A 143425-nucleotide genomic window follows, 5' to 3' on the forward strand; every position below is an offset into this window, starting at 1 on the left:
GCAAGTGCTTGTTTCTTTTTCTTTGGCTTCAACAGCCAGACAGCAATTCTCCTTTAAAAAAAATAAACAGCTCGTAGCAGAATAAAACGAAGGGGAAAAGAAACACACGCATTGGCTCTATAAATTAAATCAAATCCAGTGAAATCTCATGTCTCTCTGCTAACAACAAACGGTCTGTGTCTGTGCTGAGAGGGAGTAAAGAAGGTGCTGACACTCTGACCTGCTACAAAGTGGAGTTGTCATTGACAAAACCATCATCATTTGTACGTCCAACTCCAAATGTCTGATGAGGCGAATGCCCTCACTGGTTTCTTGTAGCCATTATGCAGGTTCAGTTCCCTCCTCCTCTGACCTCCAGATGACTGATCCTACCTACCTTCCCTCTCTCTCTCTCTCTCTCTCTCTCTCTCTCTCTCTCCTCATTTGTCTGTTTGTCTCAGATGATTTCCAGAACATCACAGGGCACAAAGCCTCTCTTCTTTCCACTCGCCACTCTGAGAAAGCCGCTGCGTTCGCCCTCACTGCTCACACAGATCTGAGGAAAGAAATTAAACTTACTTTAATGTGAAAACTACAAAGAATAGAACGTAAAGTTGACAAGTACAGTTAAACATAGTACAAAACATTAGATAGAATATTTCAATATATGTGAGTAATTAATTGAAGGACACAATGGGCCTCATGCAAGAACCACTCGAACGCACGGATTAATTCTAAGTTGCCTATGTGAGTGATTGCTTCCTGCATTCAACAATTGTCATAGTACATATACATACCGGGGCATTCGTTTTTCTCTAGGAATACACTATGTGGCCAAACGTATATGGACAGCCTGTTCACCTATTTTCATGTTTTAAAGTTCTTCTACTACATACTACTTGCGACATGGTCTTGTGCAAATATAACTGTCAGAGAAGTATTTTAAAGATAATACATGAAGTCCTCCATAAACACAAACATGTCTCTCATCTGTTTTTATGTGCATAAGTCTCCCAGTTTTTTATTTTTTTTATTTTTAACGGCATATCATGACATTTAAAGTCCAGTAAAGGTGCTATAGTTGCAACCTGTTGATATTATTGCTATGATTATGTGGTCATTATTAGGTTTGGGATATTCTGAGGAAAGAAATCTGTTCTTTTTCATCACTAATTAAGTGATCAAACTTCCCTTTCTTTCCAACTCAGTCATTGACCCTCGTGATGCACCAGAACATATTGTATTTCCATGCTCGCTCTGAGTACTCTCAATATCTTCCCCTGGGTTTGTGTGACAGGAAAAGAAAGGCAGCGGGTCACAGACTCATCTTGTTTTTGGTGGTTTCATCTCCACTGGGGGTTTCTTGCTTTAAGTCTCCAATGAGTTCCAACATGCCCTGGAAAGCATTGTGGAAAAAGGCTCTAAGTACAGCCAATGTACCAAAAATGCTCATCTAATGGTAATTCCTTAGAAGGATTCTCTGTCAGCCAACTCCAGTCGAGCTTTCCAGTAAATAAGCACATGCGAGGGTAGAGTCGCTGGAGGTAAGAGGCAATGTGGGAGCTGCAGGAGGGTAATAAGATGGCTAAAGAGCTGCTGGCTAATGTGAATCGGACGTGCTCTAATGGCTGGGGTGCCATCATGAATTAGACACAGGTATAATGTGGACGTTTTAATGTCCAGGGTCATTGCTTCTCCAACCCATGATGAAGAGGAGGCTTGTGTGATGAAGCTTGCTAATGTTTGGTCTAACTAAGTCCTTGTTATTAACCCTTGTGATTGTCAGGTATTTTCAGGTTTATCTGGCAGGTTTTTGAAAGGCATTTATTCACAAACAGGTTGCAGAGTTTCTTGCAAAAATCCCTTTCAAAGCCAATATGTGCAATTTCTGACTTTGGTGCCATTTGTAGCATCAAAAAATACACTGTTGCAGACATCCAGGCAGTTATTCAATTATGCAAGTGGGTTTTTGACACAGAAAACCCATAATAATGGGGCGGGATGATTTAGAATATAAATAAACTATTTTAAGGGAAGGATCCTGTTCAGCCTGACTTTATGTGAAGACTTTTCACTAAAAATATCACTCATCTGCCTATAATCATCCTCATCCTCATCATCTTCATAAGGTTTGTACAGTACCTGTCCCTCCTTCAGGGTGATCTGGCCTTGTTCCTTACAGCCAATGAACGTCCTGCTACACCTGAACACTTGGTCCTCAACCCGCAGCTGATGAGCAAAGGCTGCTGGGAAGAAACCGATCCTGTCCTCAATTACCCCCTGGAAAAGAAATCAACAAACATGAAAACAGCTGACACATGTTCGAGTTGCACAATACATAAGAGGATTACACACTGGGGGTAGGTTACAGTACATGTATGAAGTTTTATTTTGTATCATACTAACTTATATATAGCTGATTCATAGACATGAAGAAGATATACTGTATATGTCTTTACTTTCAGTACTTATGCATTGTACTGTATGCATGTGTTAAATCAGGTAAAGTATCACCGTTCAAAGACTAAACAGTACAGCTGTCTGTGTTTATCTACAGCCTGTTAAGAGCAACAACAGAGTTAAAATGCGTGATGAGTTTCTTCATGGTCTGGTGGCAGCCGGCTGCCTCTGTGCAGTCACGGTTTGGCCCTTTTGTCTCCCTAATTTATCTGTCAGGCAGTTGTGTCCCGAGGCAGCCTGTTGCCTCGCCCCTATAATTTACAGCTCGACTTCCTGTAATTTATCAATCCATCTTTTCTATGTGGGGTAATATGTTGGTTTCGTACCTACCTTCCACCAGTCATCATTGGAGTCATCAGCCAACAAGATTCTGTCTCCAGCTCTGCATTATAGAGCAAAACAAAGGACAAAATACTCAAAAACCCATGTTTATGGCAACAGTAAGCAAAGGGGGTACAGGGCTTAACAAACACCTAAAAGTTAATGTGCATGTTGACAATGAGAAGAGCTTTACGTATCCACTTGATCTCTTTAAGACGCCCTTTTATACGCGTATGCCGTATAGTTAAGCATTAGAGAAGGCGTTTGTGTTTTTTTCTGATTGAATACACCTTAATCCTGTTTGATGTGAGTAATTTGACTTTGTCCAGGAAACTAATGACTCATTTTACCCCATTGCAGCATGTACTATAATCACTAGCATCTGTCATAGTTTGGCTAATTTGACCAATAAAAATCAAAAGGGCCACACAGTTGAGCCAAATGTTGTTTTACGCAATTCCCCTTTTTTCTTCCTCTTGTGGTTCAGTTACAGCCCTGACTGTCCTTTGCTTGGTATAATCCCCATGACCCAGAAAACATGTTTTATTGTAAAACATTGTAAAAACTTCTAAGATGAAAACAAAGTAGACACATGCTGTTTTAAAGAATAACAGGAAATGTACCGTATGAGCGTCTCCTAGAAGTACTGTGCTTTCAAATCAAGTAAATTATGAAAACGAGAGCCATGAAAGTGAGAAAAAATGATTGGTAAAATGATTGTCGATTAAATAACAAAAAGGAAGAGTGGGTTTCCAAATTCTGTATTCTAAAAGTGCAGAACTTATCATTACAATCACCACATAGCCGAAAGTTATCAGGTAATCAGAGCATGTGGCTGCGACTAAAACTAATCACAAACCGGATTTTCTCGCTTAAAATGAAAACTGAACCTTTTGATTAAAGATTCCATTTCTCCCGTAATTTGTGCTTTGTGTCTAAGTGTTTCATGTGTTGATTACTGTCTGCAGCGAAACCCAGAATAGCAAAACATTGATGTAAGCTTTCCTAACAGAAATACATTTGAAACAAAGCTTGGTGAGCTTAGCAGGTATCAGTGGACAGGGAGTCCAAGAGGAGAAGTCAATGAATGATAAAGTATGCCGACGATGGAAGACATATCCTATCCCATATGCTATCTGTAGCCTGAGTTTCAGATTGTATTGGAGATAATAACATAGACTCAAGTCCATACTACAGATGGGTCCAATATGTACTCTATGCTAGATGGTTACCCTCACTGCTGGGTTTGTAGTCACACCAGATTTACCTCTGTATATCTTTGAACTTACTGAATTTATTGTGTAAGTGTTGATGGTGTAAGAATGTGCGGTATTACAACGGCCAAAACTTTTAACCAAAGTAAAATATGTTTGTTTTTTTACCAGCATTCAAAAAATAATATATCCCCGCTTAGCCACTGGTACACTGTGTATGCCTCATGGGAGCTATAAATAGACTTTCCAAAGACTCTCAAGATAAATCCAAGAATACATGAGATTGACTGATATTAATAGACCATTATGACACACACACACACACACACACAGGTACTATTAATGAGGCCACTCCAGAGAAATTAATCTTTGAGGACCATTACCTACAAAGAGGAGGCTAATTAGTTCATGTTCTAAATCTATTCTTTTAATTTTTGACTTAATACACTGATTACATAAGGTAAAACACAGACACGGTAATTAAAAGAAAACAGAATTTCTTGGCTTTAAAAAGCAGATGAATATTGACTAAGAGTAGACAGCTCTTCACCAGCATGTCATCTTATTTACCAACATAAATCAAACACTATGTGCATACGTGTACTTTGTGTGTTTGTGATTGTGTGCCTCGCTCTTGCATTGTACGGCTGTATACGAGCATAATGTACAGTAGGATTGCATTTCACCATTTTCTTTTTTTTGTTTGTTTTTGCAAACTCACATGTGTGCTGCAGATCATACAAGGCAAGTTTAGAGCAACTGCAAACTGCAGGTGCAACCTATATGAAGCTTATTATTGTTAGGGCGACTAAAGGAGTCCATTTATTAATCTTATAAACAAGTCACATGAGATTCTGTTTCTCTGTCATTGATGCTGCATGTGTCCCGTGTGTAAACTAACCTCATGTCCAGGTCATGGCTGTCTTGGGGAGTGAAGCTGAACAAGGCCACATAGGTGTTGAGTTTAAGGACATCCTTCTGTAGTTGGCTCTGCTCCAACTAGACAAGACACAAACGCGGAAAGACATGAACATACAAATTTGGTTTTGAAGAAGTCTCTTGGGAAAAGGAAAACATTGCTGACAATTTAAACAAAGCTCAGAGTCACACATACAAAAAAACAAATAACATATTCTCTATTGTCAATTTTCTCGTGTCTCAAAATAGTCTTTTGGCATTCACATAGGTAGGAGAAGCCCTTGTTTACAGAACACACTGCTGGACCGGGGAGCAGCTTAAATTGTTCTGCAATCTGTTCCTCTTAATCCACCGTCAACACGAGTGGGAGAACCAGGATCAGGTATTCAACGCTCAGGAAGTTATAACAGGAGAGGGGTGTGGGTGGAGTGGAAGTTGTCAGAGAGGTGTTAGCACAATTAGCAGGGAGATGAGCCGCCATTCTGGGGCTCTTCACACCTGCTCACAAAGCTGGAGGCGTCTTCTTATTTCATCACTAATACCTTGAGTCTGAATCCTGCCTGCTGTGTCCCCAGAAATCCTTTCAAATGATAACTTGTCCCTGCACAATGCCTGGACGTTTTGGCCAAAAGATATGAGAATGACTTTTTAAGATACACTAATGTCTGTCTTTGTGGCACCGTGTAGTTAATGAAGAGAAGTGTTTCTGGTCTTTTGGGGCTCTCCGAGCATCCTCCATGTGGACAGGCAATGTGCCTGATGGATGAAAGCAGCCGCGAGGCAAACTGCCTCTGTGGCCTCTGGGTGAAAACAACAACATCAAGCTGTGGCAATCCATTGCCGCTAACTAAGAGCTGCTCACTGCCTTGAGAGGCTCTTGATGCTGCGGGAGCCTAAAACACTGAGCGAGAGGTCGGGCAGGTTGAGATAACTTTGCAACTGAGCTATTGGAAAAGAAGGCAGTGTTTAAAGTGAGGGACAGTGTGGTGAAGGAAAAACAAAAAAAAAGGAAATGGAAGAGCAGTATTCATTCCTTTAAATCTACAGTAACCCGTGAACACAACTTTGACATATTATCACTTTAAAAACCTTTTTTATGATGAATGTGTCATCCAATTACTAACTAGTCACTACACATAGTCATTTGATCCAATGTTTTATAAAAATAAGGATTAGTGAAGCTTCAAGAGCTCATTTCTTTTTGCTGTTGGAAGTTACACATTTTACATGTCCTGCAATAACAACAGAAGTTTCTTTGGATTAGCAGAAGCTGGCTCAAATGAACAGACAAACAAAACAAAAACAAAAAACGCCACCAACAACAAAATCAAAACTTCCCAAACAGAGAATGCAACCAAAAAGAAATCACAGCATGAGCCAGACTATTTTACTGTCAATTGATCTCAGGTTGTTTCACACAAAACCTGAAAAGCGTCAACAGATGGGGATCCTGTGTGTGACTGCATGTGTTCCATTTGTGCGTGTGAGCCTCTCATCTCAAATTGGAGCTGTTTCCGAGCGTTTTTCTCTGCTCGTTACCCTGCAGAGCCTCCATCTGTCTGTCCGCCGGCCTGAGCTAATGGTCGGCTGACAGACAAACGGCCTGTTGCCAGCTGTGCTCGGTCCAGCCTGATAACACAGCACAATGCACTTCAGGTCTCTTCCCCGAAATGGACGGCTGGACTGCTAGATTGTATTGCAGAAGATAGGTGTGTGCATGTGTGTGTGTTTTTTTTGCCTTGTATGGTTATTTGCCTTGTATGGTTATTTGTCCCAAGTATCTGTGGTCCTTTTCCATTGTTGACAATGGAGATAAACATGTTCAACTATAAAAGTAAACACAATAGATGGCTGCACATAGAAAATGGGTACAAATAGCATTTATACGATAAACCCCATCATGGAAGATAGAAAGGAAAAGAGCCGTTTTGAAATCTGCTCATGAAATATTCATCGTTTCTCTGCAGATATTCACAGAGGTTTATCACCTTTTATCCTCTCACTAGCATGAATTTTGCACCATCAGCACCGCATCTTCACTGTAGAGAATCAAAACAGAAGCACAGAGCTGCAGATCCAAACCAGAAGGTCAAGGCTTCTCTCTACTAGTGCAGGCCAGTGGTACTGTCAAAGTGGGTATGATTTGTTGCAGCAGGAAGAGAAGTTTTCCCTCAGAGTCCTGGGAAATTCAGCAGTGACGATGGAGGCCAAGGGCAAAGTGCAGCATGCTTAATGGACACAGAACGGACTGGCTGGGTATCAGTTCTCAGAGAGGTCAGTGGACAAAGTCTGCTCTCAGAGGGTTTCAGAGTGCAGCAATAATACACGTTACTGTAAGACTAACAAACTGCAGAATAACAATCAGTGTGAAAAGTTGACGCCCAGAGCTGCTGACAGTACAGTTTAAGCTTGCCATTCCTCTAAAATAATATTCGGTACATTCAGTTTTCTTTTTCTTATTCTTCCAGTTTATTTTTTGCTTAAAAATATTGACCTCAAAATTTGCTCATATTTGCATTTGACATAAATTAAAGGCCCACATGTTGTTTGGAGGGACAGGAATCATTGTGTGTGTTTTTTCTACAACTGTTGGAATATTTTCCTCGTAAAAATCACACTTCCATCTTATTTCCTTTCAATTCAATTCAGTCTGAATGGCTGACATTACTAAAATACAGGTGTATGTTAGAAGAACAGTCCTGCTCAGGCATTTATAATGTACTCACTCACACACACTTGACAGATTTAGATATTTATTATGTAATACAATTAGATAGATTAATTTCTTACCAGCAAATCATCAGGTTTTCTTTCTGGCTGGAGGTAATAATCTGTCCCATTCTCAATAACTGTGAAAACTGAAAGATAAAAAAACAAAGACTAATTCCTAAAAGATATCAACAACCATTTAAATAACAACAAGATAATGTGTCTAAAGCCCTGTTTGCAGCCTCTAAAAGCTGCCATGTTTGTTAGATTATATGCTGGACACAGAAAAACATTCAGATTCTTTGCTACTTTAAGAACCTTGCCAAAAAAGTGGTAAAAATTATAATCTTTTTGCATGATTAATTACTACGAAATCAAAAAGGCAAATTTCATAGCAATTAACCAGTGAGATAGCTCGTCTGCAGCTGGAAACACTAGCTTCACTAAATCAGACTCATCAATTATGTTATACTGCTGCAGTAAATTATATTATGTATATTCATGCAGTATACTATAATATATTATACAATAATGTATTATTATGGCTATTATTATTACTACTGTTACATTGCACCTTATACTATATCTTATAATTCATACTGTACTATATCATATATACCATGTTAACATCATATACTATAGTATAGGTCTATTTGCTACATTAATACAGACAACACAAAGTATCATTACATAATCACAGTACATATTATTCTGGTCTACTCTGCTAACGTACTAGACTTGTCACTTTATGGTGTAACTTGTCAATTAACTTGTCACTACCTCGCAAGTTTTGTCTTTAATTGCTCTTGCTCATTCTCGTATAGTTTTGTATAGTTTCTACTGATATCATTTGTGTATTTTTACATTTTATTTTACTTTTGTGCTGCTGTTACACCAAGATTTCCCTTCTGGGGATCAATAATGGCTTATTTTATCTTGTCTTATCCCATTTATTTGAATCCAAGTACTTTTAAGAAACTAGAGCAGTGTCGTGGCCGACACATGGCCCAGGCTAAGAACATATTAATTCATGTTTTTGTTGGGCTAGGTGCTATTCTCTGAAGGAAATTGTTCAGCAGCATTGTATCCACGCTCCAAATAGTATTTTCAAAAGCAAGGGAATTCCTTGGTGCACTCGACCATTCTCCTTGTAGTTCTGCCTTCACCGCTCAGTGAATGCTCCAGGTTGTAAAGGGTCAGTGCCTTGCCCTTCACGACAGAGACCATTGTTAAGATGAAAAAACTCAGCCGCCACTAAATCAAGAGCTACACACAATGCAGATTAAAAAAGAGAGGTCCACATGTTTCTTTGGCCTTTTTCTAAAGGACGTTCTATAGCAGGGTCAGAGTGAGCAAGCAAATACAGGAAATAGTGGAAAACTAATCTTTGATGGTTCAGAGGAGAAAAATTCGATGTTGCAACTTTCTCAGACTCTCTTGTGGCAACAGCAATGGCAGTGTGTTTTTTTCCCTGTGTCACTACATGGCCGTAATCCAGATGCACACATTGTACCGCAAAAGATACTCACCATCATCGCTGTGTTTTCTCGACAGCTCCTGCCTACTGCTGTGAGCCACCACTTCCTCTGGAACCTTATCCAAGTCACTGATCTGCAGAGATCATTCAAAGATGATTTGAGTGCAGATGGAAGAGATAAAACAGATGAAATAGACAGAGATTCAATTCAGTAATTCAGTTTAAAATAGCTAAAAATTCATTCTCTTTCACAGTCTAAACAGTTGTTTTGCAGAAAACTGCAGTGTAGCAAACATGCTGTTGTTAAGTCTGCATTTGGAAACTATTATCATAAACCCCTGTTGAGATCACATTGTCTCTGTGAGCCTCCACCGACACACACGTCCATTCACTAACAGCTGTAGAGGACGGGATGGCCCAAACCCAACAGCTTTCTCTTGTCATCATACAGAGACGTATCCGGACTGCAAACACAGTTTAGATTACATTAACAGTGATAAGCTATGAAAAACAGATTTCCTTGTGTATTACACAGGGACAGAAAGGAGGCTGGAGAGTGTAGCTGTACAGTACAATCGGTCCAGTTCATCTTCAGAGATGTAACATGAGTGTTTGCCCCGACGTCTCCCTTCATTACTGCCCGTACCAGACTGCCTTTATTGGTAGTGTTTACAGCCCTGCAGTGGCAGTATCTATTTAGACCATCAGCTACAGTATGCCTGTTGCAGTTGGACAAAACATAACAAGTATAATATATTAACTGGATTGTGATAAGCTGTATGTGCATTATAGCTTGATGAAAATATTGAGATAAGATAAATAAAACAGAAAGTTTTTGTGACCGGTATTTTGTGTTGTCAGTGTAAAAACAAACGCTAACCAAACATGATAAATGATCCTTTTCTTACCGAGTTTCTGTGTGGAGACTCAGAGCCACTGGCTCTCTTGGCCTTTTGTGCCAGCGACGTCCCAAACCTCAAGGCCTCATACACAGGGTCCACCTTGTTGCCACAGGCTTTAGAAAAGAATGAAGACATGATGGCAAACAAATGTTAAGCTTTTAAGTTAGGCATGTGGTGCTTTACAATACTATAAAAAAACAGGAACATCTTGTAAAACAGCTCAAGCGGAGAAGTGGTTCGAGAACAGTGTAGTTTGCTTAAGAGCATGTCATCCCACACAAAGTTGAAATTATTATGGAGATTTAAGCTGCTCACCAATGGGCATGACTTCTTTGATGCAGCCGTACTGTTCCTGGATCAGTAATGGAGAGCTGTAGTAACGTCGAAAGCCTTTTGGCTGAAAGACAGAGAGGGGGAAAAAGAGAGCTAAGTGACGGAGAAATCAATATGCAGCCCCACAGCACCCTGACACTGAAATACTGCACATAACTCTCTTTAGTCGGACGTTTCTGAGCACAACTGACAGAGATAAAGTTCTGCCACACTGGTAGACAGACATCACTCTTGTTAATGTTAAACAGACGTCCAATTATTATTTGAATGAAAAAATATTAAGGACTACAGATACAAATGGTATTAAAGTCACTGTCCTGATTTATCTTTATTCATCATGTCCTCCCTCCATCTCCGAAGGCCCTAAAACATTTATCATTTATATATCCATTACCAACCTCAATCCTATCCAATCAATACTTCCCCATCTGTTTTGAATCCTTCTTAAGTAAAGAAGAAAGACAGGAGATTGAAAGACGCCTCAATCATTGGGTGATTCATCATTTATATATCTTCAGCTTTTTTGGCATTTTCTTTTTTTCTGGAGATTGTCCTCGATAATTATTTGTCCATTTCAAATCTTTGCTGGATGTGAGGATCAGCGTTGGAGACCTACATCTCATAGGACTGCCGTTTGTTTACATTTAATGTATTCAAGTGGTCGTGATTCATTCTTCATTTGACACTTTTGATGAGAAGGCTAAAATATGCAACCCTGAGTTCTTCAGGCCCATCTCGAGAACTGAGACGTCAGCTTTTTTGGGGGCAAACTCATCAAGGAATCTGGTTAATTTGGCTACAAACAAAAGACACCACTCACTGGTGCTGTCAGTGACTTCATTGAGTACACTGATGTTGTGACAGCAATGATTGTAGGTTTTGGGGAAATCTGGGGAAGAGTCATGGTGGCCATTCTGATGTGTCTTTAATCCACAATATGCTTTTTTCTGTTCATTAAAAAGTCACTGGGAGAAGAGAACTCCACTTAAATTATTTATTCATGCACAGCTGTTTCAGGTAGCGCAGAATAATGATACAGCCATACGAAGTTGTACAAAACATTGTTATCAGTTCTCAGGTACTGCTGTTTGATCTCACATACATTGAGAGATTCATCCAAACGCTTTTAGATATTGGGAGAGAACATGCATATGGTGAATGTTTTCACTGATCTTGTCTCTGTCAAACACTGAATCAAACTTGTGTCGTGTACACTGGGCACCAAGGAAACACAAAGGAATCTGGATGAAGCTGTAGCTGCAAACTGGAAAATGGAAAAACTGTTGCTGGAGTTGTAAAGACTGAATCTAAACCATAACTGTGTGTCAGGAGAAGCTAAAGCAACTTATTTTAGTGAATGGTCCATAACCATAAAAACAGGAAAACCTTGTGTGTTTGATTCTAAGTTTCAAAATTTCACTGAAAACCAAACTATTCCTCCACGGTTGTTGAAAATCATAAAACATTAGCATCATCAGCTGATTGTTGCCAAAGCTAAAGGTGAAGTAATGTTATGTAACCAAATAGCTGAACCACAAAGGCCTGACTGTTAATACCACCATTTCTAAACTATACAGTATGTGTTATGAATTCACTGTCATTGTTTCAGTAAGCACAGAAACCTAGTGAACAAATGGTGAAACACTGGTTTCATGGTTTATAAAGATGCAGAGCGTGAGCTAACTTGATTTCTATGCTGAAGAGTTCTCAAGCCAAGAGAAACAAGCATGGCTGCTGAAGTCTCCAAATTTAGAGTAAATTGAATTTAGAGCTGTACTCCACTGGGGGAACTTCCCTTTTTATCTATTGACCTCTCAACCTCATTTTCCACTCCTAAGAGCCGATCATATCTGCAAGCCTCATCCCTCAGGCATCTAGTGGAGAGAGGTCACAAGGCCTGCCTGTACAGTTAGTACTTCCATATCATTTCCATATGACATCTACGCACTTTATTCTTGCTGATTATCACAAACTCAGCTTTTTTCAAATTCCCTCAACTAATTCCAGCCACATTTTCTCAATAGAGGTGTAGCCAAATACTGGGAACAAGGTAAGAAAAGGTAGGAAATCACACATAATATGCCCTGACAGTGTTACAATCTCTTTCTCCTCAGTGTGGGTTGTGTGCGAATGACTAAAGAGTCCCAGTTCAGTCCTGACTGCCAGTTTGCTGGACTGCCATCAAAGTAAAAAAAAACGTTCTTGGAGCTGGCCTTCGCTGGTGTAACTGAATCCTCCCCAGTGAAAACGCTCAGCCCTTCCCAACAGACCAAGTCCAAAACCAAATGGTCTCATTACACTGCAGGTTCACATAAGATGTGAGACGATGATGATTGTGAATCACATAATAGCCCGCGATTTCCATTATCATCACCCAGAAATGAGGAGAGGCCCCAAGAAAGTCTGTTGCTGGGAGGGAAAATGATATTCAATGATGATAGCAAGGCTTGATCTCTCAGTTGATGATTTTTAAGTGAGGAGGTTATATTACAGATCATGATCATGAGGTAATAACACTGAAAAGACTCATTGACTGAACCAAATAACAATTAAATAAATTCCCCCTACTCAATGAGGCAGTTTTGCTCTAGTTCTTTATGTCAACACGTAAGCACATTTAAAATCAGTAGCTGATCACCGATCAATACCGCCAACTTTCCCATTTTTGTGATACTGAAAGGCTTTCACAATCGCACTGCCTCAGCTAGTGATTTAAAAGCTAAAATGGAATAATTAATGATGTGATAATTGTTCCAAATATTATTTTACACCCCCTTCTTTCACAAACAAGCCAATGCTCCACTCGCATATTAAAAAGCAGACATCAAGGCTGGGACTGTGAAATGCCAAACACATCATAACACTCTGACATGTGACATCTTCAATAGAGGTGATGAAGTTGCTTCAGGGTGATTGTATTGATTCTGATTCAATGGTCTATGCTGACAGCAGCCCGGCAGAACTTAACAGAGGGTCGGAGGAGGTCAGCATTTTTGTAAATAGTGAGTTGCATTGCTATTATCTAACACTTAGACGGACAGACTGATGATATAACGATTATGAGCATGATGACGAGGATGGACGGTGACAGATGTACCAGCACACTCGCACATAAAGTGTGATTTCTGAATAAGCACATTCTACTGGGAAACGGTCAGAAAGCCAATTTCAATATGTCTGTTTTGGTTTTTATCATACTGACATAGTAAGTATATGTTCCCAAACTGTTGACAGCAAAGAGAAAAATGTCTATATTATGTCTTTGTGTCTGTGTTATTTGGTGTCATGCATCTTACCAGTTTGCCCATGCAGCGCTGCTGTCCCACTCCATTCTCACATTTGTGATGTAGGCTCATCTTGCAGGCTTTGCAGCGGAGGCCATGCTTTGCCGTGTTTCCCGCCAGGAACACCACATGCTTGGCTGTTGTTCCTGATACACACACAGAAAAAGAGGCAAAAAGGTTCACATATGTCCTGCAGGAACTGGATTCAAATGGTGTCCCTAAGTGAGCAGCAAACTACATGGCGAAAAATTGGCTTTACGCGCTTATTCGTAGCCTAGGCTTTATGCACTGGCGAAAACCTGCGAAGAGAAATGGGACAAAATTTTGCGAACGTGACACATGAGGTGCATTTCTGCAAAACCATTTAAAACAAACTGACTGTAATTGAGCAGGTGCTATCAACAGCATGAGAACCCATTTCAAACTGCTGCCTGTGTGAGGCTCACCCTCCCTTATTAATACACACGCAATCACAGTTGCTGGAATAAATTAAGATTAATCTGATTTATCTGTGAGCCAAAGTTATGCAACACTGCAACAGCAAACATCCAGCATGCTTCCACGCATTAATGCACAGGGGTGTGTGAAGGAGCAAAAAATGAATTTGGATAGAGAGATAGATGTGGAGACTAGATTGTGGAGATGTGAGATTGTAAAGAGAAAGGTGTTGGCAGAGAATAAAAGCTCACATGGCAACCACAACACATTGCATCAATGCAATCTTTAATGGGGATCACTGGGCTGGGGCTCTGTCATTGTGAGTGTTTGTGAGACAGAACAAAATACAACAAAAGGGTGAGAGATGAATGGGCAGGTTCAGCATGCAGTAAGTGTGTAAAACCGCCATGATTGGGTAGTAAATGGGGAGAGTAATTTTCCCTGGAGGAAAATCCAGCTTTCATCTTACATTTAATTCCATTTTAACAATTGTTCAATGCTTGGAGGGAGCGATGTGTCCAGAACTTAAAACACCAAGTATTGATAAATGCTCTGCATTGAAATAACAATACGTTTGGCTGACTGGCCGGCTGTTACTGGACTGTGGAAGAGTGCGGTATAAGACCAAATATATAAAAATGTGCAATTATTTCCTTTTAACGTTTCAAATGATACATCCTCACAAAAGATAAAATGAAAGAAGGGTTTCTAAGAAGACTTATCTCTAAACCATTACCATGGTACACATAACAGGACAAAAAAAAAACACCACTTGCAGCCAGCAGTGGAGTATCAGTCATTCCACATTAACAAGAGACGACAGTGTTAACAAGTCCCAGTGCTGTTATTAGTTGTAGTCTGGCAGATATGCACCTCCAGCTCTTTATTGATCAGTCAATGAGCATGAGCCCTGGCCTGGCCTACACTCTGCATGCATGCATTTGAAAATTCTGACGTGCAAAGGATTCATCGATCTTCATCAGTATGCGCTAAGAGCGCGGAGAGGATAATCAGAGAGCAATCATCACTGAAAGATTATCAACGTTGTTCGCAATTGTCAAGTTTTGTCCAGTTTTTTTGTGCATTGTGAATGGGCATTGCGGCAAGCACATACTGTCAGCATTTCAATCTCGACTGCAGCATATTGAGTTTAGTGAGCAGAGATAACACTGTAACTATGAAACCAAGCAGAACACCTGATCCCCGAACAAGACAGCAAACACAAGATACTGTGTACTTAAGGTACAAAGCCCTTCATGTAGTTTACTTAGCCAACAAGGGGGACAAATCTCTGCTTGCCCTTCACGTGCTGCAATGTGAACTGGTGTCACGGCTATCTGGAACTGGGCAGCAGTGACAGGAACTCAGTAATGGGTGGAAAACTGTATATGTATTGCCCATTTTAAGCTCTTGTGTTGCTTGGCTGAGCCTGACCGCCCACAGAGCTGGCGGACTTAGAGAACCTAAGACGGAAACCAAGAGAAATGTGATCCTGGCCTGAACCTCTCATCGGTTAGCCCCCATATTGACACAAAAAGCAACAACAGCAGGAGCAGAGGCAATGAGCACGACCTGTACCAATTTTTAGGTCACTCTAAATCAATGATGTTCAATGAAGACTTGTGAGTTTCATTCTAAGTCATCTTTAAGACACCGTGACTCAAGTTCTTGTCTGTGTGTGATTGGCTTGTTTGAGCTTACTCACTCCAACATGGAGGAATAATGAGATAACTCCATGTTAACTCATAACAGCTTACGAAGGGAACAAACCGCTGTGTTTCCGCAGGCTGATACAAGAAACTGACATTGTCGACTTTCTTCAGTAATGGCTGAGTAATGATGTTAGTGCACGTGTGTGTGTTTAGGTGCTTTTTCCTCCAGGCTTGGAGAGGAGGCCAGGACATTACAGCTGTGAAGAAAGTGAGTGGCTCTCTATGGCATTTGCTCTTTCTTGGCTACTCTGCTTTTAAAGTCCATTCTTCATTTAACAGTAAAGGACAAGACTCCTGCCAGAGTTCCCATACCTCTTGCCTCAATTTTTTTTCCCACAGTCTTTATTCCTTAATTTCCCAATCTTTCTCCCTACAGTATCTCTCTCACGCTGCACACTCTCTTTACAACAGCCACACATTGATCCATTAAGCCACTGTTTTTACTTCACGCCTCCTGATTTTTCGTGCAAATAACCTTCATCGTGACAAAAACTCCTCCACCTCCTGTTCTTATTAAGCTCCTCCAAAACACTGACCTGAGCAGCAGTCTTTGGTTAATTTACATACTTTAATTAGTTTCTCCCACGGCCATTGGATTTTTTTTTTCACCACCAAATATCCCATTTACCCATCTAGAGAATTAGGGAACTAAGGCCTAGAATGCTGAATACAAAGGTGGAGTATAGCTTGTTATGTGTCCATCTGAGATCAGGGATTGTCAGGGGTACGGATGTAACGTAGGCTACAAGTCTACAATCATGCCAGCATCTCTGTGAGACTATGGTTAGAACTACATGCTAACATTTTCACAATGGCGACAAGCTGTTGTTTTGCAGTTATAATGTTTACCATGTGAAGCATGTCACTTTCTTTTATCTTTTTATGAACGGGCTCTTTTCAGCTGACATTTTCCACGCTGGCGCCCATACAGTTTGACATTCTTTACTACATTTTAATAATGCAATGGTGTGACAGACATTTTCAAGACATGGCAGACAATGTTGGCTGTCAGTTGTAACACTAAAATTAATCAATGGGGGTATCAGTGGAAGTGCAAGGTCGTCACAACACACAGCTGTTGTATCTTGTGTGACAGAAAGAGAGAAAACACTACTGACACCCGTTAGTATACACCTCATTCACAGTAAGTGTGTGTTTGTCTGACATGTTTGTGCAGTGTGTGTTTTAATGCAGCGAGAAGTCGTAAAGCCTCAGTTAGCATCGCTAACTGAGGCATATCTCATATCTGTCTACTACCCCACCTTGACCTCTCACCCCCCCAGATTTATTTCTCTCTAGGGTCCACCGAACCTGTCATGTGTATCTCAGGGATTTCATAGCACGGATTGGTGCATGTTAATCAAGGGAGATTACTTTCTAATTCGTGGTGAATATCAACTTGTCTGATTAATTAATCCAGGAATTTAGATGCCTTGATTTGAGGCATTTAAGGGATTGTGTAAGTAAATCTCTGCCTAATCCCTAAATGTTGATGCAGGATATCCGTGATTACTGACTGACAGTGATACTAATTTGTAATACTTTGTAATAGAAGCTTACATTTCTGTATTCTCCATCTGCATATATCCCTCATACAGTACTTATACTGTACAAAGTATAGTCCTACAAGCTCTTTGTGTGGAATTTGTTACCTAAAAATCTGCCCGAATAATTATATTGTACCCTCTGTCAGTCACAGCTAACTCTCCCATTCACTCATGTAGACATTTATTTAATAAGCCATTTGCTGCAAAGACCTGGAATCAATATCTCATCATCAGCCTGTACTCTATCGGAGCATTTTGTTCACAGTGAAACATTTTGTTCACAGTGAAACAAATTCACTGTGGGCATCACAATAAGGACACTTGCTTTTATGGACAAAAGCTGAACACCGCACATAGCACTTAGCCCGTGTAATGATGTGAAACACAATAGCAGCGAGAGTAACCTTGGAATAAATAGAGGAAAATGTGGTGAGACAGGCACACTGAATACACCTTTTGGTTAAGTTGCAATAGTACTCTTAACCTCTTCTTCTTAAAGGCTCTCTCCACCCACACAGGTGTTTGCAATTACTCTGGCTGATTAGACGGCTACTCAGGTTGAAGTTGGGTGCAGCTGTGCTTAACTTTATGACCGAATAACAATGATGACAATTTTTCCTACAAGGAGTCTCCTCTTATTCGTATCTTGTGACAAAGCAGAGTCAAACAGATGAAGTGTTGACCTTGATCTTAGTTAGAAAATGAATAAATGATTAAAACATCTTGACTGTTTTTACTAGGCTGTAGTTTTACTAGAGGTTTCAAAACAAAGATGAACGCCTACAGAAAAACTGGTAATATATTTATTGCTCTATCAAATATTTATAATCTAGTTCTGCTTCATCTATAAAACCTAATGAATGAGTCAGTGAGCACTTTAATGTAATTCAGCCATCTTGGTTATGGATGACACAATTAATTTGTACGGGCTTTTATACAATAAAGGATCCTCATACAGGAATAAGGTGGGTGTTTAATGTTTCTAGGCTGCCTTTTGCAATATAAACACATTTATATATTGCACATAGGTAATAATCTACATATTAGGGTGCGTTACCAATTGAAAAATTCGTAACATTGATTATGAGATTGCCCCTAGAGGTAAAACGAGTGTATATTTCATTTAATCCAATTAAAGAAGACCATATCAGGTTACATATATTATATTATTTATCTTTTCAACTTGTGTTTATTGGGTAAAGTTAAACAAACAAACATTCCAGATATCACACACAACATTTTTCTTTTAAATTATACTGAATAGAAATCCAAAAATATTTTATCATTTTCATTTATTTTCAGTGGCGTATTTCTATATTTTATTCGGTTTTATCGACAAGATGAACAAATGAAAATCTGTATTTAAAACAGTTATTTTGTACTTGAGAGAACCAACAATGTGGTTTTGTGCACACTGAAATGTGTAAACGTGTATTTAGTTTGCTGTGCACTAACATTCATTCAATTACAAGTATCTTCCACTTAACACAATCTTGTCCACCTTTATCAATGTTATAAAACACTTGTAAACAATTACTGCACTATTTTAACTCCATAAAAATGCAGATAATGTCTGGGCATTATGATTTAATAATCATAGCTTGTATTATCAGTTCAAGCCCCTCTACCACAACTGTGTATCTCTCTCTCTCTCTCTCTCTCTCTCTCTCTCCTGTGTGCTGCCCTTTGACTGTGAGACACAGTCTTTAACAGCACCATCGAAGCTTATTACACAGACACACACACACACACACACAGAAAAATCACCTCTACTCCCTGTCTCTCTGCTGTGTTCTCATTAAAGCAGGACAAATGAAGAAGAGGGCAGCATCTTTTTTCATCAGTGGACCGGAGGGCTCAGCACCTATCACAGAGCCAGGGAGGCCTGACATCATACTTTCATTATTAACAGACCACCAGAGGCCCATTCAAGGCTTCGGCCAGTGGATGCGTGTCACTGGCCACACCAACAGACTAGTGTAAAGAAACAATGGTCATAAATATGTAGAAATATGTTTTATGGTGGGATGAACTTTAGTTTTGCTTGAGTAGTATTAAAGCCAGTATGGATTTTTGATGACCAATACCAAAACTGATAGCAAATAGATTTGTTAGTCTTCCATCCTAATGGGAAATGAAAAGAAATGTTTGACTCAATGTCCCAACTAAGAACTTTAAAGGGTCTGTTGAATTTGCTTTTGTAAGGTTTAAAGAGTGAGATCTAAAGCTCTAAGATACACGGGACAAAGCTAAATTATTTCAGTTATGCAAAGAAAATCAAAGACTGTTGGCAAACTGATACAGCGCTGGTGTTACTCCAGTATACTGTATATATACACATGCTGTATACATGCTACCAAATGTGAAATCAGGGGATTGTTGAGCAGATGGTACGGGCAGCCCTTGTCATTATCGTGCTGCAGAGGCCCTGAGATATAAAGACTAAGTGGTCCCTCAGTACTGATGGTTAACAAGGAGGGGAGCAGCCAGAGAAACCGGAACATCTGGCGAGGGGAGAACAGGGAGAGGCGCTGGCACTGTTGTTGGCTATCTGACACCCCAGCGGACAGATGGAGGGACCTGGCTCAATGTGTGAAAAAAAGGACGACTGAAACACTTTGGTCACGTCAGCAGGTCAGGTTGGATGCTCAGTGTCAGGTGCCTAAATGTCGGGGAGTTTTCCAATACATATGGCTTGTGTGTTCATTCTGAATAAAAAACTTTAGGATATGAAAACAAATGTAGGCGCTTTAGGAGACGAAAACCACGTACATCCTGCTGTGCCCATACCATATGTGCATATTATTGCATATTCATTACTTCATTATTTAGTTTACTAATACCTTCCATCAGGTTAGCTGATGAAGGTCTCATTATGAAAAGGTTATTCTCAATGCTGTGATTGCAAAGTTCCTTAGATAATGTGCAGGATTTTTTTTTTACCTTGCTTTCTCCTCTGATCTGTGCTTTGTTTGGTATATTCTGATCACACTAATGAAGGAGGGCGGCATTGTAACCATACCTACGATCATGTGGTTGCAGACGTCACAGAACGTGGGCTTCTTGAAGATGTGCTCCATGAAGCAGTGTCCTGCCGAGTCTACCTGCAGCGGGTTGCGTAACTGGGAGCGTGATGTGGGTGGAGGTGCAGAGGGGATGGCTGGAGGGACCGGAGGAATGGGGAGGTTGGTGGTGTGCGGCGGGGCCATCCCGATGTTGCAGAGATGGCCCGTGCTGCTGCTCACATCTGAGAGAAGCTCCGTCTTGTTGTCGTTGCTTGTTCGGAAGAAGTTGTCCGCGCTCTTGCTGCGGATGCTCTTGGTCTTGAAGGATAAGGAGCGCTTGAGTCTCTGCAGCTGAAAAAAGAGATTTAAAAAAAAGTTGAAGTAAAATAGAGCAAGGGAGAGAAACAGACAGAAAATGAAAAGGAGAGAGAATGACAGAGGACATAGAATAATTCAGTGGCGTAAATCAATTCCTGTGATAACCTAAATAAATTACAAAGGTAGTCTCTAAAACCTTCTGGCAAATATCTCAGTGTCCGATGGCTGATAAAAGACCATTGAGAGGGGCAACTTATCACTGCGCAATGAAAAACCTTTGAGATTCCCTGGAAGGTAATGTGATTTCCTGGTTAGAGCAATGCATCACATCAGCACTATTTCTCACACGCTGTGCTGCCATTTCTGGCTGCAGCCTCTATCAATCTCCTTAGGCTCCTCTTTTACAGTAATGCTATTCATAACACTCCACACTGACAGCCCCTCATTTAACCTCTCAGTGTGTACTTCCTCCTCCATGAAACCAACTTAATCCCCCGCTCAAACACGCAATAAAGAATCTCTAAGCTACTGTATTGAGTGATTTTATGGTTCTGGTTTCTGGCTGGTGTGTGGCTGCAGGTCTCTGATTGAAGAATTATATTATGTTTCATGTGACTGATGGGTAAGGAAGGACTCTATTATATCTTAGCACACAGTCCGTCCCCTTCTAAGTTTGCTCCAAAGTATTAGTTATGTACACACTGACACAGTTTATACATGATAACATTATAACAGATTTGGAGTTGAGATACTAACATGAAATCCCAGACTTAAACTATACAATACAAATAAGGGAAAAAACAAACATACATTGTCAGCTGATGATGTTGTTGGCTAAAACGCCTGAACAATTGCAGCTTATCATTGAAGCTTTGGTACGGTGAAGATCAATCAATTGTACGGGTCACTCTGGAAAAAATCAATTTGGACCCTTTCTCTCCCGTTACCACCCACACACAGGAACGCACAACAGACAGCACACATATATTCTACTGCAGCCTCTTGTAGTTCTTCACTTGCATGGCTTTTACACACCCTGAAAAGTAAAGTTGTTGGTAACACATAACAGTAATGTTAACACAGTTAGGTCTTGATAAGTAAATGATATACATAAGCAATTTTTGTCTGGACATTCTGCATGTGTACTTATTTTAAACGGCTGTAATGGGAAATTGTACGATACATCTTTCCTGTAAGGTGGTTTTATATATCTAAACTTAAAAAAACAACTATATTAAATAGATAAAGTGAGGCAATGTGTGCATGCATTGAGGAGCTCATGCTGTGTTTGATGGCACCAAATCTGTGGGAGCTGAGTTCTATCCGAAGCAGAGAGGGTTAACGGGGCTATAGGTAATGCAGAAAAAATAAGAAATAAAAGCCAGTTATGGCATAAGATGACATATCAAATCATTGTTAATAAATAAAGTTAATGATGCAGTCTCTAAACAAAGAGTGCCCTCTAGAAACATGAGTGACGGTGGATGAAACCTTATATGGCATGGATGTCACCAAAGTGATCTACCTTAAAGAGCAGTAACAGTTGTAACGCAAAACAACTTTTTTTTATCTTTATGTACATGCAGGTATGCTGTTATGTTACAATGGACTAAAATCAGCAGTGCGCTACAGTTTACACAAGAGTGGAGGCTCACCTTGCGCTTGTGATGTTCAGGCCTCACAGTATTCTTAAAGGAGGAATACAAACAGAAACAAAGCTTCACTTGATGGTAGAACATGTGTTCAGCCTACTGTGGAACTCATTCTACTTGTACTGCCTGTAAGGATGATTAAACAATTCTATAATCACGTTTTTTGTTGGGATGTGTTCTAATAAAGTGAGATATTGGAAAGGAGTGTGGTTGTTTGGCAGAGGCTTTATGTGAAATGTCAGCCAGGACTCTCTTGAAATACATAGTGACCAGATGTGCTAAAGCAAGAGCTCACATGCACAAGCTTTAAAAGACCCAATACAAAGAGGAGGGCATCACTATGATCGTGATGAAAGCTTCAACTTTTTCTCTGAATTTCACAAACTGTCATTTAGAGAATAATAAAGATAAAGTATGTGTCTCATCTGTCCTTCATATGCGCTTCGGGACAGGAGAGGAGAGCTGATGTGGCCATTAACTAGCATGATGACTAGTCCAATATTCTACTGCAAGTTGTAGTAGTCTGGGTAACATGTGACCGACATAGATGGCAAAACACCTGAGGCAGGAACTGTGGATCTCTATCGCACAGCCTCCTTTCCACTCAGCCACAAGTTGAAATTACAATACCATATTCCACTTATTTATTAATATACACATATCAGTAACACCATACTAATTCTTTTACCACTACAGCACACTGTGAACATGTTTTTAGGTTCATTCAAGAGCTTTAAAAAGCCGTTCCACCGTCATTGATCTCGCAACAATTAATTTAAATACCATAAATCCCTATTAGTTATAGGTTTGTGGCCTCTTCCCTAGAGAAAAAAACACACACAATATATGTACACTAAAGTCATAAAAAGAGTGTGTGTGAACTCGATTGTGAGTGTAACCTGGTTTATCTAAAGGTTTTTTTCTTATTATCATGATGTTATTCTCATGGTATTCTTACAGGCTGAGGTCTGTTGTACTAATAATGAGTCTGCATTGGCCCTTCATCGCACTTTAAACGGGGTTTTTTTCTGTCCTATTTGTACAGCTAGTATGGTATTTTCCCTAAAGGTATTCAGTTTAGACTCATGACGCTGTTTTAAAGGGGTGATCAGTCTGAGTCATTGACAGAAAAAATACATAGTTTACATGCCTGTTTTTCTTTTTGGGAGCTGGTCCCTGTTGAGTCGATTTCAGTGTTTCAGAGTTTGTTTGCCCAGCTCTATTAATAAGAGTTGTTGGACTGATGAACAGTAGCGGATCCCACAGTCTATCCGTCTATCTGAGGGGGTTTTGATGAATAATAAATAACAACAGGATAGTCCTACCTTGGTTTCCTGCTGGCTGGCGTTCGCCGACGGGGATTTGGGTGTCTCATTCTGGTCCCGTTCGTCCTCTTTGCCCCCACTTTCGTCCTGAATCATATTGGCCGGTGGGATCATCCTCTCTTTTTGCGATCTTTTTGCGATCTCTGTAGAGTTTGTTTTCCCCCAAAGCTCTTTACATATTTTCCACTCCTCTATAGTCACCGTGAGCTGCGGATATGAGGAGGGGAAGTAATTCAGCCCCACTGCTGCTGTCGCGAAGGGAGAGATCCGAGTTCCATCCGCCGTAATGAGACGATGAGGAGAAATAAGTGCTCACCAAATCAAAAGTTGAAAGCCAGTCCAGTTCAGCTTGAAAGTGCCCTGTCCTTCTAAATGAGGCTTTCGCGTTTATCGTGTCGTCGTGCGTAATGCCGCCAAGACATTTCCACGAGTCCACGCTGCGCTCCGCACACTGCCAATACTCTGATGGGAGGAGAGCTGTAAGCGAGCAAGGGAGGGAAGGATGTGGAAGGAGGAGAGATGTGACACAACGACTCTGTCCTGCCAAAATTCAGACGGAAGACACTCTCAGTGTAAAACACCCATATGGTCAAATTGATAGACTGCAAAGTAAAACGACAACAACAAACCAAAAGACAACTAAAACAAAATGTTTGTATTTGTGCTATGCAAGGCGAACCCTATCTGGTATCTACAGAAAACAGAACCTCAAAAGACAAATTATAGAAAATGTAAAGTTCTAGGTGCAAAAGTAAGAAAGTACACAAACTATATGTTATAATAATAATATTTTGACATTTGGGAAAATATACTTATTGGCTTTCTTGTCAAAGGTTGTGTAAGAAGATTGATACCATTGTAAATGATTGTTATCAATGTTCTCACCTTGCTTACTCTCAGCAAGAAAATTAATAAGGCATATTCTCCAAAACGTCAGTTTATTATTTAATTAATAAATATACTGAAAGGTGTGTAGGTGTTGAAATTCTTTTTTTTCTCAAGAGTCAGCCAAGGAAACAATGACACTGTCAAACATATATTAACACATCAATAAGCCATTCTTCAGGACACAAACACTATTATGACACTTGAAATATGAGGCGTCTCACCGGCCTCAGATTGGATGTGATGCCCGCTGTAGAGATACATCACGCTGCCCTCCTGAAGGCCCCCCTGTGATGTGATGTCCTTGAAGTTATATTGCGGGAGGAACGAGGCAGGCGCCAGACTGCAGCCTCCTCACTCTGACAGGGATACCGACACAGTCCCAAGAAGTGAGTCCACATATCCAGCTCAGTTTCTGCTAGAAATCAGAAGGGATTCCCCCCCCTCAAAAACTCAGCTACATCCCCTGACACGAGACTTACAGCTTGTATAATCTAAAGAATCATCATTTTAGGTTTTTGTTCGAATCATTTTGTCAGATTATGTCACCAAAAATCGGTGGATCTGTTAATTTAACACTTGTGATTAACAAGCTCACTACAATTTACAGCATCATCAAAAAAGCATCACCTGAATGACAAGTATTCAGGGGCTGATGATGCATTTAGTGTTATAGAGCCATAAATCAGAGAAAGAGAGGCGGAGTGAATGAAGCGCAGAGATGTATGGTGGCGTGTATATATCTACAGTAAATCAGTGATGTAATTTAAGCTACAGGTGGTTTACCCTGCTTAGTTAGTTCAGGAGGCTTGGATGAGGTTGTATTAACCCACAGTGTATTCTGAGAGAGAAGACTGGGAAAAATGTGAACCTTTTTATGGGATTTTTTGTTTTTTTCCAAATACTAATTCAAAGGCCAAGAGTGAGCTGTCATGCTGCTTACCTGTTGAAAATGTTGTGTAAATTATTCTCACTAGTTGGGTCTGCCTTGGACTTTTTAATTTGTCACAGGGCACTTTTTGAGTTTTCTAATGCTGGTTTTGAATTGAGACCACGAGGTTGTACGCATTCACATGGTAGCCCACCACCTGGAGAGTGCATAAGAAAATCCCCCGAGTCAGTCAGAGAGCCAGACTATACCAGAACATGAGTCAATGTTGCATTTGTGCATGTATGTCCACGTGGTGTGTGCGTGTGGTTCCTGTGAATCGTGTCAGCAGAAATGCATGAACAGTGGTGCCAGGAAGACAGAAGAGAGAGCTAGGTGTGAAAAGAAGGGGATGACAGACTGAGAGAGAACATTCTAATACCCTCAGCTGCTGGCCCATCATATGGAAAGACGAGAGAGGAAGACGGAGCGATGGAGGAGAATAGGACAGAGGATTGGAGCGATAGTGGTTATTCCAAGCGGGAGGTTTCAGCAATGTCTTTTTATGCAATTCTTTCTTTATTACAATAATTATTTATGTACAATACACGTCTTAAAGCCACCAGTGTGACCTCCTCCATTTGTTCTAACTTTGAGGTATTTCCTCTTGTTTACCTGCCACCTGATGAGACAGTCTGTAAAAATATATATTTGAAATGTTTAGCAGATTATATCAGAAAGTACATTCCATTCCAGCAGACATTTCCGTTTGGAGGATCTTCGTCAAACTTTCCAGAAGCAGCTTTCTGTTTTGTTTTTACAACCTGCTCTGGTTGTTTTCATGCATTTCTTAGAAATGTATTCACCTTCTCAGGGAATGTGATGATTAAACATGAAAATGCCTGCAGGTATTTCTTTTAAAAGTCTGATTGCCACAGAAATGTTAAACCAAACAGATCATAAGATCGACCTCTTCATCAGTGGAATTGAGTGCAGACTGTGAGGAAGTTGTCTATTCCATCATGATTTATTAATCTAAAACTTGTTATTGTTTTCATATTCAAGCAGGAGCTGAAACTGATTATCGATGATGTCAATAATAATGTAGAAATGTAACACAAAATAAAACAACAATGTCTATTGTGTGCAGTTCACCATGACGTTGTCAGGATCACGCTTGGATGTGCACGTGTGTTGGCAGACCCGTTGATGAGGTCGTGTATATTAGGATGTGCTGAAATGTGTGTGTCTTTGTGTGAATAATGCTCTGCAGTAACTGCTTCACCAGCTGTTTGCAGGTCGCTTCCACAGAGTTGTAAAGGCTGAGTACCTCGCTGCATATAGAATGATTTCACATGTAAAGGTGTTGAATCGATTTAAAAAAAACAACACATGTCACTGGAGCTTATTTCTGCCTTTGGAAGATTAGAAAGATCTCCAGCTGTCTGAGTTGTTGCTGGTTGGAATTCATCAAACTGGATTCAGCAGATCCAGTCTAACTTTTTAATTGAATCTTGCCCTTTGTTTTTCAGGTAACAATTGTTTGCTGACTATTCGGAGTTAATGCAGGGTCTTAAAAATACATGAAATTTCATGGATTGGAGGGAAGTCTCCTGCTCACACACATGATGATCGCATCAGTTTCTGCCATCAGCGTTATCACATTCATGGCAAAAGTCATATAGCTAACGTATGATTGCAGTATCATAAATAATGATCCACCCATTTTCATTATTATTGCTCTTCTTTAGATGTAATACAACACTGACTTTTTGTCAACTCCCTGGGAAATTGATGAGAAGGTAACTTTCTAGTTTGGGAGGTTATTATCATTCTTATTGTATCAGTGGAGCTTCTGTACCATGGAGCCTTCTAATTTAACACTGCAGCAGTTTTATAATTTATATGGTTCATAAGGCATTGCAAAGCATTTCTGTTTGTCAATGGAATGATTTCAGAGCAAACAGCAAATAGATGAAGCACGATAATGAAAACTTTGATCATATGTCCTGCAAAGTGATGGATGTGTATGAAGAGTAAAACTATATTAAGTGGTAGAGATTGCCCTTTAACGCCTGCTATCTAAAAATGTTAGCGATTACCAATGACCCAGCCTGACATTATACACACACACACACCTCCCAGCATGTGTTACAGTAATGGGCAAATGGATTCCCTAAGAACCAAAGCTAATTAGCCCATCTTATTATGAGACATCCTAGGAATAGTTTCTGCAGGGTACACAACGAGTAATGAGTGATAGAAGTATGCTGTGTGTGTGTGTGTGTGTGTGTGTGTGTGTGTGTGTGTGTTTGAGGGAGAGAGATTTCACTTTAGAGTTAAAATGTGAAATTATGGGTATCCAATGGCCCAACACACCTGAGCATTTTGTTGCATGATATGGCTATAACATGTTGTGTGTCCTCATCTACACTGTCAGATGTCCAATAAAGGCAAAATGGCCCAAAAAAAATCTTTTTAAAAATTCAAATTTCTCGACTCAGACTTGCTTTTATTTCAAAATGATACCACCTTTGATCAAAACATTTACACTATTGTTGGATCACTTCAATGAGCGTAGCTTCACCGATTAGTAAAAACTTTTTTAATTTGATAAATACACTTATTTGTTTTCTTATGTTATAAGTTATAGATGATGAACAATACCCCTCTCATGTCTGTTAAATATAAAGCTACAGCCAGCAGTAACAAATTAATCAAATGAGACATAATGTTAATTAAAGAACTTTTAAGGTGGATTTTGTTATCTTCAGATAGAGCCATCTCATCATACGATCTTCTCAACAAACGCTTGGAAGGAATGCAACAATGTGTATTTTCCCAAAATCACCATAATTCAAATGTGTGTGTGAACATTGCAGGTTGATATTAACACTCTAAAGATTATGAAATGCTAACTTTTTCTCAGCAAGTCTCGACTGATTCATGAATCTTCAGAATTTCAAAGGTGTAAAACTGACATGTTAATCACTGTCCATTTATCTCACTGGACACTGATTTAAGTGAGTGCAGCTGTTCAGATTGGAGCGTTGTTCTTGCTCCATATGACACAATGCTGACACCCCTACGACCATGTAACGGGTCTGCAGCTGGTCAGAACAAATGAGACAGCAGAGGCTAAAAACAGCACAGAACAGCAGCTGATCCTCTGCCTCGCTGGGAGCATCACGTCTCAGACAGGTTGACCTTATGTCAGACTGAGAGGGTTTGCTTTTGTTTGTTTTATTTTTGAACATGTGGCACGATTGGCAATTGTTAGTGGTCACAACATATTTTGCTAAATAAACACAAATTCCTTAATTTCCTTATGTGCCTGTACAAGGAATCAAGTTGACTGAGTTATGTGGATAACTTTATAATCCTAGGGTCTTACGTAAGTAGTACAAACATGAACATAGGAAAGCTTAAATTAGAATATTTCTTTCACTATGCTTGATAACATAAACATACTTCACCACAATTTGAAAGGACAGGGCTGACATAATTTAATGCTCCAAGTTTTTCTGTTTTATTCTCTTCACCCTCTTTAACATGAGACACGCAGGTGAAAAGGATAAAAAAAATGTAACTACTGGATACTTCCTCAGTTGATAACTTAAATGAAGACAATTGTGTTTTGTTTTATAGGTTTTCTGAAAATGTATGTTTAAATATGTAAATTGTCTATTGAATACTGGCTAATTTGCAGACATTTCCAGAACAGCAATCTGAACATTGGATAAAGCCAGGTTCAAATGAGGCTCTGGATGTTATGTGAACAAACCCCTCTGTAAAAACCTTCAGAATATATAGAGCATTGAAACTGGAAAGTTTGGTGTATCTAAGTGCAACTGAAGTGGAGATTTCTGTCTCAGAGTCTGAGAAGAACTAAACTAAACTAAACTGTCTGTGTGGATTGAGGAGAAGAAATATAATATTTTATTTTGAACAACAATGGAGATCAATGGCACCGAGAAATAAACTGCACAGGATCAATTCATTCTTGGTTATTGGTTGACAGAAGAAACATCATATAAAGATATGATACATTGTTTATAAATGAAAAAACTATATATTCATATGATTTCATTTATAAATGTAACATTTTTAAATGTTTTATTATTTTGAGGACGTTGTATGAATTCGGCAACTAGACATGACTAGACATACTGGATCAAAAGCCATCATCCGACTGTTGTATTTGAACTTAAATTTCATCACTGGCTACACACTTCAATAAACATTCAATTGATGTAGGACCACCAGTCTTTTCTTCATACAGTTTGCCTGAAGTGAGCTGTTTTATTCATACCACGGGTCGCTTCAGCCAAGCAATCTGATTTATTAAAGACGGGATCCAACCGTGCTGTTAATCCCAATAAAACGTGGCTATAGCTCGGCTTTACTGGTCTCTCTGTTTCTTTCCTGTCTTTGACTTATACAGTATACATTTACACTTTTCTGAGATACATATTATTGACCTATAAGGACATTCCTCAAATGTATTTATGAGCGTTGCCAGTCAGATGCAATAGGGATGAAATAAACCACAGCCACAGGCCTTGGAAGAAATGTGCAAATGATGAAGACTCTATGCTGTTTTTTTATATTCTGGTCTTGCCTTTAATCATATCGGTTTTAATCATATATTTGGCACCAGTTGTTTCATCTCTGGTTGGAACCATTCAAGCACCACATTCCAGATTTACCTATAATGTTAGAATTTGATGCATCTGGTGGTTTTAAACCAATTACCTCAAATCTATAATGGCTTTTTTTTTTAGTAAGAGTCTTAAGATTCCTGTGGTCTTTGTAGCACTTGTGGTTATTTGACTAATCACAGTTTTATTTGGTAATATTCACAGCTAAAGCACAATAAACTGAAATGTGTTGAAACAGGGCTCAGAGCAGGCAGGTTAATCTGGCCGTGGAGACATCTAAGATTGCTCGTGGCTCCATAGTTTGTTGGTCATTTGGGTAAATTATCACAATGGGACAGGTTAATTAATTGACAAAGCTCATCAGCTTAAAAATAATCACCCAACAACAAATTTAGATTTAGCAACACCGGTCTTGTTTATTTAATCACCAGTGTCAGCTGAAAACAGCACTCTTGAAATCCACTATTGGATTGAACCACTATATATATATATATATATAAATAGTGTATCACAAATGTATTTACAGCACTTGGAGAGCATATTGGTCTCTGTCATTTTGTTTTTTTCTACAAAAACTGCATCATTTATGAATGGCTGACACACAGGCCATGATACTGAGGTACCATCTGGGACTCACAAACTGCTTCTTATCCATGTCTTATCAAATCGTGACTCTGAGCTGAGGGAGAAGAGAGAGAGATGAGGAAAGGAGAATGAGCATATTTTCTTTGTCTCCCTCTTTTTGGGTGAATTTCTTTAACACTGCCATGAACCTGGGATCATTTTTCTTTCCTTGATAATTTTCTAGAGGCTATTCGGGTCCTCATTTTACAAAATGACTATTTCCCTGAGATGCTTTTGAGATATGTTTCTATAGCTGATGAATGCCAGCTGCCACCCATGAGGAGCTGGCAGTCTGAAACAAGGCCATGATGATAACTTGCTCCAATTAAGGAAGTAAAATGATGGATATGAACACACCGCAGATATCTGGGTGCTGTGCTGTCCCAATACAGATCCCATCAGCCTCATCTGTAATCCCTTGTCATTACGCCGTTCACTTTTGCTTCTATTTTTTTCCCATTTATCACTTCTTCCATCCTGTAAACGTGTACATTTTGGAGGCCACTGTTAAAGCCAACTTCACACTACACGTTTTTAAAAACCATCAGATCGAACTTGCTGTCTTGTAATAGGGAATCTAGAAAGTTGTTTTCACAATACATGACCGGCCACGGGGGTCAGACTCTACAAGATCTTTTACCTCGAGGAATCCCCAAAATACGCTTCGTCATGGAAACAAAAACTCAAGGCTAAAGTCGTGTATTGTGAACTACAGGCATAACAGGATATTTTGACATTTCAGAAAACATTTTGTGTACTGGCTTTCTTGCTAATAGTTAGATAAGAGGATTGATACCACTCTCATGTTTGTCATTTGAATATAAGGCTATTGACAAAGGTTTATTAGCGTAGATTAGCATTAAGAGCGAAAGCATTGTTCCTGGCCAAGAAATAGCCCCACGTAAAACCATAATATGTCATTTTTACACTCGAAACAAGACAAAGTATATTAATCTTTTAGCTTTAGAAGTGCTGTAGGGTTTGATACTTTGTTACAGGGCTAGTCAGCTGTTTCCATGTTCAGTCTTTATGCTATTGGACGTTGAGAGGGGCTTTGATTTTCTAATCAAATTATCAGCAAAGAAGCAAATAAGTATATTTCCCCAAATGTAAAACTATACTGTATTTTATTAACGTGCAGTGTTAGGATTAAGGAAAGCAGATTAAGCTAAATTAAAGTTTTCACTTCATATCTGATGTTTGAATTACAGATATTTGAATCTGCTTAACAGGAAACATGTTGATCTTAAAACAAAGCACTAAAAATAGCAGCAACAGGTTCCCAGTGAGAGGCAGAGTAAAGCCACACTTAGGTGCCTTCAGCAGCTCCACTTATGGGCGCAATTTACTTTGCATCACAAAGCAATCCTGTTTAGAGGGCAAACCCACTAATAAGACAGAAACACTACAAAGGTCCTAAAATAGAAACAGCAGGGTGAATTCAATGGAGCAGCAGACGCTCTTGTGGCGCTGTTCCTGTTGTGAGTCATAAGTGTTAGTTTTGTGTCTTGATGACGCGGACGGATGCGTGGGTGACAGTGGGGGAGGGATGGGTGGGCGGGTGTCGGGGGGGGCAGCAGATGCATCGTTTGCGTTCCCCCAGACCCTCTTGTCATCCACTCAGTCTCGGCTTCATTCAGCCGGTTGTTGCTACGATACAACATGGGAGATGACACTCAAACACAAAGACAAACACACACACACAAAAGCTGTCACGTTTTTACACATTGAGATTTTTTGATAATATTTCTGAAACTATTGAAATGTCCGGCCCAAGTTTTCAACTTAGTGTAAAGTCAAACCAGAAACATTTAGCTGTGAACACATAACAAATTGCTGCAGCAGTCACCATATTATGATGGCAATTTGTTTTGGTCAAATGGAGAGCATGATGAGTTGTATTTTGGGTGATCAGGGCAGCTCTTGGCTCTCGGGTTCACTTCATCTCATGTGGATGATGAGGAGGACAGGAGTTTGGGAGCTGGTGTAATCATCATGAAGCTCAGTGCATTCTGCCTCTGGTATTTCCTCTTCCAAAGTTGAAGGCCATTCGGTCTATAAAACCTTTATTTCTATGCCAAAAAAGGGGTACAACTTCATAACCACACTGGGGAAACTAACTCTAAACTTGTAGCCAGATATCAAAATGTATTAATTCAACATTGAGATATGGTCAGAGCGGTTTCTATGTTGTATATATTATATAAAGGCAAACGTTTAACATTTCATCAATGTCATCTCAATCTATAACACTAGCAACAAAATAAGAAAACATTTAGGAATGTTTGGAAATATCAATTTTAAATACAGTACTGTGATGCATGCGACTTGTTTATGAAGGGAAATGATGAATAACACGTTGTTGAAATGCACAAATAAAATAAAAGGTCATGAAAACTAGTGGTTTCAATTTCTTTTCAATCAGGCGTCGCTATAGATTCAAAGTTTCTGCCTGAAAGTATTTCACTGGTGATTATTTTTTTATTTTGCCATCTGGAAAGGTAAAATTATTATCTTGGAAAAACACATTTGTTTTTCCAAAATAACACTTTGTTCAGTTGCTTCTCTTTGATGATAAAAAAAACATTTCCGTGCAATTTCAACTATTACTTTGAATCTTAAAATGCTAATGCAGCATTTTAAGATGTGAACTGTGAACGAAGGCATTTCCTGTCACTCCCAGAAGGGTGCCAATAAATAATAGGCTACCTGCCGTGACATGTACCCTGTACCACCTGCTCTTTGAGAGTGATAGAGTGATCTGTGCTCCCCTGGTTTCGCTTCAGCTCAGCTGTAGCTCACAATCAACCCCCTTGCTCGAAAACATTTGTCAGGCAGATTAATCAAAACCACAAACCCTAACAATGTTTCTGTCCAGAGTAAAACTTCAAGACACAAGACAATTCTCCCTCCACGAAGGGAAACCAAAAAGCAATTCCTTTGATCATATTGCCCCTGAAAGTAACAAATGGGCTTGAAACCTGGCAGCAGTCTCCGGGCAGCATTAGAAAACATCGAAGGAAGTTTATGTGTCTCCTTGTGAAGAGCTTCCAGCAACATAAGGAGACATTGATAAAAAAAAAAAAAAAAAAGAAGAAGCTCAGGGAGATAGAGTGGCCATGCTGACCAGTCAGTATGACAGATACTCTACCTGTTGGTGTGTTTGCTGCTTCACTCATTACAGAGCAGGAACTCAACTGGAGCGACTGCACACATGGTGGAGACACTTGAAGAGACACATCAGGACAAAGTAAGTCTCAAATATTAGTGAGTCAAATCTAAAGTCAAAGTCAAATGATAAAGTCACTAATTTGTCAAATTTAATTCTATTTTAAATGTTCAAACAACGAGATACAATAACAAAACAGAAATTATTTGTTTTTTAGCCATACTGGCGGTGTGGCTCTAATGGCAATGTCAGTCTGTTCAGCCTCTTCCCCAAACACAGGGCGTCAAATACAGACGCTTCATCATGCTCCTCGGCTTCTGATACCGACACACAAGGTACTCTTTAGCGTTTGAGACGCACCGCGATTTCAAGTGAGTACAATGTAAATCATTCAGTGTCATATTCAGACGCCTGCATTTATAGGTTTAATGAAGCCTCGTTAAAGACACTGAGCTCTCCACAGACAGCTCCCTCCATCTAAAACAGGTAGGAAGTCCATTGTGGAAGGTAAAGAGTGAAAAAGTAGGCCAAGGACTCACAGAAAATAGACTGTGACTCACTGCAGGGCCAGATCATCATGGGAGAGAATGTGGGTTAACAATAATTAAACTCACAAGTAAAAGCCTTTATCCCCATCATACTTTCTATACCGCTTCTAATAATCCCAGTCACTGACAGAAAACACTGCTTTAATTTGACGTTTGTGTCAAATGTGTGTAATAAATTTTAAAAGTTGATCACACACACATTGTAAGTTGCCCAGTACTCTATTACGGAAACAAATGAATAAAAGCAAATATTATTTTGGTTCACCTGCAGTGTCCCCATGTGGCGATAGTTGGCACTGCAAAGACAAATGAACCGTTCTCACGGACACAACATGGTCAGTTTCAAAACATCAGCCAATCTTTATTTACAAGTCCTAATATGACAAAATAAAATAAACATACATGAGGTGGTGGTAGGTTCAACCATGCACAAGTAAAATGGTGAAAAGTCAAGACAAACAAAGTCAAAAATTCTCTGTGGAAAACCCTGTGGAACTAAATTCTCTATTTATTAGCAGGACTATGAAGCAGTTGGCAGAGTATGCTGTGTAAGGTTTAACATCTTAGGTAAAGACACACGGTTAATATATTTAAACTTGCATATAGTAGTTTTCTCATCCAGCCACTTTATACTTCACTCTGTTTAATGAGGAAATTAACTATTGAGACGATCCCTTAGGACACGTTGAGGGCAGACTCTAGCAGGACAGAACATACTTTAACCACTGCATACAGCGACACACACTTATCTTTTCACACTGCAAAACTACACCAAAGGACCCCCAGTCATGCATGGATACACGTGACAGATAAAGAAAACAGAGTGACATGTGGAGGTAAAAGTGACTTAAGAGCAAGTACTTGCTTGTTAGGGGTCATTTTAAACAAAGATTCAGCATTAGCACCGCACACACATACAACTGGTTTGTTTGTGAGAGGAAAACGTGGGAATCTTAATAAAGATGAGGATGGAGGGCACATTCAGGAGAGGGCAAGCAATGAGGGGTGGGCTGGTTAAACAAACCCATGGCACAGGGAATAAAATCAGGCTTTGGAACAGGCAACAGATCAGCAGTAAGGCGTCGACAAGAATACTCATCGTTATCATCGAGACTCACACGAGCACTTGACCCATGGCTTTGTCAAAACTCTGCAGGCAGAATGTTCTATAATGCTGCATCATAAAAAAGGTGGTTTCAGCTAGTACTGTTAATGTACAGGGGTTGGAAAACTGGAAATGTGTCTAAAAATACCCGCGTAAGCTTGTGTCAGTCATTGCCTTTACTGGAAACACAGATGACGACGATGGGTGCACATTTCATTCACACACTTCCGTCGATCTTCACACCATCGACGACCAACCCATTTATATATAATTCTCCTTTCAGTTTGAGTTTCAAAATCAGTCCTGTGGTTCGGTGACTTATCAATCTGTATATTAATCACAAACAAGAGGACAGGCATAAGAGGTGCAGTGGAGCAAGCAACACCGTGCACACGATGCTGTGCACATTTGCAAACTCACACCTGTGACGCAAACATCAACAGCAAAGATCTGACGTTTTCCACACACACGATGTGATACGAGACAGTACATATCTGCTTGTACAGGAGATCCGTTTCATTTGTAGATCAAGTATTTTCAAGTGTGTTAGAGGGCTTCTTGATACTGAAAAAGCAAAAAAAAAAAAAAGTTTATTTGCTTCTCTTCTGTGAAAAGGAACAAAGACTTGTCTTTATAGCTGGATGGATAAAGGGCTTTTTTTTTTTTTTTTTTTTTTTTTTTTAAGGGACATTCCTGAATTTAAGTCTTTAAACTTTATGTTTGTTTGGATATCAGCCCCTCCACAATGTCCTTTAACATCTAAAGAGCCCAGACACAGAGTACGTTGAGAACTTATTCAAAATATATTTAACATAAAAGTGTTGTTTTCCAGGGAGAAATAAAGTGGATACAATATGAGATTATTGTTAAAGAGTTGTCAGATCTGCCTCACTGCACCAGCAGATATTGAGTGTTTTGTTCTAGCTCTGGCCGACAGCTGTCGCCTTGGGCCTGAGGAGCAAAGTTGTGGATACATGGGTACACATTTCACAGGCAGAGGCCGAAAATAATGAGAGAAAATAAACAACTAAGAACCCACAAGTGAGCCAAAATATTCTGCCACTGAACGCATTACCAATGATGACCTACCACATGCCTTCAAGGGCTCATTATACAAAATGTAAAAAAAAAAAAAAAAAAAAAAAAAAAAAAAAAAAAAAAAAAACGACTTTCTACAACCCTGTCCTGACTTACATGGAGCAGCGGGATCGGGTATTGACGATAAACACGCGATGGGGCTACTTCCGTTTCACAACGTCGGTATCTTCTTCCTTCAGGACAAACTTTTTCCTCAAAGCTTCTGAAATTAGAGAAGCGGAGTTCTCCTCTCTGAGGGACGTACAGCCTCTATTGTACCTGCAATGACGCCCACCAAAAAACACAAACCACGTCTGAGAGGGTGTACAATGTTGGATTCATAAAGAAATATTTGAATATTGTGAAATTAGAAGACGGATACCACTCTCGTGTCTGTATGGCAAACATGACTTTATAAGACAAACACATATTAAAAGTCCAACTGACAACTCTTACCTGTCCTTGCTCATCTTCATGCGGTTCATGTCCTTCAGGATGTCCATAACATCAGCAAAGCTGGTAGACTTTGATAGCGACACCGTATCCTCCTCCGCCTCCCGGAAGTCCATGCTGGGTCTGTCCAGGTCAAAGGTGGCCGATGCCGTCATGGAAATAGGCGGCAGAGGGTCGGGGACGAGCTCCGACACCACAGAGACCACATCTTCCTCCTCCTCTTCCTCCTCCTCCTCCTCCTCCGTGACATCACTGATAACAAAGGAAGCGGCGGCTGCGGCGGCCGGCTGGTAGGGCGCCGTTTCGAAAGGGGCCATGGAGAAGCTCATGCTTGTGTCATCGGGGGAGAGCAGGTCAGGGGTCACGGGGTTGGAGTCTGAAGGAGAGAAGAAATGCAGCGAAGAGAAAAAGAGTCTGTGGTTGTTTGATGAAGCTTGTGTTGGACAGTGTTGAGAGAAACAGACAGAGCTGATCTAATTATCAAAAGCACAGAGTTCAAATGCCATTAAAATTAAAAGAATTTAAGGAGCAGGCTCGTTTAACAAAAGTGTTTTAATCTGATGTCTGATCTTCCTTGTGTGGCTCTTTTAGACATCAGAAAGTATCTTTAAAACCAGTGGGAAGACAATGTTTTTGAATATGTAAAGCTTTCTCATGACTGTTTCAATTTTCAATGAGTGACACACAACTGCCACTGAACCGCAGAGATTATCTTTTGCCACTGACCTACAAAGTGATGCCAAGACATCTTAGTACAAAAGGGCTTTAGGAGAATCAGAGCAGCTGACTTGGCAACAAAAGGATCACAGTGACACAAAGACAGTAGCTCAGCGGTGAAACAACTGTTCTGAGAAGCTTCAGGTATCATAGTCTGAAGTCTCAATAAAGAGTGTTAAGTTAAGTGTGAAACCAGTTCTCATGTCCCCGAGTCTTTTATCACTTAAATTCTAAGTTCAAGATCTACAGCGGACAAATCTATGCTGTGGGTACACTTTAATTGTTGCTTTGGTTTCCTACCAGAATCAGTTGCCACAATCTTGGCGATCTGTGCCCGGAGTCTGCTGAGCTCGTCCTGCAGGGCGGTGGTCCGGTTCAGCGCCGTCACCCCAGGCTTCCTCAGCACCTCCATCCTTTTGCCCTCGCGGCGGAAGTTGGGTACAGATGAGTTCCTGTGGAGCACCAGGAGAGGTGTGGGCCGCCATTCGTGTTTCAGAGGTCGACTGTCACTCCTGGAAAGAGAAGAGTGGGCGATAAGCGTTACTGTACATGAATCTATATTCTACCCGAGTCCGGCTTTTGAAGTATGTTGAACGTTATCTCATGTCTCTCTTTTCCTTTACTGAATCAGCGTAGACTTGAATAGTGCACTGCATTTCTTTTGGCTGTATTCTATAGCTCAGAGAGTACAGAATAATGCAGTTATAGATCAGTTACTTGGCACTACTCCATAACCTTAGTGGTTGTCTCTTAGGGCGTGACTGGATATTTACCGCACTCTGGCATACGTCTCTTCTTCATCTGCGGCAATCCAGGCTATGTCGGCCAAGGTAGGAACAATGGGGCCATCCATAGGCCGGAGACTGGGCATGCCTGGTAGTTCCTGATGCACAAGTACACAAGTTAATGTTGCATTTACAAGCATTTCTACTGCAAAAAAGGGGAATATTATTGAAATATGACCTGCAGGACTTCTAGGATGTGATATTTACCTGGAAACACGCCCTCTGTGGAGGTCTGAGTGGCAGAGTGGAACCTATTCTTCTCACAACACTGCGGGTGGATCCATGAGGCTTATTCTGCCAGATAGGAATAACTTCCTGTAAAGCATATATTAAAAAAACACAGTCTCGACACAAAGTATTAATACTTTAATGTCATTCTCTTCGTCTATAATTTGCATACCTGCACAGTCATGTGTGAGAAAGGCAGTGTTAAGTTAAACAGTGTTAGAAAGACATCATTAACAGCCAATGAAGCAAACTTACTGCATCTGTTTCCATGATGGTGATGGTCCAGTTGCACACCAATGCTCGGTGCCGACGGTGGCTGACCACAGAGCAGTTCAGAGGACAGATGCCATGTCACAGCGACTGTCAACCATTAGGATATAAATTAGTGATTAGTTAGAGCATCTGCTGAGAGACACAAGCATTATTTCACCCACAACATAAAGGAAGTTGCTTACAAATTATAACTAAGCATTGCAAAACTTAAATATGTTTTTGATGACTGGTTGCAGGTGACTTTTTTATGGTCATATCTCAAGTAAAATGCATGAGGTGGACAGATACAGCTTGTTGTTATAAATTATCATTATAAATTAGAGAGGCCGGAGTACTGGACAGTAAATAGGTAGGCTTCACAACAAACATGGCCTAAATACAAAAAGCATGATACATACGTGTCCAAATTAAAAGTAAATGGGTAGTTCATATTTTAATAACATGAAATGATTAGCTAATGTTTGGCAAACCAACTCTAACCAGTGTTGGTACCATGTTGTCACCTCATTGTGACTACTAATGCACATAAACATATTAATGAGCAGGGTAACAATCATCCGTGCTAATATAGCTAGCGTTAGCTTTAATGGTATCGACGGTGTCGCTACAGGCTGCTTTGACCAACGACACCGTTGATGGAGACTGATGATAGACAGGAGAACAGCTTTAGTGCGGTACTTTGTGGATACCTTTGCTCAGTTAACCTAGACGTTAGTCGGTATCTAACGTTACGGGTGTCAGACACACAGTGACCGTTAGCTAGCTTTAGCAGCACCAATAACGGACCCCTGGTTGACCCTCAACGGACCCTAACATCACTATTTTTCAACGTGTCTTCCTTTCCCTCACGAACATGCAAAGAGCGCAACTTACGGTAGATTATGCCCGCAAATGGGAACGCTAAACGGTTAAATTATTCACGAGCAGCCGCTTCTCCTCTTCGTCTTTCAGCTTGGAGTTGTGTGTTTTCGCTCATCAGGCCGGAAAACCTGTGCCTACCTTTCCTGTGATCCGATTGGCTGGAGCCCGGTGAGCTTCCTTAATCTGAACCTGTACAACAGCGCCCCCCAGAGGTGGATATGAGCAGATACCACATGATGAATACTAAACAACTGTAAATAACACATTTAAAATAACATTTTTTGTTTAAAGGCTATAACCTTACTTTGAAAATGTTTTATTTTGATCCACTAAATATGGCAAAAAATCTTTGCCTCACTTTAACTTATTATTTTTTGTTATTTTGACCGAATTATACATCAATGAATTAAATACAGAGTTTATCAACTATTATTATTATTTTAGGTAAAACAAAATAAATATCAATTTTACCCCTCAGCAACAGCATAAGATGCTGCTTCTGAAAATATATAAAATACATAATCTCTATTTCTATGCTTGTAAACCCTCAAATGACCCATCTTCTGTGGAGCTCTACGTGTAGAAGAAGCACCTTTCTATTCTGTAATTGATGGATAGAGAGACACACAGACAGACAGACAGACAGACAGATAGATAGATAGATAGATAGATACTTCATTCATCCCGCAAAGGGAAATTTGTTCGCTACAGCAGCACAAATATATGTAAGCAATCAAAGTAACAGAGTAAAATATATACATATATATATATTAAGTATAAAAATGCACAATATATACAATAAAAATAACAGAGTAAACATATTGATCTATAAACATCAAGCATGGAAAAAAGAAAACGATCTGATGGAAAACAACAAGGCACATTACATGAGAAAGTTATCACATAGGAAAAAAAACATCTGATAATAGATAAAGAAAGTGCACAATATCCAAACCAATACAAACAAATGAATAACTTAAGAATAAGTAAGTAAAAGAGAAGAGGTCCTCAACATAGAGTGTATATAACTCAAGATGTATCACTCCCATCTACTTCCGCCTTCACTGCTGTCAGCAGACCGACCGGGATGCATCTTGACTGGGCGGAGCTTGATTATTGAACTTGTAACTGTTGTCTGCAGTGATATCACAACACTGCAATATGAGGACACGCTCATATGACCGCCACCCGTCTCCATCCCTGGGCAAGGCACAGGTCTGTAAATATACTGCTCAGTTCACATGATGCTCCCACGAATTCTTCGTCTCTGTTGAGCCGCTGATGTCATATTTTCTTCTGCAGCAGACTCGATCATTCTGTGATGTCGTCTAAAATGCTTACTTCACGGTGGTTATTGCACGCCCAGCATTAACAGGAAGCAGCCTGTGGTTCTTTTAATCATATGACCATATGGGTATAATGTGAAATAATAGAATGTTGCTGTTAATTCAGAGATAACTGGGTGTGAGTCTTGTAATGCCGGATGAGATGCCGAAACAGGAATGCAGCCAGAATGCATTCCTATATGTGCTCATAGGAACTTAGTCTTAGGTCATTTCTAAACAGAGCTGTGCGCTGCTAAGAGCTAAAGTACAGGCTGTTATCCATTTTAAAGCACCCTAGGCCTATTGATGTGTATATCAGACATTATTACAGAAATATTAAGCTATTGGGAAGTGTAAACTGTACCTAGTCAGCAACCTTGGACCACAAGCTCTCATTAATTGATTGTAAACACACACACTGCTTCTATGGATTGATTGAAAACCTGGCTCCATTACCCTGCAAGATGTATGGCTCACTTCCTGATGGCTGAAGGTAGAAGTTTTACCATCCCTTCTCCCTCCCACTGCCTAGATATTTGTAAAATGACACCACGTCATATGACTTCCTGTCTTGTAGGTGTAACTGGGGCAAAAGGTAGGCATGGGGAATAAAAGGAGGAGGAAGGATGCCTGCTGAGTCCCTCGTCCCTCTGCAACCACTGCCAGCGTCAAACTAAAGGAAGACAGAAAATGGCTCAGTCCGTGACGATGCCGGAAACTCAAGGAGCCATGGACCGTGAGCCCCAGAGGGACAAGACCAGGACCAGCTACTTTGGCAACGTCAAGACCAGGTCAGGCCTCTAAATACATGGCTTACTGGAGAGAAAACAAGGGGAAAGCTCTAAGCAGACATGTGACGTGTTTGGCTGGCATTTGCTTCTCGGATTTAAGCACGATACAATTCAGTCTTTCAATATTCTCATGAAAAGGGTAACATGTCACGGTAAACAGGAAGAATGTGTCATGCCAGACTACGATACAAATAGTAATGCTTGTTGAGCACAAAATGCACATTGTCATCAGCTGGTTTCATCCTCTGTCACTGAAGGACTCCACGCTGCATCAAAGAGCATCATGTGGGGGAGAGCTACAACAGGAACTATCCATTGCGCAGACAACACCCACTCCCCCTATAAATAACTCTGATCAGACTGTGAGCACTGCTCTGTTCAGTCAATCACACTTCAAATTCTTAAAACAAATACGTCCCTCAATCTCTGCTTTTAAAGGGGAATCCATCCTGAAATATTTATGTTTCAGCGTGGCAATTCAATCTTGAACTCAAATAATGGAAACCTAATGAATTAAATGCAATTTAGTGGAAAGCTACAAACACAAGTAAGAGGACCTTTGAATTTAGATTATTTTTCCTGTCTTGTATGATACTAAATTAAATATCTTCAGGGTTTTCACTTGTTGTTAGACAGACTAAGCACTTTGAAGATGCCACCCTGGGTTTCATAGTAGTGTGATAGACATGTTTCACTATTTAGTGACTATTTTGTTTTACAGACCAACAAATAATTGATGAATTGAGAAAATGAGTACTCGCATCCATTCGTGAGTTTGAACCTGCAACAGAGATCATATATCATATATAGAACTCTAGCAGCTGCTTTATAGACAGTGAATAAAGACATAAATCCTATGATACTATCACCATGCCATTCCAGTGCAATAATACAGTGATTGTACTGGAACAAGAGGACATTTTATGATATATGGCTGTGTGCTACATAAAATCAATACTAGTTGGATGGAAAGTTACAAGGAATCAAGATTGGAGTCACATGAGAAGTTTTTGAGGATCAACAGTCAAGAGCTTTGCGGTAGCATTTTTGGAAAACATGTAAATGATCCAATGAATTTAAAGACATCACTTCGGGTTCAGTGAACTTGGGAACCTTTTTTTAGACTAAAAGATTAATTGATTGATAAAAAAAACGAACAAAGAATGATAATATAATAGTTAGTTACCATGCAAATTCAGTTTCAGGGGGATTTTTTTTACCTTAGTTAGTTTATAACATACTCTCAGTGTTTTTTAGAATACATTCAGCACACGTGTAACCTTCTTAATAAATATAGCGCGATTATAATCAGTTTTTTTGTTTTTCTGCTCTTTCTCAGGCTGGGTTCCAAGCTTCCTCCCGGTGTCTCTCAGCCTCCACAGTTTGCCAAGCGGCCCTGGGAGACTCAACCTCAGGCGCGAGTGATGCAGGAGCCTGCAGCCAGCGGCCAGCGTCAGCACCAACCCACCGTGAGCCGGCCTCTCAACCACACCCCCCACATCAGGAACCCCAAACTGCGACAGTACTACCTGCAAGGTGCGCTTACAGTGTTTGACACATCCCCTGGGCAGGGAACAGACGGTTTGCATTCAGTAGAGGCAAAGTGCAGGATGATTTCTAGTTTGAATTTACATTTTATCACACTCATACTGAGTCTGTTGGCAATTTCAAGTCTTTGCATAAAGTTATTTTCATACAGGGAAAAGGTGATAAGGCATCGGAGCTCAGGATTCTTTTGTGTGACAGAAATAGTTTTTTTCCTCTCTCAGAGGCTTCATGGGACCATAACAATACTGCAGTGAAGCAAGAGCATATGAGAGGACCGTCAGATGACAGCACAAGCAGCAGGGTGAGTCACATGTTTTTGTTTTTGACTTTGTCTCTTGACTTCTTGCGTGCATTGAGGAACACAGCTTGTGGGAACCAGTGAGACATAAATATGGGAAGTTGGGAAGCGACAGACAGATGATGGATTTATTGCTGCATCTATAGATTATCTGGTGAGGTATGCTAGAGCAAGCCTTTTGCGGCTGGTAATTGGTTTCACGATTTATGGTCATGAACAAGTCTGATAAAGAGCGTCCAAGGTTCAGAGTTGAGTGTCATAGCTGTCAGAGACGTTCCCGAACGCCATGGGAAAGCAGAGTCTCTTTCAGAGCCTCTACAACAAATACAGACGGAGGAATGTAGATTCAGATGTTTATTCAAAGGTATTTCTCTGCTGTTTTTTTTTATTTTTCTGCGGAGCTGCTAAATATGAAAGCAAGTTTTTTTGGATTTTGGATTTTTTTTTCTGTCTGCCTGAGATAACCCCTGTATTTATCATGAATGTGGAAAGGGCGTCAATGCTTATAACTAAGTGTTCCCGTCTAATTTGTTTGACCTTTGCATGGAAGTTTTCATCATTGCCTTTTCTTTCTTTACTGAATTTCCTTTGTTTTCTGTCTTCTTCTTCTCCCTAAAGTCAACAAACCTTTTTAAACATTTTGGTTTCCATTGAGTTCCAAGCTATACCAAGCTAAAAGTAATGTACTCTAACACAGCAGCCCTGCAGTATATCTTAACTTCATGAAGGTTATAATGTCCAGTTTTTGTTGAAGCTGTTTCAGAGAAGTGTTTATTCAACTTCAAGTATTTTGTGTACGTTGAGGTTGACAGTAGAGTACAGCTGCAAATCCTCCTTTTTTAACTATTGAGCAGCTTGTGTTTGTTTGTTGTCTCAGGGGTGCATGTTTTTATGTTTAAGATAATATTCATCCATTTATTCATATACATGTACACTCACACAAACACATAGTTTATGCCTAAACGCACACACAGCTCCAGATACATCCACATGCTCGCAGCCACATTCAAATCACACAGTTTCTCTGTGGTCATAATCTGTCAGCAGCCAGTAATCTAATTTAGGTCAATGGGTCCATCTGTCAGTGGATGACAGTTGTGGAATTTTCACTGTTTCAACTATTAAACTCACCAGCTATGATCCATTTTATATAAAAGGTTCACATCAGATTGAAACATGAACTGATTTAGAGTGAATGCAGTAAGATCTGCAAAACAAATAGCAGTGGGTATTTGAGCCCGTAATTATATTAAAGTAGCTGTTATTAGAGCTCTTCCATATTATTTGCTCCTGCACAACTGATATGCATAAAGGTGGATGCAAGACCACATTGTGCACGAGTGAAGAAAAACTTCTTGAGATCTGGTTTGTGATCAGATTTGAATCTTTTCTTGCGTTTGTGTTTCAGGGTCTCCCCGGGGACACGGTGTTCAGCGTCTCATCTCAGTTCAACAGTAATGGCACATCTTCAGTAGAAGAGGGCAAAATTGGTCACCGTCCCTCCGTTTGCACTTCAGATTTACCCTCCTCGTCTGCTACCCTCGTCCCTAGAGAGGTAAGAGTTTATTGTAAGCAGATGATGGCACAGTGTGTATGTTACGTGTGGAAAAAGATAGATATTAAACAGGTTTTTTTTCCTGCTGTTGCTGACTAGATATGCAGAACAAAACATTTCCCCTGTCCGTCTTATGACTTCAGCTGCAAATATTTAGCTTTAGGAAGGAAGTGCGTTGCTTCATATTTAACCAAGTCAGAAAATCAATACCTCACCACGAAACATATCCTTGTCAACAAACTCTTCTTTAGCTGTAGAAATATGCCTCCAGCTCCTCATCCACAACCCTCATGTGTGACATGGAGCTAAGATTTGACTACAAACAAAGAGAGGTGGGGAAATGCTGGCTTGTAGAAAGAGGAAGTAGTCACTGCTGTCACAGAGTTGTGTCTATTTCAGTGTCAGAGCTATTCTTATCATGGCTTCCTTTCTGAAGCAGCTGGTCGTCCCGAAGGGAAAAAACACTTCCACCGGTCAAGGATCGTCTCAACAAGAACTGGACTCAGATCTTAAACCGAAGCGAGAGGCGGATCCAGAGACTTTGGAAACACTTGCTGCTCAACCTCAGCCTCCCTCACCAGAAGCAGAATATGACAAACTACTGGTAAGAAAAAAAAAAAAAACATCTTCCTTTACTGCATGGTCTGCATTTCAAATTGAAGTGAAGAGCGCCTAAAAACATACATTAAAAAATGAGTTTGAGTTGTTGTCAAGTTGAGTGGATTTCGGAGCAGAATCCGGACACAGGTTTGGACAAAGTCTATAAGCAACTTTATCAGAGTAAATAACGGGTGAAAGTAGATCCGGAGGCTGCGGTGGAACGAGGCAGCCAGAGTATGAACCTGAGACACAGGGATTCACAGGATTCAGGCAGACACAAGGATCATTAGGCCCTTTTCACAGCAGCCATTTTGACATGTAATTGAAGGGCAAACACAGGTGTGATTAAATAAATACATGATGGCCCTGTTCCATTTAGGTGGGCTGGGGCCCTGGTATTGTGCATGCTGGCTCACTGTAATGGCTGTGACACTAAATAGAATCTTTATCAGGCTAATCAATTACACCTGTGTTTACCCTGCAGTTACATGTCAAAACAGGCTGCTGTGAAAAGGGCCTATTAGAGACAAACTAGAAAACCCCGTTGAACCATGTTGATATACTGAACAATATGGCAGAAGACTGCAATGTAGTGCTGCTGTAGATATACAACAGGAACTTGATGTGTAGGTTGATTGGCAGCAGGAGAGAGATTGAGTGCCACGCCCAGACAGGCAGTGGAAGGACAAACAGCGGACAAAACAAGAAACACAAGGAAGGGGGGGGGGCACAGGGAATGAGGACGAGGGACAGACAAACCATGACTGTTGTTATCAGTTCACTGAAGAGATTTCACCTCTAAACTTCTCAGATGGTTTCATGTAAATAACTGTTGTCACAACATTACAGCGCTGAGGGCTGACTGAATTTAGGAACACAGGAATCTTTTTGTTTCCAAAATGATATAGACAGCGAATAAGCAACAAACTTTGACATTTGAAAATGATGTGTTAGGACTAAATTTACCGAAATATAATGAAGTTGACTTTAGCTTTAGTGTTATAACTTCTCTGCACATACATATGGAAGTGTGGCGCTCCTTTATGAATAAAGAAAGACGTTTTTTCATCACATTAACTCAACTCAACTTAATTTAAATAGCACCTTTCATAAAATCAGGCAGCTCAAACTGCTTCACAAAGCAAGATTAAAACAGCACAAACAAAATAAAGACTAAACATTACAACAGTAAACAATACAATGTTAGAATAAATAAAAGTCACAATAATTAATAGGCACAATAGATAGATATAATTAAGAAAAACAGAACTTTCTATGTTTTTATTCTGGGCTACAGTTGTATTACTAGCTTGATTTTTATATTTGAATTTTATCAAGGACTGCAACTAACAATTGTTTTCATTGTTGACTAGTTTGCCAATTATTTTCTTCATTAATTGATTCATCATTTGGGCTCTAAAATGTCAGAAAATAGTTTTTAAAAAAAAGGCACATTTTGCTGTTGTTAACTCTGATACGATTTGTGATGCTGACAGGATGTGGAGGCGGTGCCGATGCCTGATGGACAGCTCTGCTTATTGGCTCTGCCACCAGAGTGCTGTCAGGGGGGGGGACCAGAGGCCATGCGGTACCTCAAACTGTTCTGCCGCTACATCACAGACCGTAAGGTCGGTGTGAACAGCAATTCTGTCCCGTTTAGTTCTCTACAGCAGCAGACGTCTGGACGCTAACATCATCCCTTTCTGTCTCTGTTAGGGTGTAGTTTCAGGAATCCTATTGGTGACGTCTAACAAGATCTTCTTTGACCCATGTAAGACACATGCTCTGGTGAAGGAACATGGCTGTGAGGAATACCTCCTGTCCTGCTCTGTTGACAATCTGGCATCTGTCTCCTTCTTCTCTGACATCTCACACGTTCGATTCAACACGTCACAGCAGAGGTCAGCAATGATTCACTGTTCCTAAACTACACACACACACACACACACACACAGATTACATTTTTTTTATTCATTTCTTATTAGGAGAAAAGGCAAGAACATTTTCCAGAGTTTGAAAACCGCCAAAAGCCGAGCAGGCGGGTTCCCAAACCCAAAGGGGGAGTCGCTCCCGGCTCGGGTGTCTGTGGCTGCATCAGATTTGTCCCGTCTGGCCCTGAGCCTGACCAAAGAGGTCTCTGGGGAGGAGGAGGAGGAGGCAGAGAGCAGAGACATGGCGGAGGCTGAGGTGGAGCTCGATAGCAGCCCTCTGGAGGTGCTGTCGGAGGCGTCTGAGGGCGACCTGGGAGTGGCTGACCTGAGCGGTGCTGCAACCTTCTGCTGTGGCGGTCAAGAGGCGGTGAGTAAAGTGAAGACGGAGCCGCTTCACACTGATGAAACAGGGATGCCCTCTGAGAAGAGTCGGACTGCAGGTACGGATGTGAATCGGGATCTTTCTCAAAGATGGCTTATTGTTTTTGTTTCTATTTTTCTTCGCCACGAGTCAGCCCTTGCTCTCTGTTTACATTCAGTGCCTCAAAGGTCATCAGCAGGAAATCCTGGGAGTCTGATGTTTGTGCGGCTGCGGGTTCAGCCGTCTGCAGCAAAGAAAAAGGGTGCAGGAGGCCTTCAGCTGGGGTCGTCAAAACCTTTACCTAGAAGGGATGCCTGGATTGTCCTTTCACAAGAGAGGTAATGCAGTAACTAATGACTAATGGGATTTAAATGGATACTCCAGCGATTTAATATCAAAGTTGGGGGACTCACAAGAGCCTAATTTTAAGTGCAGTGAGCTGAGGCTACTTTCATACAGCGTCAAGTTGACCTGCTGTGTAGCAGAATATTTTCCTCATTTCCCATATCAGTATCTTTGACCATTGGTGCTTTATTTTTAGTTGTTTAGGTGTTCCTCATCTGAAACTTAAATAATTGTGAATGATTTGTTGTTGTACCTGTTTTATAGGATTGCACGTACTTCTCATGTAGCTTGGTCCCCCCTAATGTCAGATTAAAGCTTTTACCCTTGTTTGCAACCATGACTGAGACACCTCTAGTGTCCTAAAACACTTAATCCTGCATCTCCCACAATGCAACCTGGTGGCATTTTTCATCAGAATTCCCCCACCATTAAATACAAACTTCATTCAAACCCCACATATCCAGTTGTTACCTCAGCTTCTCTGGTAATGAATTTAACATCTCAAGCCCAAGCTAAAATAACCCTGACGACATCACTATGACATCATCTGGGTCATTTTTTGGAAAGCTCCGCCAGAGCCACAGAACAATTGTATACAAAAGTTTTCACAGGCTGTGCTCAACTGAACAGCTTGTCCACTTCAGCCTGATATGAACACACTCCATCTACTTGTGATGCTCAAACTGATCACTTCAGTTTATTTATAATATTTACTTTCTCTGACTACTAATCTCTTGTCATTCATTGAACATTTCAGTAAAAGTACAAAGGTTAGTGAAAGGGTGGAGATGGCATCCAAAAAGTAACTATTTAACACTGTTGGGAGGTAACTAAACACAGTTAGTTAATATACTGTATTTGAGTATTGTTTAGATATACATATTCAATACGTGAGTATTGAATATCTCTATATTATGCTACTAATGCTAGTAGTTCATACTATTCCACTACATTTCAGGAAAATATTCACAGCTTATTCATACTCACAGCTTCAGTTTAGATAGAAAACTCTACTTCAGTTAAAGTAGAATTACTCATTTGAGAATATATTCATGAACGTTAATTAAAAGCATTCAGAAGCTCCTCCTGCTTATGTCTCTTGTGTTGACGCAGCTGTTGGGATTGTTTGTCTTTTCAAAATGTCTGAGTGACTGCTTTGTTTTCCACCTGCAGCTCTGACGAGCTGTACGCCTACCTTACACACTGTCGACCAGACTTGTGTGTACTTGAGGGAGGGGAGGAGGAGAGGGAGGCGGACCGTGATGAAGAGGAGTTTGTACTCATTGAGGACAGAGAGGAAGAGGAAGGGGACGAGGAGGTGTTCCAGAGGCACCGCAGCTCGGGGGACGACTGGGAGGTGAGTAGGTTCATTTCAGTCTCACAGGACAGTTTTTGGTTCCTTGGACACTAGATTTAAAGGAGAATGACATTGACTGTAATCTTAAAATGAGAAAGCTTGAAGAAGAGACTAAGTGTGTGTTGTGTTCAAAGGAATTAGAACTTAATGCAACAGTGTTACTAAAGGCTCTGCAATCAGCTGGACGATCACTTGATTTTGGATGCGAGTAGATATTTGCGGTGTTCCAGTCATCTGTGAGGAAGGTGTGGATTAATATTTAATTATCTTTGAGCGTGTTGGGACAACTTTAACTGGCAAAGCTCAGGAGAAAGTGAACTGAAAGTAGCCTTGATTATGAGCAGGTCAAGGCTGGCATTTTGAAGGCATATGGGCTCGTGCCCGAGACTTATCGGCAGAATGTTTTGCAAATAGAGAAGGCAGGAATCTCAATCGTATTTTCAGTTTTCTCGTGAGGAAGAGTCATTGTTTGCTCGATGGTGCTCGGCACAAGGGGTTCAAATTCTGGCAGATCTTGGGGCCTTATGGAGGAGTTTAAAAACTGTGTGCCCGAGAGAGCTGCCACTTATCTGAATGAGCAGAAAGCTGTAAAATTGTCTGACGCTGCAGTTCTTGCAGAGGAACATGTACTCATTCATGAGTGTTTGGTGAGTGGTCTGTTACGCAACCCAGGTTTAGTGACAACCGGTTCAAGAGCCTCGGTCGGGCCGTCTCAACCCAGTGTGTCCAGTAGTGCAGAAGTAGGGGTACTTTGTGTTAGGATGCCCGACCGGCCATGGAGGCAAATGAGCAGATCAAGAGTCCAGAAGAGGTTTCAGATGAAGCTTCATTTATTTTTATACTCTAACGTCACACCAAAGTTCATACCAGTCTGCACCAGTCTCTCTACCCAAACAAAATGATCTCATTATATACACCTTGTCACTCTAATTAGCCCAGACATACCATCTACGGGTAAGTATATACAATATATGTACAATTAATATTTACATGATTTCACCAACCCAAAGATATCAATAATAATTTACAAACCCCCCCAACCCACTTCCTGTGGTTGGTACTTCCCGGAACTATAAATTGATGCTCGAGACCCCGGGGAACTATTTTGCCCGAACACCCTGGGAAGAGGAAACAGGTAGAGGTGAGTTGTTGCAATAGTTATACTAACTTATCTTTAGCTTGGCAATATATATACACTATTGTTCTGCCACATAACTAATTAGACATTATTACAATTTGGCCTGTTCAATCAGTCGCTCATTGCAGTTGTCTGTTTGTTCGTAGGGAGAACAAAAGGAACATCTCTGTGTGTCCCAGCTGTGCACATGGCTCCCAGCATCCACAGTCCAACAATAAATGTATTAGTGCTGGGCAAGTTAACGCGTTGTTATCGCGTTAACGCATTCATGAATTGACGCCGACAATTATTTTATAGCGCGTTAACGCATTTTTTTTATTTTGAAAGTCCGTGGAGGAAGTCTTCAGCAGACTACGTTGATGCAGCGTGTGGGAGTACACGGAATACACGGCGTTACAACGTGCACCAGCTGTTGCTCTCCCTGGAGACTGGACATTGCTGCGGTAAAGTCAGCAGACACTTTTAGTGCACCTATATGCTGAAATTCACGGTAAACGCATTCAAACGGCACAGGTCGGGAGCGAGCAAAGGAGACAGTTAGCGGAAAGATTAACGTGAGACAACATCCGGTTTCTTCAGATGAACATCCGGTTTTCAGAATAAGATGCCAACAAAGTATGAATTATATTCACATTAAGTATAAAACATGCTACCTGCATCTCGTGAGTTAAAGGGAAAATATACATATGATATAAGAATGATATAATATAAGAAATATGATCGCTACTGTGTAAAGGGAATACTGCTGCTAAAAAGCACCTGATGTGTTTAAAGTGTTTGTAAATCAAATGTTATTGCCCTTTTGTTCATATAGCAGTACTTTTAAAATAAAAGTGCGCAACACACTACTTTTGAATTAGTTATTGAACTTTGCCATAACAATGTGATTAATCGCAAAAAATCCATGCGATTAATAGAGATTAAATATTTTAATCGTTGCCCAGCACTAAAGTATATCCAATAAAATTGTGTGCGTGTGTATTTTCCTTGGTACCTTCATCGCATCACATCTCAAATACTGTCCCCAGCATAGGTAACGGCGGTGTGTTATTACACTTTGTTGAACACTGGGTGCTTATATGTAAACGGAGACCCCTTTACGCGTCCCCGGTTTGTGACTGTGGTCACACAGGTTGTGGTCTTGTTTTAAATACCGCCGTGACATCCTGAACCTGTCTCATGAGCATCAGCTCGCTGGCCATCTTGGTGTAAATAAGACATATGATCGGGTGTTGCACCATTTCTTCTGGCCTGGCCTGAAGAAGGATGTGGTGCGGTACTGTAAGTTATGTCATACATGTCAGGTTACTGGTAAGACAAATCAGACGGTCCCGCCTGCACCATTGTATCCAATCCTGGCCATTTTAGGGGGCTTGTTGTTGACTGTGTTGGCCCACTCCTGAAGCTGATGCATTGTCATGCTTATAATTAGGTTGCATTGTTTATTAGTTTTTTTTGTGTGGGGAAAAAAAAAAAGAATTACAAACTTGGGGTGGGAGTGTTACACGCTCAGCCCTTCTCTTTGTTTTTAATTAATCAATGTATTTTTTGCAGATGGTATTGATGGAAGAGAGTGGGGACAAGCCAATGCTGGTCATCGACCGGGAACCTGACGGGCTCAATGATATCGTAGAGAGCAGCCACATTTTAGAGGCTTCGCATGTCAGAGAGGTGGGTCACACACACACACGCACACACACGCACCGCAATATACACAAACTCATCACACACATGCACCAGCTCTTTCTGATATTTCTCCCGAGACCACTTTCTTACTTTTAACAATTACCAAATATTGATAATGAACTGGAAAATCACATTGACAGGAATTTGTGACCGCTAAAGAGATGACTAATTGTGACTTCAATGGTACTTTGAGACTTTAGTAATGTATAAATCGAGTAACTGTAACATAAATATGTAACATCAACATAAAACGGTTTTAAGTGACACTAAGCTTAAATGCCAGTTGTTTGTAAATATGGGTATGACTTTGTTTTATTTATGTATGCAAACAAGGGGAAATATGTGTTGTATAAATAGTATTCCTGCACACTAGAGATCTATTTAAGGTATGTTGTAATGTTTTAGAAATTCACTTCATACAGTTTAAAGATTAACAAGATAGTTTTGTCAGTTGGTTCAGTCTGCTGTTCAGTTTGCAAACAGTTAGCTGCACTTTGGGAGTTAGAAGATGTGAATATTTGACTAACTTCTATCTAATAACTAGTTTGTGTGGTGCAGCTTGTTTTAATTTCGAGATAAGTTGATTTCCATTTTGTAAACACTTGTGCTCCAAACTACACTTACATGTATTCAGAAGAGCCAGAGTAGAAGAGTACGCTGATTGCTGCGCAGATTTAGATCTCAGCATCTGGCGCTGTTCATATTGGTGCTCCTTCCTTCCTCCTTTAATCTTCTCTCAGCTATGTAAGGAGCTTCCTCCGAGGACAGTTGGATACAGCTGGCAGCTGACTTACAGTACGTCCCGTCACGGCGCCAGCCTCAAGTCCCTCTACAGGAAACTCAGTGCCACGGACTCCCCTGTGCTTGTTGTCATAAAGGATGCACTCGATGAGGTAAAAAACACAGTATGATTCCTCTAATATTAATCTTGGATGTTGTAATGTCTTTTAATTAATTTATTGTGTCTTGTTGCTCTCTCTTGTGACCTTTCTTCATTAGATATTCGGGGCCTTCCTCTCTCACCCTCTGAGGCCCAGTGAGACGTTCTACGGCACAGGAGAAACGTTCCTCTTCATGTTGCATCCTCGCTTCAAGGTGAGGCGCCTAACAATCAGCCCTACCAAGTGGTTCTGTTGTTAGTTCAGCCAATTTGTAAAATACCTGCTAAATATCACAAATTCCATTTTTTGTGTGTGTGGTCAAATGTCAGAAAGTCATTAAGAAAGGGTATTGATGCCTGCGTGAGACAAGTTCCTCACAATAACATACTAATGTTTTGTGGTGATTGATTCTGCCTTTTCTCTGTAGTGCTTCAGATGGACTGGAGAGAACTCCTTTTTTATTAAAGGAGACTTGGACTCCTTTGTTATTGGTGGAGGCAGGTAATGCATTTTTTACAACTTCCTTTCTATTTTGTCTGGAGAAAAAGAAAACTGGATCGGCATTTCAGTCATTTCTTTTCCTTTACGACTCCATGTCTCCTTTTCCGCAGCGGTCACTTTGGTCTTTGGGTGGATGAGAATCTGTACCTGGGTCGCAGCAGCCCCTGCTACACCTTCAACAACTGTTGCCTCTCAGAAACCAACGACTTCCGGGTCATGGAGCTGGAGGTGTGGACGTTCACCTGAAAAGGTCGCCGAGTTTCTCTTTGACTCGCGTTGCCACTGATCAGCTTTATCAAGACAGCATTTACTGTATCACCGGGTAGAAACAAATACAGCCACTCATTCATTTCATGGTAACATCCATGTAAAAAAAAAAAAAAACTATTACAAACTGCTGGATTTATCTGTGTGATTAAGTGCTGAGGATTTTACTGAACTGAACAAGGCAACCCGATCTCCCGGAGTGGGGGTTTAATGGTGGACTGTTTCATTGTTGGTTTGGCAGAAAAACTGTGAACCGGATTCTTTGAGCCCCAGAAACTGCACTTTGCTCTTAATGTGAATGAGTAGCTTCACGATATCTCATCATTTATCATGTGAACACGACGGTACACCTGTCTTTAAAGCTTTCATATAACTGCTCAGTTAATGCTGGAAGTTTGAAACACACATTCGTCTTCTTATGAATAGATTTCTCTGTTGAAAACCAAACTCTACACACACACACACACACACACACACACACAGCCACAGCCCAAAGTCCCACAAACACAAGCTCTTGTCATCGGACACCGATCATTTCTATGGATTTTCATCAGTTAGTGTCATAGACGGCATAAATGAATACTGGAATTAATCATGTGCACATACTTGGAGCTCCACTTAAAGAAAAGCTTTTCAATTGAAACTGTACTTGTAATGGATCATAGAGTCTCATTCATGACTATTCTGAACTCTTTTCATTTCAAGCGCTGACTCATTCACCGCTGTGGTTTCTGGACGTGACAGAAAAAGCTTTGAATTTACGCAATGTTGTCTCAATTCAACTGTGTCCATAACTTGCTCCATGCTCAAACAAAGCAAATCCAATTTGCTTACATTGTACAGTGTTATAGATTAGTTAATAAAATCAGCACAAAGTGAACATTTAAACATCTAAAAAGGTTTGCATGGTTTGTTGTCTAACTGTGCAGCGTGTTGCAGATGTTGCCAAAAAACACACACAATTCAGTTTGTACAAAATAACAAAACATTTTAATTATTTCACCTTTGTGGAAACAAATGGCACCGGGAGGTTACAGAATAGGTGTTTCCACCCTAAAGGCTCCAATCAGTCAGATGTTTCACATGTAGAGGACCTTGTACGAACTTTCACAAAGTCACATTTGGACTTAATGTTACTCATTTATTAAATTTTACTGTTACTATTTAAAATTACTTTTGTTGATCCCCGAGCTCAGGGCTTTCACCATAGAAACAGAGACTAGGACCTGAAGAGGAAACAGTTTGTTTTATGACTGGAAAAAGTGAAAATGAGACATTGTGAAAAAAATAGCTAATGATAGATCCAAATTGTCACCTTTTTTTTTTTTTTTTCTTAAAACATCAAGGATTTCATCTTGTCTAGCTAAAGTCATGAGCAAATACATTGTTTTGAGTGGATCCTTAAAGCGGAAAAACAGCAGTACACCATTTGGTTCCATTTAGTTATATAAATATGAACCTCGACAGCTGTTCTAGCTGCAGGCCAGCTTCTGTACATATTAAAAACGATGCTCTTTGGTGTGGTTACAACTTCCTCAAAAAAAGAAAAAATACAATTCTTCCAAATATTTAACATTTGGTTTCAAAATTATAAAAAACAGAATTAATAGTTTTATTTTCCACACCCCAGTTTAGTTTTTCCTGCTGCTTTTGTCCCCTGAGTCAGAGAGGGGTGTTCCCTCCAGCAGCCTCAGCAATAACATCAGGCGTCGCCCGGCCCAGAAGAGAGCTTTCAGGCAACGTCTTCACAAACTGCTGAAACACAACTAAAGGCAACAGCTGCACCAGCCCCCCCTCTGCTTCTGGGTACGCTCAGCAGCAGGAAACCACACTCAAGTCATTAAATATTGCACATGAGACACTGGGATGTAAAAGAAGAAATATAGGATTTTCGGTGTGTTATGATGAGCTTCTGTCTACATTTGATATAAACTTTAATCAGCAGCTACAGAGAGCTGATCTGAGTGTGTTAACATCTGTTACTGCTTTGTATCGCAGTAAAATATATACGATATTGACAGTATCATTAGGTTTGAGAAGCAATATTTCCCTGTTATGTTTGTCACTGGATATGATGAGAGAGACGCCCAAATAAATAGCAACAAAGAGGATATATTTTTGCAGCCGCCAACACTGATGAGAAAGCTTCTCTACAGAATTGCTGGAGGCTTTTACTTATCTTTGATCATTACCCAGAGGAATGACGATCATTTCCTCCCTCTTAGTCTCTCATGCTCTATCGCACGCACAAATTACTGTGCCAGGTACTCCTTGGCTTTCTCCAACCCCTCCTTGAGGAAGCTGATATAAGTGGATGTAGAGGGGTCCTCAAACCCACCAGAAAAGCTGAAAGTTGCTCCTTCCTCCTCTGGTTTCATGGCCGTCTCGTCCAGGAAGAAGTTGGCATTGATGTGGTGGACCTAAAGCCAAACACAGGAAGTAGATGCAAGTTTTTAAGTCTGACTTTTTACCACACCGAAAATTTGACCACCAACAGAAAGGCATTCCTTCCTTCTTTAAAATTAAAGATTGAACAATGATTTTAACCACAACTATACTTGCATAAACTAAATGACTTTATACTCATGTCAGCAGGAGTGTTCCTACATCTAATTTAACTGAGCCCTGAATGTTTCATAAACTGCATGCTGATAAAAGAGTCAAATATTTACAATAGTTCCATTGGGCATTGCCACCATCATCTCCACAGGGAAGTTGTACTTCTCCAGGTGTAACCGGGCCTTTTCACTCAACACGGGGTTCTGCTCATCAGCCTGTTTAAAAGAACATTTGAAACTGTAAATGGAGAATTCAACTTTTTTTGCAGTCGACTGGCTGAGTTTGTTGGCGCGTAACTGCTCACCTGCATGTTCTCCAGCTCTCTGACCAGAGACCAGCTGCTTATGAAGCTCTGGTTGAGCAGGGCCAGGACGGGCGAACTTTCCAGGACTGTCTCCCGGAGAGTTCGCCCCGAACCTACAGAGTGTGCGGAGGGGAGACAGATGTTGAAAAAGTTCAAAAATATTAACTAACGTAAGAGTCATAAAGTCGGCAGAGTGAGTCAGTAACTCCATATTTCCCCACCAGGCTCCTTCAATAAACATGCCATTGTTAGGATGTAGTCCATTCTAGCAGTGACGTACAATGCTGTGGAATCAGCTCCATGTTAATGATCTCACCTCAGCAGGACTGGTCGTCTAATGCCCCCCAAAGCAGAATGGAATGCACCAGTTTATTTTCTGCTTCAGCTCGCTCAAAGGCTTCTGAGAAAGGCAGGTAGGACACCTGGGAGGGAGTAAGAGGAGGACAATGTAAAAGTTGTGAAAGCACAGAATTTAACGTGTCGGATTAAATGCTTCGTGGACGGTTACCTTCTTGAAGGGGTAGAGGGTGACCTCGAGGCGTCGGGTGGCTTCTTGCCGACTTATCTCTGAGGTCCAGTGGATGTCCTCGAAGACGAACTGGATCGGCTCATCGCCGCCGTCTCGATTGTCGATGATGTTGCCCGACTCGTCCATGATGATGGAGGGAGTGGACGGGCCCGTGGACTGTAGCTCCAACTGTGAACACATTCAGAACTTTTTATACAAGCTGTCTCTAATATCATCTTTTTGTTTTATTATTACATTTTTTAGGCTGTGACGTTTTTTCTCTGAGGAATGATTTTGTAATCTTTGATATATTTCTGGGGAAATGAGTCCATTCATCACCTGAGAAATACGATATGTCTTTGGCAGAAGTCCATACAGAAAAGGGGAAAATGGCCTAACGAGGCATGGAAATATTATATATAAGTATACTTTAAATATGTAGGGGACTAATTGAAGTTAAAAGGATGTGGGACTCTAGCCTAATGCACCTTAACAGGTTTAATAACCAAAAACAAAAAGTAATTTAAGAGTAGTTGCTCTCAAACACTGTGATGAGAATAATAAGTCAAAACAGTGACGGGGAACATTTAAAGAGACAGAAATCCTGAAACAAGACAAGAGCAATTGTGCTGAATGAGTTTTTAACGACCTAGAACTAAATCGGGAAGTGCTGGAATATCACATAAATAAAGAAGTAGAGACACTAGTGCGTTCTGAAGTGTCAATGAATCACTGCAGCTGTACCTGTGGCAGATATCCGATGTCCACCTCCATGTTGCTGCTCTCGCTGGCCCCATACAGCCACTCCATGTCCACATTCAGAGACCTGACACACAACAGGATATAAAGCTAAACGACACTGAGTGGGGACTGCGTGCACAAAGGTAACGTAGTGCGTGTTTGGAGGTTTTACCTGTCATTGGGGACGTAGAGGTGAAAGTTACGGACATGAGATGCGTCTTTAGAGAGAACAATGTGGCCGGTGAACTTCCCCGGGGTGAACCAGAAGGGAAAGTCTGGAACATCATTGAGCTGAAATTCTGCATGAATCCTGCAGAGAGTGAACAGAACGCGGAGTTGAGTTTGTACCACGAGACAAAAGGTATTCTGTCAATATGTAACAGGAAGACTTTGGTGTAGCCTTTTAAAAGACCAAACCAGCCATTTGATGTTAATATAATGTTATACTTAACATTACTGCTGACCATTTTCCAGAACAAACCATCAGTTTTAGATTGATTCCAAACCTCCAGGGCAAGTTATAGGCTTCATAAACAGCTTTCTATTTGCTAATGTTACATTACTGTCACATGGAAATGCAGTTGTGAGTGAGAACTGTGAGAACGCCTTCAAATTCGGACATCTGGTATTTGAAGCTGCAGCTAAAAAGCATTGCCAGTTGTCAGAAAGTTAAACTTGAGTGCAAAAAAACCCCGATCAAACATGAAATTCAGCATGCAGTATGGATCTGGAAGTTTCTTGCATTTAAAAAAAAGTTGCTCTCCAGCAGCTGACTCTAAAATCTCACATTTGTGTTTTGCCTCCAACAACAAAAAAGCTTTCAAAACACACAAGAACAAAGTACTCGAAACTGCATTAGCACGCAATACTAATGTAACATTGACAACAAAGTAAAGTGCACTCAGGCTGAGCACGCTGATTTTAAACTGAAAGCAGTGGCTGCCTGCCAGGGAATACATTAAAAAGTATAATATGTTCTGGATATTAGCCAGCACTAATGTGAAGTATGCATAATGTTGTAGCTAATGGGCTAAAATGAGAATAAGCACCTCTATGGCCTTTTAAGTCTCCTCCTAAATTGCTTCTCACCTGAACACAATGTCATAATAAAAGTCATTGCTGGCGCGAATGCAGGCAACTGCGCCCTGAGGAGCAAAGCGTGATTTGATGAAGGGCCGCGGGTGGAACATACTCAACAATGAGTGGATGAGAACCTGCAGCAGGAGAAGAACAGCTATCAATATGCAGCCTGATTGTCACAAGTCTCTAAACAACGATTCGTTTTTAGGATACCTCTTTGCCCTTCGGTGAGGGAGGGTGGTAGCGATTGTTGGGCAGGTACCCAGTGAAGATGTTGAGCTCGCTAGGAATCACCCACCACGTGTCACCCACTCCCACCTTGTTCTTTGGGGGCAAGAGGGCCCTAAACTGGGTGGCAGAGAAGGAGGAAAAAGGCACTGCTGGGCTCTTCCATGAGCGCAGCCCACTCAGAGAGCTGTGAGACACCTGCAAGACCCAGTAAATGTGTGACTATATTTAAAACCCGTGATGCAGACTCATCTGTGATCAAGTCGTCAAGAGAGAGAGAGAGAGAGAGAACCCTTTGGCCTTGTCTTACCCCGAGGAAACCATCTTTGCTCTTTGTCATGGAGTCGAGCAGCAGAGGCTGCATTTTGGCCTCCAATGTCAAAGTCTCTCCATTGGGGTCGTGGGTCTCTTCCTCCTCAAAATCCACCGGGGGTGTGATTCCTGCGAGGAAGCCATAGGGATCACAGGCAACATGGCGTTATGTGTGACAAGTGAGACTTGGAGGTTTTTGTTAAAAAGGTATTGAATAAATGATAACGTGATGTACCTGTGAGTTTCTCAACGATAGGTCTAAACTCCTCCGGACTGAGGTAAAGATCATGGTCGGTGTCCAGGGAGGAGAAAAGAAAAAGGCCCTCTGCACCCAGGGTTCGAACACTCTCCTCCTATTGGTGGAGCACGTGCGTTAGATGGATCATTATTGTGATTTCACATGCTTCAGGGATTTTCGACGCATCATCAAAAATAGGACAATGAGCTGTCTCGTCACATAAAACACAGATATTTGACAAAATGAAAACCCTGTTGTAGATGCATGGTCTTACGTTTATAGTACTATAAATGTATATCTGTGTCATTATAGTGTTTTGTCCCTTATTCAACCTCAGCAGTGTCCTGAATAAAGGTCAGCCCAGAGGCCACAGATTCTGAGCATGTGTTTGTCTGACTGATGCGTGCCTACTGGCGCCTGTACAATGGAGGGAGAGGGGGGGAGGGAAGTACAAGAACAATTAGGAGACCCTCTGCAGCCAAACAAGAGCGGATTTACACAGGGGGTTGAGTTTCACCAGCTGTGACTCACATCCACCTCCCCTAATAAAACACCATGGGTGGAAAACTGCAGATGTGGTGTTTTGTGGCGACAAATAATGACTCTGAACACACCTTTTTGGGAGAATAGCATTGAAATATAACAACTAAATATGCCTACAGTAGTGTTACAGCAATATCGGTCATAGAATATACCTTAAAGGTTAATTAATGCAAACTTTCTATTAATACAGACATGCATTTTACAATTAATTTAAGGTTTCTGAGCACCTTTATTTCTTTCAGTTGTTTTACAAGTTAAGATCGCTGCTACATTATAAGACGTGTGTAACGTTATCACAGATGTAGATCTCACGTGACGTTGGAGGAGCTGGGCATCTTGATAAGACTTGATCCCGAAGGCGAGAAGAGGGACAGCGGCGACTATGAGCAGCGTCCAGATCCCCCTGGAGATCCAGGATCCAGAGCCCGGACTCAGATGCCCATTCCGCTGTGAAATTTTGCTCTCATCCTTGGGGATTGTTTTATCCACGTCCGCGGCCATCCTCGACCTCCAACGCGGCTATTTGGACGAGGACATGGTCCAAAACGTCCAAAAAAAAGCAACCAGCAGGAATCGTTAACGGTATAAACTTTCTCCGTAAAGTGTTTAGAATCTAGCGGCACTTCTGTTCCGCGTCTGTTCCGGCCGTTGCAGTCGCTGGCAACAGCTGTGAAATGTTAGCTAGCAGCACAGATTTCTTATTTCCCACATCTAATCTAGAACCATATGGATGTGGTTAAAATGCGTCAAGTGACCAAATGACGGCAATATAGCCAGGACGAACCCCCGGATATGGGCTCAAAATAAAAGCACTATGCTTTACTCCGCACACCTGAACGCCGTGATTCAACGGTTAAATTCCCAAATTACCACACATTGTATCGCTTAGCTCACAACTTTGCAATATTCTCCTCTTTTGGGAAATAAAGGACTTAAACGTTTGTTTTGGGCCAGGCACACTCCTTAACTTTCCTGCTTTCTGACGTTTCAACCTAGATTACATTATTTTGAAAGAACTAACCGGAAGTTTTCGTTTACATTCCCTCTAACTTTGCGACAGTTACTGCCACATAAACCACATTTAAAGGGGCAGTGTTGCATTGTTCATCCCAGGAACGTCTGCTAAAAAGCCTCAATTATATGTTTCTCTGCCAATGTACACTGCCATTATTTTTGTAGTTTCATGTTTACCAGTGGAAGTAAAGGCTCCGTTTCTGCTCGACTAGTCTTTAGAATTTCAATACGTCCACAATGGGGCCGTGTTATGTTGTAGTAACAATAATTTAATGTCATATTTACTGTAGGTTGGATGTTTTTATTCTGCATACAGTAGAAATAAGGGCATAAACAAAGGGTATATCAGCCATATGCAATACAAATTCCAAGATAGATTTAGACTGCTGTCGTTATCTGGCATGTGTGTTTGACCATTACAATGCTAAATTAATATATTCATACATGTGATGTTGCCTATAACAAAACACAGACCCAAGGCCTCTAACTAAATTATCTTTAACCCTGTTGGTTCCAACCTTTTATGGTTTGCGTTTCTTTAAATTTAAGTCTATGTGTGACCCTTCATTTCAAGTTATGAGCACAGGGTGGACAGCAGTCATGTACACAAAAACTGAGGAAACAATGCTTTTAATCAAACATTGTAGTCCCATATGAATGCAATCAAAATTGACTGTTATAGCTTATTAGTATTCCACAAATACTCAATATTTAGGCACATGTTGCATTACATTAACCAGATTAAGATAAGCCTTTCCTGATTTAATAGCCAGATGTCTAACAGCTGAAAAGACTCAGACAACATTTAATGATGCACTCAACATCTGTGACAGCAAGAGGTAATATAAGCATTATCTATTGACTCGATCAGTCTAGTGGTACAAGTAAGCAGCTCTCAGTCCATGTCCTCTTCCACAGTCTGTGTCTTCACTTCAACTTTTTTTGCAGCGATATATGAGCCCATACCCGCTGCTCTGTCTGCCTCTGCCTGTGTGTAGGGCTCCTCTCTGAGCTGTTTCAACCTGGATGGAGAAAAAGAAGAGGGACTCTCTGAAGATCACAGGGACACTTGGCCACTGCACAGTTATAGGGGACACAAATGAGGTAAACCATTTTCAGCCCAGAAACGTGAGTGTATAATACTAGAATGCATGGGTGAAATATGGGGCCTTACCGTCTTTTGTGCACTTTAGTTTTGAAGTGCTCTTTCAGGGATCTCATGTCCACGAAATATCTCCTGCAAGACATGAAGTGGCACAGTGTTAAAAGTTAACTGCAACATATAGTTTAATTATAGCCTTTAAAAAATATATCAGGCAATCTCAATGGGTCTTGAGCACAGAAGGAGAAATAATAACATTACATTACAATCATTTAGCAGACGCTTTTATCCAAAGCGACTTACAATTCAGATTCTATCACATTTCTATACCGTAGGCACAACTACGAGAGCAATTTTGGGGTTAAGTGTCTTGCTCAAGGACACATCGACATGCGACTAGGACCCGGGGATTGAACCGCCGACCCTCTGATTGAAAGACGGCCCTGCTATCCACTTAGCCACAGTAAACACAGAAACAAGGTGAGTTTCTTTCAGGATCGGCATAACATTCTGTCCGTTTCAGAATGTCAATATCTGTGCTGCTTGTTATTCTGCTTATTAATACAAAACATGAATTAATTAATAAACTACGATGTGTTTTTGAGGATTAAGCAACCCTGCAGTAGTACCCTGTAGTTTCTAAGGTAGTTAAAATCAGCCCCACCTTTACCAGCTGCAAAATGTGATGCTTACACACTGTCAGTAATTAACGTCTAATAATACACATTATTTTGTGCCATTCTGCATAATGAGTACTTTCAGTACATTAAAAAGATTTGAATGCTTATGCACTTTTATTTTATTAATATTTTGAATGCAGCACTTTTACTTGGAGCGGAGTGAATTAAAACTGTGATAATGCTACTTTTACTTCAGTAAAAGAGTACTTCCTCCACCATAGGTCAGTTCAGCTCATCTACAGTTTGTACTGATGAGACTAAATGACCAATAACAAGACTTATCTTGATCATTTGTTGTTACAGATAAGAATCAGTGCAACAAGGGAACGCCTAATGTCAGTTAACTTAGGAAAAGACTCTATTCAACCCCTCTTTTAGGACAAATTCATCTCAACTTACGCGCAGTGTAAGCAGTAGTGTTGAGCACATCCCGTCACATCGACGTCCACCTCCTGACGTAGCAGCTTGGCTGCTGTCTCGGGCTTCATGTCTGAGTGGATCTGGTCCAGGTCTTTAGTCCTGCGTTTGGTCTTCCATGTCTTTGCAATGTGCTTCTTTTTGTCACTACTGTGGTTTCCCGTTTGTCTGGACTTCCCCATGGTAGATCCTGGTGAGCAGAAAACATCCAGATATCAGCCAATGTAAACGTTTTAAACACGAAATTGCTATTTTACGCCATCAAATCGTGACTTGTGGAGTAAAATGTGTGCCCATCAGAAATGATCAGCTCAAGAAAACAGATTTCCTTCTTAAAAACACCTTCGTATATCAAGATTAGCTTTCCTTACCTTTCACACGCGTGGCCGAGAGGACTGAATTGTACTTCCGGGTCAAGGAAAGTAACAACAATAAAAACGACTGTAGGGGGGCGCCAAACATCACTATTTAGTAAACAAGATAGTAAAAAGAAAAGAAACATCATGTGCTACAATCATGAATTATAAGTAGTAAACAACATTAATGGTTAAATTAAACCACAAAATACATACATTACCATTTGCTTGAGCCTACTCTTTATGTTTCTTCACTCTCATATTCAATTAGGTACATATTGAGTGAAAAAGCGTTAAATTAGGAAGACGATTTTATAGTTATATCGTGTTTGTTCAAACTGATTTGCACACGTTTGCTGAGTGCAATAATGTATATGGGACTATTAAGTAAGTTTATTTTCTGAGTTTAAGTTTCTTTCTTTGTTATTTTTCCAATGTAGGTGTTGTTGTGGTTAGAAATAAATATGTAACAGAAGTGTATATGGTTGTTTACGGGTTGCGTTAAATGAAAAACAAATGTTTACTAAACAACAAATAATACCAAATAAACTCAACACAACCAGTTATACAAGTCGCCCCCTTTCCCCATTATGTTTGAGCGAAGTTCAATTGACACATTAAAATATTCCGACGGCACTTGAAGGCGGCGTCAGACTGCACTGCATACGCGCCGTGGCGGAGAGCGAAGATGGCGGAGAGTAATGTCGAACCAGAGCACGAATGGAGCGACCGGGCCCTGGACACGGCCGACGACACTCTGGTTGCAATGGAAACTCTGCTGGCCACACTGAGAGCCTTTGAAGACGTGCTCAGGCAACAGGAGATATCCGTGGCGTCTTCCACGGAGTACTGCGACAACTTCTGTCAGGTAATGTATACAAGCAGCACCAAAGCTATCGTTAGCTTCACGTTAGCTTAGCGTTAGCTCACCCGGGGTTGTGTTTTTATCGCAGCTAATCTGCGACGTTTAGGGTTGGTCTACAACCGTGGAGCTATTGCACTGTGTTTTTATTCATACTCACGTATGCGTGTAATAGCACGCCTCAACACTATAACTCAATAGCATTGGGCTAATGATAATGCAGCGTTACATTGTCAGATGAGTAATATGATTTAAGTTACTACGGTAAGCTAAGTGAAATTACGTTAACTCGCGTAGCTTCGTCTTATTTCAAAACACACTGTCATAAACCTGACGGATGCTTGTTTACACATGACATAGTTACATGTACATCATGCATGATCGCATGTGTGTGTGGGGCGGGGCGGCGTGTTTATCCAAATTTACTCGCTAGTTGCGGCGTAACGTTATGCAAACGCGCAAAAGGGTATTTCGGTCATTTTCAGAAGTTGTTACCAAATCATTTTGCATTCTATAGCTTTAGTCATCGTGTCAAATGTTATAGTGTTAATGTTGTGGATCTGACATGATTCTTCTCTTGATAACAATGGAGACTTTCTTATTCTTTAACATAACATCATGAGTAGTGTCAAAACAAATTCCCATTGAAAATAGGGAAGTACCTTGATTTCCACCTCCTCTGGTACCGTTACCTGATTTATCAAACAAAGCTCTTTCATTCCCACTGCTCAAGGCAACGTACTTGTCTTTCAATAGAACTTGGTCACCAGCCAAAGTTGACAGTACATAATAGTTCTTCATGAGCCAGCTCACTGTGGTAGTTGTGTTAGGATGGTGGCTGTTGTTTAAAGGATATTAAGTTTGCCTAAACTGATACTTTATGCATAAATATGCACTTATTGAAAGAGATATTGATCTCTACTGAGATAACTCTCACTTTGCAATTTCCTGGACAGTGTGTTGTTGCTGAAGTGGAGATATACTAACACAACAAGTGGATTGGTTATTTTGCTCTCATTGTACATGCACAGAAATAATATATATTGAATGACTAATGTTGCTTTATATGAATGACGTAGTAGGATATGTACAGTATATGCTTGCACACAGTTTATTCAGTACGTACAGCAGCTTAGATTTATATCTGGCAGTGATATAAACAAATAAATATCAAATAGTGTAATTTACACTGTACAGTCATACACTGGAGTCATGCTGGAAAGGAATCTCTACAGCAATAACTATTTAAATAGACACATCTTATTGTTTAGTAACTTACTAACTTGGATAAATGTGTTTTTTGTTGTTTATATTAAACACAGTTTGTGTTGTATTCATTTTCTGCTGAAGTCGGAAGTAGTCTGGATGTAATTAGCACACAGACTCGGGTCTCCAGAGTTGAGGCCTTATTCCTGGCTCCCTTTGAGAGGGCACCATATATTTAGACTGAAGGGAGTTCATGTAGTGCCTCTGTGGACACGAGCAGCAACCAGCGAGGGTTCTGCTGTCTGGAAAACGGGACTCCTGGGACATTGATAGTGATGATGATTTAATGTGTGATGCAGCAGGCTACAAACAGGTGACACGTATGTGGACTCTTCTGTGTTTGGGGACAGTTAAGACAATATTTACTACAAACAACATCGTGCTCCTTGTTAAAGGTAAAGTGTCAATAAGAGAACATTTTCTGTCCTGTACTATTTCTTGTGATCTGTAACAGATTTTTAATTTTGTGTTCGTATACGCGAGTATTCTTAGTGCATGTTGGCTCACTATTGAAGGTGCAGGTGTGTCACATGCTGTACAGTCCAGTCCCCTCAGGCCAATCAGCAGCTTCTCACACCAGACTGAGTGTCAGCTGGGATCAATCAGCTGCAGACTGGTTTCTCCCTCAGGTGGAGAAGCCCTGTTTATCTAGACAGATGTCTTGCTCACCTGATCTCACTGCGTTTTACTTTTACCATAACTGTTTTTCTTTATCGTTTACATTTTGTGACATTGTTGTTTGTTTTGTAGGCACTGATGCACTATGCTGGGAGCAGGAACTCCATGGAGCATGGTCTGCCTCTTCTGGAGGTCTACTGTCTGTCCATAAACTGTTTCGCTGCGGCCCGATCTCACCTCACCGCAGAGTCGGACAGAGTGGCCCTCGTTTTGAAGAGACTAGCTTTGTGAGTACTGAACAATGGATCCAATAAAAAAAAAAAAAAAGCATATTAATTATAGCGAGTATTGTTTATCTTATGTGCATACTTAGCAGTTTGTGTTGTGGAGCCTTTTAATTGTTCACCATCTGGATTTAAGGATAAAATATTGTCTTTAATAGCCTGGCAACACCAGCCTACAATCATTAGTTTACCTAATGTAGTATTCATTTGCTTTGAACATTTCACTTATCTGTACATTGGATAATAGACAGTTCTGTTCTTCACATGCACAGACTGACAGTGATGGATTGTTACTTTTGGTTAGACGTGATTCTTGTTGTACATTGAAGGGTTCATGCTGCAAATGATTATTTACCGATAAGGTCGTCCAGAGGTTCATAATGTCTATTGGTTCATCGCTGAGCCCACACTACTGCTACCATCACCCTCCTAACATATGCAGATGTTTTGGTGTGAGGAATGTTGGTTGTTTTATTGTTTTAATCTGAATACAAAGTCTTACATGAAGGATCTTTTAATAGTTTCCTTGTAATGGTTAAATTTAACTACTGCTGACAGCTGTGAAAAGTATATGTGATGCAACCTAAACAACATGTCACCACTGTTCATTCCCTTTTCAAACAATCCTTTTTGACATATTTAATGTTTGGATATGTGAAGTTGACTCTTCTGAAACGTTGATACAGAGCTAGAGGACACTTTGTTGTACCACCATACATTTAAGTAGTATCGGATGAATATGTCCTGACTTCATAGATGCACTTTTTCTTTTTTCATGGGTTAGGAATAAAACTGTCCAGAATGATGATGATGAATAGAAATGACTGTAATCTTGTTGTCATTTCTTGAAGGAGCTGTTTTGAACTGCTGCTGTCAGTGCCTGAGAATGAAATCCCGTATGAAGCCTGGGTTCAGTTCCACCACTCTGTTCAGGTAGAGGAACTTATGTCAAAACACTGTCTGCCGATGAGTTGCAGACTTTTCCTCGAGGAAAAATAATGTGTTTCAAAGAAAAAAAGCCTGTTCGGGCCTCAGCAGGTGTTATCAAAAGCCTTCTGATAGCAGGCTGACGAAAACTGCCCCGAGCTGGTGCAGATTGCGGTGTTTAATTTCTGTTTCCTCTCTGTTGAGTCTAAACCACCAGTGTTTATAACATCTAACTTATCCCTGGTAGACAGTTATATATGAAGACATTCTTCCTGCACAAAACTGTGACATACTATGAAGAGCCATGCGAACTCATTGCCACACGGACATTAATCTAATTAATATAGGTTTTGAAAATGTACTGTTTTTTGCTGTTAGGTTGTGCCCTTCTGGGTCGCTGTAAGAAATAAAGCACAGTGCTAATATTGGTATATTATCCACAAGAACTACATAGTTTGATGTAATTTCAAATAAGAAGATGTTGCATTTTTGTCAGCATCTATTTGGATCTTGGCTCAACGGCATTTAGTGGCTTTATTTCAACTTCAAATGTAGTAAATTTAAACAGTTAACGAAATCCTGTTAATACACATTCAGACTTCACACAGCCTATTTAAATAAAACTCACTTTACAACTACATTCTGCAGCTGCACTACAATCCTGCTCACTCAGAAATATTAACATGTAATCTCAAATAATATAGTATTTATGTTCCGACAGTGACTGCTGACGTCAACTGACAGATGTCTGTGTGCACAGAGTCACAGCGTTTTATGTTTATATAAACAAACAATGTCCACTCTCAAAAAGGACATGCAGAGATGTTAGTCTCAGCTGAGAGTGACTTGATGCTCTGTAATACTTGAATGTGATGACAAAAAAAACGTTCAAAGAAATGGCTGACAACACATAAAAGCGGTAGCTTCAGATAGTCCCGAGTAACAAACTATTGAAACAGGATTTTGATTGTGACATACAGTGAACCTTTGATACGTGCACGGACGGAATCAATGAGGAAGTAAAACTGTCTCTGTAAGGGACGCAGAGAAACTCAGGGTTTGCAAAATATGGCTAAATATATTAGGATTATTTGTCTAATTTCCTAGAAGGAGCTAAACAAATAGTTGTATTTGGCTCTAACATTGATTGTGTGTCCACTGCAGATTGCCCATGATACCTTGCTACAGTATGGAAGCACAGACCTCCAAGCTTTACTCCAGATCACAGGAGAGGGAGGAGCGTGGAGCAACCCTGTCCTTACATCTCTCCTCACCGGCCAGCCCACCAACCTCGAAGAAGGTTTGAATACAGTTAACTTTTCATTTCATTTGGACGTGACTCCTTTTTAGCGCTTATTGTCCGTGTCATGGTCGTCTGCTAATCGGATCTTCTTTGCATTCTGTCGCCAGTGGATGCATACATCAGCTTGGAGGGCGAGGGCTTCATGGAGATGCGGGTGAAGCACCTGGAGAAGATGGGTGAAGTGGCCAAGGCAGTGGTGCTGGCCAAAGCGTGCACCGAATGCAGCGTCATCTCCAACCAAGCTACGTTTCGTCAAACATTTGTCTCCTTGCTTTGTCACCTGCTGCCCAATGAAGAGGCCATCATGGAGGTATTCCAACACTTTGTGTTTGTGAACAGGGAGAGGAATACTTGCACTAGACCTTCAGTTATAGGCGTGATGCTCTCACAGCAAACAAAGAGAAATGGATCCACACAGTGAGTTGGCTGTGAAAGCTACTCGCTACATTTTTTTTGATCTAGATCGCATGAGAGGTCTAAACAGTTAGTGATGGTTAAATGGTTTAAATGTCTTCTGCTCAACATGCACGAAGAGACGCATGGTTCTGGCAGGATGTGTTGAGGGGTTTCATTAGGCTGTCAGAGTCTGTCGGAGTCCAGATGAAGCAGCATCTATTGTCAGAAGACAGAGACACACACACATGCGCACCCACAGGGACGGTAATTCTCTCCCTAGATAGATGAATAGATACTTTATTCATCCCGCAAGGGGACATTAGTTTGTTACAGCAGCAAAAATATACTTAAGCAATTGAAGTACTGGTCATATAACATTGATTTTATTCAAATGTGGACATATTTGCGAGTCAAATCTTTTAAAGATAACTATTAAAAAGGTGTCTATTTATACAATGCACAGTCTCCAAAAATAGAGCCCCAAATTCCCATGCAAATGGAGGTTTCTGTTAAAAAGGCTTAAGAGGTCTGTAGACTGAGGCACAGCATCGCCACTGCTTTTCTCATCATAAGGCAACGATCTGTGCAGTTTTTATGGAGTTATTAGTTTAAACCAGAGATGCTTGTCTTTATACTCTCACTATAAGTCCTCGTTTGACTCATGGTGTGGTCCTGCCTCTGTACTGACGTCTGTCTCCACTCCCCCACATCTCTCAGTATGCTGTCAGTTAAAACCTTGTTTGTCCAGTTTTAGATGATTGTGCTTTCAGAGCTGTTAAAGGATCACACGTCAACACCGTATTCTAACCTTTCCTTACTTTTAAAGCATATAATGGACCAAGATATTGAATTATAAAGAGTTAAATACATATCTAAATATAAAAGCTTAAATATTGTCTTTTCTACTTCACATTATGAAGAATCTTGAATAACATTGGAGAATTGCGCTGCTGTCATCTGTATTTTGGGTGTGTTGTCTTTCCTGTTTTCTAAGCTGTCAGCATTGTGTTTCCTCCATGAACAGATATCCAGACTTGACTGTAAGGATGTGCTGGAGATCACGTGTACTTTGGAGACGGAGGGGGAGGAGAACACCGCCTTCATCTTGTGCACAACCTTCCTGACACAGCAGCTCCAGCAGCAGAGCCTTTACTGCTCCTGGTGAGTAGTGACTGCATGAAAAGTCCATTATGTATTTATGGCTACGGTCAAATGAAAGGTGTCTGAACTAATAAGTTGTTTCTATTGTTATTGTTGTCGTCATCAGAGAGTCAGTCAGGTGTGGGTATAGTTTTAAGAAAAAGAACATTTTAATATAACTTTATTTTCTTCTTTTTTCCACCCAAAGGGAGTTGACTCTGTTGTGGAGTAAGCTTCAGAAGAGGATCGACCCCTCATCGATGTCTCTCCTGGAACGATGCCTTCAGCTAGGTGCCATTGCCAAAACCGTCCACCATTTGCTTTGCTTGGTCCGCATCATTCAGACAGAGGTGAGCCCAACAGCCATGCTGTCTATTTGACTCGGTGCTTTGGTTATATGGGGTTCCCTTTGAACCAGTCAGGCCGCGTTTCCACCAGGCTGTCCAGGTCAGTTCAGTCAGAATTGTCTCTAGCGCAAGATGAGACCACAGGAACTAAAAGCTTTCTTATCAAGCACTTCCTGTTTGTGTTTCCACCACATCTGAAGATGTCAAGATATCAGTCTGCGAACTATTTTAGAAAATTACACAATTTTCACACATTCGAGTCTTTGCTGTTTGATGCTTGTTTGGGGATAATGATGAGGGAGGCTGAAAACGTCCTGTCTTCACAATAGATTATCTGTGTTTTAAAGGTGTGAACCTGCATATAGAGCGACGGTCCGCACAGAATGTGCTGATTATTTTTTGCAGAATGTGATGAATGTTAAACGGTGTGTGATTTTAAAATAAAAAGGATACCCAATGATAATTTAAAGGGACTAATTCTAACAATATATCCCTTTATTTTCAGACGGAGGCAATGGGGGTACCTGCATCAGTAGAACTTTGTGTCAAAGCCCTTCAACTTCCAAAGCAGGATGACTCAGAATCCAGGATCTCCGTCTGTAAGACGGTGTCCTGCCTACTTCCAGTGGACCTTGAAGTATTGCGTGCCTGCCTGCTCACAGAGTTCCTGCTCGGCCCCAGCCAGGACGTCTTCGGGTCTCTTCGGGAGCTTTACTTACGCCCCGACCAAAAGTACGACCAGGAAAGCGAGGTCATTCCCAACTCGCTACGCTGCGAGCTGCTACTCGCTCTGAAAGCATACTGGCCTTTTGACCCGGAATTCTGGGACTGGAAAACTCTCAAGTGTCACTGCATCTCCCTTCTGGGGGTGATGCCGGAGTCCGAGGGGGAAGAAGAAGAAGAAGAGGTGGTAGACCAAAAAGAGAAGGTTAGACAACATGAGCCACGGGGAGTCACAGTGAAAGTAGAATCTGAGCATGAAATGAAGATAAATGGAAGTGTTGACGGTCATGAGCAGCTTGATAATAAGCAATCTTCTGACTCGGCAGAAATCCCCGGCCAATCAGAGACAAAGAAACACAGGTTCTGCTGTCAGATTTGTAAGAGGTCGGTCACTGACGCCCAAATCATTCGCCACTCCAAAAGACACGCAGAGGACAACAGCCACCCCTGCCCGCTGTGTTTGGAAAAGTTCAGGCACAGAAAGGATCTCGTTCCTCATCTGAGAGACCATGTGCAGAGTGAAACGCACCGTAACCAAAACAACATAAAGAAAGAGGACGGGCAGAGGCGGCCGGACGAGGACGATGATATAGAACCAGGTGAGATCACCATTGACCCTTCCTTAATGCAGTATTACAAATCCACACATGATCCAGAAGTGCTGCAACACATCGTGCAACAAGCCAAAACGGTGAAGGAGAAGAACGTGGACAATGACGAGCATGTGACATTCGAATACATCGACCAACACTTCAGTGTGCAGAACCGGGACGAGTACCCGTGTCCAGGAACCGGGTGCACTCGGACTTTTAAACATTCCAAGTACCTGTATGTCCATTTAAAGTCGGAGCACAACGGCGACGACAATGTGAAATATTTTCATCAGGTGAGGGACCAGCGGGAGAAGTGTGTTTTTTGTCGACGCCATTTTCTCTCCGCATACCATCACCGCAAACATCGAAGAGTTCACTACGGCGATCGGCCTTACACATGTGCGGTTATGAGCTGCGGCGCTCAGTTTAGGACTTCCAATGAACTTGTCACACACAAACAGGTCCACGGCTACCACCTGAACTACCAGTGTGGCCTCAAAGACTGTTACGTCACGTGCTCCGACCTGGGACAGATTTATCACCACGAAGCGCAACATTTCAGAGACGCAGCGTTTACCTGCTCTAGCGCCGAATGTAGTAAATACTATTTATCCAAAAAAGAATTCGTGACGCATTTATCCACGCACAACATCACCTTCTCCGAAGAAGACTTTGAGGCTCAGAGGAAGGCGAAGCGGAAATTTCACAAGATGGTTACTGAAGCAACAATCCGCCCTAATAAGTCCGTCGATGCAGAAGAGACTGAGAATGGAGAAGACCAAAGTGCTTCTGCAGAAAGTTGTGCCTCATCTTTGCAAGCACCTGACAGCAAGGAGCCCAAAGCCACGATGACCTTAGTTGCGGTGTGTTTTGATGGAAGTAAGTTCACCTGTGGTTTTGAGAAGTGTGGCATGACTTTCTCCAGAGCCAGAGATGTCCAGAGACATCTTAAATGTGCCCACCCAGAACACCTTAAACTGGAGAACAGGGAGCACAAGCACGACAAAGAGCGGGGCTCCAAGTCCAGAGGGATAAAGACTGAGACTGAGCCGGACAGTAAGGAGAAGGGAAAAGAGGAGTTAGAACCCATGGAGGCTGCCAAAGAAAGCAAAGACGCCACTCATCCCGACAATAATGGAACAAACTCTTTAGGCCTTCAAACTGAAAACGATGCTCTGAGTGAGATCCTTGTTGGGCTCGGTAAACTGGACCTGAATTCTTCGCCGCCTCACAGTGTGAAAAGCGAGCAGTCCAACCCAGAGTCCACCGCATCCCAAATATCTCTTCATCAGGCCATCATGGCAAAGCCTCCGGTTGTGTTGATTCAGAAGAAGCCCCCTCCTGAGGAGACGGTCAAAGTCAAAACTGAACAAGCGACATCGGATGATGAAGAAGACGGCGTTGAATCAATGCCCGCATTTAAGCCTTATGTCTGTGAAGATTGCGGCTTCAGGACGGCTCAGAGTTACAGCTTGCAGCGACACTATAACACCCAACATGGCCGCAGTGTAGAGGAGGCCAGAACGATGACTTCTTTGAAAACGACGTCTTTTAAGCCTTACGTGTGCCACCTTTGTTCCAAGGGTCACAGAGAAAAACATGTGTTGAGGGCTCACTATATTCAGATGCATAAACTGAGTGTGACTTTGGTGAACAAAATCAGCTGTGCATCTAAAAAACATACATCTCAGCACCTGGCGAACCACGGTCTGAAAGTATGGAAGAAAGAGATCCCCAAGTTGCAACGCCAACCAGAGAAAAAAAACTCAACCGCAAATGGACAAAACCTTGACAATCATTCTCCGTCTGAGGAGGAAGGAGAGGACGAAGCAGAAGGGAAAGAGGACACCGAGCAGAAGGGAGAGAGTGAGGATACGAGCACACAACAGGTCAGAACTACGAGGCGTCTGGTAGCCAAAAGTAATCTCTGCTATATATTGGATAAATTCAGTAAACCCTTTCATTGTGTAGCAAAAAACTGTGACGCTGCTTTTTCCACCCAGGGAGGCCTGGTACGCCACCTACAGCTGATCCATCATTACAATCGCTCTCAGCTCTTGTTGGAAAAGGACTTTGATGCGCACCCCGGTCCAGAAGTCCGAAAAGAGCCCGCCAAGAAGAGGCCTCTCCCGAACTCCGATGAACCTCAGCCGCAGTACAAGTGTCACTTTGCCAACTGCAACGCTTCCTACCACCTGAAAAGCAGCCTAGTGCGTCACACTCGGGAGACACACTCACCCCCACCGGAGCTAATAAGGTGCAACTTTGAAGGATGTACAAGCGTGTTCAGCCACAATGAAGCACTTAAGAAACATACACTTTATAGTCACTGCGAGTACTACGATTCACTGGTGGTACGTCTGCAGAGCACTCACAAAAAGTCAATAACTGGATGCCAAAAGAAGCTCATCGTCGCACCACAGAGTCCTCCGAAAGAAGAACCCGGTTCAGCCGCCATGCAGGCAGAGGGATCGAGTCCAACGCCTGAAGTGACCCCCCAGTCAGAGGAAATGGGCGAGGAGGCGGTGGCTGTGGAGGAGAACGGTGAGGTCTCAGGAGCAAAAAAGGGAGAGAGAAGAAGTAGTCACATCCGTTATGTCTTCAGGTCTCATGAAGAAGCACTGCAGATGTGCCAAGATCGCTGCATGCGTGTGGCCTACCCGTGCATGGTTCAGGACTGCGATTCTGTCGTCACGTACTTGAAGAGCTTGGAGCGTCACTACCTGAGCGTTCACCGCATGCGGAGGGAATATCTTTCTAGGAACGGAGATGAGCTGGTTTTTAACGCCGAGCAGCTGGAGGAATTGATTCAGAGGAAGTCGGCCAGACCAACGGTCACGGCAGCGTGTTCCCCCAATGGAGTTCGCAAGATGGAGTATCAGGCGGAGCCAGAAAACACAGGGGGGCTGCCCGCACCCGTGAGCTTACACTCCATCAAGGCAGACCCACAGGAGGAGGCCAATCACGATCCACTGGGGTTCCCAGAGGAGGAAGAGGAGGAGCCACCACTCGTTGAGAGAAACGGAGTCCTTGTTGGTGCGGATGAGGTGCTCTACGGGGAGCCGAGCACCGGTGGGCACCCTGAAGACACGGCTGCAGCGCCGCAGAACAGTCAGAAAGCGGAGGAGAGATTAAGCCTGGATAAAATCAAACCTCTTCTTCGTCCCCTCACCGTTGACCTCTCTCCACCGTGCTCACTGCGCTTCACTGCCGAGGAGGGCTTCCAGGACGTGTCGAGCACCAAGGACGGCGGTAAAATGTTGAACGGTCCGCCTCCGTTGCCCCCACCTCCTGTTCGCCAGCCGTTAAAACGGAAAAACGAATTGTCCGAACCGCCTGCGAACTTGAAAGATACTCATTCTCGTAGCCCTTCTCCGAGCCCTTTCGACACCGCCGCCTACAAGCCGACTGGCTTCGAGTCCTCGTTCCTGAGGTTCATACAAGAGACGACCCCGAAAGACAAAAACGCCATGTCGGGGAAACGGCGAGACTCTTCCAGACGCGGTTGTTCCGTTAAGGAGAACAACCAGCTGGGAATCTCTCACACCCGCAGCAGGCGCACTCATTCCCCACTGCTGAAGCCCCACGCTATGACGGGAGACTTCACATCAATCCTAAACTTGAAGTCCATCTTGGACAAAGCCCTGGCTGGGTGTGGGGACCTGGCTATTAAGCAGCTTCAGTACCTCAGACCTGTGGTGGTCCTGGGGAGGCCGGTGTGCAGCACCACCCTGCCTGACGTCTTCCCATCAGACACCAACAGCAGCAAACTGCTTCTTGGAAGTTAGTTTAACTGAGCACCTTTTTAACATAGCTATGTCAAATGACTTTGTATTTTCACAATCTGTACCAGTATTTTTCTTTCTCCCAAAATATTAGTATTGGCTGTTTTTTTTTTTTTTTTGTTTTGTTTTTTTTTTGTTGCCAAACTGAATAATTATAGAAATGTTATTAGCATTGAGATACAAACAAGCTTAAACAGTGCACATTGAATCCAAGTGGATTGTTTTTTTAGACGTCTGTTAAATGAGAGCGTTCAGATAACACCTGTTATGTCCACTCATTATGATCACAAGTGTATATACTGTAGTTACCCAAGACAATGTACAGATTTTCAGATCGTTAGAAATGGTCAGTAGCGTATTGCAAGGCCTTCTCAGTTGTGTAAAAATGTGACTTAAAAAAAAAAAATCATATCCTTACTAAAGAAATGGTGAGGAATATGTTTGGTTGTTTTCCACTTCAGTTTATATGAAATGAGTCTTGGGATGCAGTGGACAGATGTTGACATGTATCTATAACTTTCTAAATAAATAAATGTGGAAATGAATATAAAGCCCTTTTACTTTCTGAATTGTGTAAGTGACTTGTTTTTTGTTTTTTTTTATCTACAAAGTCTCTGGAATGGCATTGTAAGTGCTGTTTGCTAAAATACACTTAAATTAATTTAATATCATGTGTGTTATTCCACTGCCTGGAATATAGTATTTACTATTAATGGTACACAATGAGGTGCTATTATCAGAGGAGAGTATCTCTGTTGAATTAATGTTTTACATATAACATTGGAGCCATGCAGTGCAATATTGTACACAGTGGGAGAATGATTTCACATCATCTACCTTATGATGGCGCCACAGCTACGGTTATTTATTTATAGGAGGTGTAATAATACACGTATTCGTATTAAACCGTTCGGTACAAGGCTTACCAACCGAACAATACGTTTGAATAATACTAGTGCATTGGGAAAATGCAGAAGCTTAAATTGTGGGAAATATGTTTTCGGTGGACTGCGCTCACGTAGGAGACAACGGGCTTTGTGACCTCTGAACCCGGAACAAAAAAACCCAAAACAAGACAGCTGAGGCACCGCACTTCTTTCTGGGAGGCTACGCTAAACTAGCTTAACAAATAATAACTCCGCGCATGACGGTATGCTTCGTAATTAACGGACAATGCATATCGTCCAAATCTATATAACTAACACAATGACAACAAACTCACAAGAACTAGTCACATATATTCATATGACAACAAAGCATGACAAATCAATCCAGCAGACCTGCAGCGGAACACGCTTTCTGCTACACACTCGAGGGCCATTCAGATATTAGATGTAAAAAAACAAACGCAGTTGACTTACCAAATGCTGTTCATTTAAAGACAAACTCCATCCTCCTTTGTTGACAGAGTTAAATCCCAACTCACAAATCCGTTTCTCCTCCTTTAGCCATTGAGTGTTAAAAAAATAATAATCTACACCAAGCAAAATACAAAAAAATGTAATTTCTTCCATATCTTTCAATTTGAACTTTTACTACTCCGACTAAGCCTCTGATGGCTTAGTTTTTGTGAAGTTATTGTGAGGTTTTGTTTCACAATAGTCACGTGCTTGCCCACTGACCAATCACAGCACACGCTGTACCTTACTACAGTGCTGCACCTTAAAACTGACCTGCCCTTTAATGCTGACCTACTTTTAGGCCAGCGAGAAGGCTCTGACACGTCAAACTAAAGATCTGATTGGTTGAAGACTATGACAATCAACAATATCGTCCCCATTCAATTAAACTGCAAAGGGATTCACTTGTGAGTCTGAAGCCCTCGGGCCTCTCTTCTTACCTAGAGACACAGAGGTGAAATCTGAAAGGATAAAAGCTCTACTTAAAACAAGCTGCACTGGAAGCAGAGCAACTGAGGAAGACAGGAGCTGTGCAATGAGAAAATAAGATAATGGGAAAAATATTTCTGTAAATTATAATACATGTAGTGTATTTAAGAATTATTAAATTATAAAATAGTTATAACTGTGATTCTGTTTAGGCCAGCAGAGAAGGCCTTGCTGGCCCTGACGGCCCACCACTGTCGTTTACACTTCTCTTGTTTAAGTTAGACTCTGGATAACGTCATTTAACGTTTTGGTTAACACCGAAAATAAAAGTCCATGTATCAAACAAAAATGTATTTTGACTATCTGCTCATATGAGTTCGTATTAACACTAGTGGTTAACTTACAAATGTGTAAGGACAATAAATGAGTGGCGGAACTAAAGCTGTAGTAGGCGTTTCCACAGGGGCAGAATTTGTTGACGCACCTCGCCGTCAGATTCGCATCTCGCATGAATAGAATGATAGCTGTAAAAGCCTGAATTTAGGAATGGAAACTGGATGTATGGATGTCGTAGTTTGCACTTTGAGTCGGTATCTGTCGATGTAACGTGGAAACGGTGTTCCCTTTATTCAACTTTAAAGTTGTCTCTGTTTGTGTGTAGAGTGGAAGCTAAATAGCTGCTAGCCTAAAACTAGCAGTCAGGCTAGGTGACGTTAACCTCATCGTTAGCCTGCGAGCTAGTCAACCCTGCTCCAACACCATAGAGCAAAAACAGAGCAAAGATGGTTGAACATATACTGGACCTGCCGGTGGAGAAGCAGATATTTTATGCTGTTTTGGGATTTTCGTGGACGGTGTATCTATGGGAAGCTTACCTTTCTTACAGACAGGTAAGACAGCATCACTCTCAAAGTTCCTGCTTTGTAGCTAGCCTGTGCACGAGCCTGTGTAAATATACTGTGACTGTACAAGATAAACTTACACATTGTCAGTTCACCACTGATCAGCAGTTTTTTGCAATGTAATTTCTCTATGACAATGAATGACAACATTTCCTCTGCACACAGTTCTCTTTGGTAATATTTCACCTTTTTTATATTAAATCCGTGTTGTGGGTTAAGTAGACAGATGTTGGCAGACATTTATGTTTCTACTACAATACACGTTGAAACCCTACACGTTCTGAATGTTGTAATTGAAGTCTCTTCTTTACCGAGTTTGGTGAAGACACAATAAAATGGCATATTTTGACTGGTTTCCTGATTTAAGTGTATTTCCCCAAGAAACATGATATTGTGGCAGGCTGAATCAAAAGTGCAGTTTGATGAAGTCATTTTAAATGAAAAAAAGCAATAATTATTAGCAATTTGCTTAATTTCGTGTATTTCCCAAAGTAATATTGGATGGTAATGAATTCAACAATATATTAACCCATAAAATCAAGAAAGATTAAGAAGAAGGTTGGATATTCGTTGAGGTCATTTTACAATATTTTTCCTCACTATGTCCCATAAATCTATAATCTGTATCTTGAGCTAACCGTATAAATACCCTGATGTGTAACGTTGGTGCTGATCTCTTCCCCCTTCACAGAGGAGGACATACAGATCAACAACAAGTGTGCCACAGGAACTCTGGAAGATCATGGATTCTGAAACATTTGAGAAGTCGCGTCTGTATCAGCTGGATAAAAGCAACTTCAGCTTCTGGTCTGGACTCTATTCTGAGACTGAGGGGACGGTAATACAACCATTTAAATAGAAAGCCATCGATTGCTTGACTTGTACTGTCACAGTCGGTTACTGAGGATGTGTTTAATATATGTGAGCTGTGAGTCTCAACACGTTTGTGCATCACTTATGTCACTTCAAATGGACATCGAATGGGACAGATTACTCGGATTGTTTATGTCACCAATTTTCATTATTTATGTTAATACCCCGTGTTTGATATGTAATGACCTTATGCTGTTCTCAACATGTTTCAGTTGATCCTGCTCCTGGGTGGAATCCCATTTCTGTGGGACGTTGCTGGTTCTGTGATGACTCGCGTAGGATTTGGTTCAGAGTACGAGATCACCCAGTCGCTCCTGTTTCTGACTCTTGCCACCCTGTTCAGTGCCTTTACCGGACTTCCCTGGAGTGTGTACAACACGTTCGTCATCGAGGAGAAGCATGGCTTTAACCAGCAGGTACACTGACTCTGTAGGCCTGACATGTGGTTGTTAAATGTTTGTTGTTTCCTTCCTCAGGAAGAAGAGCAGCAGCTGCGATCATCTTGGGTTCATCAGCTATAATGTATCGTAACCAACATGTATTTGAGATGTGTCACACTATCATCTTATGAAGTCCAACGCTGCAATGGAAGTTGTGTTTTAGCTGTAATTAGGCAAACAATGAACAGTGGAAACATAAAAATCATGCAGATGGAGAGCAAAGATGAAATAATGCTAAAGGACCTCTTTATTTTTAACTGTGAAAGCTTCTCACCATTATAAGTGATTGCAACTGATATAAATTCAAGCAGCTTTCTCCGGGAACTAAACTAAAAACTTTTTACAGTCAGTCATTCAAATGCACACACATCTTTTTCTACTCTCCACCTTTTTCCTTTTTAATATGAATGTCTTGTGCTCCTCTCAGACGTTGGGGTTCTTCTTTAAGGATGCTGTAAAGAAGTTCATCGTGACCCAGTGTATCCTGCTGCCCGTCACCTCGCTGCTCCTCTACATCATCAAGATTGGTGGAGACTACTTCTTCATCTATGCCTGGCTCTTCACCCTGGCTGTTTCTCTGGTTAGTGGGGTTCAACTAGTGTTCTTCTGTGATAATGGACTCACTCTGTAATTGCACTTTGGCTGGTTGTTTGGTACTAAAAACTCCTCAATCCTCTCCTCCTGTGTTCTCAGGTGCTTGTCACAATCTACGCGGACTATATTGCTCCCCTGTTTGACAAGTTCGCTCCTTTGCCAGAAGGAGAGCTGAAGGCGGACATTGAGTCCATGTCCAAGAGTATCAGCTTCCCCCTCACTAAGGTCTATGTAGTTGAAGGTAAAGTAAGACGACTTCATCTCGAGCTACATACCTGTTAAATCATCAAAGTTTCATGTTCTTCTTTGAGAACTTGTCATTATCACATTATAAATATGTTTTGTTTTTCAGATGAATATTTCTACAGGTTGATTGTAGATGAACCGCTCTTAAATTGTCCTGAATGTTTTTTTTTATCTATATCCAGGTTCTAAGCGTTCGTCACACAGCAATGCATACTTCTATGGGTTCTTCAAGAACAAACGCATTGTACTGTTTGACACTCTGCTGGAAGACTACTCGCCGCTTAACAAGTCTGGAGAGCCACACCCTGAGCAGCCGGAGAGAGAGGACGCGTCCAACGAATCCAAAGCCACGCCCAAGGTCACATATCCATGAACTTTATTCAGAACACTTCTTGTTGCCCTCTTACGAACCAGGGCTCTGTACATGCCATGGAAAGGGTTTTTAGGAATTGTTGGTTTTCGTTGGTATTTTTGTAAAACGGCACCCAAACTAATCGACATACATCGACTCTTTGAACTTCTCCATCCAATATTTGCCATGTCATGCAATGCAAGCAAAGAGAGCAAGGAAGTTCTATTTTTATTTTTTTTAACTTTATGCCCTCAATTGAACTTACAACAGGTTTGGAAGTTCTGTTTTTGAGCGCCATCTAGAGCCGAGGTCCCCAACCTTTTTTGCACCACGGACCGGTTTCATGTAAGACAATATTTTCACGGACCGGCCTTTAAGGTGTGGCGGAAAAACACGCCGAAATGAAATGATACGATTGGCATGAAAACAAATATAAAATGCATAAATAAATACAACTCACAATAACGCTGAATCAGTGGGAGCCCTGAGCTTGTTTCTCTGCAACGAGACGGTCCCATCTTGGGGTAATGGGAGACAATGACACCAGAAGTGTGTTCCTTATGTCCAGTCTACTCCGTCATTTTGTTTTGATTGCCATCACTGCAGAACATCCCGCTTCACAAAGAGGATGTTGGAAATGGAAGCAGGGTTTTCAGTGCTTTAGTGGCGATCTCAGGATATTCAGCCTTGATTTTAATCCAAAACACCAGCAGAGTTGTTGTCTCAAACATACTTTTAAGGCCACCATCATTTACAATCTCCAGCAGTTGATCTTCCTCTATCGCCACATATTCTGCAGAGCGGGTTTGGCGCGTCAGAATTACTCCTGATATTTAATTAGAGTCCTGATATTGTCTGTTAAATGAAGCTTTCATTTTCTTGGAAGTTGTCGGCTCTTCTTCTCTCTCCTTAGTGGCCCTTTCCCCTTTGCAAAGAAGCTCTCCAAAAGTTATTTACTCATTTTCGCTAGTTTGTGGGCTTCATTTTTGAGGTAACGTATCACGTGACCGAGACAAGCGTCTTGACGTGTGTCAAGAGGAACAGGCAGATGAAATTGCGAGAGAATCCGGTCATTTTTCAAAATAAAACTTCTTTCACACTCTGATAATCAATAAAACGGAAATAATATAATATTTATTCTTTCTGTGCGGCCCGGTACCAAATGATCCACGGCCCGGTACCGGTCCGCGGCCCGGTGGTTGGGGACCACTGATCTAGAGCATCTACCCAGAGGTGGAGAGACCAGCACATTTTGCAGTTGCAAACTCTGCTTTCTCTCTCTCAATGAAGTGCACACTGAGGAATTTATTGTATCAATCGACTACATTTACTATTAACGCTGAGTCAACAGCACATATAGCTATTAATGTTCAATCTGCATGTTGTAGGGACCTGGCAGTCATATGATTGTAATGTCTGTCTGTGTAATTGAACAGTTGTTCCCTTACATTTACTTTTACAGAACAAGAAACAAGGATGCAACAACTCTGAGATCCTTGCTGTCCTGGGTCATGAGCTCGGCCACTGGAAACTCGGCCACATGGTCAAGAATATCGTCATCAGTCAGGTGATTCATTTTCTTCATATTTCTTTTGGCACCAAGATTACAAGTTGGCCTGATTACATATGATCAAATGCAGACATTTTAGACGTTAGTTGATATGCAAATAACATCTGCTGACTCTGTTGTTTCTGCAGATGAATTCCTTCTTGTGCTTCTCCCTGTTTGCTGTTCTGATTGGACGCAAGGAGCTGTTTGTAGCTTTTGGCTTCAATGACAGCCAACCCACATTAATAGGCTTGATGATTATCTTCCAGTTCATCTTCTCCCCGTACAATGAGGTGAGTGTGGCATTTATCTACATTGTTTCCGTCCATTTCTGAGCTGTTGAGTTTTATATATATATATATTGTTTCACAAAAGAGGTCCTTGCGAATTGAGATTTTTATATAATCTTTCTTCGCAGCTCCTGTCCTTCTGTCTGACAGTCCTGAGTCGCAGGTTCGAGTTCCAGGCAGATGCTTTTGCACGCGGCATGGGCAAAGCCTCCGAGCTCTGCTCTGCCCTCATCAAGCTCAACAAGGACAACCTGGGCTTCCCCGTGGCTGACTGGTTGTTCTCCATGTGGCACTATTCCCACCCTCCCCTGCTGGAGCGCCTTAGAGCACTGGGCAGCATCAAGCAGGACTGATGGGGCTGGAAGGGGGAGGGCCGACTGCTGCCTTCTCCAAAGGGCCTCCGCAGACCGCTCCTGGCCCTGTGATGCACCCTGGCCTTTTTCTAACCATCTGCCCGCTCGCCCCACCCGAACCCGCCCCACCCAATCTTGTTTTAGTCATTTCTCTACTTGCCCTAATTTCTGTTTTGTTCCCTTTTGAAACTTTGTTTTAAACAAAACCAAAACATATCAGCACAAGTCAGCCTAAAAATATATCTTAAGCCTGAACTTAAGTCTGCACTCTTTCTATAGAGACACCTAATATGCACATGCTGAGAGCAATACAGCTGGGCAATGTGCGTTTAGCAAAAAGCTATTGTTTGAGCACAGGTCACATTTTGCAGATTGACCTGAAGGTTTAGTTTCTGAAATTATTCTATTTCTGTATAATTTGTTTACATTTCCTTTTTAGAATACAAAAAAAAGACTATTTAATTCTAAAACCTGAAATTTAACTTACAGAATTATGTGTTTCTGTTGTGATGTGTTCATGACATCCAACTGTTAAAGTCATCAGTTTATTTTTAAGCTTATAAAGTGGTTAATCCTACAGAATTCTGAGATTTTATTTATTGTGGATTTGAAAAACAAACAGACATGAAAACTACAAACATACTGGAGACGATGCTTTTTGCAAATACACAGGCCAGAATTGGATTTGTCTCTCAAGTGCAGCCGTTGCTTCTTTAAAAGCATCTCCGGGCAAGCTCAAGAGTAAAAACGTTAATCTAGTCATCGACGCAAATTCTCAATTTTGCAAAGGCATTATGTAGATGCTTAGTCGTGGTGAGACAAATGTGAGTGCCTCTGATTATCTGTTTTTGTTCAGATGATGGACGCATTATGAACAGAGCAGTGCAGAATATTTCATTTGAGTTTAGCTTAGACATAATTTTTTACACGCACTGCGGGGAAATTGTTTTATTTTTTCTAAAGCATATGTTTGCTGATAAGGTTCCAACCATACCTGTACATATGTAACTTAAATGAGTTAGAGTAATGGAGTACGATGTGAATTGTGAAAACTGTTGAATGTGGTTTGAAATTTTAAGTTGATGCTGTGTTTTAGTTTTTTCTCTTGGTTTTGGGCCGGAGTTGCCTGGCAAGCAAAGTCTTTAAGGGGACTTTGGGGGGGGGGGGTCCGCGAGGTTCCTTTCACCACATAAGCCAGTGTTTGGTTTGTTCAGGGAGGGGACTGCATACTCTCTTTACTGCATTGAATAAAATCCTTCAAAGCATTCCTGATTGTTTCATGGTTTTCTTTTTTAAATTGTTATAAAAAGAAAAAGTAATCTTGTGTATCTCAACATGACCGAGCATTGCTACATCATTTAGCTCTTACCAAAACCATTTTCAGTAATAGGCCTACACCTTGATTAGATTAGAAAACTTTATTAAACGAATTTGCCACCAAAAACTCATAGACAACAATAGACTCTGTGCACAACAGACAAAAAACATGAGAAAATGCCATAAGAATCATGATTGACATCAGAAAGATGTTCAGTCTAAACCACATCTAAAGGTGTTCATTAAAAAATCTGACTGAGTCATTCAGCAGAACACTGAGGCATCCTGAGTCTCTCACTAAATGATGAATTTTAGTTTAATGTCAATAATCATGTGATATGGCATATACGTTTAAATGAATGCACTATTTGTGCCACTTAAGGCTCATCCACCTTTAGGCCTGTGAACTGAAATTATTTTTCCTGAATTCATTGTAGCTTTTTCATATTTAACTAATTACAAGTTAAGACATAATTTTTTCAAAATCCAAGGTTTTTCTTTTTCTTTCAGGGTTTTTCTTTTGTCCCCACAACTTTATTTGAAAATGTAATTACAACAAATAACAACATAAAAAAACAAAAGCCTGGAAAAATAATGAACATAATGAAGAAGTAAAATCAAAGTCCGTGACAGTTATTAGTATCGTAATGTAGACAAAAATAAGAATTTATTGTTGAAAAATTAAAAAAACAAAGTATCCATAAAACTATAGATGAGAGGCATTCATTCAAATAAACAGACGATTCAGTAGTTCAGTGGTTTTAATATATTGATTGCTTTAAGAAAACAGGAACATTTTAGATCTGTTTATGGTAATATTTGGTCAAATCTGCAAGGTAATAAAAAAAAAATGAAACGTCAAATCAACGTGATGTCATCAGTGCGGACTTCCGGAAACACGCTGCCCACTTTTGAGACCATACCATTTCGAAAAAGGGACAGCGTGTTTTCCTTTACACTATATTAAATGACTTGTTACTCATATTAAAATGTATTTGGTTACGTGGTGTATGTATGGTAATATATGAATTGTTGCTTCTCTCGATTTCCTCTTCGACCAACTCATTGCCGGTGTCGCCCCGCCCCCTGTCTGGCTAATAATGGCGCCGTCCTGTGGCGTATTTTGAGGACAAGGACACGATCCGTTGAAAAATAACTGTCAGAAGTGTTATCACACGTGAGTATTAAACATGGCGAGGTTTCTGAGGCCTAACATCAGGAGTTTTGTCACCTCACAGCTGAGAATGTCGTCCGACCAGGTAAAACACGACCTGGAAACACATCATTTGAGTGTCGTAGGCTACTGCTGTGTGAGAAGCGTTTTAAATAAATTAGCCTAATAATCTCAGCTAATTGAAAGCTTGTCTGACAAGTGGGGAAACAACTGTTGGTCACATGATTGTAGGTCAGAAGACTTTTGTAGCAATGCAGTTCAGGACCGATTTACAACAATGGCCTCAATTACAAAGGATTATTTAGATCATAGCAAGTTTTGTCTAAATATAACACCAGTAACTGTGTCAAACTGCTTTATTTGGAAAGGAATCCAGTTCTATCATTTGTTTTTGTCCTCTGATGTTTTTGCATTGTTACACAAACAGTTTCTGGTCTGTTCCTAGTGCCTCTATTATTAGCAAACAAAGAATCCTGTTGCACTACTGACCTTTAGAATAGGGTCATTTTCACATGGTCCAACTGCCTCTGCCTTAATAACACACAGGCAAGTCTTGTTAACAAACTCCACGGAAGGAATCAACTTTGTAATTGTGTCATTTGAAGCTATACTGTCTCTTAAATTGATCTCTACAGAGCATTTGTTCCTGTACTAAACATCTCCCTGCCCTGTTTCAGCTGGGTGAGCTGGGTAAAGGTGCAGGAAAAGGTGGTGGCGGTGGAGGCTCCATCAGAGAGGCAGGTGGAGCCATGGGGAAGAAGCAGGCGGCTGAGGAGGAGATGTACTTTAAGTATGCATTTCTTTCTTTTACGGCAACAAAATGCGGATTAAAATAGCTCTGCTATCTTTTTATTGATCAATGACCACAACCGTATAAGGGTCTGTTTATTAAGAGCATCTCTTACTGACCTGATTACTCTCTGTTTGTGTCTCTTTGTCCATTCTCTGTTCCCTCCCTCTCTTTTCTCACTCTTTATCCTTTTGCTCCTCTGTTGTCACCCACCACTTAATCCGTCTATCTGCACACCAGGCGTAAAGAGCAGGAGCAGCTGGCTGCATTGAAGCAGCATCACCAGGAGGAAATCGACCACCACAAGAAGGAGATTGAACGTATGCAACGCGAGATCGACCGCCACAAGGGAAAGATCAGGAAGTTGAAGCACGACGACTGAGTGAAACCCTCTGGGGGGGGAAGAAAAGTTAACAGTGTGCTCACCTACAGCCAGACACCTTTACTTACTCCGATTGCTGCATGCACTGTGTCACCAGGACGGTCATGAATTGATGGGTAATTGTTCTGTAAATGCTTGAGAGTTCAATTCAATTAAAACCGTTCATAGACTGATTATTGTTTCCATGGCACACTGTGAATCAAGTTGTACAACTTCTTCAAGCCTTTTCCCTCTTTGGTAGTCGGTGGAACAGTATGATGTATGTTGCATGCAAAACACCAAAGTGAAGAAAACTAAATATTTTAATGCTCCACATGGCAACAACTTATTTCCTTGTGTGATGTATAAATAAATTTGTAAATGTAAATGGCATTGATGGCTCCATCTTTTAGTGCTCTGATGCATTTTGTGAATATGTGATTGTGTCATTTCAGTTCATATTCTGCTTTAGTGGAGCATACTGCAAACCAAATGTCAATTTAATCAAATAACTACAAACTAACTTGCACAGTGAATATGGGGCCAGTGAGGGCCCTGGAGTAGTAATCTGTCCTTGAAGCTCAACGGTCACATACACTGGATAAATCACACGGAAGTATAACTCCAGTGTGCATGGTCTATAAATACATGACCCAAGACAAGGAAAGTCGTTTTCTCAATTCAGCAAAAGCCCATACAAGTATTTATTTTAGCCCAATATTGGCAAGCATTAACAACTCGTTTCACCAAAGGTCCAGGTTTAAATCTGAAAACGCAAATTAAGAATAGTGAAAAGTAGCTGGCTACAACAGATCACACATGTCTATGATATTAAATGTTGAGTCTACCTGAGTTGACCAGCTATGATAACCATGAACAAAGTAGGTCAAAGCTCACAGAAGATGATTTACATTACAACTGACTAACTGATAAGAGCCTAAGTAATATTGATATACCACTTCATGCAATTCTGTGTGGCAACATTAACTTTAAAAACCAAACCCACAGTAGTGACCTATGCATAATGTATGATACAATTGTGAATTGTCTAAATAATGGCAGTGAATCATTCTGCCAAAAAAGGTCTAAACAGCATAATCTTAGGCCAGGATGGAATGAATATGTGTCTGAACTCCATACAGAGGATAAAGAAGCTTTTAAAAACTGGGTTTTATCAGGAAAAGCAAGACATGGTCAAGAAACACTCAAATGCTAGATTTAAATATGCTGTGCGCTTTATGTCAAGAGGCTCGTCACTTTCCCATCTGAAAATGTGAAAACGAGTGTTCCGCCAGCTGCCTCTTGTGGGAATATCAGCCAGAGTAAAATAGCACACATCGCTCTTCTTCTGGCACCCAAGCAAATGAAAACGCAACAAAGTTCCTCTTGCCCCACTCTGGTGAATATGATGTGTTTGTACAGAGGTTTTTTAAGAAATGAGCAGGTCATGAGGGCAAACTCCATGGCCAAAAAGCTTCAGCAGAATAATGTCTACATGATTTAAGGTTACCAAGAACATTAAGATGCCCTTGCTATCCAATATTGATGGGGCCACTGGTTCAGAAAGTATTGCAGATCTGAGGAGTAAACATTATAGGGATATTTCTAACAGTGATGAATTTAATGTTGGTGATGTTCCTAATGATGGTGGTGTGTTTATTAGACCTGATGAATCATTATTCATCATGTTGTATGCCATTGAGAAATTGGCAGTGAACAAAGCATGTGGCCTTGACCTAATAACAGCAGAACATCTGAAGCATGCTAGCCATAGAAATCCAGTGTTACTTGCTGTGTGTTTTTCTGGATTGTGTAATGGTAAAATATGTATTAGCATCATGGAAAGTTTTTAAAGAACATAGTGTGACATCTTGGTATAATGGAGAAGTAAAAACAGGCCCTGCAAGACACAGATGTCAGCACCTAAAGACCTGTTGTCTTAACTGAAGACATGTTCACATACTCTGTTTCTCGGAAGGGTCGTTTGAAACAAGAGCAGCTTCTCGGAAGGGTAGTTTAAAACAGCAACATGGACACCACAACCGACTCACAGTTGAGCTACCTGCATGAATCGGATAAGACCAGACTAGGCCGGAGGCCTCTGTAGGTATAAAAGGATGTTGAATGTTGTATCTCGTTGAAGCTCACACCACAGACTGCTGAATGAGTATCTGTGGTGCACTCTTCACTTGCAAGCAAATAAATAGACAAAGACAACTTTGAATCTTTTGAAGACTTTGTTATTGATTTGTGAACAACTCTCTCATCTTCTGACTAACATAGAAATCTTCCATCACAATTGTTAATGCCTGACATACTTCCTGACTCTTCTGAATGTTTTATTAGTGCCAGTAATCAAAGATAAAACCAGTAACATATCCAGCATTGAAAATTACAGACCAATTGCTCTGGCTAGCGTACTTTCTAAAGTATTAGAACACATTCTCTTAGATAGGCTTCAAGAATACATGATAACCACTGACAATCAATTAGGTTTTTTTTAAATAAACATAGTACAGACATACAGTTGTGTGAAAAAGTGTTTGCCCCCTTCCTGAGTTCTTATTTTTTTGCATGTTTGTCACACTTAAATGTTTCAGATCATCAAACAAATTTAAATATTAGACAAAGATAACACAAGTAAACACAAAATGCAGTTTTTAAATGAAGGTTTTTATTATTAAGGGGGGAAAAAATCCAAACCTACATGGCCCTGTGTGAAAAAGTGATTGCCCCCTAAACCTAATAACTGGTTGGGCCACCCTTAGCAGCAACAACTGCAATCAAGTGTTTGTGATAACTGGCAATGAGTCAATGAGACTGGCAGCGCTTTAGAGGAATTTTGGCCCACTCATCTTTGCAGAATTGTTGTAATTCAGCCACATTGGAGGGTTTTCGAGCATGAACCGCCTTTTTAAGGTCATGCCACAGCATCTCAATCGGATTCAGGTCGGGACTTTGACTAGGCCACTCCAAAGTCTTCATTTTGTTTTTCTTAAGCCATTCAGAGGTGGACTTGCTGGTGTGTTTTGGAGCATTGTCCTGCTGCAGAACCCAAGTGCGCTTCAGCTTGAGGTCACGAACAGATGGCCGGACATTCTCCTTCAGGATTTTTTGGTAGACAGCAGAATTCATGGTTCCATTTACCACAGCAAGTCTTCCAGGTCCTGAAGCAGCAAAACAGCCCCAGACCATCACACTGCCACCACCATATTTTACTGTTGGTATGATGTTCCTTTTCTGAAATGCCGTGTTACTTTTACGCCAGATGCCAGATGTAATGAGACATACACCTTCCAAAAAGTTCAACTTTTGTCTCGTCAGTCCGCAGAGTATTTTCCCAAAAGTCTTGGGGATCATCAAGATGTTTTCTGGCAAAACTGAGACGAGCCTTTATGTTCTTTTTGCTCAGCAGTGGTTTTCGTCTTGGAACTCTGCCATGCAGGCCATTTTTGCCCAGTCTCTTTCTTATGGTGGAGTCATGAACACTGACCTTAATTGAGGCAAGTGAGGCCTGCAGTTCTTTGGATGTTGTTCTGGGGTCTTTTGTGACCTCTTGGATGAGTCGTCGCTGCGCTCTTGGGGTAATTTTGGCCGGCCGGCCACTCCTGGGAAGGATCACCACTGTTCCATGTTTTCGCCATTTGTGGATAATGGCTCTCACTGTGGTTCGCTGGAGTCCCAAAGCTTTAGAAATGGCTTTGTAACCTTTTCCAGACTGATAGATCTCAATTACTTTGTTTCTCATTTGTTCCTGAATTTCTTTGGATCGCAGCATGATGTCTAGCTTTTGAGGATCTTTTGGTCTACCTCACCTTGTCAGGCAGGTCCTATTTAAGTGATTTCTTGATTGAGAACAGGTGTGGCAGTAATCAGGCCTGGGTGTGGCTAGAGAAATTGAACTCAGCTTTCCAAAGATGTGATAAACCACAGTTAATTTATGTTTTAACAGGGGGGGCAATCACTTTTTCACACAGGGCCATGTAGGTTTGGATTTTTTTTTCCCCCTTAATAATAAAAACCTTCATTTAAAAACTGCATTTTGTGTTTACTTGTGTTATCTTTGTCTAATATTTAAATTTGTTTGATGATCTGAAACATTTAAGTGTGACAAACATGCAAAAAAATAAGAAATCAGGAAGGGGGAAAACACTTTTTCACACAACTGTATGTATATATGAAAGTATAGGAGACATAACACTAAAATATGTATGTGTTTCCTGGATGCATCTAAAGCTTTTGACCGAATTAATCATTCTAAATAGTTTTTCAAACTACAAGAGCAAGGGGTCCCTCCATATTTGATAAAGATTTTGCACTTTTGGTATTCGCATCAAACCACCCGCGCTAGATGGGGTAAGAGTGTATCTGCACCCTTCCTAGTGACCAATGGGGTCCGACAAGGTGGAATACTGCCACCTGCTCTTTTCAATCTATATATGGATGATCTCTCTAAAAGGTTAGAAGAGTGTAAGACAGGATGTATGGTGGGGGAAGTCTTATTAACCATCTGATGTACGCTGATGACTTAGTGGTCTCCTTATAGCGCTGGTTTACAGCAATTGCTCAGAGTCTGCTCACGGTATCAAAAGGAATTTAATATACTAACAAACGCAAAAACAATTACAAACCGAATCAAACTATTAATCACATAATATTTCATGAAATAGAGGCCCAATCCGGGCCACCCGGCAGAATGGTGTGTCTGCCTGATGGCCCCCAGAAGAAGTCCGAAGAAGTCCGGCAATTCACAGTCCCCTTGTCCCATGGAAAAGTCTCATGTTTCACATTCTTTAGCCCATCGATCAGCTCAATGATTGGCTGAAATCCAATAAGCTCCTCCTTGGCCTTTGACCTCTTGTTCTGGTCAGACACCCCTCCTTACAGCCACTTTCGTCCATCCCCCGCTCTTACCACATACCTCACCCCCCTCTCACAGACACTCATACATGCAATGACCACACTCCTTGGTTTAAACTTCTACAAGTAAACACACTGTGACACATAATATCCAGCACTAGGAATGCTTTAAAACATAGATTTCTCACACTAAAACCAAGGAAGCTAACTTTTCCTTTGTTTTATATGGCAGGCCAAGAGCTGAATGTGGTGCACAAAATGAGATAATTGGGTCACATCATCAGGAATGATCTAAGTGATGATGACGATGTGCAGCGGCAGTGTTGCAAACTGTATGCACGAGCCAACATGCTGGCACGTAAATTTCATGTGTACAGATGATGTTAAAACAGCTCTCTTTAGAGCCTACTGTAGGCTACTCCACTCTATACAGCCCACCTGTGGTGCAGTTATAGTAAAGCAAAAATGAAAAAGATTCAGGTGGCATTTAATGATGCTTTTAGAATCGTGCTCAAGCCAAGATGGACAAGTGCTAGTAATATGTGTGTGACTCGTAATGTTCCCACCTTTCATGCTGTGTTGAGGAATTACAGTTAAATGTTGATTGACTGAATCAAAAAATGTAGGCCTAATCATAAAGGCCTTAACTCAACCACGTGTGACTTTTGAGCTGCAATAATTATACCTGCATCTTGGTGTCCTCGTATTGTATTTCGTTTTTGTTTTTGCTGCTATATGGACTCATGTGTCTGGAAATAAAGTGAAATATTTAAATTCTCAGTTGGGAATCAATAGAGCATCAAATGATTAGGTTTAAAATATGGTTTAATGTAAATAAACTTATCCCTCCATACGAACAGCGGCGGTGGAACGTTTATTCATATTTCCCACGAGAAAGAAATATAAATGTCGTCACTTCCGTCCACCTCTGCCTTTAAGTACGCGCAACCCCGTCTGTCTTTCTTTTCGCACATCATGGCGGACCGGTTCAATAAGGTGAGCAACCGCTGCGGAATCATAATGTCTTTTTATGCTATTTAGTGGAAGTTTAACTCGGTAATTTATAGATAATGGGCAGGTGATAACTACGGTACTTCTTGGTGTTATCTTAGTTTATTTCGGTGTTACTCCTAAGACTAGATTTCAAGACATGTTTGAGACGGCTCGTGGAAGCCGAGTACATGCCTTCGTCATGGCGGCCTCCCTAGCGAGCCAACGTCGTTAGCATGCCAGCTTAAACTTGTGTCTTGGTGAAGTTTAGGTCTGGGTGATATACGCGCTAATGTAATAACTGAAGCTTTCTTTTTATTGAACATTTGTGCTCAACCTCGTTATCTAAATAATGACTCTAGCTAACGTGTCGAGCTTTTACGTTGATGCTAAGCTAATGCTATGTCCTCATCGGGAAGTTCCATGTGGCAGCTATTAAAATGCTCATGTAGGAAACACGCGTTTCTCAAAGTCCTTGAACGTGTAATTGCGCTAAATTTGCATTCCGTTACCAATTAAGTTGAAAGGAAAGCTAGGGAAAGTTTGTGTAAAAACTGTACAGTAAAATATCTTTCCTCACCCTGCAGGTTCTGCTACTTGATGGCAGGGGCCACCTTCTGGGCTGGCTTGCTGCCCTTGTGGCTAAACAGGTTCTGCTTGGTAAGTTTTAAATATTAATATGGGAATGTTGGAAATGGTTTTTGCTAAAGCCATGTATACTGGCCATATGAATACTGAATAAAACTGAGCAGCACAGTATTCACAGAAGCTGCTGTGTGGCCTCAGTCTGTCAATGATGATACATTTACAGCTTTGCTTGAGTTTAACGACCATGAGAAAACTCACATGCACTACCATCTGAGACATTGCATACTAAAGTAATGGCTGCTAGTGCCTAAAAGTATTTGTAACTCAGATTTAATGTCTCTATTATGCACCCCTCTATAGTGAAGTACCTGGCCTTCCTGCGCAAGATGAACACCAACCCCTCATGTGGACCGTACCACTTCAGAGTTTCTGGAGGACTGTAAGAGGTGAGTTTGTGATGCTCGTAAGGAAATTAAATTATTACAATACTGACAAGATTCTTACAGAGCATGTGGCATACTGATAATCACTCGGTAGATAGTTTTAAAATGCTCTTACATATAGTCTGCACATAGAACGAGCATTACTTTTAACATAATCCATTCAATTCTTTGTGGCTAAGATGCCCTATTGGTCCAGTAGTGGGCCTTAAAGAGAACTCAACAATCAAGTGTTAGATTAGCAAAATGTATTTGAACTGGCACAAGTTCTTTGCTCGACACTAAAGAGCACTTTGTCCCGGAACTGATCATCTTTTGATGAGACAAACTTTTCGGATCTGATTGCTGAGTTGAGCGGGGACATTTGTGCTTGGACAAATTAAAGTTTTAATACAACTGCAATTGTTGCTATTTGAAAATGTATTGAACTTACAAGTATTTCCTCTGCTAACAGGTATGCTGCCCCACAAAACCAAGAGAGGACAGGCTGCTCTTGAGAGGCTGAAGGTGTTTGACGGGATCCCCCCGCCCTATGACAAGGTGATGAATCTACATCAACTACAAAGGGCCACAATATGTCCCTGTTGGGCCCGTACATGTTAAGCTCAGCTGTCTGTGATGTTACATATTACCCTTACCAGCCTTATTTGAAAAACGACTGAAAAGAAATTTATAATCTGAGACATGCTGTGCTATCAGTGGCTACACGTGCCGGTTTCTTCTTTGTCTGATTTTGTCTTTTGTTCCACAGAGGAAGCGCATGGTTGTTCCAGCTGCTCTTAAGATTGTGCGCCTGAAACCCACTCGCAAGGTGAGCCTCAAATAACTGATTTCAGTGCTGACTTGATAAATATGATTTTGGGGGACACACTTTGATTTTAATTTGCAAATATCGACAGACGCCTAAATTTACCTACCACAACTGTTAGTTCTTGACGGTGATGAGCACTTTACCGAAACTGATCATTTTTTGATGAGACAAACCTTCGGATCTGATTACTGAGTTGAGTTGGATACAAGTTGTGCCTTTTTATATATTGCATCTTTAAACGTAAACTTTTTAAATTCAACATCAAAGAATGTGGTTTTGTGTGGAATTCCTATCCCCTTAACTTTTAGAAATATCTGCTGCAGTAAATTTAGACCTGCCAGTGACGCACCGTGCCCTTACTGACTCTGACACTCGTTTCTTTCTCAGTTCGCCCTCCTTGGGCGTCTGGCACACGAGGTCGGCTGGAAGTACCAGGCCATCACAGCCACCCTGGAGGAGAAGAGGAAGGAGAAGGCGAAGCTCCGCTACGGCAAGAAAAAGACACTGATCAAGCTGACCAAGGTGGCAGAGAAGAACGTCGAGAGCAAAATTACAAAATACACAGACGTTCTGAAACAATATGGAGTCCTTGTTTGAGCTGGTTGTCTTTGGCCAATAAAGATAAATAAATGTTTATAAAAAGTGTATTGTATTATTTCTTTGCTAAAAAAATGGCACTTAAGGTGAATATAAAGTGCCATGCATGATAAAACCAATTTTGGATATAAATCTGGATCTTGGTGTGGGGACACTTAACGTGGACCTAGTTTTCAAAATGCTGTCTAGTTATACTTAAGAAATGTAGAACACTTTTGACTGAGTTGTCCAGCAATTAAGCTACGAAGCATTAAGAGCCATGATCACATCACTCATGCATGGGTTTGAATAATTAAAGTGTTTAATGTACAGCTTTACTTTTGAGGCCCTGCAGCATTTCAGTCACTCTTTCTAAACCTTATTGGGCATGTAATTGGAAAGATGCTTCATGTTGCCAGACTCGGCTGAACAATATTTTATTTCTGCTCTCTTGGCAAATTAAATAATTAGTTTAGTCTTTAAGCCAAAGACATTCTCTGAGCATGACTGAAACCTTGCATCATGAGATGTGTGAACATAATTGTTTCAGGCATGAGGGGGTTTGATGTTCTTCAGAAACAAAATTATTCACTGAATGCTGAGTTCTCAAGGCTGCAAGTAAAGAACTCATCTGTGTGAGCTGCTCTTTAAGAAATCTGAGCTTCAAATGATTGCAATAAAATGTCGAGTGAATCAAAAGAGTAACCATTCTTTTAGGTGCTTTGTGTGATTACTGATCAATATTGTTCCCTCTTTATCTCTAAATATTTGCCATCTGGGTCAATCAATTTCAATAGTTTCACCATCTGCTACAGATGTAGTGTAACAGAATAGGATTATGGGAGTTCAAAGTATATTGACCTTTGCAGTTATTATACAGTTGCTGCATTGTTTTATTTTACAGATGACAAGACATTAAAGACAGTTGACAAGATAATGACACTAATCATTTTCAAGGGAACTGTGGTTTAGTCAAAATTAGCTGACATGAACTGAACTCATCTTTCCTGCTGCAGTTGAACCTTCCTACCAGCAGAGAGCAGTGTTGCACTTAACTTCATGTGGTGGGATCATTGTAGAAAGTCTCTTCAAAGTAATCATTCGAAAAAAAAAAGAAAATTAACTCAGAATTTGATTAAAAAAGCACTAAATTAAAGAAACTAATACAGATTACTGTTTTTCTCCTGCTTTCTACTGATTGATCGCTGTCAAAAAAGTGTACTTTTGAAATTAGAAATATGATGCAATCCTTCAAGAACCTGCTTGAAAATGAATGAGTTAAATAATCCAAAACACAATTCTGATTATATGGACTTTACATGTGTTTGACTACATGTACAATGATATGTTTTAGGGATTACCCTCCAAAAAAAGCTTTTTTTTGATGTGTAAAACTCCTTGTTGAGATCATTTGTCTTTTGACAGTCAATCTTCATAACTGCTCAGTATGTTATCCCAATAAACTCTGAAGACATCTTTTTAAATTGGTGATCTGTATTCTGAGGTCGCCTCCTCACTTTCCCTTTTTTGCTCTTTCCTCTTAATCTCATTTTAACATAATAGAAGATCTCAAGAATTGTTTTAATATATCTGAACATGACGCATTCAGACCCAGCATGTGTCCTCTCTATTGGTTAAAGATGGATTCTGCTACTGAGACGAACGCTTGAAAGACATCCTTCAACAAAAACCTCGCGATGCGCCTGCCTCTGCACTTCCTCCAAGCATCTTGCGATGTCTTAAAGTAATTAGTTGCGCATGTGTGGGCATTGTGTTTATGTCATATGCCATTTCTCATTTTGAGTGACTCCAACTGAGGCGAAACGTTGGCTATCTTCTGATTAAAGCCTGTGTTGTATGGAGGATTGCTTGTATTATCCAAAGCTGGCAAGACATCCCATACTTTCTATGCTTGTCTCCCCTCTTTCTGTGTCATAGATATACATATACTATATAAACACACATGCTCTTCCTAAAAGCAGGCCCACTTAGGATCAGGAGGGAGGCCAACCTGACGCCTGTCTACCTGCGTTAAGGAGGGAAGCTGTGTCTTCAGCAAACAGATGGAGAAATCACTGTGACGGCTCCAAAAATGAGATTTTTGGATGATGCTTTCAATAGATGGCTCTCTAATCACACAATCTGAGACAGGCTGAAAAGACCATGATTGTCTGAAACTGGTCCTGGGGGCCCAGCCTGTTACGGGCTCTAACAATCATAGGCTAGAGACGTTCTCCTCCTCCTCTTCCTCCTCTTCCTCGTCCTTTGACTGGCTGGTGTTTGGTGTTCAGTTCCAGAATGGGAGCGTCCATCTGTGTGGGAGATACGACAGTCTCGTATTTGGATGAGATTAAAAGCCAAACTGAAACTTGAATTATAATATCAAATATACTGATGCATATTTTTCAAATTTGACATATTAGTTCATATTAGTAGAAACAGCATCTGTCATCCAGCAAGCCCGTAGTGCTGACAATCTACTGTCAGCAGTTTAAGACTGTTCCTTCACAACATTTATATATGTAATATAAAGACTGTGCTCGTGCAGTCTGAAATTCACTCAGAAAGTGGAAGCTAGCAAGCTAGGCTAAGAATAGGCTAATTAGCGTAGCTTGCTAATATTACCACTAATCATAACACCTGCTGAGTCATTGTTAGCTCCCACACTGTGTTTGCCCTATAGCATATCATACAAAGAGCTAATCTAGCATTAGCTGTATTTCTTTCAAAGCTGTCAAAACCCACAGTGACAGCTCCTGTTATTCTGTGATTTGAATCGCAACGTGAAGGGACTAATGTGTGTAGTCAAACACTATCGTGGCAAAAAAAGAAAAGAAAATTTAAATTTGTTCTTGGGTAATCAAGTAGAAGTAGCCGACACATCAGAACCCCCCAAAAATATATATACTGATTTCCTAGCAAAGACTAATTTTAACTTTCAGGTCTCTTCATTTTAGCCTAACCACACTAACATTTATTTAGCTGCTCTTGTTGTGACACACCTGAAAGATCATACCACATCTGATGCAGGTTTTACCACAGTGCTTTCTAAACATAAAGGTGTGAGTAATGACAAGATGTAAAGCATTTCCCACATGCCAGCATGAGCCGATTAGATTTTAAGCCTTTATTTGATGTTTCAGCAATGTCTCATTACTACAGAGTCTGTCTCAAGCTTAAGCTCTTGAGCCATTATGGTACCAAAGATAGCTTTAAAATCAGATGAGCGAAGAGAAGCACATCAGGGTGCACAGTTTGAATATTATATCTAATTTATTCCTCATGAAAATATGCAAAATTTCTGTGTGTGGGTCTATAAAGAAGTGCCACAGACGAGCTGACTCCCTCTTTTCAACATTTAGAGTAAAGTTTTTCCGGTCTCTGCTGATGTCACCCTTGAATGGGAACAAAATTTATTCTGTCTCGAAGAGAAAGTATAACAAAAAGATAACGAGCAAAAGAGTTGGAGTTTGGTCACACATATAAGACCTTAGAGAAAATTCAGAAAATTGCAGACCTGACTGAGAAGCAAACTTCCGGTATCCATAAATCTGCGAAACAAAAACTGCGACAAGAATTGAATTCAAGTCCCATCATTCATAGATAGACCGGCCACTGCACTCAGCTCAATAGTTTTGATTCTTCTCCTCAGTATGGGGTTCTGGAGATTAATACAATTTATTCATGCTCCTGTTCTGCTTTCCCTCACATTAAGAGACAGAGAATTGCCCTCATCGGTCGCTGAGGTACAGTCCTTTGTCACTTTCTCATCTTCAGCCTTCATATGATGATGATCAATCATGATGTCTAAAGTGTCTATTATATTTCCTTGTTGTGATGTTGCACTGACCTAAACTCTTCACAAATAACACCTCTGTAAAATGATCTGCCTATTTAATACCACTGATTATATCAAAGTGGATACTGTTATACAATGTTTTTTCCATACCATTGAATTGACAATGTTGGTTTAATCATGTTTATCTGTACTATCACACTATATTTTAATATGTACCCTCTGGCAAGTGAAGAAGTAACTGGGATACCAGACCCTCGGTTGGGAATCATAGTAAACACAAACATTATGCACCTACATATGTTGAAAAATGTGAAAACGAGATTGCTTTTCCCTTCATTATAGACAAACACACATTTTTCAGAGCTGTTGACGGCAGGTCATAAGCACCTTTCAAACAACCTCTTTACACGATGTATGCACTTGTGCAGCACTGTAATGCATTTTTATAAGCATGGGATGGAGTAAGGCATGTCCCCGCCTTGTTTATATTCACTGACCTCTGAGTGTAATAGAATTGATTTAGAATGACAGCAGTGCAACTCGATTCATTCAGTCATGCTGAAGTCATTACATCTATTTACAGATAAGAGCAGCTGTACAATTCAGACAAGACTGCTGCGGTGAGAGATTGCAATTGGGCTCGCAGAGGCACCAATTGGATTCAGAAATGGAGATCCGGGAACGACCAATCACAGGGAACCTTTATCAAGTTCATTGTAATGAAACACCTCGGACGCAAGCCCACACACAATACAACGGTCACATAAGCTCATAACCAACGACAAGGGAAAGGGAAAGTTGGCCTTTTCCATTCTCTGTGGCATCCAATGAGTGTAGAATCTATCACTTTCTCTGAGCAGCCTGTAAATTAACTTGACAAATACTTCTATTCTCTATATGTGATGATTGACTCTTGACTTCATCCTGGTGGGTATGAAACACTGACGTTTGAAACACATTATCATCTTGGGGTATGGGAACAAACGAGTGTACCGTGTTCCGAAAAATAGTCTCATATATTTGAACAGTGGAGTGATCGGACTGACTCCCACGTGATTGTTTCCTCCGACGGCTTGAAGGCGTCCTTTGGCTGTAAACCCTTTATGAGTGTGGAAAAAGGAAATATAAGTTATTGTACTATATTACTTTTTTCTCCGTTGCTCAAGGCTCCTGCTTTTATTCTCCTTATTCCAGGTTCGCCTCACATAAGAAAGGCAGCTTTGTGAAATTCCCAATGTGAAGTCTTTCTCACACAGATATTGATTCAAGTCACTGGTAATTTCTGAGGTCTTTAGTGATATTTATCTATTATCATGTTAATTGTGTTTATCAGTGAAGTGGATGCAGTTTTCTTCTTCATCATTAGTTATGGGCTTTTTAAAAGGTGATTTAGCAGCTTTTTGAGTGTTGCAACTCTAATTTGGGCATTGATTATACTGCCTCTGGGTGTCTAATAATGTAAATAGCTTGACTCTCAGGCATTTTGCAGCTGAGACATGTTGCTATCTACTGAACTTGTGTAACTGCCCTGTTGGTTGTAGCTTTGGTTTCAACTACCTTGCATTTTTTACTAAACATCTTAGTTGGTCTTATGAAACAATAGATGAACATTCAATTAGTTAAACTAATAATTATTAGATATGTTATCCTCTTGAATTTATATATCACTTAACATTATATTAAAATTCAATGGGGGTTACCCGAGGAAAGAATAGATATCACAAGAAGCCTTGTGGGCAGCTTTAACCTTCCTTTTCACAAATTAAAGAACTGCAACTGACAGAAATCCAAAGAAATTTGACAGACATACATACATACATGTATGTGACAAAGAAAATGAATCAGTTTTAGAAGGTAAAACACAAAAAATGGATGCTGAATGATTCAAAAGTTTAGCTGAAATCATATCAAGTCACATACGGACACAAGAACAAAGATAAACGAGAGGAAAGACAAGATCATTAATGACAAAATGAATCAGAATGCAATAAGTACAAGGAATGGCTTTCTCAATTCAGCAATATTGGTATACGCAAAAAAGGAGAATGTGGCCTGAATTGTCTCTGAATTCCTCATCATTTGGAAACATTTGATTTTTTTTTGGGGGGGCTCACGAGTTGCTCTGCTGCTCCACTGATTATGCAACCTGATATTCCACAGGAGGGTAAAGAGCAGGATTATTAAAGTTGAAGGACAAAAGGTATTTTTCATTATTGGTCTCTGTGGTACAGTAAACAATTGCTGCGTATTGATTCTTGGTTGGGTATATAAAGGGTATCTTTCTGTTTACACCTGCAAACAAAGAGGCAATATAATGATATAATGATATTACATCTAAAGGGATTGATGCATTTAATGAGTTTTGCTCAAATAAATATCCTGGTATATTCTGTAAAACAGCGCCTTAAATGGTTGATCTTGAAATGAGAAGGCATTTACCCTGGAGCTATACGCGAAACGAATGAATTTCACGTGGAGTTAATGCTTCTTTCCACACACATCTGGGAGGCATTCTTGCTGCCTACTTCAGTCTCTTTCAGCACGAACAGGGCTTTAAAACTGGCATTTGAACACGTACTTAGGAATGTGTCGGTCCTACCGCACAGCAGACCTCTCAGCAGCACAGCACATGACCCATTAAGGCTTCAGATGCAGTCATCCACCTCACACACACATGAACCACCCCGACTGATGGAGCGTATCCAGAATAAATTCCACCTCTAATTAATCGATCTGAACCCTGCTCAATGTGGACTGTAAAACTTTTATTTTTGTTGTTGCAGTTTTGAAGAGGCTGTGTGTGTGAAATCACCTGTAATGAGAGATACAGAGTGGGGCTGTTGATGTCAGGGGACACATTTCACACCAATATGTCCTTACACACTAGAGAAACCCCACCATTGTTTAGATCAAATGTTGTGCAGACCAGCTGAGGAAAGTCAACACACAAGTAACATTTTTGCGCATACAAGATTTTCAGATGGTTCATACTGTATGTGTGCCAATTCTCTCAGTCTTGAGAGAATTGTGGGATAAACAACAAACACAAATATGCAGTCATCCCCTCCTACTCCCCAACTAATCAACATATATGCACACACTTGGGAATATGTGCAAGATATGGAATTGCTCTAAAGAAATCTGTCAATGTAGAAATCCCCCTGAGTGTACTGGTTATTCACCGCTGCCAGAGCACGCTATACCCGCAACAGCTCTTTATATACACTCCCTGTTCACCAAGGTCATAATAAGCCACAGCAAATATAATGATCTTCCTCATAACTTCCAGCCGTCTGCTTTCCGCTCAAGCAGCTCATATCTGTGTCTGCTGGATGGATAGGGACTTCAGATGTTCTTCTGTGTTGACATCAATCTGTACCGTCCTTATGCTTATAAGTATTAAGAGTTAAACTTCTTCTGAAAGCTGCAGTTGAAAGAAGTTCAATCCCTAAAACACTCAACACCATTTGAAGCATATCATTTGCATAACATCCCAAGTGTGTGATGGATTCTACTATCGTAAGAAATTGTCTATTGTCGTAAGAAAATAATTTGTGTGCAGGTGTTGAATATACTACGTGTGGCTTATATATTACAAAATTGCCGAAAGGATCCCTCAAGCTATTTCAAGACACACTGACATTGAATTTGTATTTCATTTATAATAATTTATTTGTTGTTAGATGCTAATATGTAGTATTTTATTTCAAAAACCTTCTCTTTTCCTGTAAATCATACTAATATTTTCGATAACTCATCTTCAACTTGGGGGCAGTCATATAAATATATCCTATTATTGTGATCATGAAAACCAATCTCAGCCCGTCGTCTAACAGCAAAGAATCTCTGTCTGTATGTTCTTCACTTATCTCGGGAACCGTTCATCCGATCAAATGCACACTTGGTGGTTGTGTTGTTGGAGATCCGAGGGAGTGGCAATGTCAAATTTGGTGCAATTTGGACATCGACATGTTTAATATGAATACATTTTTAATAAACAAGCGAAAAGCGCCCATTGACTGCAGTTCACTTTTACTGCTGGAAGCCGCCACGAACAAGCAGTGCACTCGTGCAGTATAAAAGTGCACCTGACCGGTAGTGTGGGGTAGGAAACAGAGCAATACCAAGCAAAGACGCTAACATCTAAAATCTTAAACCGAGCCTTTCCCAACATGTGGGGTTTGCTTCATATCTTTAGATAATGGCGGTGTGTTTAAAAAAAAAATCTTATATAGTTGTTTAATAGATAAAATAAATATATTCGTTTATTAGCCTTTTATGAACCACGTTTCCCAAAATCATTTCCCTTTGCAGGCTGAACATCATTGTTCGGCAGAAGAGACGAGTCAATTTTTTATTATGGGAGTTGTCATTTTTTCTGTGTTCACAAAGTAATCGTTTTTTGAAACCTGCAAGAAAGATTTTACTTTCTCATATCACTACGTGATCTCAAGCCTACTCATAATATTTTGCCACTTGTGCGAAAACCTTTTGCGTAGTTTCCTGACTCAGAAGGTTTGCACATGGTTAACGTTGTAACACGTGGTTAACCTTGTGAAACGGTCGCCGTTAGATTTAGGCTACAAAAATACACAGGACACTAACACCAGTTCCCTGGGTGAAAGTCCTGTGTTGGTTTGACCTAATAACTGCCCCTCCACCCCACGATTGGCGGTCTTTCTCGCTCTTAACACTTTGTCCGTTGCTGTGAGTGTCTAATAATGACGCGAATGTCACTTCACTGAAGCTAAAGACGCTCTAACTGCTGTTTAACTGTGACTTTAAGGCATTCAAAATCTCACGAGACAGCGAGCTGTATCTGTATTTAAATCCTGTATGGGATTTAAGATTAGATTAGATGCTGAGGCACCAGAGGAGAAGAGGCACATTTCATTGACAAACCAAAAATAGCAGCGAGAGCTTTCGCAGTTAAATGAGAAGAGTTTAACTGACTTCAAGCTGCTGACAAACTGGGTTTTTAATTTTGTTCACTGCAAAAAATTGTGGGGGAATCTCAGATGACACATACAGAGGCAAAGAGAGACGTTTGAATAGAGAAACCCACACAGTGATGAACATCTCTAATGAGGCTGTATCCTTGTACTCGGAGCAAGGCGCTAGCTGCCCTCCCACATACGCACCTGCGAGCTGGCAAAAATGATTTTGAAAGTATGTTTTCCAGTTTATTTTTCATTGATTCTAACAAATAGCAACATGATATCTATAAGGAAGTGCAAGGGAGCGCTCCGAGAATTGTAAATTGATGGTGATAATCAGTAATAGACACTCACTGAGTTGTGCATTCAGTATTGATTTTCTCTCCTGTAACACACTCCAGTCATAATAAAGCCTCTCCTTCACAATCATGCATGATTGTCCAAAAGAACAGTGTCTCTATCGCCAGTGTGTACTGCAGTACAGTCACAGGGGACTCTGCTTTTTCCTTGTTCTGGCTTTACCTCCATTAATTAATTCTCCAATAAGCATAGGGCGTCTCGCAACAGCCTGTAAGACCTTCTATTTTTCCTATCCTCTTTTCTGATGTTCCTTATTTTTACTTCTTTTTAATGATTAAAACATTGAGAAAAAAGGGTTTAGCGTCATACCATTTGACACTGGGGTTGAAAAAGAATGGACAGAGACCACAGTATAACTGCTCTTTTGATCATTCACTGTTACAGCAAGGATGGTGTGGACACACTGACCTGAGGATAATCAGTGTTGTCCTTGTGTTCATAGTCAATGTGATCTAATCCCTAATCATCACATTGTGCCTTTTATGCAGTATCTAGATGCAGAAGGGTTGCATGTGGTTAACATAATGAAATGGTCGCGATTAACGTTGTAACACGTGGTTAACGATGGCCGGAAACAAAGCAACTTTGTTAGAGTTTTTAAAAACATCAACACTTTTAATGTAACTCAAGCTAGGGAAGTAACGCCGTGTGACGTAGTGACCTATGTGACATCAGCAAAAATCACTTTACTTTTAGTTTCATGAACGCTGGTCCCCTGTGTAAAAGTACTGTGTTTGTTTGACCACTGATTGTCTTTGACAGGGTATGAAATAGAGTAAATCAAAGTTGTTTTAAAATTAGATATTGATTTTAAACAAAACAAACAAGCAACCTAACATGCTTTCCCTCATTTTTTTTCTTACCTTCTTTTCTTTCTCCTTTATTCCTTGATGATGGTGTCTAAATTGTTCTACTGGTTGCTTCAAACCTCTTTAAAACCCCAGTATTATGTTTGCAGAGTAGCAACACACACTGTACTGTTTTGTTATGATGAAGAGAGACATAGAGAGTGTGAGCAAAAGGCAAAGACAAAAAGATATTTGAAGTGATCAAAAGGTAATTGGAACTATGTGAGTGAGTGGGGAAGAGTGAGTGAGTTATTGAGCAAGCCAATTACCTCCCCACATCAAATTGTTATACAGTATTTGCTTTTCTCCTGAATGGAAGTACAGATTTTCACTTAAACCAACATAAGAAAATGTTCAGTGGATTTCGTGAGAATACTTAAATATATATGAAAATGTTAGCAAGTTTCCAGATAAGATTTATTTTCTTTGAACAACACAAATACCAATAAAACCAAAATACGTCAGAGCTTTTGATGTCTACAATTTCCTCTTTTGTTCAATATTTTTTTGCAATGATGTCGGGTAACCCTTAAGAGTAAATGAGGCGAGAAAATTGTTTTTTACATTTCTTGCTTGGCAAAAAATATTTTGCGAAATGGATCAATATCTTAGTATTACTTTGAGTTGAGGTTAGTGAAGTTCAGTTGAGTTCAAGCTGACAAAACAAAGTTTGAATCTATGTTGTAAAACTGCTTTCATTGCAACACATCTTGAGCAACAATTCAAGAACCAGGACAATTCATAAGTTTCAAATTGATTTCATTTATACACACCTTTGAAGGCAAAAACTTTTGCTCTTTTGCAACAAAGTGCTTCGCGAAGACAGACACTTATGTGTACACATACAAGGATAAAGACATACATAGATCTCTCAAAACAACGTAAAAAACAGATCAGGACAGTGTCGTAAAATACCATAAAACTCCATTAAATGCCAAGCCTCAATCCCCTTTATCCGCTGGGTGTGTCCAAACATTTTGACAAATAAACGCAGGTCTTCGTTAGACGCCGGGTAAACTTTTGTCAATATGGACATGCTTAATATTGTTTGATCAGTTAGATGCATCCACATTTCAATCTTCAGTACATTTTATGGAAACCTTGAGCACAAAGGTATAATTCATTAATATTTAGAGGCATGGATATGACCGTATGGAATGTCATTCAAAGCTATTATTGTTTTTTATTAATGAAGCTTTGAATGTCTGTTGTCATCTTTTATTATGTCTACTAAACGCCGCCATGACATGTGGATAAGCAGAAGATTTCCCTTGATAAAAACTTATTGTTCATTTTTTGAAAAGATTGCACCCTTTTTCAATACAATTTGAATTTTGGACTTCACATCACAACGAATAGACTTTCTTTCGAGGGAAACATAATTTCTCCCGGATTACGTTTTATTTTTTAAGTAACACAAATAAACTTTAACACAGGGGGGCGCTGTTTGTGTCCTGTGCAAAATAAATGTTAATGTTTACTTATTTTTATCTCTGTTTAACTTATGGGACATATCAAACATACTTATTTTTAACCAAACCACAATGTTTTCGACTAAACCTAACCAAGTTGTTTTGTATCCTTTAAGTAATTTAGTTGTGTCTTTGTCTTGTTTCAATTTACAACTTTAACCACATGTTTAAAATTGTGACCAAAATCTGGGAGAAAATACGTTTCCCTCGTAATGTAATTGAGAATGCAGTTAACTTGTATAGCAATGTCATTTTGTTGGAGACATTGTTGGCAGGTGAGTGGAAGCATTATTCTTATATAAAAAATATAACAATAATGATCAGTATACAATAGCAGAAGCTCCATGATTAAAACATGAACATATCATGAACAATAACACCCCTCCACCGTTTTTGCCATGACAAGATGGAACAATCAGAGAGGCATGTAATAACGCTGACCTAACTCTCAATTTATTCATGATGTTCACCTGGAAATGTCTGGGAATAAATCACTTCCTTCCCAGAAACCTTTTTTTTCTCTTGCCCCTGTCCCCATTCATTTCTCTGGAGTTTTCCCTCAGAGCAGAAGGAACTCACTGAGAAAGAGAGAAAATGAGAGAACTCGTTGGCCTCGGAGGTGGAATTAGTTGTCAAACTCAAAAGTACAGTGTGTTTGCTCAGTGATGCATTAGTAGATACTGGGGAACTTCTTGATAAATTATGGACATCTAACTAAAATGGAAGGAGTCTCTGTCTGTCTGTCTGTTCGTCCTTCGATTTTCTCAGCAACCATTCTTCCAATTGACTTCACACTTGGTGGGTGTGTTGCTCAGGTCCCAATGAAGCGCAGTGTCGAGTGTAAAGAGATGCTAACTCACACTTCGGGTTTTAGGATTCATTTCTGCAGCACTAAATGGCAATTCATGTCACGATTAGTCTTTGCCTCCTGTGTCTGTGTGTGTGTGTGTTGGTGTGTGCTTTGTGCATGGCTCCGCCCTGGTCTCCTCCCGGCTCCCTCCTGATTACATTCATTCAACTCACCTGCCCAGTCAACCCAGCCGCCTTCCATCTACTCATCACCCAAAAGTATATCTACCCCGGTTCCACATCCACTCTCTGCCAGATCATTGTTTCAACCTCCTAGTGGGTTTTTTGGTGGTATTAATAATTGTTAAGGCAAAAGAATGTAATTTACAGTATGTCAGTCAACATAACAATGAGCTGCAGTGTCTTATGTTTCGCTGAGACTTGGTTGTATCCTGTAGCACCGGAGGACAGCGCTGTTCAGCCTGGTGACTCTTTTTCTATGTACCAATCTGGCAGAGAGGAGACTCTGGCAGAAGTGAAGGAGGCGGCGTGTGCTTATTATGAATAATACATAAAGAAAAGAAACGCAACTAAAGTTTTAGATTCTGAAATAATCAGTGAAGTTATGCTGTCTGCTATGTTCACATTTTAGAGAATGTGTAATTAATATTTTCCTCAATAATATATAACTTCTGGAGTTGTACCTTTTGTGTGACATATATATATATATACTGATTGACTGATAACATAAGGTTTGCACGCAGCTTGAACTTTGCTTTAGTTGTGTGGAGCATGAAATTGCCTGTGATCTGTCTGCTGAGAACAGCCTCATGGACGTGATATTTGATTATTTATTATTGTACAACAAACCAATTTGTTAAAGCATAAATTTTACGTTTTCAGAGTCATTCTATTAAGCTGAGACGGACTCTATGTTCTGTTCAGAGGCTGCTTGTGCGTGCCAACCTGCATGTGATTGAAGCCGCCCGTAAAGTATTTACTTTTTTCTGGAGCGATACCTAGCCTATATTTTGTATGCATCAGCCTTTTTGGTTCATTTCTAGAACGTAAGTAGTTTTTCCTGTTATAGTACATGAAATAGTTTGGATCCTGTTTCCCGTTCTTAAACCCTAGTGCGAAGCCATCTGTGTGACCGCCTTTTCAGTCTTGGCCCTTGTTGGTTCCAGTTATGAATTGTGGCGGTTGTTCGAACACAGAGGTGACAGAAAGACAGAAATGAAAAGATAGTGCAGGTCTTTAAGGTAATGGTAGGAGCAGATCATCAGCTGGGTGTCAATGTGTGACTTGTTACCTGTCTTAATACTTAAAATTCCCATTACCTTTTCCATTTCCTCTCTGTCTGCAATCCGCTCTCTTCTCTGTCACTGTGTGGGTAGAATCTGAGAGTGTCTAATGACATGAAACGTAAATCTATAAAGTCTCGGAACGCCCATGGGAAAGTGAAAGCCCAGGTGAGAATGAAAGATGGAGGCAGAGGATGTGCTTGTATCCGAGAACCCAGAAGAATGCAAATTCGTTACAAATGGCTGGAACACTCATTCGTATGCTGGCGTCCTCTTTCGATGCCTTTCCCACACTCTCAGACATGCACAGCAGGCTATTTATGCATGGAAAAGCACAATTGAATTCTATTTTTTTCCAACTGTCACTATTTAGATTTAAATGGTTTGTCCATTGCTCTTTTTCTCGTGCATTATGTCATTATTTCTGTGCTGCCAGTCTTTTCTGTATGGATTTCCTCTGAGACTCTAATACTCGACTCTAACGAGCATAAAGGTGTGCACAGTATGCCAGCCCGAAGCTCCCTATAGGCCAATGGTCAGAAACAAACAACATCAAGGTTCGTTTAGCCTTGAAAAAGACGAGCGGGACCACAAAACAAGCCCGTCAGAGTGACTGAGTCACAGAATAATATATACGAGATGGGATGCTCATGCTGGCAAACAAACCTTAACAAACTTCTTTGATTTGTTGGCCTAACCCTGAACAGCAATTGTCTAATCATAAATTAGCAAGATTGACTTGGCTAAGGTTTGGGTTTCTCACACACACACACACACACGGTGGGTGGAGCCTTTCCAAAAGAATGGGAACGTGAAAATAGAATTAAAGACTACATTAAATGCATAAGAAGTGAAAACAGTCATATTGTCCAGGCAGGAAGGAAAAGTGAAGAGAAAGCGAAAACACAATAACAGGTTAGTTTGTGCGTCAGTGAGTTGGTCAACATGTTCATGTTCTATATATTAATTATGATAACATAATGTACTTGTCTTGGGTGAAAGAACTGTAAGGGAAAACTGCTTTAAATACTGGCACAGTTCACGTTTATGGTGCTACATTTGGCAATGAAATCAATGCTGTTGGACTTCAAAAGCAGTGTGCTTTTGAAGTGTGCTTGGCGGGGGCATATTTTAAGTTTTGGCATTGGGTTGTTTCGTTTAGACTGTTTTTATTGGGCTGGTTTTGTCACACAGACCTGGTAAACCTGGATTCAACCTTTCCATAGACCTTTCCATATTTCATGTACCCATTATTTCGAACATACAAAGTAAATCTGCCATTGTTATCGGTGGAAACTGCATGCACAGTACAAAATATGAAAAACTTGAGAGGTACCACCAGTAGTCCATCTCAGGGTTTCCTCAGGGAGGGAATGTGGATGGAGAACTCAGCGCTGTATGATGGACATGTTGCGTGTGTAGCCTGTATGGATACTGCATTTTCTATTTTTGGCTATTTATTTACTGACTCACTTCTCAGGCCTTCATTGCTCTGCAAGGCAGAAAATGCTGACAAGCACCAGCAACATACAGACTGAGAACTAGAGACAGCGTTTGGGAGTTTTTTGCAAGCCAACAACTCAACTTTCCACAAATAACCATCAGCAGCAGCAGCAGCTTTGGCATGAATGAATCTCATCCTGAAACTTTTCAGAGGGTTAGGTTACTTAGATTTTACATAACTGTAACTTCAGACCTACTTGAGGTCTTTCCCTTCCTTGGATGAAGCGAGATATTGATGTTTGGTTTTCCTTTTTCATCAGTTCTGTGGTAAAGGCCGTGGTTAACGTTGTAAACATTGTTGAAACGGTGGCGGTTAGGTTTAGGCAACAAAACCACTTAGTTACGACTAGAAAAAACAACATGGGTTTGGCGTAAAATAGCTACGCTTGTAACGCGACGGCCGTAGATTCACGTGACTTTGTGGCAATACGTCATGGAACATCATGTCCTCAGTAAGAATCACTAAAGTTTTGGTTTCACACGCGACACGAACACTGGTGCCATGAGTAAAAGTGTTTGTTAGTTTGTTCTGTCTTATAAAAGTAAATTCCCCCTGACGACTTTATCATCTGCATTTGAACAAATCCTAGAATACAATCTATATAATATACATTTAGTTTGGCCTCCCCTAGAGGCAAGCTCTATTTAAGTCATCTACTGTCAATTTACTGTAATGATGCAATGTGTGAGATCTGGCCACATGCTACACAGGGGGCAGCATTTCACCTCTATCACTGGGTCGATACACTCTAAATGTATAGTCATCAGTTAGCCGGAGCGAGCTGGTTAGCATGCTAATTTCAGTAGCTATCTCTGCAACACAAGGCATAAACATCTTTGACTTATAGTCCTCATCACTGTAATCTCTTCACACTCAGTTGATGTTAGTTTTCTTATTGAATGTTTTTAACAATATCTGGCCAGATCTTACACTTTAAAACAGGAAAATGTTGAGAAAAATAACAAATGGTCTGTTCTGTCTGTGAAAGAAACAACTGGAAACTGTAGCGAGGAAAGAGGAGGAGAAGCGTTTCCATGTTTGGCTTTGTTGAATTTGCTTTCCACCCTTGCCTGGAGAGACAGATGTGAGATAGAAGTGAAGGGTGGTTTGGTTTACACAGTGTCATCTCATTGTTTTCAGACTGTTGCTGAAGGTGGCATATTGTTGGTTGTTTCACAAAGGTTTTAGTCGTGCATAGATAAATTCTGAGTTTGTTGCTGGAGCAATGGGTCTTTTCTGGCTTCAAGTCAAGCTACCAATAGGATCATTACAGTAAAGCAATGCTTTGTTTCGTTGTTTATGTGTACTATTTCACCCACATTGAAAAATGTGTTTACAAGATTTCGGAACTGGTCATAATTTATTTAAAGGGTCTATTCACTCAAATGACAAAAACAAAAACTATTTCTCATTATTTTATCTCGCCATGCAGATAGTTTTGGTTTTATTTGGCATTGTTATGATTTTCCTAATTTGACGAGCAAAATTCATCAGCATATGATGGGTGGAGCATAGTATACATTCCTCATTTATTTTTCCCTGTATGGAAAACGTCGTATTTAATATTTTTTTAGACAAAGTCTTCTCTGTGTTTTGTCAAGTTGGCGACATCTTCTTCTTTACTGCTGCAGTGGGTGTACGGGTTGGATGGATGAGACATTAAACATATTTAAGCTGGACAAGAAAGGGGAGGAGTCAAGATAGAAGTGAGAGAAAAAGAAATTCGGACCATAAATCATGACAGCTGATTGTGGTCTGCGCTGTGAACATCTCCTATCGCTTTCCTGTTTCTGACATTCTCATTAGCGGTGCTTTCTCTCACCGTCTTCCTCTCTCCTTCTTGTTTCTTTGTATGCGACTTGATTTGATAAGCAAGGATCCCAACAAGCTATATCATCTTTTTTCTTTCTTTCCAGTAGAACAACTTTTTGCCCCATAATACAGTACAATAAATCCCTGTCAGTAACGCAGTAGTTAAGAACTAATTACACTCGCTTGGCAGGACTTTCAGTGTCATCTACATTGATACAAACGATGGAGACCCAAGTACTGAAACTACAGTTGGTGTTAACAAGCAAAGCTTTGAAAGTTTTTAAGCGCACACACAGCGTATCCCAGAGCAAGACATGACTGAGCATGAGATTAAAGACAGCAATTTACAAGGCAGGGTAAAATCAAAGCTTGAGCACATAAGAAAAGAAAATGTGTCACTTTTATTTAAACTTCAATGAAAGATCTCATTAATTTTTATGAAAAAAATGTACTCTGAAGGCAAATCTCCTGAAACGGTAGACAAGTACAATTGTCAGTGCAGCATTGAAGTGAGTGCATTTAAGTGTCACCAACACATCTTTGGTGACCAAAGGCGCAAGTTCAATCTGGAGCCAACGCTAAATGGAAAAGAAGCAGGGTGAATACATTGTTAGCTCAAGGATCAAAGGTCACCCAATAGATCATTGGGTGACCTTGAATAATAACAAATCACATTAGTTCCTCTCATCACAAGCCTCAGACAGTTTAATGGTCCGTGACGAAACTCCAGGGGCAAGCACTACATGCTTCGGAAATGATTATCACATACATGATGCAGATAAATTCCCGTGTCCTTGAAGACTCTTGCATGCTCATGCATGGGGCTGCAAGTGTGGTGTTTGCTTTTGCTTTTGCTTATATCATGCTAATGAGAGCTTGGATTGCGCAAATTTGGTGAAACTCTGTCAGGATCCGTTTTTGTTTGTATCTGAAATCTTAGAGGAAAGACACTACAGCTGTGACCTTCTCCTCCACATACATGTATCCTCAGATAGGAAAGACTTCTTGATCTAGGACTGTTTAGTTTTTAATTTTTCAGCCTTTCTATATTTGCCCTTTTACTTGAGAAGATTACGATATCTGTGCAATTACTGTAGGCGACTTATAATTTCACAAGGAAATAAAAAAGAAGTTGGCATCGAATTAGTCATACCTTCTATGGTTACAAGCGTACTTTAATTTCACTGCTGTACATATAGTGGGGAAAAAAACTGTCTTTGCACTACTGCAATGTGTAAGCGGCAAGACCGAGAACTCCCTGTAGTAATCACACAGGCATGTATATCAGCAGTCACTACTAAAGCAGTTTACAAAAAGTTAAGAGTTGCTAAACTCCAATGTGCCTGTAACTGAGAAACCAAGAGATGCACGAACTGTGACTATACCATCATTTTTTTTCACCGATTTCATTATACACAGGTTTGACAAATGATATACAAGATGGCTTGGACTGCACATTGGAGCCACCTGGGATACATGGACACCCACTGTCAATCACTTTACTTTAGCATTTTGTCCTGCTGCGCAGCAGCTTTCCTTACAGAATCCTATTTCCACATTTCCTATCTTACAATTCAAACAATGGAATCAGTGACAGAGGGGGGACTGAAAAAAAGAAAAAGTAATCAGTTCACCGCTGCCAAAGGGAGATGTTTCCACGAGGTTGAATTTGACACATATTTATACATCCCATGTATATGTACCCTCTCTTCTTTCAAAATGTAACCATGAAATTGAAGGGACAAAGGAATAGTAGCATAACAGTTGTGTTATTGTTCGAGGCTCAACAATAAGGATTGCTGCTTGCCTGGGGCAAGTAAATGCCATGTCGGGCTAGTAAATCTTGCATTGTGCAAGTGGTAAAAAAGAATTAACCATTTCCCCCCCCCCCGGTACTGATAATGAGCCATCCCACTTCCTACTCATCTCTGATTGCGATCATGGCGGCGGGTTCATGAGCTGAAGCGCAAGTGAATATTTGATAACCACCAATAAATAAAATAGTTTTTAGAGGGGCAAAAAAACAAATAGACTTTTCTCCATTGGGCAAGATAACATTGTTTTGTGGTGAAAAAGTTCCGGACCTTTTATAGCACATAGGGCAGCTTAGCTAGGTGGTACTGAATGCAGTTTTCGCCATTTTAAGAGCACCCATTAGTGCAAAGCATCACGTTTTTCTGCACTGGATATGTACATTAGAGGGCAATGCTAAGTGGAGAGCAGGGTCGTCCTTCTATCAGAGAATCCGCTGGTCGCATGTGTCCTTGAGCAAGACACTTAACCCCAAAATTGCTCCCGTAGCTATGCCTATGGTGTGTGAACGAGTTAGTCTGATAGGCACTTAGCCCCTGCCATCAGTGTGTGAATGGCTGAATGATGACAAGTAGTGTGAAAGCGCTTTGAGTGGTCGGAAAGACTAGAAATGCGCTATACAAGTACAGTCTATTTACCATTTACTTCGATGCGTTTGGAGAATGGAAGGGCGCTGTATAGAGCAACAACGTTACTCTCTACTAGCAGGCCAACCACAGACTTAAAACAAAAAAGAGAAAATGTTTGAGCTTGATAGCAATTTAAAAAAATATTTGCCCCTCTGGCCAATTAGCTTGCATTGCTAGGAGGCTTCCTCTTTGCTGCTCCTGACAGCCTGAAGGCTCATGAAATATCATGAAATGAGCATGTCTTAAAATGCAAATCATGTTCTCTGTGTATGAAAGGAAGAGAATTGCGCTTCCCCACCATGAAAGAGGAGACAGTACTGGAAACGGACAGCAAACTGACATTGGAATAGAGCGGGAGGATGTGTTTTTCCATTTGCCAGTGAGTGCAAGACTTCATTTTCCAGTGAATACATTTATATAATCAGTGTGTATGGAAAATGAATGAATGAAGGCCTTAATGAGTCCGACACTTGGTTACATGTTTGTCATGTGACAGCTCAATCCACAGGCATCCAGCTTGAACCTTCAGGTTTTTTTACACGAGCAGTGTCAATGTCATACTGGAGCTGCGTAATTGTGCGAGCAATTCAAAATTGGGGTTGCCAATCAGACCTGCTGTGGGAAACTGGCTAAGTATGAACCTCATACATGATTCAGTGAGCCTCGTACAGTATACTGAACACACAGGAAGAGAAGACACAACACAAACATAATCAGCTCAGAGGATCATCCAGAGTTCGGTGCAGACTTGCTGGCATATACTGTGAGCCTGTTATATTTCTGTTGGGTGAAAATGTTCTGTAAAATATATCATTCATATTTTGGTGAGACTCGGTAGTTGACTAATTTTGTGTTCCCGTGCTGTTAATGGTTCTGAATGAAGACAAAAGTCATTGAACTGTACTGGGGTCAAAGAAATCGTCATCCTATCTGATGCCATAGAAGCCAAATAAACAATATTTATTTATCCTCAGAAATTGGTCATAGGTGCAGATAGAACCGTTACTCGGTTCGGGTCTTGATCGCGGTCCGCCATTATGTGATGCCTGCCCTATAGTTTAGCAGTATCCAATATCAAATTGTTGCAATGGCAAAATTTGTAAGAGGAACAAGGAGTCAATCCCAGTGAAAATTGGTGCGATCTCTCTGTTGCATTCAGTCTATTCATTTCAGCGAGTCTGGGTTGAATATAGGTTGCGCTGGTGGAGTTGGAGTCCTTTTTCATTATACCACAGGAGAGTGCAGAAAGCTAAATGGTTCATTTTGGAGTTATTTGCTCCTTATTATCACTATATCCTGATTTTCATCAATATTTAGGGCAAAAGGAAGGCAGAGCAAAGAAAAATCCTGGTTCGACATGCAAATAGCCGATACAATTGAAAATGTTTAACCAAGCCTTCCAACACCCTGAGGGCATTTTCCAATGCCTGCAAATACAAGCAATAGTAGCAAAATCGAGCACATGGAGGCTCAAACAGGCTCTACAGCAGTGTTCTTATTATGTTTGTGTGAGCTCAATTTTTAACCATTTTTGGAACCTTTATTTGTTTGATCCTTGTGGTAATTATGACAGCAGATTTATCAATTTTCCATGGTTTGTTTTCTTTTTTTGTAATTCCCATTTTTGTCTCTTTGCGAGACAAATCAATCGAGGATTTTGTTTTTTCTTATGTCAGCATAAACAACCTTTTATAGACGATGCCTTTGCCAGGCCGTAGAAAACAGTCTATTTGGTTGTAAAATACATTTTCAGTGGCATCCGTATACCAAAGGAAAATATATATCTGTATTGATATTTTTGTGTTTTGATGCACATTACCAGATGATAACCTCAGCCTGTTTATGGTTGTAGACCACCAAACACACCAAGAGCTGTAAATATGAGGTGACATGAACAGAGAGATAACTAATTCATTGGAAAGTTTTGGTGACCTGCTATTCTGTGCTGCACAAACCCGCAGGGGAAAACAAGTTTGACTGACGACTCATAATGCACTTTATCTGTGCTGGGAGGATTTAGTTATGTTCTCTGGAGAATTATCAGTATAAGAGCATTAGTTTTAACTACAATTTGACAGCATCCATCATAAATAACAAAGAGGAACATGATAAAGTTCAATCAGGATAGACACCACAAGTAAACACAAAGGCAGACACATGGCCTTTTGATTGATAAGGATAAAACCTTATAAACAGAAGCTATTAGTAGCCGAAGGGGCACTGACACCAGTGGCCATGGAGTCGTGGAAGGACGAAGAGGCAATGACTGCAATTAGTACAGAGAGAAATACAACAAGTAGTAGTGAGGACACTTATGTCCTCTGTAGACTCACAAGTCAGTCTCTAAACATTCCGCTCAACTTGAGACTGATTAAAGAGTTTCAAGAGATTAAAAAAAGCAATCCAAAGTCTTTAGTGCCGCCCTTTGTATTGTGGTGACGACATGCAGATATTGTGTGCTTGAAAACAATGTTGTATCAGAAACGCAGAACTGTTGTTGCAACAGCTGCTATGCTGATGATGTTTAAATAAATAAATAAAAATCTCGGCGCTCTCCTTTCGCCAGTAAACGGCCCAAGAATGTAATTTGCGGTAGCAAATTTTATTCCTCCAGAATATAATCCCTCCCTGCTCTCTCCTCCGGAGCCACGTCCAAGACGATATTGACCAATAACGGCACGTTATCCTCTTGTTGCACCCCGTACATCCCCACTCATGTAGATAAACCGTTGTTATTGGTCCAAATCCAGGACATTTAATGGGAAAAGGTTTGTTAGCGGTCGTTCTCATCGCTGTTCTATCAACAATTTTGCATTTAGAAATCAGTCAGTATATTTTGAGGGGAAAATGTTAAACTGAAACTTCGGTGACTGGACTGATTAAAAATGCTTGTGTTTGTAGTACCCATTTTAAAACTCGATAAACACAAAACTGTCATTAAGCCTTATTATATACTATTAATCCATTTCATTAATCCATAATCCATTAATGTGCCTGTCTCTTTAACGGTGCAGCGGCTCATTTTATCGTCTGAAAGAGAAACCAGATCTGCACCTGAGACCACGTTTGGCCTGAGAGGTACACGTTTACATTTTTCAACAATTAAGATGTGTACTTTGAATGTTAATAAGGTGCCACAATGCAATACAATGTTTTTTTGTTGGTGAATGTTTAGGTTAGAGAATAAAAGAGCTGTGGACATCACTGCACATTTTCTGCTTAGTCTCAGTTGATTTAGCGAGAGTTTTCGTTTTTATTTAAAATAAAAAATGATATATTATATAAGTGTATTGTAAGTATGCTGTATGCTTTGCCGACGAGGAAAACGCTACAGAGACGTCAATACCAGCGTCAAGTTTCAAAAAGACTCGCCGGGATCAGGCTGTTCTAGGCAGGCACCGTGAGCACTGAGCCCCTGGTGCTGGCGGGGTTTACTGCCGATATAAGGCTGTTCTAGGCGGGTAACATGAGCGCTGAGCCCCCGGTGCTTGTTTACTGCCGGTGCTGCTAGCAACACCTCACATCTCCGAAATCGTCGGAGCAGATTTTTAAATCAGCTGAATTTTGACAAACTGACCACAGATTTGATGCTTAAACAACTAACTTCTCGCCTAAAAACATCCTAAAATGACTTTCTGTGACTTAACAGTAGCATTTCGAAAGTTTCAACTTCCTGTTGAAACTTTCTCCTGATTTCTCCTCCGCCATTGTTTGCTGGTGCAAAATGCATTCTGGGATATTTGTCTGTCCCAAATACAGAGAATGCTTCATTGTGAAGATTCTAAGAATTTGTTAAAGGGTGGAGACATGGTACTTCGGCCAATTTCGATCCTTCGCTGTGAATGAATAAAGTGATGTAACTTGACTCCACATGGTCAGATCTTTTCCAAATTTCACATGTTTGATGAGACTCCAGTCTTGAAGACATCTGCAGGCCAATTATGAATAATAGTCATAGCGCCACTTACTGGTAACAGGAAGTTAAAGTCTCTATACTTTGGCTGAAAAACGAAGGTGCTTTTGAGGGGCTAAAAATGCTTGAAACATAGCCAAACTTGCCACACAGCTTTAAAGCCCAAAATGTAGTTATCTGATATGATTTGAATGCTTCAGAGTGGCAATTCGGCTCAATAGTGCCCCCTACAAAAGTTTCACGAAGAAGCCCTTGCAGTACGTTTGACCTAGACGTACAAAATTTGGTGGGCACATGTATCACACGTCGACTTAATAAAAGTCTCTTGGGGCCATGCTCTAAACCCAACCGGAAGTCGGCTATTTTTAATTTTGGGTGAATTTCACGTGTAGTTTTTTTCCATTTCCAGGCGCTGTAATTCTGTAACAAACTCCTCCTAGGGAATTGATCAGATCAACTTCAAATTTGGGCAGTACAATCTAAAGACCTTTGTGATGAAAAGTTATCAAAAGCTTGAGGTTTCATGGAACGGTGAGGGCGTGGTGTGGCGGCCATTTTACAGGGTTCGCCATCATCCATCAAGCTGTTGTAACTCGACTGTACTTTGTCAAAACTGTCCCAAACTTTACATGCTTGAAAAGAGTCATGGCTTGAGGACTTCTGCATGCCAATATTAACTCATAGTCATAGCGCCACCTACTGGCAACCATGGCAGTAAGCAGGATTCTGTAAATACAGCGGTTCAAACACTGAACTTATTAAAAGAGTTCGTGGGCACACCACCAGAAAAAGACTTCTCTGATCTAAATATGTGGAAAGCGAGATGTTTGAAGTGCAAAAACTGGATAACAATAGTTTTCAAATTGCGCTTGTACATGGAGTTTTCATTAATAGTTCAGTAAATAGTTTTTGTTCGTTTTGAAGCCAAGCTGTAATCCAAAATAATTGAATGCAACCAAGTCCAATTCATATTATAGATTATACTACATCGGCTCACCTTTTAGCTTAAACTTCTCGACCAAAAAAAAAAAAAAATTCACATGGAACTATACATTCTGCCATTTCTCTTCGACTCTTCCCGCTTTGAGTCACTCAGCAGTCGGTTTTGAGAACTGCTTTTACGTTTATAGTCTGTCATGTTCAAATACTATTGGGCATAGTCACATATTCTGTTTTTTGTTCATCGTTACAGGCTTACCCTCAATACATTCAGTGCTTAAGACCTGGCAAAATGATCTTGCTAAGCCGCTGTTCAACATTACATTACATTACAGTCATTTAGCAGACGCTTTTATCCAAAGCGACTTACAATAAGTGTATTCAACATCGGTTTTCGAGAGAACAACTAGTCACCAGAAGTAATAAGTGCATGTCCTTTCCTCAAACAAGCATCTAAGAGCATAAACAAGTGCCAACGTACAGTGCAGAAACAAACAAATGCAATAAGTGCCACAAACTAATATGAAAACGATAAGTGCAATAAGCTAGTATGAATACAATGGATGCTAAGTAAGTGCTAAGCGGAAGGCTAAGGGTAGGCCTTCTTGAAGAGGTGAGTTTTCAGCCTGCACCGAAAGATGGGCAGCGACTCTGCCGTCCTGACGTCAGTGGGGAGTTCACTCCACCACTGAGGGGCCAGGACAGAAAACACCCAAGACCGGGTCGATCGGCCGCAGGGACCTCTGAGCGACGGGGCAACCAGTCGCCCCGAGGCAGCAGAGCGAAGTGGTCGGGCGGGGGTGTAGGGCTTGACCATGGCCTGGAGATAGGAAGGAGCTGTTCCTTTCACTGCCCTGTAGGCTAGCACCAGAGTCTTAAACTGGATGCGAGCTCTTACAGGGAGCCAGTGTAGAGAACGGAGAAGGGAACTTGTGTGGGACAACTTAGGGCGATTGAACACCAGGCGAGCTGCAGCTTTCTGGACAAGCTCCAGAGGTCTAATGGCCGACGCCGGGGCTCCGGCAAGTAGAGAGTTGCAGTAGTCCAGGCGGGGGATGACAAGAGCCTGGATGAGCACCTGCGCCGTCTCATCAGTGAGGAAGGGGCGAATCCTCCTGATGTTGTAGAGCAGGAATCTGCAGGAGCGTGTAACCGATGCAATGTTTGCTGAGAACGACAGTTGGTCGTCCAGGGTCACACCCAGGTTTCTCGCAGTTCGAGTTGGCGTCACCACGGTATCATCAATGGTGATTGACGGGTCTCGGTGCGGGCAACCCTTCCCCGGGAGGAACAGTAGCTCGGTTTTGTCCAGGTTGAGCTTGAGGTGGTGTGTTGTCATCCACTTCGAGATGTCAGCCAAGCACACAGCGATGCGTGCCTCCACTTGAGTGTCCCCAGGGGGAAATGACAAGACCAGCTGGGTGTCATCGGCATAACAATGGGAAGAGAAGTCATGCGAGCGAATTCAAGCGAGCGAGTTCAACACAGGAAATACGTCTAACTAGTGCACGCAGTGTATGATGGTCAGAAATGCACGACGCGGGGGTCCGATCAATGCTGCTTGCAGCTTTAATTTGTTTTTATGATTAAATTTGGAGGAAAATGTTCACTGTATGTTGTTTTTGTTTGTTGCAGTGTTTGTACACAAAATCTACAGCCTCCATCTTTGATCTGATCCTGAGAACAAGACGATGGGTAACTATCTGGATGACGTGAGTAGGCGTAACGAGAGTAGAGCGAAGATGGAGAAGGAGAAAAAACTGGACGATTTCAGGAAGAAAATCCCCAAGGGTCTAGACATGACCGTAGACAAGAGCGTTGTGATATTCACCAGTCTTTCTGCTTCAGACGGTCTGAGACAACACTACGAGAAGAGGAAGATGGAGGCAGGCGACTGTGCCCCGGACTGGATCAAGAGTCTGGCGGAGAAGATGGCTGGCTTAAGTTCAGCTCCGGTACTGGCCGGACTTGGCGCGTTCGCCGTCGCTGTCTACATCGACACAGTTTTCTTCAGTCCTCCCGAGGAGAGCACGAAGAACGCTCTGCGAAGCGTGTTTGCCGATGAGAAGGCCTCGGAGGTCTGGGATCAGATCGATGAGTGCCTGAAGAGATGCGTGATGCACCTTTGCGACAACAACAAGCTGACAGGTGACATCGAGCGGATCGAGTACCTGCTGAGTGCCGCCCTCACCAAGCTGAAGAACTCCATGGTGAGGGACGGGCATATGTCGTCCTCGGCTCTGAAGGCCTGGGTGAACGGGGCGGCCTTCCACATCCAGATGCTGATTCACCTAGTGAGACTCGGAGGGATTCGGACCTGCAAACCCGTAGAGACACTCCTCTCGACTTACCAGAGCGACCTGGAGACGCTGCTCACCGAGCACAAAAAGATGGTCCGGGCAAAGTGCAAATTCAAGGATATTCAAGCCTACATGGAAATCAGGTGGAGATTTCTGGTGGATGAAGATTCAGTGCGGCACGATCTTGAGGACAATATCCCCGTCGAGAAATATTTCGAGGTTTATTATGATCAAAGGTACGACAGACAGAAGGCTGAGATCCAGCTGTACTTCAGGGACGTCAGTCAAAACCTGCAGAAGCTGGTTGAACAAAGAGGCTCCTTTAATGTCTAATGAGAGAGAGGCTGACAGATCTGAAGACCAGAAGAACGTGACCGTTATCACACTGGAGCATCTCATTCCTTCGTGACATCAACATAACTAAGAGCTGCTGTGGTTGTACTAACAACATGCTTCATATTGTTGAGGTATCCGTCAAAAATGACAGAGACATACTACACCCAAAACATATATCTCTATTTTTCTATAAAATAATTGATACAGCAATTGAGTAATACAACATAGGACGTAACAATAGTTCCTATCGCATATAAAACCAAACAAAAATCCATATTCATAAAAACAAATTGTACAAATAATAATATATAAACAAGCATATTAAAGCTACTGCAGATGTAAAAACAAAAGCAGTTAATTTACCAAAGCTGTTGTTAACTTAAAGACAAAGTCCATCCTCCTTTCTTTGTTAACAAAGAGTTTAACCTCACGGTTATTCAGTACATCAGTGCGTTTTAGTTCCAGTAAGAAGTAATTCTCGATTCATGGACGCCAGTGATGACAGTCGAGCCTCCCCAGTTGTATTTCCTGAATATGATTTAATGTGTTTGAGGGCTGAAAATGTCCGCTTGACAGAGGCAGTAGATATTGGGATTGTCACCGCCCAACATGTCACGCTAGCCCACTGAACAATCACGTATGGCTAGGCCAGCTAGCAGGCTCTGACATGTCAAAGAATACGCCCAACATGTCAAACTAAAAATCTGATTGGTTGAAGACTATGACAATCAACAATATCGTCCCCATTTACTTAAACTGCAAAGGGATTCACTTGTAATTCTGAAGGCCTCCAGGAAGATTTTTTTTAACCTAGCAACAGCATAGGGGCGAAATCTGATTGGATAAAAGCTCTACTTAAAACAAGCTGTGCTTTAAGCAGGCCAACTGAGGAAGACGGTAGCTATGCAATGAGATATTTAGCTAATGGGAAATAATATTTAGAATACATGTACTGTATTTATGAAAAATAATTACATTTTAAAATAGCTATAACTTTGTGATTCTCTAGGCCAGCAGAGAAGGCTTTGCTGGCACTGACGACCCACCACTGGTGCACAGCAACAAGAAGACGGGAAGCGGCAGAAGTCTATATAATCCCTGTCTGTCCCTTGGCTATTTTTCACAGTTTAATACATTCAATGATTGTCTTTTATGGCTTAGCACTTCTATGGTAAACATACTGTAAACATATTATACATTCCATAAGTAAATATATTGTGACATTTTACCATATTTTGACTTTCTTATTATTGTGACACTTCTACTCACCACTTGGGGTGCTATTTAATCATGCTTATAATGTTTTTAATACTGAAATCCTTCACAAAAGTGTTAAAGTTAAGTTAAAGTGATCATCTTTGAAGATTCATGTGTTTTCAAGTGGACTGATTTTCCCTCTCGGTGTTGACAGACGAATAAATCCATCAGTAACAAGAACTAAGGTGTCGTGTATTTCCTGGAGTGAGTGATAGGAGCGTTACTACTGTAATGTATTTGTAGATGTTGAGCTTCATTTTTACACAAAACAAATAATAACCTGTAGCTGTGGCGTCATAATGAGGTTATTAGGAGGTGGTTCAACTGTAGTAGGACAACACTGAAGGCCCAGGTATAAAACACATGGCCCACCACTGCGTTAAGGTATCTGACGGGTTTCGCCAAATTTCTACCAAATAAATGTATTTAATATGCCACTAAATATTCGGCTACTTGCTAAGGTATGCTACCCACTCACTACTTGCACACGGATTTGGAAAGTAGATTTATTTAGGTTGCATTTGCGATCTTTGGTGGTTAATGCCTTTGCATAGCTTATTGCATCATTTACCTCCGGATCTTCAATGGCAAAGACAAAGTGCCATTACTGGGTTTAATCTCCTGCTGATCCTTTTTCTGATTAATCTGATTGATCAGTGTGAAAGGTTTAGAGTGTAATTTTGTCTCCTAAAGCCCAGAGCCTAAGGGATAATTCTGCCATCATGATTTTGCATTTAAAAAACAAATAAACAAGCCATTAATTGTGCAAACCTGCTCTTTTAAACATATTATTGAGGTGAATTCAATCAGGCTTCTTGATTGTACATGCGAAGGGAGCAGAGTACTGAACGCTTGTGTTTCACAGATTGCATCATGTTGGCCTTCAAAGTCTCGAGGTCTGGCTTCGAAATGCTAATCGCTGTTGAAGGCAATCTGACAGAAATAAGGTGGATTTTTAATTTTTCTAAAATCTCTTAGAAGTTTACATTTTGATGAAGACAAAGCTTTCATGTGACAGCAGTGTGGGTGTGACAGTGTGCCAAGTCGCCATACAACAAGCGTTGAGTCATCGCGATGGCCGAATAATCGGGTGGATAAGAAGTGTGGGAAGCAGAGACGGCCTACATTCACCTCGCGGTGACCACAACCAGCTGTTACGTAACCGTCATCTTCACCCACTGAAACTTTGTGCCGTTTCCAGAGTAGGAACTGAGTGACAGGCCTTTGAGGTTACCAATAACCAGGGGAATGAAGTGGGCTGTTTTTAAATCAAATCTTATAAACAGCATCTTTAGGTTTGATTTCCATTTGAAATGATCACTTTGGAAATGCGCTTTGGGATTCATAGTCGACACACAGTTTGAGTCATTGCCTCAAAACTCCTGGGCATTTATTTATTCAGAAGCTATTCCTCAGGCTTGTTTATTAAGCAATTAATTAGAGCACTGCTGGAACTGATGACTGAGGTTATCATTGTTTTTCTTGTTTTGAGGCATCTCATCCTCGCACACAAAATAAATAATCCGTGGAGAAGCATTTGCTGTGAAAGGCCAAAGTAAGGTGATAAAAGAGAAGTGCAACATTATGCAGTCCTTCTTGACATTTACATTCTCCTGAAACTAACATTTTCAAGAATATTGTTCATAAAATGAATATATAATAATATTATTATTTCATTTTCCCTCAGGGATAACACTTTTAAGGCAGTGAGAGTTACCTTTCTATACCAGGGGAACAATAAAACACTCCAACATTTTATTCTCCTCGGTATGCTCTTTTTCTGTAGTGCACAAGGTTAACTACTCTGAGTATTATCCAGCCATCAAAGGTTCAGGCCAGGGGCAGCTTTGAGGTTTGGGAAGGGGAAAGAGGAAAAGTGCAGACACATAACATAAATATTCTATCGCTATAACTATTTTAGAGGTACTCGCCATGTCTTTCTCTGCAGTTGTATTATAAAAAAACATACCTTTATCTTCACAGATGTATCTATTCTGCCTTAAAAAGGCAAACAGCAGAAACGAAAGCAACCGTGAATGTAAGAAAATATATTTTTTTCTCTTAAAATCTGCACATTTCTATCACATGATATATTTTATAAGGAAAAACAGATAAAGTCGAATTCTGGTTTTAACTAATTTCTAACCAAATAAGAAGTTACTGCATTTTGGCTTTGTAGGGCAGTCTTGTCTCAAAGCGTGTCCAAGTTCACTCTTTATTTGTTTAAAAAAGTAGATAATAATGGGACAATGGAAATAGACATTTCTTATGCTAGTAAACAAGTAAATATAGATAATGGTTATCAATGGTGCAGACTGTATGAACATGACAATAAAGCACGATGCTTATAAACTTGTGTCTCACTGCTACGTCTGTCCTTTTTCTGCCATCCACGTTGCTTTGGCAGCAAGGCAAATCTAATGTCCTTCGCTCCGGTCACATCCTTCAGCTGCTCTCGGGGGATCCTACGATGTTCTTAAGTAGATGGAATATGTAATCCTTCCAGTGTGTGCAAACTGCCCTGGGGTCTTTTCTCCACTGAGCATGCCTGGAATACTTCAACAAGTTCCCAAACTGTCTCAACTGGTTTTGTTTAACATGCAGTGAGTGGTGAGAGTTCCCCCTGATATCTGTGCTCATCTCGTTCCTTAGGGGGAGACAAGTCTCTGTGAGAAGAAAACTCATTAAGCCTCTTAAATGCATGATCTCTTCCTTTCAGTCACTACTCAGATCTCATACCTAAAGGTTGTAACCACAGAGAAACTGACAAATCGGGCGCTTCTTTGTCTAGCTTCCCCACGGCTGTTTAGCTGTAGCTTCATCCTTCACCTTTTTCATCATGCTCTCTTGCATTGTTCTCTTTCGTTTTTTGGGATTATTCAGTTTTTTTCTGGTAACAAAACATAACACATGTGTACATTTGACAAATTAACCAGTTAGTCTCCATCCTTGAGGTATTTTAAAAACATTTCTGATCAATGTCACCTTTAATGGGTTTATCCTTGTGGATGTTAAGATGGGAAAAAACAACTACAGCTGCATTTCTCACCGGCCACCAATTTTTTTTCAGTCCTCTGAATGCAGTAATGAACCCATTGCGGCTTAGCACACTGTAATAAGACGAAAAGAAGATGCCGCAACAAAAGATTTATGTTTTATTGGAGGTGTTTTCAAACAACAATTTTACCGTAACTGGAGAAAAGCTTTTAAGACTGAGGACTAACTGGTTAGTCAGGGCTCAAAATACTACGTGCAAATGCACAGTAGTCCATGTAAAATGTTAGCATGTGCATGAAATTGTCAGCTCTACATGCACCGCTGCATGTAACTTGGTACAAAACATATGTTGTGCAAGCTGTCAACTCTCACGTATTGACATATTCGTGCTGTTATCCACATGTTGCCATTTTCATTTACTTAGGTGAAAGCTAAGCATAGAAATAAAGGTCCATCTTCACAGAATTCAAACGCACTCCCGTGGCCAGGGCAGTGAGGGTTAGCCCTGTTAAATCCCCCCATGACCTTAGCATGACACCGGCAGCAGCCTGCGTTACCGCCAACTGTGCTCTGGAATGACTTATACACAGCCGTGTCTAAATCTTTTCTCATTAAACTGAGTATGGCAGTATCATGAAAAAAAATAGATAATGTAGTTGTTTGTGTACTGGTTTATAGAATCATTTAAAAACGTTGATATAATATAAAAAGAAGAGGAGAGCCTACGCAGCCTTGAGGAGCTCCAGTACTTATAACGTGTACGTCATAGAGAGCTGAGTTAACCTTCACTTGCTGTTATGAAAAATTCATGATTGATTAGGGGTCCATCTCCATCTGTTTCAGCTTGGATCTGAGGGAGTATGGCATTAAATGCTGAGCTACAATCCATAAACATTTGTCCAGCAAAAGCTGTAGGATTTTCAAAAGGCTTTATGATAAATAGTAGTAGTGAGCATCATCATAAGTAAATTGGTAGGGGTCAAAGAGATGCACTGATATGCTTAAGATCAGGCCAAATAACCATGGTGAATATGGAGATGTTTCTTCTTTCCTAGGAAAGGTTATAGTGGAATACAGACTGCATCTTCAACCTGCCGAAAAATGTATCCCCCCCTCTATAATTCACATATGTTAAATCCAACACAATTTTATGTTGCTATTTTTTATTGACCTAGGACAAATCAATGCGTAGGTCCACCTTAACTGAATGCATGTATCGACTGACGCCGTCAAGGGCACATTACCCATCAGAGGGTAAATACCTTAAGAGGCTTTCACACACTGTAAATAATGGGTTTCAGAGCTCAGTGGTGCCGTGAAGTTGTTGCGCTTCTATGCGAAAGGCCTTTTAGCATGTCTCTGGCACTTGGAGCGTCCATAAAGGACAAAAAAAGACTTGCGCATCACACATTAAATGAATCATTTCCATAACCGGTTTGTTGAGAAGCGCAATGGATTTCTGCTCAAAATGTCCCAGACTATGACCATACTGTATACAATTTGATGTAGTTACACTGCAGAGCTCAAATTATTTTGTAACCGATTGAAGATGCCCTCATTTTTTAACTCTCACAAATTAAATTAATAATTGTTTTTATTCTGAGGTGTAACATGTTCAATTTAACCCAGTTCGGGCTATATGCCCTTGTAAGTTATTTTACTGTAGAGATAAAATGAAAAAGAAAGTCAGCTCAAATGACATAATTAAAAAATAATACATTGAAGATTTCCTCATATTGAAATGTTGTAGTGGTCGATGTTGATTGTTGGATTTCTTTCGGTCAGATTGCAGCCGTGGTGGAAGTGCTGAGGCAGAAGGTGCAGTGAAAAAAATGTTTGAGCAGGTAATAAAAAACGGTCTATGTCATTGTAAAGGTTACATGTGCATGTACATAGAAAAATAAACTATTTCAAGTCATATTGGTTTCGCAAATGTATGTTTGGTTAACTGCCACACCTTCACCAAAGAGCAGTGCACAGCTGCTTCCATGAACTTTTCTTTGGGAAGTATCCGAGTCTCCCACAACATGTACTGTAAAAGGAATCAACTCTCTGTAATAGAGTTAGATAAAAATAATTGTAGGAGAGGAGGTTTGAGTCAAGTCAGATAGATATGGTACTAGAGCTGTAGGTGCTGCAAAGCTGCTTTCATTGAGCTAAAAAGTAATAGAGGTTGCATTAACTTCTGCTGTATAGTTTCCAGAGGAAAAGAGAGTATTTTTCTGTTTGATAACAGAAGACAACTGTCCTTTTTGAAAGACGAGCGTTGAAGTGAGGCTACAGATAGCTGACTCCATTCCTGCCTTGGTGGGTAATCAGATCACAAGCGATCAGATTAGTTTGATACACAAAAATGTGGATGAACAAAAAGGAAGAAATGTGTCTTTATGTGTATTTTAAATGTTGAAACCGCACAGCGATGATGGCAAAGACATGTGCAGTTCAGTCTCACATGTTTCTGAATCCACCACCTGCAGCATCTGACACATTTTTAATAAGACAAGTCATCTCTTCCTTTCCTGGATGTCCGCTGATCAGCAGTCAGTTAATTTCCTGTGCGGTGTGGAGTAAACAGACCCCACACTAATGCACACACATCCATCTACACACCTGTACACACATACACACACACGCATGCACAGACACACACAGGAAAGTAAATACACACTGGAAATGAGTCCAGAAAAAGGCTTTCATCAACAACATCCAAACACTAATTACAAAGCAGAGGAAAAGTCACGTAATTTCCATGTGCAGCGCTGGATTCTGATGCAAATCTGCCAATTACACGAAGCCTGTTGAGTAAAGGCGAAACACCATTCAGAATATTTATCTTTTAGATTGAAGGATTACTGACGACGCCTGCTACTACAGTATGTACGCCTGCATCAATTTTTCACTGCGTCTCTCCCATTCCAAGACAAGCCCTCATTCTCCCTGCAGGTTTACAAAGCCAGTGGCGGCGCCAAAGATTTTCTTTTGATAATGCTATGGTGTTGAAGATATATTTTATGATGACAGACATTCAAAGCGTCATCCAAAAACCTCAATAGAAGCTTCAAATGTAAATAAAATGACAATTGGTACAGCCCAATTAAAATACCACGCACGGCGATTTGAGTGAAGTGAGGTGAAATCTGAGTTGAGCACGGAGTGATATTGCGTGGAGCGGGAACGAACAGCTCCTTATGAAAACTCATGTGCATGCACTCTCACAAACACGCTCAAGAAAATATTAAAAATCAAAACATTTTAATAAACCACAGAAACGTTTTGGAGGTACTAGGGCTATCCTAGCTACAGCTACCAAGGCCCTCCCTGGCGTCACTTATGTACAAAGCTTTGTAAAGGAACACAAAGAGATGTGCACACACGCACGCACACACTGATTTCACACACGATCGAGCTCATTATATTCTGGTGGAGATAATATCACATTATGAAGCACCATAAGGCCAGCCACACGGAAGGCCCTGTCACTCATAGTGCAGGACCTGGAGGGGGTGGAGGAGAGTAGATGGGCATCGGAGGAATGTAGTGAGCGAGTAGGTGTGTAATGATGGAGAAGATTGGATAGGTACAGCAGTCATGAAGATATTTATAAACAAGGGGAAGTACTTTGAAAAAAATGTGATATCTAACTGGGAGGCAGTGCAGTTTCTGAAGGGTAAGGGTGATGTGCTCCCTGGGCCGCATGTGGCAGAGAACACTTGCCGCTGAATTCTGGACAAACTGTACCGTAGTCTTTTTGACCCCCCATGGGTACACCAAGAAGAAGGGCATTACAGCAATCTAGTTGGGATACAATAAAGGTGTGCATCAGAGTCTGATAGCTAACACACGGCTTGTTGAAAAAGGATAAAAAGTTGTGTAAACATTCAAAGGCTCTGGTTTTTAGCACACCATGCACTGACGATCACCAGAGGCTTAATTTAAAGCTTGTTTCCAATAACATGTCCCAACATGCGCATTCAAATCTCAGTTTGACTTGAACTGTCAAAATGTCAAGTGGATAGACCACATGTGACAGCCAGCTATAATAATATTCATGAATCAATGACGAGATAATGTACAATTAAACATCAACAGTGGATATTATTGACACCTGAATGTTGCGTCGCACTCAATGTTGCTGCCGTAAGGAATTGTGGGACGGCATTATCTCCTTTCCTTCGGTGAAGGATGGTCCAGTGTTCCCGATGATAAAGTAAGATAGGAAAAGAAGCATTGAAGCACCTTTCCTTTGTAATTTAGATAATTTGACCAGCTCTTATTATGGCTGCCACTAAAATACTTCTAACTCATTTCACTCGGTGAGTAACAAAAAAGACTATTTGTCCGAAGCATCACTCTTAATATCATTCCAGATCCAGCCACTCCCTCTTGCCCTGCAGTAACCTGTTTCTTGCTATTTCCACCACCTGACCTGTGCTGCCCACTCACTCACCTGCTCCTCATTTCCCCAATTAGTCGAGCAGCATACGGCCCCACACCGTTCACTCTATGCCAGGTCATCCAGTTTGCATCTGCTCTTGCTTTCCGGCATTGTTCTTCTGCCTGCCTGTTTAAGGAATTAAATACATTGTACTGGCTGTCTTTGTGTCACGCCTTTGGGTTCATGTGTTCTTTGCCTCAATCATTACATATAAGTATATAAATGTAATTGCTAGAACACAGGGTTGCCCGGATAATACTTCTGCATTTGGTGGACGGTAGAAAAGAGTGTCTTAAAGTAAAGCATAAATGGTTGCAGCATCCTGCTTGCCCCTTTAAGTGATAATAGTACGGACACAAACTAGACGCCTCTGGAAAAAAAGACACCATGACTAAACATCAACAATTCCTGCAGCACTGTGTCCTGTAAGAAAATATTATTGTAACATGACCAGGATTATATAATTCACAGGTTCTGCGTCCAACCAAAACATTGCTTTTGAGTCGACCCGCATTCTAGTGGTGGATTTCGGTTGCCTGAGGGCACGCATGTTTTCATCTACACAGTAGGAGGCTTTACTTTATACTTTTGGTTGTTAAATAAAACATGGCTCATACAGGAAATGGACCAGCAGGGCTTTTATTCATGGCTTAAGATGCTATTGACTGTATCTTACATTGGTGCAGTCTGTCCATTACTGCACATAGCGGATATCTGACTGGAGTATGAAATACAGCTAGGTAGGCAGATGTGAGTTTTTGCATCAATACAGCTGTAAGGTAGTTTAATCATACAGTGGAATTTGTGGCCTTGGGTTAACTCTACGCGATACAGTTCCAACTTCAACTTCAGCTACTTAAGGGATTGTTCAGTTTAAGGCTTTAGAAACTGATAAATGTTGCATGCAGCCAGCCTGTACCGTATATACAGTACACACAGCACTCATTCTCATCCCTTAACTTTGCCATTTGGAATGTGCTTATATTAAGCTTGCTTGTTGTTTCAAAGTTAATAAATATTTCATGAAGCGAAGTGGAAAAAAGCACGGGGTGCAGAAAATATGAAAAAGATAGAATACCTTTAGAGCACAGCTTTTACTGCAGCTGCAACCTATCCATATTACACTACTTTATGTTTTATCATTCCAGTTTTTAGAGATATGTAAAAAAAAGAAAAAATGGATTTGAATATCCACAAGCTTACAGTCACTTATCACTGTATTGAGGCTTCATCTGTGACAGTGGTGGGAGAAGTATTGGGATAATTGACTTAAAGGGTTTGTCCGTAGTGATGTTTACAAAACAACTTCACTGTAACTTCAGCTATTCTAATTGAAAAAGTTCAAGCAACTAGCTGGTGAACATAGAGGAGCATTTATCCTCTAAACTTCTAAACAGTCAGATATTTCCTGTAGGAGACCAATATTATAGTAAATATATTTATATATTGGTCAGGTGGCCAGAAACTCGGACTCAAATGAATGGTAATGTAGATCTGTCCACTGGATAGTAAACAACTCCAATACAAGCAAAAGTACTACACTGAACTTAAGTTAATGTACAGAAGTAGTATCTGCAAAATGCACTAGAAGTATCAAGTATAAGTTTAAAGTCAACATACACTTAACACATTATTATTAGTTTTTTATTTAAGTAATAAATGACTATACTAAACTATTCTGACTGTGAACAGCATTGTAACGTTGTAGCTGGTGGAAGAGAAGCTAACTTCATGTTTTTAATATAGTAATAGTATTATGCATCAATTCTCTTTAAGAGCGGATCATATGTGTTTCATATCAATAGGTGCTGTTTTGAGATGGTTTATTCCTTGTAAATAAACCATAATATATTATTGCAATGATTTAAGTCACTGAACAACATGAAATATGATCATTTACGTATATCTGTGCAGTCAGTTAGTCAGTGAGGAACGGTGGAGACCTTCGTTTCTTCTTCTTCTCTCAAGTGTCATAAATTTCCAGCCACTGGTGATTGCTCTGCTCACAGCCCACAAAACTTGGTGACACATTGAGACGTCCTCATTCAGTGAATCAGTCTCGCTGTCTTACGAGCAGTTAAAATCTTGTCTTGCATGACAAACCTGACACAAAAATTTACTAATACCCACTGGAGGCCTTGACTTCATTCGTCAGACTCGAGTTCAGACGGCTCCTCTGACTATCTTGGATTTTCTCATGATTACTTGAAGCCGAGGTAACATTTTTTAATGCCAAAAGACTTCGGGATTTATAGTTTCTTATCGCGCTCAATCAAAAGCTATATATCTATGAATTTCACCAGGGAAATTGATGATTAAGCGGCACTATTATAATCTTATGCCTATTGACACTTGAAAAAATGGCTACATTTCTAAAAGGGATTGATCGGGCTGATAGTAGGATGAAACCAATGACCCGCCATTTATCGGCGGGTTGTATGAGACACTGCCAACAATTCACGAATAGTTATGGATACAATGAAATACAAAAAGCTCATCATGCACCAAATATCTGAAGACTCTCTCTACATAACTGAATAATCAAAAGTACAAGTCATTTTCAACTGTACTGGTTTACTCCATTTCCTTATTGATTTTCATTCTACTATTTAAATCACATAAATGTAGCAGTAATAATAATTTGAAATCAATTTAGCCTATAAATACATGCAAATGCAGCACACACATAACAGACATTTATTTCTCAGGTTGAGGCTAACACTGAATTAAGGTACGCCAGCAATTTGTGGACTGTTTACATGAGTGTTAGAAACTATTTGTTAATTGTTAGATTGATATCAATTTAGCTGCTCTGTGAGACTGTTATGCTTATTCCAAAGAAATCCAATGTGCTGCATGAAAACTGAGGTCCAAAATTAGTTTTTTCATCTTTAGGCGTCTAAAAGATCACAAATATTTAGGAAATAATTCCTAATGCTGTGCTGCCAATAGATCTAGTTAATGTGATTCCAGTTATTACATGAGAAATCAAAAGTTGTATTAATGTTCATGTATACTTATTCAATTAGTATAAGCACAAAGTATTGTCAAATTGGTCAAAGTATTGGACAAATATCTGTTTTTATTCTCCTGGTAGTGGAAAAGTCAGGGGATCTCCAAAGTCATCAGGGTACATCTTGTGTGAACCATGAATTTCTCTACCAAATTTCATGCCAATCCATCCAATACAGTATTTGTCAAGATTTTTCGGGCTGGACCAAAGTGTTCAACCGACAGGCTACCATCCCTACCCTACAGCAGTGTTGCTAATATGGCTTGCAATGCCACACCTTTGCTGATTTCGGCTTCTAAAATGAATTTGCTGCTGTTATCTGTTGTATATTATTGTACATGTGATACCTTTAGGTTTTGGACCGTTGGATGGCCAAGAAAACTCATTTTAAGACATTACCGATGGGTAATGGTGATCAGCATTTTTCACTATCATCGTACTTTTCATTAGTTAGTTACAGCCCTAATTACAACACTCAATAAAATATTAATTTACAAACCCTGCTACTTTGTTGCAACACAAGTACAAACAAACATTGGTGTATGAAAGGACTGGTGTATTGTAAATGATTAAGTCTTTTTAGACCCTGGTGGTGTGTGTCTATCAAGCATGGTTTCTCTCTCTCACGTCTGTCCCTGTGCTCATTTGTCAGTAGCTTCTCCTGTTGGTGTTCGAGCTGAGCTCATTTGTCAGCGGGCAGCTCACTCTGTTAAGGATGTGTGTCGTTAGCCAGGGACGACAGGGCTTTGTTTCACAGCTGAATAAGCTTCTCAGCATGGAATCCAACCCTTGATTAAAAAGTAAAAAGAAAACACCCAGTGGAAATCTTACAAATGATGAATAGCTGTGCTCAGAGGGAGTTAATGGCATTTGAGGTGAAGCCAAGAAGAGAGGGTCTGCATAAATATGTCGGATGGCCAGTGAAAAACAAATGCTTAAACACATACGCTGACAGCACACTTACAGTACATGCATTAATGGATGCATGCACAGGTACACACTTCTGACTAGACAGACGTGCTTCAGTATGTGATAAAGCTAAAGCTCCTCCCATCATTTGTCCTGGCAGGAGCGTGCAGGAATCTATTTCAGGCCAGTCCTTCATGCAAATATCCTCCTACAATTTGATTTGGACTCCAGTGCTCTTGGAAGATGCTCCACACTTTCCTACTGAAACAGAGGGATGTCAAAGCTTTTTCTTATAGCGTTCGGCTTAAATCTCTTACACGTTTCCAACTTGGCTCAGCTGCATTCAAAGTGGTGAGCGTTTGCCTTCACAATAAGTCTCCTCTTCCTACATCTCTCATGAGGAGGTCTGGTGTTGAGTGTGTTCCTCTTTATCTGAAGGGAACATCCAGCATCAATATCATCACTTGCTAGAGCTAATGCTGAAGGTTTGAGTTTGTTACCTGAAATGGAAATTTGAGGTATTGCTTTGGTGCCGCACCTCATACAAAATCAAACAAATATCTCCTGAAGACACTTGCTGCTTTGAGAACAAAAATATTTGCCCGATATGCGATTGTTTTATCCCGTGTAGTGTGTCACGGTGGAAGACAACCTACATCTGGGATGTCTCACGACGTCTCACAAAGACTAGCATGTCAGAGTTTATTTCTCTCATCTTACCTTGTTTGTTAGCATCTACGATGTGTTCAGTGACATCGACTCATAGGAGAACAGAGTGCTCTCATCAAGTCAGATGGATTATACCGAACAGATCACACCTGTAGATGGACTCTCCTTCCATGCACACATACTGTATGTATGCTGAGCACTTCAGCTTCAGATTGTTTTCTGAAGTTCTGTTGAATTTTTCTCTCTCCATGAAAGTGGATCTATATGTATCTGTATTAACATCAATATCAATGATACCTGCTCTGGTATTGTCACAGAATGTATGGTAATCACGTATTACTATCAACTGGTCTTACCAATAAAGTTTAGTACAAATGTGGACATGGGTGATGTGCAATATGATGCCAGAACATGCATGAGCCGAAGTATAGATGCAGGTGTTAAACGAGAAAATACAAAGTGAGAATATCTATCCATTCATTGATGTGCTGATATTGTTCAAGGTTCACGGAGGACTGAAGCTCCTCCCATTCATTTCGGACAAGGATATAATTATTTCTCATTTAATTAAAACCGCAACAAAGGAGTTAAAGCTCTAACTAACTAAAAAGATAAATGTTCCATTCAGGCCACACTCGTTATGTAAGGGATACCTATTTGCATGCAGTGCATCTAAAAGGATTATGGTTTGTAATTACATTAAAATACTAAATTTAAAAGGCCGATGAATGACACTCGACACTAGAAAAAAAAGTAGAGAATGTATTTCCATTTAAATGTTTCTCCTTCCTCAGGAAAAATCCCTCCTTTTCTACGCCTTCTGGATTCTCACTGCACCAGAGGAAACACATTTGCATGGCATATCTCTCCACATGGCACCTCTATTTCTGTTTTTGGTGGCGGGTCTTTACCTTGAAGCGGTTAAATCGTGCTGACACAGCCCTGCGACTTGCTCCACTTGTCTGTATAATAGGGGTGCCACGCCACCGGCGGCATACAGCTGGAGTCTATTATGGAGTATTGTTCCAATACAATTTCCTTAATCTGCAACTGCCTGTTAGCATTTAGCCTGAATAAGATGACACACGTGCATGCTCACAAGCACAAGAGCCTACAGAGAGACAGACCGGCACACAGACTGATGGACAGACAGTTAAACTTCCTGAATTGGATGCAAATCATTGTACTTTATCCATCCATAGAAAGGAAAACATTTTTCTAAGGATTAGAAATCACATCCAATATGACCCGCTGCTGTCAGAGAAAGACACTAAACCATGTGTTTACTGTACTTGTCATCTACCTACAGTCTGACTGGAGAACAAAAAGGTACTGAGAATGTATGTGTGTGTATTTATGTGCAAAAAAGACAGGAGAGCAGCCTCGTCATCTGTTCTTTTTCATTATTTCAGGGATGCTGCTTTGTTCCTGACAATGATTTTCTCTCTTCCAGGCTCCCCACCTTTCTTTGAATTACAGGATCTCTGACACTCTGTCAAGAAAAGCTGGGCTGTTTTTTACCCAATGCGTCTGCCACAAGAAGCGTTTTTCTATTTTATCAACAAGTCATTCAGGAACACAAAGCCTCTTTCCTCTTGTGTGATGTGCAGGTGTTTTGTGGGGGAGTGACAGGAAAGATCTTGATTCAGAACAAAAGCAAGGTCCCAGGGCTGTCCCAAAAGTAGCACTCTATTAGTGGGACAAGCCCGCCAAAAAAGGGGGTCAGCCCTGCAGAGACATTTCAATTCTGACTATGTGTAAAAGCGAGAACACCGAGAACTTCCCAGGGAATATGGAAATCAAGGAAGTCAAATGGAAACTCCCTCCAGCTCCACCTGTCAAACCCAAAATTGTCATTTGATGGTCAAGACAAAGACCAAGGATTGAAAGGTTGAGCAACAGTTTAAAAAGTCCACCAAACTAAGCTAAACTTCTAAACTAAAGGCAGTTTAAATGTTCTTCTCTAGTTCTTTTGTGGTACCATTTCAGCATGGGTGCATTATGACACAATTGGCCCCTTCCTACATCAGAGCAAGACCCAGACTAAAAAAAGACACAAAACGACTACAATCGGCTTTTAGCATCTCTCTGTGGTCGTTTTGTGTCTTTTTGAGGTTGTTTTTCATCATGTTGTCATTTTGTGTCTTTCTTAGCTTTTTTTTTTTGCATCTTCTTGTGTTCTTTTTCTTGTCTTTAAGTTTTTTGTGTGTCTTTTGTGGTTGTTTTGTGTCTCTCTATGGTTGTTGAATGACTTTCTCACTTCAAACAGAGGCTCAAGACCAGGGCACTCGTGGCCCCTTGGGCCCTATGCCTGGTAAGTCTGTTCATTAATCCACCCATGTGATTCTGCTCTGTGCGGTAGACATCTACATTTTTAATTTATTTCACCTAGCAGCCAGACTTAATTGTCTGTCATTACATTCCGCCTGAAAAAAATTTGCTACATTTCTCCTCCTGCTACGAGGGACAGGCCAACGCTGGGGAAGCGACAGCTTAGTAATAACACATCATATTACTCTTCAGGCTTTTTTTAAAGGGGATCTAACAATTGTGATACAGCTGTTAAACATACCTCCCCATCAGGCCTATCAGCGCATTGACACACAAGCAATCATCATCAATTGTTTTCCCTGCAGTGTATGATATTTACATACAGCCCCTCCTGTTTTCTTAACAGGCGAGGATGAAACCACAATTTGATTTATGGCTGCCGGGACGCGGCTGCATCTTAACTCACTCTGATGGATTTGACCTTTTCTGTCACGATCAGGCTTTGCCCTGTGTGTTCTGTGTCTTTTGTTTCTTTCTGTAGCTCCTCACTCACCTGATCAGTTCATTCAGTGCACCTGCCAGTCACACTCAGCTCATTACTCTCACCTGCTCACTCTGCCACCTTCACTATTTAAACCCCTGTCGCACACACACCCACTGCCAGATCATTGTTTGTTTTCCGACCTACCCGCCCGTTTTGCTCGTCCTGTTCCCGGTTTTCCAGTCTGCCTGTTCTGCCTTTTCCTGCCGGATTTTCCCCCTGGTCTTTTGTCTTGTCCCTGGATTCCCTGTTTGTTTTTGGTTATCATTAAAACCTTTTTTCATTACACCTGACTGTCTGCGTTTGAGTCCTCACCAGGCCCCGTGACATTTTCACCGTATCGCCATAAATCGAACAAGAGATTGACAAGCGATAATGAGTCTGTGTCACACTTTAATTTCATATCAACATGTAGATGATTGTTTGTTTGTAGATTGTTCACATCAAATTGTCTAAAAGGTAAAATAATGTCTTTGCAGATGTCTCTTGGATTCGTTATACCACAATCTCCCTCATGTTCCTTTCCTATCTCTCTCTTGCCCTCTTTACTTTGCTCAGACTCGAGTGAGCAAATTTACAACCTTCCATATTTCTGTATTTCAAGACATCCTTCGTTGCCAAGCATTTGAGTAAAGTTTCCCAGAGGAATCAGCTGTTCCATATATTACCTCTTTGCTGGCTGTAGAATGACAGTCCTCCTCTGGTCTGTTCTGATGTTTAATTTCTGCAACCATTTGTTATCAGAACTTCAGAAAACTACCTGAACACAGTATCCATAAGACGACTAACCTCTGCCTGTTTTTTACTCAAAACCTCCCTATGTACCAATCTGAACAGTGCTTTATCTGCCAAAGGGGTCATGTTTATCTTATTAGGCCCACTTCACTTATTAGGCCCACTTCACTGCCTCCACCTAAATGGATTCATGAGGCAGAGTTAATCGCTTTGTTCTGCACATAGACACTTGTTTGTCAGCAGTAAGTCACCCTTGTGTCCTACCATGTCAGAACAACAGAGGCAGAGAGTTGAAATTTTACATCAGCAGAATCAAAACTCCTATTGACGCAACACACAGTTGTGTAATAGTATGTGTACATGAATAAAGAAGGGAAGGGCTCTGGATGTATTATAAGATGATTGTGCACATGACTACAGGTCAGCATCTGTTCCACGTTGAGAAAGCAATCAGACGAAGCAAGTTGAGATGGGAATTAGAAATTAATTTCTCATATCAACGTGAGAGCGAAGACGTGCTGAGTAGGTAGATGATATGTACAACCTCAATTTCCCACTACATTAAATTATGTGATGCGCAGTGAATTAATTTCACTGTTGTGGAGCATCGACGGTGTAAGCATCCATAAGCTCCTCGCTCTGCTTTGAGCTGAGTCGCGGTATGAACATTGTGGCTCCTGGAATGATTGATTCCATATAACAAATGCCTGCACAGGCAGCCTGTAATAACCTGTATTTTGGTTCACTTCCTGCAATTGGGTCGGATTATGTTCTGACTGCAATCAAACAGCACAAGGGTTTGCTTTGAATTGGTCCAAGACCACCTCTCACAAGCGGTATCAGACTGGTTGTTCTGGTCCGCATCAGAATACGATAACGGCATTCATCACTGCCCAAATTAACCGCACCAGAGTTTCATTTAAACAGTCTGAATGTTGGTTTGTTACATACTGTACCTATGATAAAGTGCTAGTTATCCACATGTTTTCATCACTGTCTTATTATTTACATGCTCACAACTGGGAGGCTGCGTGGCCCCAACAATAAACCAGTTGTGAAGCCAACAATACATTGGAAACTGTTTACAGGCCAATTCATTCTGGCAAATCAAAGCTAGCTTCTTTGTGTGTTGACTGCCATATTTGGCACATGGCTCATCGTGGTTCTAGTAGACAGAATACACATTTCATGTGCCAACTCATAAACAGAATGCTGGAATGCCTCGAATGTACAATTTGCATGTAAATGCTCTCAGTGAATACTTTCCTGCTGCATAGAAATTAGCTTTGAGAAGAAAGGGGCCAGTCATTTATATGTTGTTATACACTTTACAACGAAAAGGGTTGTTGGGGGTCTGTCTGAGCTTTATGACGATAGGGAAAAAAATACAGTAAACATACAGTATTATCAGAGTGCATACATATTTAGTAATGGCCAAAATATGTATGCACTTATAGCATTAGCAGTTTGTTTTGAGGTGATAGTGTTCTAACAGGAGAGCAAATATTGTAAGTGAGAGTAATTTGATGCTTTCAGAACCATTATGTTTAGGCCTCAGAGAATCACAGTAAAATGGTTTAACATTGGCTGATTCATTTGCTTTCATTTAGCTATGCTAGTTTAATTAATCAGACAGAAGCATTTGGAGGATGGCGAGCCAACACACTGACACTAAACCAATGGCTCATGCCCAGTGATGATAGTGATGTCTACTTAATCTGTAATCAATATCACTTGACTGTGACATATCTAGTTAGTTATGCATGAAATTGCCCCGATTATGAGATACATAGAAAAGGAACATTTCCCTGATGATAATAGCTGAGACTCATTACTGTTTGGGTTTGCATTCATAAAGCAAAGCAGAAATTCAAACTTATCTGCAGAGGTACTTTTTTTCAATGCTTCTCTCTGTGAATCAAGGTTATTACAGCAAGGCTACAGCAAAAATACAGTTTAAATATTCACCCCCAAAACGCAGTAATTAAAGCAAGTTTCATACAGCTACAGAAGAAAAGTTCAACAGCCTGAAGAGATTCCGACTAATAACATAAAGGTCAATGCTGCATTCATTCAGCCTTTCAGGATAAACTTCTAGTGTCAACTTTAATCAAAAGCCAAACAGAGGGGAGATAAATTCCTATTTCAATGATCAACAGTTAAAGAGAGTGATAGAAAAGTACACAATAGCCAACTTTCAACAACAATTGGAATATAAATTTGAAAGAAGTAGGATTAGGTGAAAATGTTTCAGCTGATGATCGGGTGGCAGTTTTAGTTTTGTGCCGATGTCTTGCTTGTGGCTCACAGGTGACTCTTTCCTCTGCTTCTTTATCTTTAAGAAATGATTAGTGCAGCAATTTCAAGAAACAATATTAAAATAGATAAAGATCATGCAATTTGATACAAAATACAAACTACGAGTATGTTGTATGGAATTCATTTTTGAATGTGTAGAAATGCCAAAATGTACTGAAAATTGACATGAAGTAATATTTATTGTTGCCTTTATGAGTTATTAACTTATTTTATGCATACAGAAAAACTATTTCTAGCTATAGTTCCCTATTCATGAAAATCAGACACATATTAAAGTTGATATGTCATGCTGCGTACAGTAAAACAAGTAAAGTACAGGGAGAAAATATCTGTGAAAAAAATCGATCATAAACGAGTTGCAAACATATCCAATATACTTGTGAAACACACAAAAATGTCTGCCATGTGACTATTCTCATCTGGGTGCAAATAAACACTGTGTTTCTTTATTTGTCCCATTCCGTGACATTGGTCTGCCGTCAAATGCAAAAGGAGGGCACTAAAGAGCATCCAAAGCTGAATTAAAAGAGCTAGACATATGAAAAGAAAACCGAGGAATGCACACTGTTATGCTGTGGAGCAATAAGGAGATACATATCAGCACCAGGACGTGACATTTCCAGCATAAACTTATTTTGCACAGGAGCTCAAAGGACTGTTAATTGCACAACTCAGGCTACTTGCATTCCCATCTTCTGAGCTGGCTTTATGTTGACCTGTCAGCCGAGAGGTCAAACTCACTCATTACTATTCCTGTCTATGGGATATCTAGCAGGCAAATCGTTCATGACAGATAAGTAAATACAACCTTTTCAGTGCTTGTTTTCGTTTTGCTACAGTAAAACATTTCTTTAGGCAAAGTTCGCATATACTGTAACATCAAGTTTGAGAGACGTGAAGATGAGTTTGAGATCATGGTGAAGAGGTCACAGCCTTTTTGGCCAATGCTCCACTTGATCTCTTGACATGTGCATAAGGTCTGACCCCAGTAACACACACACACACACACACACACACACACACACACACACACACACAGCCAAACATTACACATAGAATCACAGATCCCTCTCGCTGAACAGAGCTGTATTTTAGGTCTAGATGTTCATGCAGTTGAGACACTTGATTAAATTCAATTCAACAATTTGTAGCTGTCATGACCTTAGATATATATTCTGTTTGTCTTTTTGATCAGGGTATGATTACAGTGTTGCCTTGTCCTCCCTCCCTAATCCACCTGCAAATACGGCTCACAAAGCCAAGCGACAGAAATGATGTGTGTTCAGACTATAGATTTTCTTTCACCTGCAAAATTGCAATCTTATGTATCTTGAATTATATGACATAGTACAGAATATGTGTTGTTTATATAAAACAAATCAGAAACAATGCGACGATAGACAATTTAATACTGTAGACGGACTGATTAAAT

General features: G+C 40.6%; 10 protein-coding genes and 2 non-coding genes across 25 annotated transcripts in view; 8 read left to right on the forward strand and 4 right to left on the reverse strand.

Annotated features, from left to right (window-relative positions):
• stac (SH3 and cysteine rich domain) overlaps nucleotides 1-28103 on the reverse strand; it is a 29073-nt gene extending 970 nt beyond the window's left edge. Inside the window, exons 1-12 of one of the 8 annotated variants that reach the window (XM_031847576.1) lie at nucleotides 24704-28103; nucleotides 23595-24134; nucleotides 20317-20650; nucleotides 13610-13743; nucleotides 10296-10377; nucleotides 9987-10093; nucleotides 9131-9212; nucleotides 7683-7750; nucleotides 4876-4973; nucleotides 2770-2821; nucleotides 2122-2259; nucleotides 1-535 (exon numbers count right to left, since the gene is read on the reverse strand). The exon at nucleotides 1-535 is cut by the window's left edge and continues 970 nt beyond it. In XM_031847576.1, the coding sequence (XP_031703436.1) occupies nucleotides 437-535; nucleotides 2122-2259; nucleotides 2770-2821; nucleotides 4876-4973; nucleotides 7683-7750; nucleotides 9131-9212; nucleotides 9987-10093; nucleotides 10296-10377; nucleotides 13610-13743; nucleotides 20317-20650; nucleotides 23595-23708 (1308 nt within the window). In that variant the 5' untranslated portion in view covers nucleotides 23709-24134; nucleotides 24704-28103 and the 3' untranslated portion in view covers nucleotides 1-436. The other 7 variants (XM_031847572.1, XM_031847571.1, XM_031847570.1 and 4 more) reach the window with 7 other exon arrangements.
• Nucleotides 28104-34685: 6582 nt separating this feature from the next.
• mtfr1l (mitochondrial fission regulator 1-like) lies at nucleotides 34686-39999 on the reverse strand. Of its 3 annotated transcripts, XM_031848121.1 has the most exons (8): nucleotides 39861-39999; nucleotides 38970-39074; nucleotides 38694-38801; nucleotides 38475-38584; nucleotides 38002-38213; nucleotides 36988-37360; nucleotides 36649-36810; nucleotides 34686-36018 (listed from the first exon to the last, which is right to left on the reverse strand). In XM_031848121.1, the coding sequence occupies exons 2-7, from the start codon at nucleotides 38982-38984 to the stop codon at nucleotides 36693-36695; spliced, it is 936 nt and encodes a 311-aa protein (XP_031703981.1). In that variant the 5' UTR covers nucleotides 38985-39074; nucleotides 39861-39999; the 3' UTR covers nucleotides 34686-36018; nucleotides 36649-36692. The 3 variants fall into 3 exon arrangements, with proteins under 3 accessions (XP_031703981.1, XP_031703982.1, XP_031703980.1); XM_031848122.1 differs by having other exon boundaries at nucleotides 34686-36810; nucleotides 38694-38780; XM_031848120.1 differs by having other exon boundaries at nucleotides 34686-36810.
• Nucleotides 40000-40961: 962 nt separating this feature from the next.
• On the forward strand, nucleotides 40962-54890 carry LOC116383760 (nuclear receptor coactivator 7). Of its 5 annotated transcripts, none has more exons than XM_031847842.1 (16): nucleotides 40962-41063; nucleotides 41751-41964; nucleotides 43304-43500; nucleotides 43734-43813; nucleotides 45219-45365; nucleotides 45802-45969; nucleotides 47462-47593; nucleotides 47682-47866; nucleotides 47951-48336; nucleotides 48436-48595; nucleotides 49776-49959; nucleotides 52652-52768; nucleotides 53524-53676; nucleotides 53783-53878; nucleotides 54092-54165; nucleotides 54276-54890. In XM_031847842.1, the coding sequence occupies exons 2-16, from the start codon at nucleotides 41864-41866 to the stop codon at nucleotides 54409-54411; spliced, it is 2316 nt and encodes a 771-aa protein (XP_031703702.1). In that variant the 5' UTR covers nucleotides 40962-41063; nucleotides 41751-41863; the 3' UTR covers nucleotides 54412-54890. The 5 variants fall into 5 exon arrangements, with proteins under 5 accessions (XP_031703702.1, XP_031703701.1, XP_031703700.1 ...); XM_031847841.1 differs by having other exon boundaries at nucleotides 54092-54161; XM_031847840.1 differs by having other exon boundaries at nucleotides 47951-48595.
• An 890-nt stretch (nucleotides 54891-55780) lies between these two features.
• On the reverse strand, nucleotides 55781-61693 carry selenon (selenoprotein N). Its single transcript, XM_031848150.1, has 12 exons — nucleotides 61258-61693; nucleotides 60400-60517; nucleotides 60163-60293; nucleotides 59838-60050; nucleotides 59634-59758; nucleotides 58717-58854; nucleotides 58548-58629; nucleotides 57804-57992; nucleotides 57612-57717; nucleotides 57296-57408; nucleotides 57105-57206; nucleotides 55781-56852 (listed from the first exon to the last, which is right to left on the reverse strand). The coding sequence occupies exons 1-12, from the start codon at nucleotides 61444-61446 to the stop codon at nucleotides 56685-56687; spliced, it is 1674 nt and encodes a 557-aa protein (XP_031704010.1). The 5' UTR covers nucleotides 61447-61693; the 3' UTR covers nucleotides 55781-56684.
• Nucleotides 61694-62244: 551 nt separating this feature from the next.
• znf593 (zinc finger protein 593) lies at nucleotides 62245-64563 on the reverse strand. The gene is made up of 4 exons (XM_031847678.1): nucleotides 64530-64563; nucleotides 64141-64348; nucleotides 63134-63196; nucleotides 62245-62981 (listed from the first exon to the last, which is right to left on the reverse strand). The coding sequence occupies exons 2-4, from the start codon at nucleotides 64338-64340 to the stop codon at nucleotides 62855-62857; spliced, it is 390 nt and encodes a 129-aa protein (XP_031703538.1). The 5' UTR covers nucleotides 64341-64348; nucleotides 64530-64563; the 3' UTR covers nucleotides 62245-62854.
• Nucleotides 64564-65174: 611 nt separating this feature from the next.
• Nucleotides 65175-77309, forward strand: rlf (RLF zinc finger). Its single transcript, XM_031847676.1, has 9 exons — nucleotides 65175-65382; nucleotides 67393-67547; nucleotides 68396-68477; nucleotides 69636-69771; nucleotides 69882-70084; nucleotides 71195-71331; nucleotides 71519-71660; nucleotides 72163-74862; nucleotides 74977-77309. Exons 1-9 carry the CDS (start codon nucleotides 65203-65205, stop codon nucleotides 76759-76761), a joined length of 5520 nt encoding a protein of 1839 aa, XP_031703536.1. The 5' UTR covers nucleotides 65175-65202; the 3' UTR covers nucleotides 76762-77309.
• Nucleotides 77310-79038: 1729 nt separating this feature from the next.
• zmpste24 (zinc metallopeptidase, STE24 homolog) lies at nucleotides 79039-84296 on the forward strand. The gene is made up of 9 exons (XM_031847620.1): nucleotides 79039-79477; nucleotides 80181-80327; nucleotides 80575-80778; nucleotides 81230-81382; nucleotides 81496-81637; nucleotides 81825-82000; nucleotides 83457-83561; nucleotides 83693-83836; nucleotides 83962-84296. The coding sequence occupies exons 1-9, from the start codon at nucleotides 79370-79372 to the stop codon at nucleotides 84184-84186; spliced, it is 1404 nt and encodes a 467-aa protein (XP_031703480.1). The 5' UTR covers nucleotides 79039-79369; the 3' UTR covers nucleotides 84187-84296.
• Nucleotides 84297-86472: 2176 nt separating this feature from the next.
• Nucleotides 86473-88216, forward strand: atp5if1b (ATP synthase inhibitory factor subunit 1b). The gene is made up of 3 exons (XM_031847772.1): nucleotides 86473-86762; nucleotides 87355-87467; nucleotides 87708-88216. Exons 1-3 carry the CDS (start codon nucleotides 86694-86696, stop codon nucleotides 87847-87849), a joined length of 324 nt encoding a protein of 107 aa, XP_031703632.1. The 5' UTR covers nucleotides 86473-86693; the 3' UTR covers nucleotides 87850-88216.
• Nucleotides 88217-93594: 5378 nt separating this feature from the next.
• Nucleotides 93595-96162, forward strand: rpl13a (ribosomal protein L13a). Its single transcript, XM_031847612.1, is given in 7 exon segments — nucleotides 93595-93684; nucleotides 94266-94338; nucleotides 94627-94689; nucleotides 94692-94712; nucleotides 95161-95246; nucleotides 95458-95517; nucleotides 95905-96162. Coding segments are annotated over 7 exon segments (603 nt in total). The 3' UTR covers nucleotides 96115-96162.
• Nucleotides 94465-94546, forward strand: LOC116383956 (small nucleolar RNA Z195/SNORD33/SNORD32 family). Its single transcript, XR_004212788.1, has one exon. It is a non-coding gene; the product is annotated as a small nucleolar RNA Z195/SNORD33/SNORD32 family (small nucleolar RNA).
• Nucleotides 95640-95712, forward strand: LOC116383957 (small nucleolar RNA SNORD50). The gene has a single exon (XR_004212789.1). It is a non-coding gene; the product is annotated as a small nucleolar RNA SNORD50 (small nucleolar RNA).
• Nucleotides 96163-118402: 22240 nt separating the features above from the next.
• On the forward strand, nucleotides 118403-123109 carry LOC116383800 (uncharacterized). Its single transcript, XM_031847897.1, has 2 exons — nucleotides 118403-118437; nucleotides 121847-123109. Exon 2 carries the CDS (start codon nucleotides 121903-121905, stop codon nucleotides 122842-122844), a length of 942 nt encoding a protein of 313 aa, XP_031703757.1. The 5' UTR covers nucleotides 118403-118437; nucleotides 121847-121902; the 3' UTR covers nucleotides 122845-123109.
• The last annotated feature ends 20316 nt before the right edge of the window (nucleotides 123110-143425 follow it).

The sequence above is a fragment of the Anarrhichthys ocellatus genome, unplaced genomic scaffold (genome assembly GCF_004355925.1).
Source record: "Anarrhichthys ocellatus isolate YVR2014 unplaced genomic scaffold, GSC_Weel_1.0 scaffold7, whole genome shotgun sequence".
Taxonomy (NCBI): domain Eukaryota; kingdom Metazoa; phylum Chordata; class Actinopteri; order Perciformes; family Anarhichadidae; genus Anarrhichthys; species Anarrhichthys ocellatus.

Bases quoted from the DNA above. Each gene is read 5' to 3' on its own strand.
- LOC116383800 (XM_031847897.1), top strand. From the start codon at position 121,903: ATGGGTAACTATCTGGATGACGTGAGTAGGCGTAACGAGAGTAGAGCG.
- LOC116383760 (XM_031847838.1), top strand. From the start codon at position 41,864: ATGGCTCAGTCCGTGACGATGCCGGAAACTCAAGGAGCCATGGACCGT. The intron at 48,596-49,775 runs GTAATGCAGTAA...TTCCACCTGCAG, and splicing joins ATTGTCCTTTCACAAGAGAG to CTCTGACGAGCTGTACGCCT. The intron at 54,162-54,275 runs GCAGGTAATGCA...CCTTTTCCGCAG, and splicing joins CTCCTTTGTTATTGGTGGAG to CGGTCACTTTGGTCTTTGGG.
- rlf (XM_031847676.1), top strand. From the start codon at position 65,203: ATGGCGGAGAGTAATGTCGAACCAGAGCACGAATGGAGCGACCGGGCC. The intron at 65,383-67,392 runs GTAATGTATACA...TTTGTTTTGTAG, and splicing joins ACTGCGACAACTTCTGTCAG to GCACTGATGCACTATGCTGG. The intron at 71,661-72,162 runs GTGAGCCCAACA...CTTTATTTTCAG, and splicing joins TCCGCATCATTCAGACAGAG to ACGGAGGCAATGGGGGTACC.
- atp5if1b (XM_031847772.1), top strand. From the start codon at position 86,694: ATGGCGAGGTTTCTGAGGCCTAACATCAGGAGTTTTGTCACCTCACAG. The intron at 86,763-87,354 runs GTAAAACACGAC...GCCCTGTTTCAG, and splicing joins TGAGAATGTCGTCCGACCAG to CTGGGTGAGCTGGGTAAAGG. The intron at 87,468-87,707 runs GTATGCATTTCT...TCTGCACACCAG, and splicing joins GAGGAGGAGATGTACTTTAA to GCGTAAAGAGCAGGAGCAGC.
- znf593 (XM_031847678.1), bottom strand. From the start codon at position 64,340: ATGGGGAAGTCCAGACAAACGGGAAACCACAGTAGTGACAAAAAGAAG. The intron at 63,197-64,140 runs GTAAGTTGAGAT...CATGTCTTGCAG, and splicing joins CACTACTGCTTACACTGCGC to GAGATATTTCGTGGACATGA. The intron at 62,982-63,133 runs GTAAGGCCCCAT...TTCTCCATCCAG, and splicing joins ACTAAAGTGCACAAAAGACG to GTTGAAACAGCTCAGAGAGG.
- zmpste24 (XM_031847620.1), top strand. From the start codon at position 79,370: ATGGTTGAACATATACTGGACCTGCCGGTGGAGAAGCAGATATTTTAT. The intron at 80,779-81,229 runs GTACACTGACTC...TGCTCCTCTCAG, and splicing joins AGCATGGCTTTAACCAGCAG to ACGTTGGGGTTCTTCTTTAA. The intron at 83,562-83,692 runs GTGATTCATTTT...TTGTTTCTGCAG, and splicing joins AGAATATCGTCATCAGTCAG to ATGAATTCCTTCTTGTGCTT.
- mtfr1l (XM_031848121.1), bottom strand. The intron at 38,585-38,693 runs GTAAATATCACA...CTTGTGCATCAG, and splicing joins CACAGAGGGCGTGTTTCCAG to GAACTACCAGGCATGCCCAG. The intron at 38,214-38,474 runs GTAAATATCCAG...TTCTCTTTCCAG, and splicing joins GAGACGTATGCCAGAGTGCG to GAGTGACAGTCGACCTCTGA.